Source organism: Macrotis lagotis, chromosome 4 (genome assembly GCF_037893015.1).
Source record: "Macrotis lagotis isolate mMagLag1 chromosome 4, bilby.v1.9.chrom.fasta, whole genome shotgun sequence".
Classification (NCBI taxonomy): domain Eukaryota; kingdom Metazoa; phylum Chordata; class Mammalia; order Peramelemorphia; family Peramelidae; genus Macrotis; species Macrotis lagotis.
The window spans coordinates 83,435,038-83,568,435 of NC_133661.1; the positions used below are offsets into that span (position 1 = coordinate 83,435,038).

Sequence of the window (133,398 nt, forward strand, 5' to 3'; positions counted from 1 at the left end):
TCCTTAACACTTCATTGATGTATGTGACCAAAGAATGCAAGTTCATTTGTATTTTCAAATGGTGGAGTTGTATGTGATGGGTGCAATTTGTAGAGAAGGTTTTAGGCTTCATGTAAGGGGGAAAAAGCCCCCCACAATAGTTACAGCTATCCATAAGATGCTCAGGTCATGTCAAGAAATTCCCCCCCCCCCCCACTAGGTGACTCAGGAAAATGGGCTGCGAGTCATTGAGGGTCTTTAAGGCAAAGGCTGAAGACAAAGCTTTTCAGATATGGATTTGATCATGTGACACTTCTGTTGCAAATTGTGATTCTTTAGCATTCTATTATTACAGTATCATTCTGGGCCTAAGGATAGAGATCAAAACATTCATTAAGTATGTATTTAATGAGTGCTGGGGATAGAAATAAAAGATGAAACATCAGTTCCTTTGTACTCAGACTAAAATGAATCACCATATTGGGGTCCAGGGACCGGGTGTCTGTGACTGATCAGATCAATATGGGCTTGAAGGTTCTACCACTGGGCACAATTAGTCCACATGGAACATTTGGAGTGCAGATGGTTCTAAATCTGTTCATCTCACCTTTGTCTTGAGCCTCGTATGAATTCTCTGTAAAATTTTTAGGCAAACATAATTTTGGCATTCAAATGGGGTCAATTTCTGCAGTAAGAGTTTGAATGCTTGGCTGTTCATGACCTAGTGAAGAGGATGACTAGGTGGATGAAGCTCCTGGAGGCCAGGGCAAATAAGGGTCTGACTGAAAGAATTGGGTGGGTACTTAGAACTATATAGGTTTGACCCTAAACAATCTCCCTTGCAACTCTGAGATCCTGGAATTGAACTTCTATCTTCTCAGGAATCTCCTCTATAATTTGATAGCTTCTGTTTGAAGATGTCCAGTAGTCAGTGGCTTGCTACACCTCAGGGCAGTCCATTCCACTTTGAAAACCCTTGGTAATGAAATTTGTTTCTATTTAGTTCTATTAATTTTGCCTCTAGAATTCTCTAATTACGCCCTGGAGTGAAGGTTAAAGCAGTACAAACTTCTCCACAAATACTCTTTCCTTGAAGATTGCTCTTAAGTTCTATCTTTCAATGGATTCCTCTCACTGTTGGTCTCCAATAGTCTGACTCCCTTGTATGCCCTCCCTTGGACAGCAGTACAAAAATGTGGCACCCAACTTCACATCTATGCAGTATTTTAAGCAAATATTTTTCTTCATACCAACTTGTGAAGTAGATGGTTGAACATTTTTTGCTGATGGGAAGGAACTGAGACTCAGAAAGGTTAAATAATTTAAGACAAACAGCTAGTACACAGAAGGATTTGAGTCCAGGCCTCCTGATCCATGACATTGATTTTCTGAGAGTGAGTTGATATGATAAAATGTTCAGTATTCCATCATTTTAGCTTAGAAGAAAGAACCCTGGATTTATAGTGGTAGGAAATAGGTTCAAATCCTGGCCCTGCCAATGGCTTTATGTCTCAGCCAAATTACTGAACCTCTCTCACCTCTCTTGGGTACAATTTTATCTTCTATAAAATGAGATTAGGCTAGGTGGTCTCTAAAGTCCTTTCCAATTCTAAGTTTTACAGGCCATCCATAAGTTTTGGGATGTACCACTCCCATATCTGGTAGATTTAGGACTCTATTACATTACTCTCAAAGAGTGGGTTACCATCCCATTTCCTAAAAGACGATTTGATAAGTATTCCAATAATAACTCAAACAGCCAGTGAACAAAATTGTTTATTTCATGTTAAATGGGGTACGGAATGTGAGACAGTACATGTAAAAACACTTTAGGATGAGTTAGGTAGCACTAACTGCACAAGAGGTTCAAATTCACCTCAAAAAGTCACCAAACAATGATAAAGTTCCACCTTCAGAACATAAGGCATGTCATGCATAAACCTAAAACAAAAACTATCTGAAAAAATGTTCATGCTAAAATACTGAATAAGATACAATAATTCATGGGAAATGACATCAGAATTAAGCAATAGAATATTACTGTAAACCTGGCATGACAATCAATTCCAGAATCACTCAGGGTGAGTAACGTGGGACAAGTGTTGGCAGAAAAAGTACCTAAATATATAAAGCCTCTTTTTAACTCATCTCAATAAACCTAATCAGAAAAGTGGAAGGGACTGATAGGCAGAAGATCTCTGATCCTGAAAGACTATACAAAATTGGCACACTTATTTGTATTCAAATCAATTTTAGGGTTAAATCTGCAATTATTAGAGTGCCATCTAAAAATACTTTAAAATCACAACTTGCCTTCTTAAATAAAGCCAGCAATACCAAGCAATTAAAAAAGACTCCAGATATATCTGGATTCCATTTTTCTCAAGACAGTATCCATGATTTTCTATAGCTATTTACAATAATTCACTGCAAACAATGAATTCAGAAATTATTAGAGAACTAAGATAAATTGGTACAGAGGGTAAAAAAAAAAATCAGAAATGCCCTCAAGTAACAAACACCTTGATATCTGAGGGACTGAAAGATTTTACTCAATGATTGAAGACAGCAGACAATGTGATACAGCCCTTCTGGATCCAGATTCTCAAGCACATTTCCATGGATGGACAGGAAGCCTGGCCCATCATTTCTTGTGGGTGCTACCAACGTGGAGGAGACTATATTAACTTCTGGTGCTCTACCAGGGCTCTACCTGCTAAGTTTGGGTCCAAGCTGGCAGATGCTCTCACTGGTGGATCAGTATAGCAATCTGAAGGACCAGTTTCACTGCATTTATGCTGGAAATAATAGCAGAGAACTGGGACTCGTATAGGACCTGGAAAGAACTGACTTGTGCATGTTAGACTGCCATGATGATAATGGAGAGGCAAAAAAAAGGATAATTAAAAAACACAGAACAAACAAAACATCAAAACTAAAAATCTAATGGCCCACCTAGGATAGATTTCATGGTCATTTGCTATGCTACCACACTATGTGTTTATTGAACCCTGCTAAGACTGTTAAGGTCTGTGCATGCAGAGACAATGTTTTACTTAGCTTTATATCTCTCCTGGTGCCTAATAAAAATTATTTTGCACAAAGTAGGCACTTAATAGACAGTTGCTAAATGAATAAGAGGTTTCCAATGGACTCAAGGTATACAGAAAAATTTGGGATTCACCCAGGGGAAAAATCCTCCAGAAACTCACTATTTACAATCAAAGAAGAAATCTGTAACCATATAGACAGATTTTAGTCATTAAAGATTATGAGCAAGCTGCTCTAGAATTCCACATAACGATGTAAAAAAAAAAATTTCTACTATGAAACCAAGGTAAAAGGCCCATTAGCGAATGGTACCTATCATGGCCAAGGCTCTTTGGAATATGTTTTTGATATATACAAAGTAGCCATTAAACAAAATCCTTTCTAAGAAATTTATTAGTAATTCCTTTAATTGGAAGGATTTTCAAAATGTGCTGGATACTTCTATAATTAAAAAACTGAATCCGGCAAATAAATCATCCCCAACTAACTGAAATTACTTGCCAACAAAGCCTCTGGAATTGGGAGAAAACTCTTTCTATTGTACAAGATCAAATACAGATGAGCAATACATTTGAAAAACACTTTGTACAAGGTTGCAAATTCTGAAACAGTAGATTTATATTACAAAGCAATGTAAATAAATACAAGGCTAGTACAAAAGCTCTTATTTACAGTTTTACAAATGACATTGTATTCAGTGTAAATGTGTTTGAAAGAACACAGTATTAGTAAGACAAGTTCCTGTTGAGGACATTACAGTTTCTGCTAAATTCAATGCATAATGTAAAAAGGTTCAAGTTACCTGTTTATAATTTAGTACAGACAAACCCAGTTTTACCTGGAATGGTATCTGTTAAAGTGCTGAAAAACAGGAAGTATTTAGAAAATACTGTACATTATTAAAGCTTTATCAAGTCAGAATGTTAAACTTCATTCACATTTTTTTTTTAACACCACATCTGTGGTCGACAGAATTTTTCAGCAAAGAGTAAAACTGAGAGGTCATCAGCTGCTTAGATATGTTCATGCTCGGCATATGTCTTCATAAAAACCAAACCAAACCAACCCTTCACTTGTCTATCCCTCAGCTATGGCTTCAGGTTTCACAATCTGGTAAGTAATCAAATACTCTGGATAAGCCTGAAAAAAAGAGAAGAAATATTTAGCAATAAGACAATTTTTTTCTCTATACAGCCAAATCATATTTATAAAGACTTCTGATCTTTCTGCAGAGAGAAACAGTGAATTTTATTAAAGTATGGAAAATATCACATTTGTTAAAAAATATGGTTTGTCAATAAGACTTAACATAGTAGACTTTAAAGCTATGAAAACAAATCGGTTTTTGAAGGTATGTTAAAGAACTATTACCTGTTCTCCTCTATAAATGACATATTCTGCTAATGCCAGGCCATTAACACTAGGCCGACCTGTGACTGAATGATGTCCGGGAGGAGAATGAGCCATTTTCATTGCACTGAACTGCAGGAAAGACTTCCCCAATGTTACCCGGCAAAATAGCAGTTGCCTATGTTAGAAAGGAAAAAAGAAAATATTCAAAAGGAGTTTTTTAGTACCTTCTCTTTTTATAACATCATGTGCTCGTCAAAGAACATCTCTGCCCATCACTTCATCTCAATCTCAAGACAATTCTCATAAGGTAGATAGGGCATTAATGACAATTTTTCAAGCACAAAGAAAAAATAGAATTTCTCCTTCCAAAATAATGTGTCACTTTTCCTAGCTATAGATGCAGCAATGAAAACAATTTAATATAAATTTTCAGATGACACATGACACTCTTGTCATCTCCTTTGCATCTCTGCAAAAGCCTAAATTATAGAACAGGGACAACCAGAGAACTGCTTTCCTTTTGCTCAGGGGGTCTTGACAATGAACCCATCTCCTCCTACACTAGTATATATTGCAGACCCTCTGGTCTCATCTTTAAAGAGTTCCCTGCTTAGGCTTTCCACCTGGAGTCCCACTATCTATAAACCAACCTTTTAAGAATGTTACTGCTTAAAAAATCATACCTACTCTGTTGAATTCTTTACCAAGTTCTGAATGCACATGTTAATGACTCAAGTCACACAAAACAGAATGGATGGAGTTAGATAGTAGAAAGACAGTGAGTTTGGAGTTAGAGGTCCTGGACATGACATGTGTATATTTTTGGGTGAACTGCTTATTCTAAAGCTTTCAGTTTCTTCATTTGTAAAATTACAAATTTAAAAATAAATGATCTCTAAGGTCTTTTTTCTAGCTTTAAAGTTTATGATGACTCTTTCTCCCTTCTAGGACTTTTCTGTCTTTATTTTGTTAAGTAAAAATTCATAGTTATATTTTATAACCTATTAGCTTGCTAGAAGTTTTTCTTATAGCAAGGGGAACCTAATGTGTGGTTCTATTTTTTTTAAAGGGGGGGGATAGCTTCTAACCAATCTAAGTCAGTGGGGGGGGTGTCTTTCTTATGGTTCTCTGATGCTACTCTTCTTACCCTCCTCCCCCATTTTTATAACCTGAAAATGTTATTCAAGACACTCCTAATCTGGAAAACCCTCTCTAAGTTAGAAGCTATGGTTATCTTTTTCTTCAGATTACACAGATGGGTGTAAACAAATTACTCACCTGTGGCATATATAACAAGATCTATCTTTGTGAACTGGGCACCCAGTACCACCTCCGATTCCATATACATACTGATTGCTTTTGGAGGAGTTCTCAGCGAAGTAAATGCCAGCTCCAAACATTCCACCTATATAGGCATGTCTTTCATCAAAACCTTTATGAATAATTGCATTCACAAATGGAGAACCTAAAATAAATTTGATATGGAGAAGGTACAGTCACAAATCTAATTCACCTCTCCTATATTACTGAATTCATCATTCTTTTCTGTGACTCAATGGACTCACTGGCAAAACAGGCAACAATACATAGTCATTTTTCTTATGACCTGATTTTTTTTTTAAGGTTTTTGCAAGGTAAATGGGGTTAAGTGGCTTGCCCAAGGCCATACAGCTAGGTAATTATTAAGTGTCTGAGACCAGATTTGAACCCAGGTACTCCTGACTCCAGGGCCGGTGCTTTATCCACTGCGCCACCTAGCCGTCCCTACCTGATTTTTTATTAAAACTTCCCTCCCAGCCTACCATTCCAGATCCAAAGTCCAACTATAATGTGGTACATTTTCTTTAAATCCTGAATGCCACCTTCTTCCTCCTGCATCTCTCTTGTGCTTTGCTGGGTCAATCAGTATAGGCCCTAAGCCAAAGGGGAAGTAGATAGTAAATAAGCCCTGGATCAGGGCCAAGGTGGTGGTTGACAGAGTGGGCTGAAGGACTACTGCAGCTGCACAGCTAATTGATTCATCAACAAACTGTGTCTTATGTTCATATGGGAGAAGCAAAGAGAATGCTGTGGATTTCACTTTACAGCATTGGTGATGAACAGAATCAGTTATTTATTTGAATTAATAATGGAAAACTAAAACCAGCTGTGCATTTTTACATGTAAATATCACTCATTATAGTCAGTAAATCAAATCAACAAATATTTATTCTGCTTGAGTTCTGTGTTAGGTACTGTGCCTAGTGGTAATATAATCAGGATTCTGGGGTTTGGTAAACAAATGCCATTTAGATTTCAGTTTCTTTGCTCATTTATAGAACTCTGCAATATTTTGAGCCCCAGATCCATGTTCCTTCTCTGTTTAAGGCAGAAATGTATTTGAAAAGCTGTGTTTTGTATAGATATTGAAAAATCTCCTAACTTCCTGAAATTATTCCTAGCCAAATTAAGGAAATCGGCAGTTATCTCCTTCCTCTTTTATCTACCCAAGATCTGGCCCCAAGGCAGAACTCTAAGGTTCCATACTATATTTACAAAATACTATATCTATGTGTACTATTTAACATCTTTGATTTAAAATTGTATTCCTCAAAAGAGGATAACTATAGAAAGCCTCCACACACAAAACTTTCTCTTCAGTTAAACCCTTACACTTTACATTTGAACTTTTGAATTTGAACTTGAAGACAGTGGAGGTATTTTCCAATTTCTTTTTTTAACCTAGTCTGTGAATAGAATTATATAGTCATTTCCCAAGATTCTAATAAACAAAACATGCTGTCCTAGAAAAATAAAAGAAATAGCCTAGGCTGTTATCAATTCCATTTAGGGATTCGATAAGTTACTTATTAATTTATAGATCAGAATGAAATTTATTTAAAGCTAATATTAGAAATCACCTGCATCCTTGAAAAAATATTCTATAATCAAAGAGAATAAAAATGAATGCAATTTTTACATTAATGTTAATTTATATCAAGAATAGAAGGAAATAAACGATCTTTTAAAACAAATGGCCTATCAAGCTAAGTAATTTTCTCAGAATGAACAGTAGGGAATAAAGCTATTCAAATTGCTTGGGGGTCTTACCATGAAACAGCATTCTTTCATTAGCATGGTTATGATTTTCTTCAGAAACCTCTTTCCTTCGGTGAGTGTATCTTTCCCAGAGTTTTTTATTACAAACTTTCTGAATCTGAAAAAAATTAAACTAGATTCAAGCCTCTAGTTTGGTATTATAGCTATTATGTTGCCTATTTTAGGAGAACATTTCCACATTTTTAATTATAAGGGAGGCAAAAGTGATCTCCAAACAAAATATTTCATTTAAATCAAGTTGTAAATACTTTAAGTCACATGTATGCAGTAAAACTTTGAATCTAAATCTTGAAAAGGAAAATAAGGAATTTAAAAGCCAAAGCCCAAACTTTAGTAAAGAAATAAAAATTAAATAAGTTAATATTTATGGATTACTTTTGGTTTGCAAAATAATTTAAATACATTTTTGTTTAATTCTCCCAAGGACAATGTACAATGCTCCATTATATGTGAGGAGAATGACTCAGAGGTTGTAAGCTGCCAATGACCACCAAGTAATTAAGTAGAAGTGGAATATGACTCTCGATCTTTTAAATTCAAAGTTCAACTTTCATCATTCTAAATTCAGATTTTTGAGTCATCTGACTTACTAGACTAAAAAGATAAACTAAATCTAATTAAGTTTTTTTCCATACTGAGTTAGAAACATAACCAAAGTACTTTTAAAGTCTAACATGTATAGATATAATAAATGATACTTATTATTTTATCTTTATGAAGCTGAAAGCATCAGTGAAACTTTTATCAAATATTTTTAAGTCTCATTTTAAAGAATTATTTAAAAGCATCACTCAAAAAAGATCACCCCTCTCCCACCAAGACACTTAAACATTCTTCTGGCTAAGTAGTTAAAGGAATCAATGTGAATGTCACTAGCCATGCAGTCAAGATTTAGCTGTCCTAGAGCAAGATGTTTTCCCTGCTGCTTTTTCTGAGTCTGCTATAGCCCCCTGCTGGTCTTCAGGTGCTGGGTGAAATACAGAAGACAAGGGGGGTGATGAATATGGTATTGTTAGTTAATGTAAATTAGGTTGCTTTAAATTGCACCTTAGACCTCAAACAACACTAATCATGGGCATGAAGACAAATATGATTTAAAAATGATTTTTTGAAGGAGCACAAACGATTGAAAACATTAATTCAAATAAAAAATACTTTTATTATTTGTAGTATACCATGCTACTCACAAAACTTATAACCACTTTGCGAAGTATTGCAAATTTTATTATGTCCAATTTGTCTTGTTCGACTGCTTTCTGTTTCCTATTTTCTTGTACATAGCCTGCCTGAACATATTTACTTGCTGTCCTCTCCATTAGAGTGTGAGATCCTTAAGGACAGGTCTGTATTTTTATTTTTCTTGTTATCATCAAAGCTTTACACAATGCTTGGTACATATTAGGGAGTTAATAAATGTTAACTGAGATCCAGAGAAGTTAAGCCTTATATAGATTACAAGGCTGTGATTTAGTCAATTTGGCCACTTGAAGCCCTAACCTATGCCTTTCATCCAGTTATCTTTACACACACACACACACACTTTTCAAGGCAATGGGGTTAAGTGGCTTGCCTAAGGCCACATGGCTAGGTAATTATTTAAGTGTCTGAGGTCAGATTTGAACCCAGGTACTCCTGACTCCAAGGCCGGTGCTCTATCCACTGTGCCACCTAGCCACCCCTCATCCAGATATCTTACTTGCCTAGAATGAACACACTCCTAACCTCTCTCTACCTTAGAGATCTGGCCCACCAGCTCCCCAGATGCAGCTCAAACACTGTTTTTCTGCACAATTCCCTTCTTGACTTCCTCAACTGCCAGGGTTCTCTTCCCCAAACTATTGTGAGTGTAAATACTCTGTTAATGTTGGTAATTATTCATTTTATATTTTGTGACATATTTATATGTGTATTTCTTTCCTTCATTAGATGCAAACTTCTTTCCAATAGAAGCTGTTTCTTCTAGAAGTCTATATCTCCAACTCCTCTTATAGTAGCTGGAACATACTGACCTGAGATACAGTCCAATTCAGTCCAGTTCTTAAGTCCAAGTCCACTGTTCTTGACCTTATATCATCTTGTTTCTCTTAGTTTCAAAGAAGGGTAGTATGATTCTCTTGTTTATTTTTGGATAATCTACAGTCTCTTGCCCCTCCCATCCAGTAAAGAGAGTCCTATATTAGGACATTTGTAATAAAGTATTGATTGGTAATAATGATTAATTTGTACAAGTGATAATGTTTAATAAATTATAGACCATCTGAACTGGAAGGCATCTTAGAGCTTTACTTCTTTATAGCATATGATACTTCAAATAGTAAGTATTAAACAAACTGACTCATTACTTCAAGGGAAAATATAGGTAAAAAAAGTTCAAGACATTTGACCATAAACTTCAAGATAAATGAGTTAAGGAAAAGTGGGAATGCTTTTAGTGCATTCCTAAGCTTATGAGGTGATATCCCTGTATAAAAATATTGACTGGATGGGCCATTATACAATCTGTATTTTTTTTTTTAGGTTTTTGCAAGGCAAACGGGGTTAAAGTGGCTTGCCCAAGGCCACACAGCTAGGTAATTATTAAGTGTCTGAGACCGGATTACAATCTGTATTCTTGAGGAAAGCTAATTATAACCAAGGGGGTATAAGAATAACAATTTTAACTAACACTTCTATATTGCTTTGAAATTTACAAAGCTCTTCATATTTATTTCACAACTCTGTGAAGTAGGTTCTATAGGTATTAATAAGTATTAATAATATGATTTAAAGAAGAATAAACAACCACAGAGATGTTATGTACCTTATCTAGTCAACACAGCTTTACAGTAAGCATCAGATGAACGCAGGGTCTGGTAAGCACTCATCTACTTGACTCATGCCAATGATCTCCCCATTTTTTATTAGTTTTTTCCTTGCAAGGCAGTGGGGATAAGTGACTTGCCCAAGGTCACACAGATAGGTAATTATTATGTGTCTGAGATAAAATTTGAACTCAGGTCCTCCTGACTCCATGGCTGGTGCTCTATCCACTGCACCCACCTAGCTGCCCCCCAATTTTTTTTGATATTGTATTCCACTGTAAATTTTTATGATCACCCCTCCCAATATATACTTATTTAAATTTCATAATATTAACATGCTAATAATTTGTATCTTTTAGAACTTAAATATATTAAAGATTTTAAAAGGATGAGGACTGATTTAAGAAAGATGTGATTGATAAACCCAGAGTCTGGCCATTGGGATAAAAACTCCCTCTTTGATAAAAATTGCTGGGATAATTGGAAGTTAGTATGGAAGAAACTTAGACCAACACCTCACACCCTTTTACCAAGATAAGATCCAAATGGTTACAGGACATAGACATAAAAAAACAATACTATAAGCAAATTAGAAGATCAAGGACTAGTCTACCTGTCAGATCTATGGGAAGGGGAGAAGTTTATGACTAAGGAAGAGTTGGAGAACATCACCAAAAACCAATTAGATGATTTCGATTACATTAAATTAAAAAGCTTTTGCACAGATAAAACTAATGTAACCAAGATCAAAAGAAATGTAGTAAATTGGGAAACAATCTTTACAACTAATGATTCTGACAAAGGACTCATTTCTAAAATATACAGAAAACTGAGTATATGTTTAAAACAAAAAGCCATTCCCCAATTGACAAATGGTCAAAGGATATGCAAAGGCAATTTATAGATGAGGAGATCAAAGCAATCCATAGGCATATGAAAAAATGCTCTAAATCATTAATTATTAGAGAAATGCAAATTAAAGCTTCTCTGAGGTACCACCTCACACCTCTCAGATTGGCCAATATGACCAGGAAGGATAATGATCATTGCTGGAAGGGTTGTAGGAAATCTAGGACACTATTACACTGTTGGTGGAGCTGTGAACTCATCCAACCCTTCTGGAAAGCTATTTGGAACTGGTCCCAAAGGGCAAAAAAAAATGTGCATACCCTTTGACCCAGCAATACCACTACTGGGTCTATACCCTTAAGAGATGATGAAAAAGGGTAAAAACATTACTTGTACAAAAGTATTTATAGCAGCCCTGTTTGTGGTGGCAAAGAATTGGAAATCCAGTAAATGTCCTTCAATTGGGGAATGGCTTAGCAAACTGTGGTATATGTATGTCATGGAGCACTATTATTCTATTAGAAACCAGGAGGGATGGGATTTCAGGGAAGCCTGGAGGGATTTGCATGAACTGATGCTGAGTGAGATGAGCAGAACCAGAAAAACACTGTACACCCTAACAGCAACATGGGAGTGATGTTCAACCTTGAAGACTCGCTAATTCCATCAGTGCAACAATCGGGAACAATATTGGGCTGTCTGCAAAGGAGAGTGCCATCTGTATCCAGATAAGGAGCTGTGGAGTTTGAACAAAGTGCAAGGACTATTCCCTTTAATTTAGAAAAAAAAAAGATATCTTATTGTCTGATCTTGTTACCTCTTAGACTTCTCTTCTTTAAGGATATGATTTCTCTCTCATCACACCCAATTTGGATCAAGGTACAACATGAAAACAAAGTAAAGACTGACAGAGTGCTGTCTGTGGGGGGGCGGGAAGCAAGACTGGGGGAAAATTGTAAAACTCAAATAATAACTTTAATAAAAATAAAAGAAAATAATCCAGAAAACTTGAAACGTAAAAAAAAAAAATGATGTGATTTAATAAAATCACTGATAGCTGTGTGGAGAATTGGATTGGAGAGGAGAGAGACTTAAAGCATGGAGACTTGGGACTATAACAGTCCAAGCAAGGTATGAAGGTAAAGCCCCGAACTGGGCTGGAGAATGTTTAAGGGCATGAAAAGGACAGATATGAGTGATGTCATGAAAGCTGAAAAGATCAGTTCCAACAAATGACTAGATAAGCAAGGCTAGGAAAAATGAGCAAGTCAGAATTTCATATAACTGGAAAAATGCAGTTGTTACTTTGGGGAAAGATAATGTAATGAGATCTGTAATGCAGATCACTATCTCCTCACTAAAAACAACATGTGGGTTGTTGTGGTGAAGTGGGACTCTCATTGGTCACTACCGGGGAGTATAGGGCTGACCACAGACATGGGTTGATCTGGGGGGAATGGGGTAAGATTTTGGTGTGTGAAAGGAGAGGGCTGGAATTTTACCAGCACAACTGCTTGCAGGTACCTTAGTTCCTTTAGCCTCAGGGTTTATTTTTAGGCATGACTGGAGATAAGGGGGAGAACAGGGACTGATGAGGGATAATGAGCAAAGGGGGTGGTAGAGTTGTGTTGGGAGTCAAGTTTGTGATTAACTTTTGTGGAGGGGTTGGAGTGTGACTCACCCTCCCACCCTATGAACTGATATGATAACACAAGCTGGAATTCTACCAAAATGCTCATTTAGGAGACCACTGAAACTATTAACCCACATAGTTAACTTTAAAAAAAATACCTTTAGAATATTATATCTGTTAAAGATTCCACCAGCATGACCTCCATCTCTGTGTTCTCGGACTGTACTCTGCATCTGAAGAAACCACAACTTCAAGATTAATGTAAATTAGTAAAAATTATTCATCTAGTGCTTTACAATTATAAAATGCTTTTCTCAGAATCCTCCTGTGAAGTAGATAGGACAGGTATTATTACTCCTGCTTTACAAATCAGGGAAAAAACCACAGATTAACTGACTTCTTCATAGTTAAATCATGCAGCAAAATTAAAAAAAAATCTCCCTTCTGATTCTACAAATACAATGAGCGAATCATTTTTATCTGTCTTCAAAATATAAAACTTCATGAGGAGAACTTTTAGAAATCTTTCCCAAGTCAGAGCTTTAAAGGGAGAATTAAGGATGTAAAGATGGATTGAATTTAATAATAACATCATTTGGGACATAAACCGAAGAAGCAGCAAATCACTTCTTTGCTCCAATTTCTTCTACCTTAACAAGAAAATTAATCTAGTTAGTTAAGATCTAGAAAGATATTTCAAGGGCCACCATTTAGTCACAGCTACTGGAAGGCAGTGCCATGAAACTTTTCTAGGGATTGTAGGCTCTGCTATTATGGAGCTCTAGCATTAATCCCTGTTAATAAAATGAAAATATGAACTGAGAGTATATCTAAATGTTGATTTTTAAACCTATCTAATAAGCAAGGTGCTGAGAAATGTAACTTTTACCTTTACTGCAAGTTATATCTAATAATAGAGAATTCTTCAGAAAGTTAACAGAATGTTAAATTCTGTAGTGGTTGTGAATTATAATTGGAAAATTTTTACTAAGTCAACCTTGAATATTGCTTATTCATTCTTTTCAAACACCTAAGGTATGTGAAATCATACCTCTTCTTCCACAGACTGAAATTCTTTGTCTTCAGGAGATAGATCTATGAGAATTGTTCCACTACCAGAAGTATTCAGAGTCAAGTATGGGTTGAGACCTACAAAACACATTTCAAAATTATTATAAAATACTTTACAAAATACAATTTCAAGGGGTAGCTAGGTGGCACAGTGGATAGAGCACTGGCCTTGGAGTCAAGAGTACCTGAGTTCAAATCCGGCCTCAGACACTTAATAATTATCTAGGCTGTGTGGCCTTGGGCAAGCCACTTAACACCATTTGCCTTACAAAAAAAAAAAACCAACCTAAAAAAATTTAAAATACAATTTCATCAACTATAAAAATATTTACTGGCTTTCAGGTATAACAAGTGTAAAACAAATTTAACCGATCTTTTCTGGCAGAATGCATTGGTTTTGAAGATAGATAATAGCTCAATAGGAATATTCACAGAAGAAACCTAACCCAAACATCGTAAAATTTAATGATATGATTCATGGTATGAATTATGATGAGTATTGGACAAAGAATTGAACGATTTCGGTTTTAACCTAATTTTTGCCACCAACTGTCTTATGTGACCTTGGTTAAAGGCTGTTAAGTATCCTGGGCCTCTGGAATTGTTAGCTAGATTATCTTAAAGTTTCCATTTGGCTCTAAATGTCTGTGACTTTAGATAGCTACAAATTGAATATCAATCACTTGAGAGTCACTGCTTTGGTTTTTTAAAAAATCCCCAGAAGTAACATGGGGATATAGTACAAGTGAGCACATGAGGCTAAGTAAAAAAAATGACTACCTTTTCTATTCTGCTTCAATTTGTACGTTTACATTATGTCTGATTTTGTTTCCCATAGTTTAAAAAAAAATAGAGAGAAACTAAGGAGATAAATATGAAAGGAATACAAAAGTACCTCCCTTCAGGAAAGACAGATTACATTGCCCAAAAGTGATTGATGAATGACTTAATATTTATTTTGAAAGTCTTAACTATTCTTTCATGTCCACTGAATATAGCACAACCAGAAATCTGCTTATAACAGGAGATATTTTGATTGAGCACAGGAGCTTTTCACTGTTGGGATAATAAATTAATAAATCTTAATTCCTAGAATGGGCCTTTGGTCATAATAACATACCACCTTTCCAGAAAACAAACTTTTGAGTTATTTTGGGCAAGGCAATGGAGTTAAGTGACTTGCCCAAGGTCACACAGCTAGGCAATTATTATTAAATGTCTGAGGCTGACTCTAGGGTTGGTACTCTATCCACTGTGCCATCTAGCTGCCCCTAGAAAACAAACTTTTGGAACACAAATAATTTTACTGCTAAGAAATATCACTAATCAGGTAACAATGATGAAAACAATTACTTTAAAATAAATGGTACCTTGTTGTCCGGAGATAAGTCTTTCAACGCCTTTAATGATTTTATGCCTATGCCCATAAGCATTGATCCCAATCTCCTTTAATTCCTTATGTCCCATTTCAACTAAAATATCCAATGTGATCTTGTTTTAAAAAAAAATTAAAGCATAACATATAGTTAAGAATGGAAATATATTTGATGCAATACTAACACTATAAAGATTATTAGACAGCTATACACTCAATCTGAAATATTTTCAATACCCCAGAAATAGAAATGAACTTACATCAGAATCAAAAAGCAAAACAAAAATGTTTCAGCTCGTGTGAGAAGTTAGCATTATGCATGCTATTTTATCAAAAGGGTAAAAATGATCAGTTCTCCTGTTTATATTTGATTTCTTTGTGATTTATGATTTCCCCTACACTTTGCTCATTTGTTGAATGCAACTTAGACCTTAGTTCAGACTTTAAATCCAATCCCCACTTGATCTTTTTTATGCTGGTCTTTTCAGTTTGATGGTGAGAGTAATTTTCAAAAAGGACAGAAATTATGGGACCAGAGTTTTAGAGCTGAAAGAGACCTTATGGAAACCATTTAATCCAACTCTCTCAATTTTTAAGATAATGAAACAGAAACTTTGAGAAATGACACGATGTGGTTGAGATCAGATAGACAAGAAATGAAAGAGCTGAGATTTGAACTAAGATTGTCTGAATTCAAATTCGCTTCAGAAGAACACTCTTCTGACCAAAAAGACTATTTATCTCACCTAGTCATTATGGTCAGAAACTTTTTTAAGGCAGTAAGGATCTGGGGGGGAAGGGATACAGAGTTGAGCAGAAGAACGAATAATGCCATAGAGGGAGAAAAGGAATCAGAGAGAGGAGGCTAGAGACATTACAGTTCTACTTTGGGTCTTAGTTTCTATTCTAGATTTGTTCCTGACGATATCTGTGAAGTACTTCACTTAGTGGTTGTAAGGACCTGAGTTCTTTTAGGAGAACTACAGGTAGGATCATCGCCAGTTCACTTCCTTCATTAATGGCAACATCACTAAATTTAAATATTAACATGATTCTAAAAAATTCTGTATCACATCACTTCACCACTAAAGAAACCATTTCTTTATCTAGTCCTAATACAAGTAATCAACCCAAATATAAATTATGACCATTCCTTTAACAAAGTCTAAATCCCTCAGCTTTGCTATTAAGATCCTTATTAATCTAGTACTATAATCTGGATTTGAGTTGCTAGGTTTGAATTCCAGCTCTGCTGCTTACTCTATTGGACAGGTAAAGATCATCTCTCTGGATTTCATCATAAAAAAATAGGAGGGTTTGGATAAGAGCAGATAATCTGAGATTCCTTCTAACTCCAAATTCACTAAGGAAATAATGTTCCTCTAACCTACTCCAGCTGTAAACTAATTCCTACCTCTTTGCTTCTGAGGATCCTTTGATCAGAAATGCCTTTTCTTACTTCAACAAATCCCCATTCTGTTAAGTTCAGTTCAAAGCTTTTCTCTTAGAAGGAGCTTTCCCTGGGCACTACCTTCTCTGAATTTCTGTACTATAGCTTCACATTTATAAACAGTCTTGTATTCTTTTCTAATTATTAATGTGTTAGTCCTATCTCCCTAAGGCAGAGACTTTTACTTCACATCCCTCAGAGAACCTAAGCAGAGAGTTAAGCATGCAGTAGATACTCAACATATTTGCTAGTAGTTGGTTACAACAGAAAAGAACAAATGGTAAATCAAAGAATATCTTTAAAAACTAAATTAAAGTTCCATAAAAGATGACTCATTCAATTATAAGACAAGTAAAACAGTATTAAGGAAATAATCCATACTCTAAAAAAATGAATGCAAATCCTAAAATCAGAGAAAGTAGAAAATGAAAACTGTCTGAAATTAAGAAACAAAAAAATCTTTACCTCAAAATAGATTTAATACTTTCCCAGAATGGTTTAAGTGACAAAATCATTTAGGAAGAAAAAAAACTAGAAACAAAAATGCAACACTACACCAAACCTAGCTAAAATACAGCTGCTTACCTGTTCTCTCTCAAATACATCGATTAAATGTTCAAGTCCAAGATTTCTTACAAACTGATTTATACTAAAATCTACTCCTGGAACTGGAAAAGAGAAAAATATTCACTAAATCTCATGTAAAGCAGCACTTCGCAAACTACATTTTTTAAAATTTCATTGCATTTAATTAATTCCACAAGATAAATATAGATATTAGAAAGAACACTAACATTATGAAAAATATTTAATAGCAACTGAGGTATACAACATTGATTTGCATTGCTTTTTAATGGCATAAAAAGGAAAAAATGGTAAGATTTCAAGACCCTTAAAAAATAATCTGTAATCAAAGATTTGACAGGGGAAAAAAAGAGACATCTTTTATATACACACTAAAAAAGAATAGTTTTGCCTAATGACATCAATTTTTATATTTTCTGCACTAAGTTCTAAATATATTCTTAAGTTTTATTTAGCCAAATAATGCTGTATAAACTATGCTTTTGAATATTGTTAGGTATTTTTGAAATTAAAAATATCACATCATAAGGGTCAGTACTGGCTATAAATGACATGCTCTGACCAGTTAACAATTTCCAAAGGACTTAAAGAAGATCACAATTGTACTAAATCCTTAACTGCCCCCACACTCCTCCACTTTTACACCTAGGATTGGAGTGAGCTAGTCTTGGTAACTGTCCTGGCTCATCTAGAAAGTGCTAGACTTGGTGTCAGGAAGACTAAATGCAATTCTATTTCAGACAATTAACAGATATGTGATCTTGGATAAGCTAATCTCTCTTGGCCCTCAGTTTCTTCACCTGTAAAGTAGGATAATAACAGTTCTTATTATTTTATAAGATCATCATGAGGATCTTTTCAATTCTATGTAAAGTGCTCTATAATTGCCTGCTATTATCAGGATTAGTCATAGCTGCTCCAAAAACAATGGGAGTAGGGAATGAATGGAAGAAGAGTGCTCTTTTTTATCAGTTGGGGAGGGGAGGAGTCCAGACATTTTTTCTTCACAAGTTTAGCTTTTTTAGTCAAAATGACCTTGGGGGGTGGGGGTGGGAGGTTTCAAGAGATTGTGCTATCAATATCTTTTATACTAACCTCTAAACTATGCTATTTTAAGTAGCTCATATAGTTTCAAAATGTCTATTCAAAGGAAAGTTAAATAAAACTTAAGAATATATTTAGAACTTGGAGCTGAAAGTATAAAAATTAGTGCCCTTTTTCTAAATAGAATGAATGCAAAACTTTTATGCTTCTGTAATAGGGCAGGGAAGATGACTATTAAATGGCAAACCTATTTGCCTAACAAACATTGCTAACCTTCAGGAAAAAAAAATTGTACTCAGAAAACATTACTGGAATGGTATTGTCTAGCTCATCAGTTCTTACTTGGAAGGAGGGTATGTAATAAAATGCTCACCATTAATTCTATTCATCATAAGTAAAACAAAAGCAAGAGAGATCAGTGTTCTGACAGTTGAATTAGGTACTAATTTCTGCACTTATAGTTTTACATGTTTTTTTCAGCACTCATGTAATCCTGATGTGAGACAATAATCTTCATTTAAAAATTTTCACTGAAAAATTGCCTCACCTTCCTTTTTTTCCAGACCTGAAGCCCCCTCTGTTCCACTTGAATTAACAACTGAAGAGAGTTCAGGGAAACTACCAGATAAATTGTCAAGACTACTAGCTGCAGAGAGGGTGGATGGACTGGAGGGAACTGATGACAGAACATCTGATGTAGCTCCTGTACTTCTCAGACCATTGATGACTTGTGGTTTATAACAACATGGCAAGGCAGAAGGTGGCATGGCTGCTGTCAAAAGAGCACTAACATCATCTGCCTAGAGGTAACAGAAAAATTACAGATGCAATGAATAGTCAATCTCTTAATCTCTTACTTTTAAAATAAGAAGTCACTAAAATACACTAGAAATAGACATTTAAAAAGTTAATCCACAGAAAATTAAAAAAATAAGGATGAACAAGTCAATATTCAGGGAAACAAATATGCTCTGGAAATATCAAGATGAATTTGTCAAACGTAGCTTATCCTGAATAAAATCTTCACCTTCACTATTCCTGAAGAGTATGGAGATTGGCACAAAAAAAATTTGAGGGATTTAATTGTATTGTATCACATCCATGCAAGTTCTTCAATCTATGCTTAGTTTTACCAAACTGAATGACAATGTAACATTTTCAGGAAAATGTTCAATGCAATGTTTCACAGATGTCTCCAGAAGCAATGCAAAGTTTTAGTTAAAATCTGGGAGCACAATAATTTCAATTTAAAAAAAAATCAATATTTTCTTTTCAAAATTCAATTAAAGCATTAGTTGCTGAACATTATCTTTTATCAGCTAAAGAGACCATAGAATCTACTTGTTACTGATTATGTTACAATGACTTCCCATCTTTCTCCTCCGAGATCCTATGGCTGGAGTAGTCTATACCACACAATTCATCTTTCAGTCAATATAGAAAGCAATTTTTGATTTACATAGTCTATTTTTCTAAATACTGCTTTTAAGGAGACTGATTAGATTTTTTTAAAACCAATTTCCCCATAGAAACATTCAGTTGCCTATACCCAAGAAAATCTATTTATTCCCTAAGTTTACTATAAATAGAATTAAAACTGCTATAGTTATCATTACTTCAAGAGGAAAATGAGCACAAATCAAGTACCACCTAGGTTTTCTAATCCTTACCCTAAATAGGGAAGGGATTTTATCAGAATAGTTGGGAGGTGGAAAAGGCAAAGAACATGAGCTCTTGTGGCTGTTCTTTTTGGTGTAGGTGATAGCTCTGTTACTAGGAAAAGGAACCTCTTGACAACTATGGTGGTAGGGATAGGAAAAGAAAGGAAAAGTAGAAGGGAAATTGGGGGCAGCTGGTACAGTGAATAGAGCACTGACCCTGGAATCAGGAGGACTTGTATTCAAATCCAACTTCAGACACTTAATACTCACTTAGCTATGTGACCTTGGGCAAATCACTTTAACCCCATTGCCTTGACAAAAAAAAAAAAAGAAAAAAAGAAAAAAAGAAAAGGAAATTCACTTGGAGAAATAACCAAGAAGAGAAAGGAGTGGGGTTTATTTTATATGTGTTTTGTTTATCTTCACAAACACACACAAATTCTGAGCTCCTTTAGAGCAGGGACTATGCTTTCTATTTTAAAAAATAATTTAGCAAGTGCCAGGTACAGAGTAGCTATTTAGCAAAAATTTATGTGATTTAATAGACCTACTAATTTTTAAAAGCATTTTAAAAATGTTTTATATCTCTCCCCAATTATGTATAAAAATAGTTTTTAACACTTGCTAGTCTTTTCAGTTTTGAGTTCCAAATTTTATCATTCCCCCACCTCCCTGAGCCAGCAGGCAATCTGATATAGTTTATACATCTGAAATCATGAAAGACACATCTGTGTTTGTCATTTTGTGCTAGAAGACACAGAAAAAGTGAAAAATAGTATGTATTAGTCACTAGTTTTTTATTTTTAATATTTGAAAAATAAAAACACTGAACTGAATCTCAAATTTCACCCTTGTCATGTTAAGATTGAATCCTAGGTGGCACAATGGATAGGGTACCTGCCCTGGAGTCAGGAGTACCTGAGTTCAAAGAAAAAAGAAATTCAATTGAAGTCAGGAATAAAAGAATCCACTACTTACAGTAACTAAGTCCAGTGGGGTTTGTCCTTCTTGGTTTTTCAGTGTAGGGTCAGCTCCATGCGCCAACAATAAGGCACAGAGTTGGGTTCTTCCCTTCTGGGCTGCTTCATGCAGAGGGGTGAAAGCCCATTTATCCGTGGCATTTACACAAGCATTATACTTGATAAGTAATGCTGCCACATCTACATGCTGTGAATGAAAAAGGATGTGGCATTTAAGCTATCATTTTCTCTTATCAGTTAAGTTTCTTAAGGAAGAAACTATAGTTGAATGCCATTTTTATTTCATAAATGTACTCAAATTTTTAAAAAGGGATGCACTTTTTTAACACTAAAATTAGTCAGTTAACATTATTATAAATCTTGGTAACCTGAGGAAACCAGTGAAAAGAATTATGTTATTTTAATCATTTTCTAATTTTGCACAAAGACAGCTGTTGAATGAGAAATATCAGTTGTAATTAATAATTCACCCTTTTCTACTGAAGGAAGTCTATCAAATTTGAATTTCACAACTCAAGTGTTGTAGAACATCATATTCTATTTCAGTCAGGTCTCCATGATCTCTAGATTCTCTGGGCTATTGCAGCAAGGTTTTCTTTGGGGCGGGGGTTGTTGTTTTTTTAGAAAGGAAGAGTATGATGCCAAGACAGACTTGGGGAAAAATTCACCAGCAGAATACTATACTACCAGCTACTTTAAAGTTTCCATACTTTAAAAGTCCCACAGATATTTTTTAAGTGTCAAAGGAAAGCCTACCCCATATGATGCTGCATTATGTAATGGAATTAGACCACCTTTGTCCTGGGCATTCACATCAGCTCCATGTTGCAACAGATATTCTGCAACTTCTAAATTGTTGTAACCAGCTAATAAAGAAAAAGAGAAAAAAATTACATTAAAAAAGTCAAAAGTAGTTATACTTCAATTTACAAAACATGAAAAATTATGTGTAAAGAGATTTAATGCTGAAAATACCTTTCTATATAGAAATTGCTGACAGTCAAAAATATTTGAGAAGAGAGGAAAACATATTTCACTGGTGCTCCACAAGCTGAATCTAACAGACAACATTCAAGACTTCTTTCAACAGTTTAAAAATCACATATTTTATAGATAGAAAGGATCTCAGAATTCACCAACTCCAACAGTCTCATTTTTAAGAGATCAGAACACAGATCTAGAAATATTAAGTGATTAGGTTCATGGACATACAGATCCTGTGAACCCAAATCTACTCTACTTACTCTTCAGGCAAACCTAAAGTGAAAATACAATACTGTATATACGCACTAGTAAAGATATGTGGTTAAAAAAACTAGAAACCTGAAATATAAAAACTTTAAATGGATTAATGTATCTTCTAGGAGATTTAGATTTTTCCTCCCCCATTCTTGATTGAATCAGAAGGAAGAAAACATGAATTATCTACTTTCATGAACAACTGATAGCTTTTACTTCTACTTCCTGGGAGACCTATTCAAATAGGAATATATTTTCTTCTCTTTTTTTATTCCCCATGATGAAAACCTATCCATTTTCTACAGGAAACCTTATATGTTATTGCCCATTTCCAAGTACCCGTCCTTCCCAAATTTGTGTTCTGAATGTATTTTAAAAATATATACCCAGAGTCTCCCTGAACAGAATGTCAACTCCATGAAGATAGGAACTATTTCATGTATATCTTGGTAATTCAGTGTCTAAACATAGTAATTATTTAATGAATATTTCAGTGATTAACTTAGAAACAAAGATAGGTGACTCAGATTTAGAAGACAAACACCACAGCATATGGAAAGGACTATTTTAGGGTGAAAACAACCTCATCCATTAACATCAGATTAATTTATCAAATGCCCCTCTATATCCTTATACTAGTGGAATACATCTCTAGCAGATTCTATCAAACTAGAAGTTTTTTAGTTTAGGCTCAGTGATGAATTGACTTCTATTCATGTCTCACACTTGGCAAGTCAACAGTTGACAGTGGAGTGACACATTTTTCAGCTACAGCAAGTGCTCAAACTAGTTTTCTTGATATTATTCATGCATAATATTTCATATCTCACATATGTTGTCTCCGTATTTGAAATGGAATATCTCCTCACCTTTGATTCTCAGAATCTCTGATTTTCTTCAAAACTCATTTTAAGGGTCACCTACACGAAAACTTTTCCCAATTCCCTCAGGACTCATACCTCTTCCTACAAAATCACCTCATTTTTGTTGGTATATGTTTGTGTATTATTGTTTTCTTTGATACAATGAAAGCTCCCTGAAGGAAGGGATTAATTTTTGTCTCTATAACCTCAACAGGTACTTAATAAATTCTTGCTGAATTTTGAAGATCATTTAGTAGGTACAGACTTAAGAAGTTATTACATACACAAATATGTTAATAGTACACCTACACAACTCCAAGGTTAAAAACCTTAGAAAATTTTTTTGAATATTTCAAGCTCACAAAGAGGCAATCATTTATCCCAAATGATTCTTACCTGTCACCATAATGAATCTAGGAAATCTCATTCACTTACCTGCTAAATGTAATGGGGTTGAATGTCGGCCCTGAGTATCTCGGCAATTTACATTATCAGGTGAGGATAACTTTTTTACTCTGGCTAAGCAGCCCTTTTTGGCAGCATCTAGCAAAGCTGCATCACCTCTAAGCAGATCCTGGATATCTGTGTCTCCATCTTTAACAAGGTCCAAGGGAGTATTTCCATCTCGGTTTTTCTTTGTAGGGTCTGCGCCATGCTAAGCATATAAAAACAGATATGAAAGCTATGATTGTCAGTAGAAAAACCAATATAATTAGGCCAAAGTATCTTGCTTGTCCTCTGAATGTTTACTTTTATTTTATTTTTAAGAATAAGAAACCAAATCAAACCTACAGATTACTTTTAAGGACAATGATTAATATTTATAAACAGATAGCAAGCTACCATTCATTGCTCATTAGGAATTTCATATATGAACTTTATGCTATATTTTGGAGGCAAAAGTTTAATGCCTGTCATAGACTGGTTAAGACCCAGATCAGGAAAAGGACTACTCTAAACTAAGAAAATTGCAGACCTATAATGTAACTGAATATATAAATGTTTTTAGTCCTTCTAGACAATTCTATGGCTAAATGTCATAAGGAAAAAATAAGGCTAAATCATAAAACTCACTCTATAACTATTCTGAGATTGAATGGGAAATGTGGATAGGCTGATTTAGGATGTCAAATTGTATTAACTTCTTAAAAATAATAACGAGTTGAGAGCAGCTAGGTGGTGCAGTAAATAAGAGCACTGGTCCTAGACTCAGGAGGATCTGAGTTCAAATGCAGTCTCAGACATTTCATACTTACTTAGCTATGTGACCTTGGGCAAGTCACTTAACCTCATTGCCTTGAAACACCCCACCCCTGACCCCCAATGATAACCAGAAAGAATTTACCCCAGAAGGCACAGTAGGAAAAAAAAAAAAACCCAATGGATTTGGAGTCAAAATACCTGAGCTGCAGATTCTAGTTGTTCTCCTTACTACCACAGTGACCTCAGGAAAGTGCACTAAATTCTGGTCTTCAGTTTTTTCATTTATAAAATGAGAAGCTTGGAGAAAAGGAGCTTTAATGTTCCATTCTGACTCTGAATCCTATGACTACTTCAAAGGATGAATCTGTACTGTGTGATTCCACAATTAATGATTCAAAGGAAATAAAAATTCCTTATAGATTTATAGGATTTAGAAGATGGAATGGGCATTAGAGATCAGTTAATCCAACAATTCTCAACATTTTTGACTATGAACATCATTTGATTAAAAAAAATGTGACTTCACTAAAGTATTAGTATCTGTTCATTATTCAAGAATTTCCTTTTAAAAGATAAGGAAACTGGTGTCAGTGATGGGAGAAAGAAGAAACTTATAATTCTACATCATTTCAAGATTTGCAAAGCTTTTCTCCTGTAAGAACTCTGTGAGAAAGTTAAAATAACAGTTTATAAAAAAGAAACTGAGTCTGAGAGGCTAAATTGTCCACCATCACTTAGTTAACAAGGAATAGTACATGGATTTGAAATTCAGTATGGGAAATTTGAAATAGTGTGCCTTTCTGGACAGAATTGGAGATTGAAATTGTTTCTTTTCCTTAGGCAGTTTTAAGTTGTTTACTGCTACTGGAAATATTATAGGATTATTGGATAATGAAAAGGAAGAGAAAGGGAAGGGAAAAAGAATTTATATAATGCTTACTAATATGGCAGACACTATGCTAAACACTTGTAAATATTATCTCATTTAATCTTCATGACAGCTCTGTGTCCTGATGCTATTTTACATTGAGGAAATTACACAATCATTGGTTAAGTGACTTAAGCGACTGCTAAGTTTATGAGGTCAAATTTAAACTCAGGTCTCCCTGACTAGGCTCAGTTCTCTATCTACTCTGCTACATGAACTCTGGGATTATTTAGTCTTATTTCCTTATTTCAAAGATGAGGGGAAAAATGAGCCCAGAGTAGAAGTGCCTTGTCCAAAGTCATAGAATATTAATAAACATGGCTCATAAATTACATGCATTATGGACAATTTAAATACTTGACTATACCTGTAGAAGAAGTTTACAAATCTCGTATTTTCCTTTTGCTGCAGCTTCATGTAAAGGTGTGAATTTCCACAAATCAGCTACATTAACCACTGCTCCATGTTTAACAAGCAGTTCTGCAACTTCGTAATGTCCATAAGAACATGCATTGTGCAAAGGCACAAGGCCACTGGGGAAAAAAAAATTAAACAGGGTAACAGATGAATGGTTTTTGAGGTTTTAGTTCAGGGAATTTATTTAAAAGGTTACTGACATAAAGTATATATATATAAATTTCACAGCAACTTTAATTCTATTAGTATTAAAATTGAGTATCAGATGTCTATCCTTATGAAGAAAATACTATTTAACATAAAACTTAAATAAAGCAGAATTATCTATCTTGCTTTCTTTTACGATTCCAAAAAACTATAAACACCCTGTGTAAATAAGCCTTTATAAATGCTAGAAAGCAGTTGAACTGAAATGTAAACTTCATATCAATATCAAGAGACAAACTTCTTAGAAATGGAAAGAACCAGATAATTCTCATGAAACAATTTCTACTAAGTTGAGGGAAAACTCAGGGCATGATAAATGCTCTTTACCCTTTATCTTTAGCATGCACATCAGCTCCATGCTGCAGCAGATATTCAACCACAGACACTCTGTTGTATCCTGCTGCAAAATGAAGTGGTGTAGATTGGCGCCCTTCGATGTCTCGGCAATTGACGCTCTGAGCAGTGCACAATTTCTGTAAGATTAAGAATGTCAGTATATTTTCTGAGGAAAATAAACAGTGATTTTCCTTATTGCTATACCAGTCTGCTAAATATTTTGATGAGATTTCTGATGACTCTGCTTTGTTCTTATTTTTAATCATTATTTCCCCTTTAGAAACAAAAAAAGATTTATGAAAACCTCTATCTTCAAATATTAAGATTCATTAAAGCTGATAATTTACATATTCTTAATTTAAATAATTTAATGAAGACATATGAAATTTCCTTGACCTAAAAAATTATTTATATTTTATTTTTTAAAAAAGATGTTATACAGCAACATGTGGGGCAATGATCAACCTTGAGGGACTTGCTCATTCCATCAGTGCAACAATCAGGGACAATTTTGGGCTATATGAGATGTAGAATACCATCTGTATCCAAAGAAAGAACTGTGGAGTTTGAACAAAGACCAAGGACTATTACCTTAAATTTAGGAAAAAAACTGCTATCTTATTGTCTGATCTTGCTATCTCTTATACTTTATGTTTCTTCCTTAAGGATATGATTTCTCTCTCATCACACTCAATTTGGATCAATGTATACATGGAAACAATGTAAAGACTGACATACTGCCTTCTGTGTGCGGGCGGGGGGAGTAAAAAAAATTGTAGAATTCAAAATAAATAAAATTTTTAATTAAAAAAAAAGATGAGAGGAAGTTTGTTTTTCTTCACTTGGGAGTTTCCTGTACCAATTCAATCATAGGTTCAGTCTCTTAATTTCTTATCCCTGTACATACCTATAAATATATTTATTACTGTTACTCCTATTTTAAAGTATATTCTTTATGAAAAGGGATTATTTGTAGTTATATTCCATGTCTAGCATAGAGATGACACTTAATAAATGTTTACTGCTTGATTGCTGCTTATGGACAACAAAATGGGCCCAAAGAAATAATAAAAAAAACCCAGGAAAAGGTTCATATGTTTTCAACAATATTCATGGTAGCACTTTCTGTAGAGGCAAAGAAGGGAAATTGAAGGAATGCCCATCAATTGGGGAATGGCTGAACAAGTTTGGTATATGGATGTTATGGAGTACCCATTGTTCTATAAGAAATCAGGAGCAGTCAGACTTTAGAGAAGCATGGAAAGACTTGCAGAACCAAGAGAACATTGTACACATAAACAACAACATTGTGAGTTGATAAACTATGATGGCTACAGCTCCTCTCAGCAGTTCAGAGATGAAGGACAATCCCTGGCTATGGACAATGCCATTCATATCCAGAGGGGGAAAAAAAACTATGAAGTTTGAAAACAGAGCAGAGCATACTATGCTCATTAAAAAAACAAAAACCACTTCTTTTATGATTTTTCTTTCCCCTTAGTTCTAATTCCTCTTTCACAACATGGTTAATATGTAAATATGCTATTCATAATGTACATGTACAATCTTTACCAGTCTGTTTGCTGTGAAGAGAAGGGGGAGGGAAAGGAGGGTAGTAGAAAAATGTGGAATTCATAAAATTTGCAAATGAATTTTGAAAAACTACCATTGCATGTCATTGGAAAAATAAAATAAAATTTCAAATAAAAAATCCAAAGAAAAGAAAGGAAAAAGTTTATATCTTACTTTTACAGTGTCCACATCTCCAGCCTTTGCAGCTTCTAGCAACTGTCTATCTGCATCTGAATTACTCAAAGGGAGACCCTCTAAAAAAGAAGAAAAAATACTTAATTCCTATTTGGAACATAAGTATTGCTCAGTCTCTCTCTGCTTGGATCCCTTTTTCCACTATGTAAGATTAGAGGGAACTATGAAAATGAAAACTACATTTTAAATTTCTCACAAGCCTAGATACAACATGATTATTTTTGTGAGAATAAGTGATCATATGTAATTCAAACACCAAGTAACCACAGATAATATGGTAAATGGAGGCTTGTATATCTTGGCAAAGTTAATATAAATTATCATTACAAATAATTTAAAATCTCATTGAAATGTGAAACTAACATTCTCAAGTACAACTTCTTTCCTTCCTTCCCTATGAATAATACTACATACAGCAAACTGGTTATTTGAGGAAGCTTCGTTTATGATAAATGGTTAGGTTAAAGAGGTCATTCTAAACAATTTAAAAATATCAGTCAGTTCACAATTATATATCATACAACCTTTCCACATAATAGCTATGCAAGGGGAATTAGGTAAAGAACAGACTACTGATTCTTTTTGTCCTGATGATGAAAGGATCCGATATCCAGGTAGCTGCATCATAGAGTCCATGATATATCAAAAGCAAAGGGTGACTAAGAAGAACCTGTTCACCATCTTTTAACAAGTTGTTCAAATGAACAATGGAAGTGCAACTAAAATCCTGGCAGGGCTCCCTTGCAGTAACAAGAGAGCCAGGAATACGTGGTTCTAAAAGGATAAGAAACTCTCTCTGTAAACTGCATCCCATGTGAACTAAACCAAGGCCACTACATTTATTTCTTGTAATCAGATCCTAAAAATGTGGAGGATGTTTTTCTGCTTCTTATCTCAAATTCCCTTAGGAAACCTTTTTGAAATTCATAGTAGTGGGAAGTAATTTTGCTATTGACTACTTTTCTGTAAGATACTCTACTAGGTGAATTACTTATTTTTATTATTTTTTATTATTTACTAATCACTTAAATGACAGTTAATATAAGTCCATTAGGTAGTCATATATTTACTAAATATCAAGGAATTGTGCTAGTTGCTATACCTCTTATATACAAGTATATACAATAGATATAAAATAGATAGTAAAGAAAACACTGCCATTGTTTACTTAGGATATTTATCAAAACTGCTGTTCCTCTCAGAGATCCTAAGTTTATGATATGAATTAAAAGCTGGTTATTCACCTAATACAACAACTTTCAGAAGACAGAAAATAACAATCCAAATTAAAATTGATACCTAAAAAGTTTTGGTCACTAAATATACTGATCTGGTTTGAGAAGAAATGGGAAAGTAAATTCAGGAATTGTCTGTTTTGTCTACTTCTACATTTAAGAGATAAAGGACACATGGACTGAATAAACTTGCCTTTTAAATGTCATATATATGATTGAAGTATTTTATACCTTGAAGAAGTTGCTGTACATTTTCATTTCCCATTTGTAAAGCTGTGAAGCCTTGAAGAGATACAATTGAAGGGTCACACCCATAGCTCAAGAGAAGTCGGCATGTCTGCAAATGACCACAGTGTGCAGCTCTATGAAGAGAAGTCTGACCGAGATTATCTAAAGCATTAACCTTAAAAAAAAAAGCAGAAAAGATTCCACTGAAATTGCAGAGACACATTAAAAGCCAAAAAAGAAGCTAATTTATTTATTCATAATTCCAAGCTGCTCTGAGTTTTACAGCAAATTAAAAAAAAAAATCAATCTACAGCAAGATTTCACCAATATACACATGTTAACTATAAATAGAAAGAATTCTTTATTTAGCATTGAGATTTTTAATTTAAGATCTGACCGTATTTTTCCTTTAAATTGTGTATTGGTTTATTCTAAGAGAATGATTTAATTATGTAAAGTAACATTACTAACTATATGACTTGTATTTTGGGGGGGATGGAGAGATGATGATATAAAACAAATGATTAAAACTGAGGTCATTTAGGATATTTTTCAAAGTCAGTTAACTATTTTATGCTGGACACAGTTTAAATGTCTCAGTGATCTTCAAATGAGAGTACAAACATAGGTTGCCTTTTATTTTCACTGGAAACTGAAGTGGAAATAGAAAAACTAAGTTTCTATGCCTAATTGAGGGCAATTATTACAACTCTTTAAATAATATTCAATACAAAATTTCTACTAAATCGTTCTCAAATGAAAGTCTGAATTGGTTATCCTTTCATTTTGTGTCTTCCACTAATTTTTCAGCATCAAATAGTTTGATGTGAGGTAATTATCTAAAAACAGTACTGTAATTTATATTTTACTCATTATTATTTTACTGGGTTTTTTTTAGATTTTTCAAGGCAATGGGGTTAAGTGGCTTGCCCAAGGCCACGCAGCTAGGTACTCATTATTATTTTAAAAGGTTATTGAGGGGCAATTAGGAGGCATCATAGATAGTGCACTGGCCCTGAAGTCAGGAGGAATGATTTCAAATCTAGTTTTAGACACTTGACACTTAGTAGTTGTATGACCCTGGGAAAGTCCCTTAACCTGAAATGCCTTGCCAAAAAACCAACAAAAAACATAAAAGGTTATCGAGACATAAATGATTATTTTAGCTTTTAAAAGGACAAGAATGTAGTTATTTGTATATTACATGTCTACCAAAACAAAGTCTTCCTCAAATGTATAACTAATTTGAAGTTACTGATAATAAAACTCCTACTGCAACCACCTTCATTATGTTCTCATACAATTTTAGGCCTCCAAATCTTTCTTCTTAGGCTACTGTAATAGCCTTTTTGCCTCTGCCTTCCTCTAGGACTTATCTTAGGTAATATTGCCTGAACAATATTCTTAAGAAGCAGCGAACCAGTGGGGGAAAAAAACACTGGGATGAGAACCAGGAGAAGCTACATTAAAATCTCACTTCTGGCCTTTAATGGCTTCTTTCAAAATTCAGCTCAGTCACACCCTTCTCAAGGAGGCCTTGTTTCATCCTTCTCTTGCTGTCTGAATTCTCCTTCCACCCCTGAAATGACTTCGTACTAATATATCTGGGTATATAATATATCCCTTCAGTGTAAATGTGAGCTCCTTGGAGACAGGGACTACAGTTTCCCTGTCATTTCACTCTTGAGCACAGTGCCTACTATTTAAAAGGTCTCTTAATAAAAGCTTTCTGAAATCAATTTAATTTAAAGAGATACCTTTGCTTCATGCTTCACCACTACTTCAACAACATCATTATGAGCTTTTTCAGATGCCACATGCAGAGGAGTCAAGAATCTTTAGAGAAAAAACAAAAGGTCAGTGAATGCACTCACCAGAAAACTACATTTGATTTATTTTTGAAAATACACTTACTCTTTTGTTTTCTCATTGATGTTTGCTCCTTTTCTTAGTAACAGTTCACAGACTTGTTTTCTCTTGGGATATGGAGATGCAGCAGCACAGTGCTAAGTAATTTAAATTGCAACATAAGCAAGGATCATAATTAACTATATTATTACTTAAAAGTATATTTTAATCAATTGATTTGCTGTGCTCAGTATTTGATTTAACATTTCACTCTCTGTACTCTATTTAGTAGAAATTAATAAGGGAAAATATTAGGCTGACTTTAGCTATTTGATATTCTGGATGGCTTTACCAATTTTTTACACATCTGGGGAGAATTCTTATGACAAAGATTACTAACACATGAGTATAGCTAAAATGACCAATAATTCTTTTCAGATTATTATATTATATTGGATATATATATATAAATTTTGTCCCAAGTTTGGAATGACCTATATGATGGTATCCTAACTACTTTTAAAGGAGCTAAGTTTTACAAAACTTATATTCCTGGCTCTAATGGTGGCTGAAGACTGGGAATCTCAGAACAGTTACCTGGCTGAAAGTCACATCCTAGATGGCACTAGAAATAGACTGTTCTTTGGGATTTGAAGCCAGAAAGAAAGCAGTTAAGAGATTATATGTTTTTGGGCAGTTAAAAGGTTTTTGCAGCCATAAAGCCCTAAGTTTTTATAAAGGGAAATTTACATACTGGGTATCATAACCTGTACTCTGAAATAGATGGTATCTGATCACATTGGTCTAAAATCTTAGAAACAAATGATTTCATGGAATTTTCATGTAAATTAATAGCTAACTCCAATTAATAACAAAAAGTTATCAAAAAGAACTTTAAAAATGATTTAGGGTACACTTAAAAACATGCTTAAGAGATAATTTCTAACAAAATGACAATACATTGAACAGAAATGAAAAAACAACAAAAGTTAGTTCTGGAGCCAATGGAAGCTATATTGCATTTTGCTTAGTTTAGTATTTTAAATCACTGTTCTAAAAAAACAAATATAATATCTAAAATATTACCAATGCCGTTTCATGTGTTTGGGGATGTTTGAAATTCACTATCTCCAGAGAAAGATGTTTTTTGATTCGAGCAACATCAGCTTCTCTTGCAGCCTGTAGCAATGAATGGCCTTTGAATTCATCTAGAATGTGGATTTGAAAGAAAACTATGAAACATTGTTTTTTTTTTAGTAGAAAATTACTTCCTATATCATAACAAACACCTGGAATATCCCAAATCCAAGAAAACAGAATACTAATAATTGTCTCTCTCATGAATACCTTTTTCAGGGGTTAGTTTTATTCCAACCCAGCTCCATTAGAAGCTGTTTTCAGCAATTTTGGATAACTTCAAAGTATACTCAGTCCAGAAAATTCTGATGAAATTCTCTAAAACATTCTGATTAAAGCAAGAGAATATATCAATGTTTGATCTTTTCACCAGTAGATGTGGAAAAAAAACCCAAAACCTTTTGTACTTTTGTGATAATCAGTCAACTTGTCCAGACCCTTGATCTGTGCTACCACAGGAATAACAGTGAGTAAGTAGGTCTCAACTTCTTTGCAAATTGAAGTGTTCAGGTTTTAGTATTCAACTAAAGGTGAAAAGAGAGCAAGGTCTACTAGTAGCTATCAGTTTTTGTTAAATGCTATGAGAGTTAAAAAACAAGGACTTTGATAAGTTGAGCTTCCTCCAGTAGCAACTGGCTGATTAAAAAGTAGCATTTTTCTCAAGGTTCACCACAATTCTACTTATTATAAAATTTCAGCTTGGTAAATTTTAATTTGTGAAACCACTATGCTGTTTTCCCCAGAGCCTTAGTGGATATAGGATAAATCTATCTGACTTATCACCTATACTGTATTTAAAGATGAATACACATTTCAGTGATTAAGCAATGGAAAATGAGACTTCAGAACCATTTTTACTACCACAGAAATAGTTAAGAATTTTAAAAATGTAGTTCACAGAATGATCAAGATTTAGAGTTGGAAGAGACTTTAGAGATCTAGTCCAGTTCTCTCATTTTACAGGGTGAGGAAACTGAGGCCCAGAAAATTCAAATGATTATCATTTAAGTATTATAAAGATATTAAGAGGCAGAGTCAGGATTAAACCTAAGTCCTCTCAATTTTATATTCAGAATAAAATATCTCAGATGTCTTATTTAAAACAAACTGAGGAAACTTTTAATCATAAAAATCTCATCTTCTTCAAAACAAATTCATGATTCATAAAGCTCATTTGAAAAGTGAATATATTTAAATATTTTCATAAACTGAATATGAGAAACATCCTTCTAATATTTTAGTTTTGAGTTTAAAGGATATGCTCTCAAAGTTTTAATAGACATTATTCTGAGAGGGAAAAACCCTAGATGCCTATGGTGAAAGAAAATGTTCTACATATTAAAAAATATTTTGGAAGTGAACAATTTTAGCAAAATCATAAGCATACTGCTTTAACATTCACTAATATATACTCACAAGCTAATCTTTCTTTTAGCTGAGGGGTAGGAGCCAAATCGATGGCACTTTTATTGTGACAATTTAGCAGTGTTGGATCTGCACCATAACTTAACAGGAGAGAACACACTTCAACTCTATTCTTAGATGCCGCTTCATGTAAAGGTGTGAACTGCCACAAATCCATAGCATTCACACAAGCACCATGCTAGAAATAAAGCACATATTTAACATTTAGTTTTAAAGAGAAGTTGTTATTAGAACTGTAAAATATTTTTATGATAGGTAGTTAATTTAAATAGGGTATTTCAAAGAACTTTTAAGTTGATTATTTGAACTGGAAACACCGTTTCTATAAAAATCACTTTATATAGGCTCCCATTAATCCATAAATGCTTACACAGCTCAGAAAATGGGTTACATATGTGTGTGATATTTTAAATCAGCCAATCTCAGAAGTTGGAGGAGAGGTCACAAGAGATCATTCAATCCACCTTTCACCCAGTACTCTCATCCACAGCATTCCTACATAAAACAATTCTAACAGACAGACCTGATAGTCTGTTTACATAGCTCCACAAAGTTATTCTGTTTTGGATAACTGTAGTCATAAAAAAATTGCTCATACTAAATGAAATCTGCTTTCTTTTAAATATCCACTCATTGATTCTTTTGCTCTCAGAAGCAAAGGGCTATACTAAGAAAGCCCTTGAAAATATTTTGAAGTTGAATAAAATGTCTCCCCTAAGTCTTCTCTCCAGGTTATAACATCAGTACCTTCAATCATTTTTCATGACATCATCTGTATGCCCTTTTTCGATTGGTGTCAATACATCATATAAATAAATGTGGCATCTTAAAATCTTGCTGAGGCAGCCAGGTGGCACAGCAATAGAGTACTAGCCTTAGAGTCAGAAGAACCTGAATTCAAATCCAGTCTCAGACACTTAATAGTTACTTAGCTGTGTAACCTTAGACAAATCACCTAACCCCACTGCCTTGCAAAAAATCAAAACAAACAAAAAAATTATAGCTGTGGTGAGGGAAGGGACTGGGTGTGTGTGTGTGTGTGTGTGTGTGTGTGTGTGTGTGTGTGTGTGTACCTGGTCTAGCGTTGCCAAGGCAACTGCAGGTGGGCAATATATTCAGGTGCTTTTTAGGAGTGAATTAAATACGTATGTGTGTATGTACACACACATATACACACACATGCATATACACATGCGAACACACACAAACATATATACACATACACACATATAATTATAAACACATATAGCCTGCGAATGATGTAATAAATATCCAAATGGTCCTTCGTAGGAAAAAAAAAAAGATTTCCCACCCCTGAACTTAAAGTATTTAATTAAGTGGAAGGAAGGGATATAAGAATCAGGAAAGGGAAGAGATAAGTACTTAAACCTTCAGAATATGGGAACAGTTTACTCAGATACCCACTACAGATGCTACATCCCCTGGCAAATACAAGTATTTAGAACTGGAAAAATTCTTGTGATCACCTAATTCAACTCTGTGATTTTAAAGATGAAACTGATGGCCAGAGAAGTTATGTAACTGGCCCAAGGCCATAAGGCAGGCAGTAGCAAACCCTAGGTTTTAATTTAGATCTTGACTCTTGTCCCATGCTCTAGTCATGTTTCCACAATTGCTCTCTATATAGGTAGTTGTAAATCATGGACTACTTTTAGTTCTTAATAGTCTGAATAATTAAGGCAATAAAAACAAATGTGTCCCTTTGAAAATATCAGACAAAAGTTGTCAATGAGTGTTAAAATCATAGTCACTGATTTTCTTAATGGTTATGAACTTCAGTAAGGATTGCCTTTTAAATATTTTGCTTTAAGAGTTCTGAAACTAGAACTGCTGTCACAAATTATATAACATTTAATTTGCTGATCAGATGTTGGCAATTTTGACTTCATGTTAAATCATTATATTTATATAATATGTATATATGCATGTGTGTACATTTGTACACATATATCAATTATAAACCTGAAAACTCACAATTTGGTCAGACATGTATATATGTATTGCAAATATCTATTAGGAAAGAAATTAGGTAGTTCTTCTCATATCAAGTTATCACCTTAACTGTAATTATAAAAGAGTCTTACAAATTGTGACTGTAGGACAAGCAGTGGATAGCCTCAGAGATAGGAAGACCTGGGTTTTACTTTTGTCTCTGACATAGGGTCACTTAACCTCTCAGTGACACAGGTAACTTTTTGTAAGACACAGGCCTGAACACACAAAATACAGGAACGAGTTTTAGAGAGAGATACACAAAAGAACTAACCTTCACCAGAAGCTCGGTTACTTCATAATGACCATAGGAGCAGGCATTGTGTAGTGGCACTAGATCTCTAAGATTTGAAAAGAAATATTTGTTACATATGCCTTGTTTCACACATTATATTAACCTCATAAATGTTTACATTATAATTTATCCTATGTACCATTCTTGGAATATTGCAGAAGCAAGACTATTTTTGAATGACTAGAAATGTTCAAAACCAACTCATTTTGGAAGAAGGTTTAGATAAAATAAATGTCAAAAATTTACTTTAACTTAAAGCTAAACTGCATAATTAAAAGAATAAACTTATAAAAAGATATTCAGAAGTTGTTCAGGCTTTTCGTTGATGACTTGAATAAAATATTAAAACATTTTTCTCTCTTGATATGAGTCTCCTTATTCTGATTGGCTTAACCCAAGCAAATTAATGATCTTAATGATTTTAAATGGCTCCAATTGGTCTTCTCAGCTTGAGCAGGGTCTATTTGGTCATACTGGTAGGCTCCCACCTACTGCTTCCTGACCTGAATTAATACAATTTCATACTTGTTGTTAAAGAGGAACCTTTCAAACTTTGGACCCATCAAACTTAGGTCAAATAATGTTAGGTGAAAAGAGACCTAAGTGCTACAAGACAGGAAAGGGTAGGGTTGCTTTCATCTTTTATCAACAATAGAAATACATATGAAGACTTAGAAAATATACAAAAAGCAGCAAGAAGAGCCTAGAAAAACTAGATTACAAAATTCTAGCCCTTTTGTACCAAAATAAGTTAACATATATAAAAGCAATTGATAAACCTTAAAGCATTATATAAATGCCAATAATTATTGCTAGTATTCCTTCTCCCATTGTCATGAACTCTTTGGCTAAGGAAAAAGAAGCATACTAAGCTTCGATGGAATGTATAAGAAAGATATCTAGAAGTCAAGCATAAAAAGTTAACACTTAATATTCCAAAGTATCTTCTTATCCATGACTCCTTGATTCTATTTCCTCTTCCATTATCTAATATGGACACAAAAAAGATTTGTTCTTTAGCACTGACACTCAAAGCTTCATATAACCTGGTTTCAACAGTTTTATGTTGCACCATTTCTATGCTAATTCTGTTCCAACCAAGATATGAAACTTACAATTCTATAAACATTTTTTTCTCTGAACCTTTGTTTATGCTATTTTTCTCTTAAGAAACACTGTCACCCTCCCTTGTTGCTGTTCTTGGACTTACCATTCCCCCATGGCTAAATTCGAAATTTAACTATATTAGTTTTTAGGGACTACTGATTGATTTGAACTATAGGACTTCTGCTTATACTATTCACTTAGTACTAAGCATAAGACAACTTAAATTGCTCATATACTTTTTAACTTATTCCTCCTAAGCTCCTGAATTATAAAATCCTTAAGGGGAAAACACTTTATTTTATCTCACTGCATATCTATCACAACCAGCATAATCATTGGTATATAGTAGACAACCTTAATAACTATGTTATATACACTAAAAAAATAAATTTGTGAAACTTTTCATTCATGGAATAAATAAAATAAATTGCAACTAAATATCATTCATTAATATTGAAATTTATTATTAAAATCACACACGGGAAAAGCTAAAAACTGCTACAATGGATGAATAGCCAGACTTTATGTGATTTATTTAATATGATGGAATAGCACAATGTAACTAAGAATAAAGACACAAAGTGAAAAAAGCTGAATCAGAAGATCAGTAAGTACATCCTTGTTAAAAAATAAAAAAAATAGCATTGCAGTATGGAATACAGGCAATGTAAGGCTCAGGAGGAGGGAATAATTAAAAAAACATTATGGATATAAAGACTGAAGTTCATTTAAAAAGTACATAGTGGCAATTGGTTTTGTTATTTTTAAGAGAATTTAAAAACTATTCTCTAAATAAAACATTTAAAAAATATTTTAATTCTTTTAACGTAGCAAATTAAAACAATCTTACCCTTTGTCTTTAGCATGTACATCAGCTCCATGTTGCAATAACAGCTGCACAATCTTAACCCTGTTGTATCCTGCTGCTAAATGTAATGGAGTTGACTGAAATAATAAATTAGATTAATTATTATCAATCTATCAAAATAATAATATTGGATAAACAACTAGGCACATAAGTACGATAGGAAGGAAAAGATTAGGAAAGATAAAATATCAATAAAGACAAAGCAGAAGAGCTTCCACAACTACAGTTAAGTTACATAAGATCTACTAAAACTTCAAGTTAAGATACAGGATTGAAAGGCATTATAATACTTGAAAAGTTCAATTAAGGAAATAGTTGAATCAAATCAGTTTTATAAATTATTTTTTTTAAAAGTTTGTTAGAAATATTATAGGCGGGGCAGCTGGGTGGTGCAGTGGATGGGGCATCGGCCCTGGAGTCAGGAGTGCCTGGGTTCAGGTCTGGTCACAGACACTTGGTGATTGCCTAGCTGTGTGGCCTTGGGCAGGACACTTGGCCCCATTTGCCTTGCAAAAAACAAAAATCAAAACAAAAACAGCAACAACAACAACAAAAAATTATAGGCACTAAGCAAGTCTGCTTTTAACTTGTTTATTAATATGAAGTACACAAGTGAATACAAAATACTGGTAGTATCACCAATTTTGTTAGTATTTTATATTTGGCATGGTTTTTTTATTTAAACAAAAATTTTTGCTCTAGTTGAGGCTGGTTAAAATTTTCAACCATAGAAACAACTCATATATTGCAAATGAATAAATAATTTGCAAAATTTAATACCTTTCTGCCATCACTTGCATGACAGTTGACATTTAATGGTGTAAGCAGGGCCATCATTTTTTCCTCATTGCCACTCCTATAACAGAAAATATTTTAGCAATTCATATAAGGTGTAAAACCTTAACTTCACATATACACAAACATCTATAGGAAAAAAATCCATTTTTTCAAAGCTGTATTTTAAAAAAAATTTTTAAATGCTTTATCACATATTTACTTTATCTTACCTGGCACTTTCCAAGAGTTCATCTTTCTTATATTCACCTGCAAAAAATGAAGAAGGTACTAATTTTCTGGTAGCAATCTTTTATTGAGATAAAGTAACTGAACAGTGAAAAAAGAACTAATTGTAGATTTGTTGGCTACATTAATACCTCATTTATCTGACAGTTCTAGCAATTCAACACTACTCCTAAAAAATAAGCAGTAAGATACTGAATTGTCTAAGGATATATCAAAAAGCAGAAATTTTATTTAAAGAAGATCTCTTAGATTTAGTTAAAAGTCTATTAACTAACTCTTGATTTAAATATAATTTTAAGAAGCTTGAGTATCAGAAAATGATTGGAACAGGACAAAGGGTTACAACTAGAGGATGACACATAACAAGAGGACATAACTGACAGATACCCAAAGTGAAGCAGTTTAGGACTATTTTATAAAAGAATAACCAGTGCTATACATCTCCAAAGTCCCTGAGCACACCACTAAATTATACCAAGTAGAAAAAGTAATTTATATTCACTACAAAGGGTCCATAAATCATGTCTCTGACTATCCCATCACTTCAAACCCACACTATTAAATTTTATTCAACATGTAAATATATTTTAGAAAGAATTTCACTGAAAATTTTCCCCCCCAAAAGGTCCTTAAAAGAATAAAGTTCAGTTTTTGGGAAAAAACTAACTTTACTGAAACAGTTTATTTCCTGACTGTGTTACCAAAAATGAAGTATTTTTTTGTAATTAAAAAAAGTACCCTGAATGAGAGTTATCTTGTAGAATAATATTTTTTTTGGTATGAGGTGTTATCAATATATAATGCAGTTACTAATTTAAAGGAAAAATATATTTTCCCCCCTTTCAGAAAGGATTTACATACTTCAACTGCCAGTATAGTATTATTTAACATAGTAAAGACTGTTATACTATCTTAAAAGTGTAGATAAGCCTATTAACTCTTTTGGGACTATGTGAAGACAGGGGCAATACCTATTGAGCATCATGAAAAACATATGTTTGATCTCTGGTCCCACACTAGCCTGATCATTTTGGACAAGATACTTAGCTTCATTAAACCTAAGTTTCTTTATTTAAACAATGTGGTTAAGGATACTTGTTTTATAGCTCTCCTAAGACTGCTATGAAATGAGATAACATGTAAAGCTTCTTTATAATACATTCATGTACCAGGTATTATTATTAAAGAGAAAAACCCCTATTTCCTGAAGTTTTTTCTGAACTATTAGAATAGATCAATGTCTTACCAGTCAATACTGCTTTTGCAGATGGGTCTGCCAAATCCAATGCTGTCCTTCCATCTGTATTACGGATGGTTGGTTCTGCTCCATGTTGCAAGAGGACTGTAAAACAGCAGATATATTTTTTCTAATGAAAAGACCATGATGATTTTGCATTCAGAAAATATTTTCAAAAGGTCTGGACCAGACAATGCACTGAAGTTGCTCAAAGGTTCTTAATGACATTATTATAAATTCCATACTTGTTTATCATATCTGATATATTAAATATCTATTCACAGACATATAGTTCATTTATCTATTAAATATCCTAATAAACTACATTCATATAAGGATAAGAGCTCTAAAAAATCTGGGGCTCAAATATTCTAACAAGTCAGTGTATCAAGCAAAATCTTGTTTATAAATTAAATTTCTCTAAGTGATCCTAATTCTATAATAAAACTGCAAATGCATTTTACCAGAAAAAATTGTTAAGACTTCTAGATAGATCTTTTGTTTTTTTACATCTGTTTTGTTATGCAGTATTTGTATTTTTCATTAGTTGAAAATCTGTATGGTGTTAAATATTCTTTATTTAAATTTAAATATTCAGGGTAATATAGCTAAAGAAGACAAGGACAGATGAGCCCTGTTAACCAAAGTTAACAGCCCTTATAAACAAAGTAGAAGGGCTTCATGATACTTTCTAAATCATCTTATGTAAACTAGTCTGATGTCCTAAGGATACAATGTTCACAAAAAATGATACTGGATGTTTTTCAATAATTATTTAACTTCAACCTGGGTGCCTGATCCCAACAAACTGATTTTACCTTATAGTTCCAAAGGTCCTAGTAATGTCTATAAATGCCACATTTTCTTCTAGGTTCAAACTCCCTGGTACTTCTCTCTTGTCACCAGAGTCAATTAGTTTAGATAGATTCAGTGAAACAAAAAGCAAACTGAAACTCTCAAGTGAAGAATAACAGCAACAGGGAGATCATTCAAAAAGAAATTCCCATTACTTATCAACAGCTCATATACAATACAGTTTTGTGGATTATTCTTTTAAAATACCTCATCTCATTCACCTTTGGTCTTTGTATGCCCATAGAGTCTGGCACATAGAAGGCATTTAATAAATGCTTGTAGACTGGTGATCCCCCCCCACTTCCAGAACCCTTATACCCTAGGCTCTCAACATTTTATTATGTTTATTAAAATTCAGTCTAGCAAAATTTGAACATAACGAATAAATCCTGAATGAAGATACTTCAAGGAAATAAGGAATTACCTATGCAAACATCAATCTTTCCTTTAATAGCAGCTTCATGCAGAGGAGTATAATTCCAGTTATCCCGAGCATTTGGGTCTGCACCATGTCGCAAGAGGAGATTGACAACTTCAGCGTGACCAAAGGAGCAGGCATTATGGAGAGGAATAAGACCCCCATCATCACGAGCTTGGACATTAGCGCCATTTTGTAACAAATATTCAACTACATCTTTCCGACCAAAACCTAGGAGAAAAGCACATGTTACATGTAAACCTACAGATACTGTATCCAAAAGCAAATTCCCCAAATGCTGACTTATTTGAAAATGTATTTTTAACACTTATGTCAATATACTTTAAAAAATATTCACTTTTGACTTCTTGCCAAGATAGATGCCTGAACTGGGCAGAGTGCCTAGTTCCCACAGACCTCTTTAGTAAAACTCTGAAATTCTACCAAACAGAATAATGATAAAGAAATTCAAAGAGAAAAAACAGTAAGTAACTTCTCCCACCCCTAAAATGCCTGAGAGGTCAACAGGAAAGAAGTAAGTCTTAACCATCTGTCCCTCTTCTCTCTTTCCAAAAGCCAGCACCAGCCCAACCTCAGAGCACATGACCAGAGACAAAAAGGGATACAGAGGTCTATACATGGACATTTGTATATGTATATATGTATGTGAGCCTGTAAGACCCTCCATCTACATGGGCAGAGAGAGCAGAAAGCTGCCCTGAAAAAAAAAACAGAATAAAAAAAGAATTTGCTTAGAGCACAGTACAGGTTCTCAACACTGTCCTATGTTGTCAGAGAAGGCCCTAAAGATATAGCACTATAGCACTTTGGAGTTCAAAGACAAAGGAAGACCTTACTCCAGGAAGTTTCAGTTCAGAAACCCCTGGCTGACCACTCCATCCAAAAACTCTGCAAGGGGTGAATTTGGCCCTTTCACAAAACCTCAAATAAGGAATTGAAGCTGAAGAGATGAATAAATTTTAAAAAAGGCATAAAAAATTGTTACAAATCCAGATATTCCCTAAGGGATAGTAACAACCTCAAGTAGACTGAAAAAAAAATGGAAGGAGTAAGTACATGAGAACAGAAAGTCAATCAATAAATATTTGTTAACTATCTACTGTGTTGGCACTATACTAAGCATGTAAGTTTAAAAAACAAAACTACCCCCCCCTCCCCTCTGAAAACCAGTCTCTGCCCTCAAGGAGCTCAGTCTAATAGGAGGGAGGGAGGGGGGAGGGGGGAGGGGGAGGGGGAGGGAGAGGGAGGGGGAGGGGGAGGGAGGGGGAGAGAATGCAAACAACTATGCACAAACCTGATGCCTGGAGATAAAGTGATAGCCAGAAGGTGCTACCAGGGAGGGATCAGGGGAGGTTTCCTGCAGAAGGGGGGCTTCATGAGGAAGCATGGAGGAGGAAAAAGAGCCCTCCAGAAAAGGGGCCAGGCCGATGGACATCCCTACAGTCAAAAGGTAAACTGTCTTATGACAGGAAAAAAACAGCAGAGACTGTGTCATGATACTGCCAAGTATAATTGACTGGAGAGGTGGAGGTGAGAGGTGGTAAGCTGAGTTGACCAGATCAAGCTTTAAGGAGATCACTGGCAGCTGAGGGAAGGACAGAGTGGAGAGCCTTGCTCTGCTCCTGTACAATTCAGGCCCAAGATGATGAAGGCAACATATGCTGGACATTATGAAGGTAAAGGTGGCAGGTTTTGGCAATAGAGTGACTGTAACATATAAGAGAACAAAGGGAGTCAAGGATGACACCTGGGTTTTGGTTTTGATCTTGAGGGACTGGGAGGAAGGTAGTGTTCTCAATAATATGGAGTTAGGAAGAGGTGAAGGATTTTGGGTAAAGAGAATCAGTTTGAGACATTTAAGATGTTCAAAAGGCAGTTAGAGGCATTAGCCTGGACAGCAATACAGGTTAGGACTTAACAAGCAGATTTAAGGATTCTGAGTCTAGAGATAATGGATTCCACGGGAACTAATGAGATCAACAAGAAATATTGCACAAGGGAGAAGACAGTCCAGGACAGAGCCCAGTAAGAGACCCACAGTTAATGGATTTGACTTGATGAAGATTGTGCAAAGGAGATAGAGAAGGGCCACGTTGGGAAGAAAGAGATCCAGGAGAGAGATGTATTATGAAAATCTAAAGACAAGAAAGTATCAAGGAAGATGTTCAATGACATCAATGGTAAAAGAGGGTCAAGAATGAAGAGGATTGAAAAAAGGCCACTAGATTTGGTGATTAAGAGATTAGCAACTTGGAGAGAGTTTTAGTTGACTGATGAGGTAGAGAGACAAGTCTGGAGAAAGACAGAGTAACAAAAAAAAGAGGAAGCACTTATTGTAGATGGCATTCTCAGGAGTTTAGCCACAAACAAACAAACAAATAAGAATATTAACAGCTAATGGGGAAGTGGATTACTATTTCAAGAAAACAAAATGAAAACTGCTCAGATTTATCAGAAGAAGACAAAAATGAAAATAGAGAGAATTCATTAATCACTTCCTGGGTGAAACAAAACAAAACAAAAAAATCCCGAAATATCAAAATTCAGTCCTCTGGGTAAAAGAAAGAAAAACACAATAAAACAAAACCCAAGTGTCTAGAAAAAAGCAGTTCAAGTACCAAGGGACTAGTTAAAATCACACAAAATCTGAAAGCTATTAAAAATGAGATCTGGGTATACAATATTTGAAAAGGCAAAAGATAAAAAGTTTTAGAAATAAGAGTGATTTAAACAGAAAACTCAGTTTATTCTTACAGGGAGAAAAACTGATTTCTAGTGTAATCTGAGACTTAAGCATTTCTGATTAAAATACCAAAGGAATGTAGGAAGTTTGAAATGCAAACAAGAGTCTGAAGATAAATTTAAGCAACCAGAAGGAATTATATAATGATGCAGTGCTAACATTCTAAAAAGGAGAGAACAAGGGTATTGAAGGAGCTAATGAAAAACTAGTATTCTTGAAGGTGGGATTAGTTCTGTTCTGAGGATTTAAAGAGTGAAAAGAAAAAACAGGGCAAGGCAAAACAAGGAGGAAGGAGATGTGTGTTTGTGTGTGTGTGTGATTTGCTATTTTTCCTTTTGATTAGAGTATAGTGAGAAGTGTATACAAACATGGAGGATGGAGTGGGCATCAGATTAATTTTACTTATTTGAAATAGGAAAGTGAAGGTCGAATAGATATAAAAAAAGTGTTTATAGAAATGCATCAAACTTAACAGGAAAATAAGGGATGAAGGAAGGAAAATTGCTGTTCCCGAATGGACTAAAAGGGGGGGTGAGCAGAACAAACTACAATCTGAATGCCTTAGATTGCCTCTTAGACAACCAGGAAATGGTTTAACAAATTGTGGCATGTGAACACAATAGAATATTATTGCATTGTTAAGAAATTAGACTAAGTGTAAAGACTCTTAGGTAGTATGAACTGAGTGAAGTGAGCAGAATTAGAACAATTTAAATACAGATAGCAACATTGTACAGAGAAACACTAAAAGAACTCTGATCAATATAGAGAATCTATGATGAAGCATATTATCTACTTTCTGAGAGGATATAAGTAATACAGTTTGAATAGGACCACTGTTTTGAATGTTTTACTTTACTATGTTAAATAGCTAGGGGAGTCTCTGTCTCTCCTTTTTCATTGGGAGGAGAGGGGAAGAATGAAGAAAAAGGGAAGAGTTAGAAGTAGTGATTTTAAATGTAAGACCACTTAAAACTTTTAAAAAACAAAAACATGGAAATTCAGTTGGAAACACAGATAAGCAATTCGGAAGTAATATGCAAAACTTTATACACGCATAGTAAATGGTATGAAATGAGAACTTAATGGTTGTATTAAGACCCTACTTTTTTTATTATGAATATAGAAACTTTCTGGTGTTTAAGGTTCAGAATAAAAACATTAAAAATTTACTTTTGCATCTTTCATCATAAATTAGATAATGTCCTTTTAAGTCTCTGTGGTTATCATGCTACCACATCTAGAGTAAACCATCCATAACATTCAGTTTATGTATGGGTGACTAATTTCAACTTTCTCTAGCTCTAAGAACCTTGGGGGGGGGAGGCCCCACACTTGGTTCACTTAGTTAAAAGATCCTTTGTTCAGCTAATCAATATCAGAAGCTTCAACCTTAGGTCAAATTAGGAGGACAACTGTATCTCCAAGTACATCTAGTACAATCCATACCCTGAATACATCTGCTTTATATCTGATAAATGAATTCTCCTTACAGAAACAGTCTATTTCATTTTTGAACTGCTTTAATTCTTTGGGAGTTTTTCCTTATTATCAAATTTAGTTTTGTCTTTTTTTTTTTTTTTTTACAAATTCTATTCAATGCTCCTATTTGTCTTTAGGGATCAAGAGAAACAGTCTACTCTCTCACTTTTAAAATAAATTAATTTCCACTTTTAGAAACAGGATATTATTTTTAACATATCCTCACTAGAAAATAGTTTCTATCACCTGCTATAAGATCCTACAAGTCTTTTAATGTGTGAAGGTTCTATAATGGGTACAATGTATGTTACCAGGGAAAATTGCTTATATTTATTGAAAACTGCTTATATTTATTTAAAATTGTCAATATTAGGGGGCAGTTAGGTGACCCAGTGAATGGAGCACCAGCCCTGAAGTCAGGAGAAGCTTAGTTCAAATCCAGCCTCAGACGCTTAATAATAATCTAGATGTGTGACCTTGGGCAAATCATTTAACCTCACTGCCTTACAAAACAAAACAAAAATAAAATTGTCAATATTAATGCTGATTACAGACACTGGAGGAAAATAGATCATAGATCATTTTATATATCTTCTTTTCCCTCTCTTTACATTTTCTCCCTTTAATGAAAAGAATAGATGACAGTTTGTAGTGCTTTACGGTTTGAAAAATATTAAACATAGATTGCCTCTTATTTTCATTTTCGATATGAGGAAAAATGATACTTAAAGAGGTTAAATGATTTGACCATGGCAGAGTTAGAGGTCTTCTCTAGCTAGAGCTAAAATTCAGTTCTTCCAAATCCAAATTCACCACTCTGCATTATACCATGCTGTAACTCTGATATTATCTAATCCAATACCTTAAATTCTCTCCATAAGGAGAAAAAACTACAATGCAATATGAGAATAAGGACTATTTAGTGTTCATCTTTGTCTCCTATCAAAATGCCCAGAACAGAATTGGAATTTAATACCTTTCAGTCAACAAACATTTACTAAGCAGCTAGAGAGCAGTGAATATAGAGTGAAAGACTTGGAGTTAGGCAGACTTGAATTCAAATTTGGCCTTGGTCACTAGTACCTGAGTGACCCTAGGGAAAGTCATTTAACTTCAGTTTGCCTTAGTCTGTAAAATGGAGATAATTACTAGTACCTATCTCCCAGGTTTATTGACAGGATAAAATGTGATAATAATTGTAAAGCACTCTTCCAAACCTTAAAGGACACAAAGAGGAAAAAATAGTTCCTATTCTTAAGGAATTCACATTCTAAGGATGGAGAAAATATATAAATAACTCAATACAATAATAAATAACAAAAATAACAAAATAACTCCATACAAACTCCATACAATCTAACAGTCAGTCAATCAGTCAATAAGCATTTACTTAAGCTCCTACTATGTGCCAGGCACTGGGCCAAGCATTAGGAATATAAGGAAAGGAACAAGACATCCCTTGTTCTCACTGGGAGAGGCCACAGACACACTGCTGTGGATGCACCAGCGTCAGATGAGATCAATGAGATGATCTGCCAGGAAGTCTCCAACTCAAAACCATGTCCAGTTCCCAATTACTTTTGCACATTATGCCTGCATTTCAGAAATGCATAGGAAAACAATTCTGCTGTTGTGGACAAGATGGAAAAATGTGGGCTAAAGAACAGCAGTCTGATGGAACTTGAAAGAGAAGCTGTCAGGCTGGAGGGAGTTCTCAATAGAGGTCCAGGGCTGCCACTTAGTTGATGGCTCTGGTAGAACAGATGTTAGTTACTCTTAAAGAAAAGGACTGTACAAATGCAGCATTTGACCTGAGTCTTGAAAGAGCCAAGAAAACAGAGGTTGAGGTGAGGAAGGACAGTTGGGTAGGAGGGACAGCTAGCCATTGTCAAGACACAGACAGGAATCTCCAATGAAGAACAGGAAGTGGGGCAATGTAGGTCAGAGTATGTGGAGAGGAATAAAATATAAGAATCCTGGAAAAGAAGGGAAAGGTCAGCTGATAAAGATTGAATGGTCAAATAGAGGACTTTAAATTTGATCTTGAAGATGACAGAGGGCCACTAGAATCTACTGGGGTTGCTTCATTTTTTTTTTTTGATACAGACCTGTGCTTTAGAAAAATCACTTTGACAGATAGAGGATGGAATGGGGGGGAAAGGCTTGGTACAGAATGACCAGAAGGCTATTATAACATTCCAGGTATAAGGGACTGTTCTAGGGTGGTGGCTGTACAGAAGGTGGCTGCATAGAAGGGGTCATATAGAGAGATATAAATGTCAAGATCTGATAAAGATAGGGCATAAGGGATCAAGAATGAAAAACCAGGATGACACTAAAACTGTAACCTTAGATAATGGAAGTGTTCTAAATAGTAATAAAGAAAGGTCAAAAGGTTGGGAGGGAGTTAGTAGAAGACGAAGAATTCTCTTTTGGATGTGTATAAAATATACAGAAAGGCAGTTTGACTGTAACTCAGGAGAGACATCTATTTAATCTCCTCCATACTGAACTTCCTTATTCCTGCTGATATTACCTTCCAATCATTCCAGTTGTTAATCTATCATACCTGACATTCTCTCATTTTAATTTTCTTTACGGTTTACCAAATCTTGCTGGGTCACACATTACATCTGGGCCTTCTCATCACTTGCCTAGATTTGACTTAGAATTGTTCAAAAATGAATTGTACATCCTGTAACAGCAACCTGGGGGTGATGATCAACCTTAATGGTCTTGCTCATTCTATCAGTGCAACAATCAGGCACAATTTTGGGGTATCTGAAATGGAGAATACCATCTGTATCCAGAGAAGAACTGTGGAGTTTAAACAAAGCCCAAAATTAAAAAAAACCCCCATTATCTTATTATGTAATTTTGCTATCTCTTATACTTCATTTTTTCCCCCTTAAGGATATGATTTCTCTTTCATCACTATTCAATCCAGATCAATGTATACCATGAAAACAATGTAAAGATTAACAGACTACCTTCTGGGTGAGGTGGGGGGAGGGAAGCAAGATTAGGGGAAAATTATAAAACTCTAAATAAAATCTTTCAAAAGTAAAAGAAAATCACAAGTCTAAAACAAACACCTACAAGAAAAACTGCATCAGTTTTTGTCATCATTAACGAACTTTATTAAAGATGCAAATTTGGAAACATTTAGATTTCACATATAGTATGGGACCCAATAGAGTAGAGTATTTACTATCTAGTTAATAGAAAAACACAATATTAAGTGTTACAATTCAATAAACATTACCTTGGGGCTGAGAGGTAGATCACACATCTTATATATAAATAATTCTAAGTTGATACAAAATAATGCAAAACAATTTTGAGTAGAGAAGAGGATTAACAAGTGGGTCAAGAAAGTATTGGTGGTAGATATGGCATCTGAACTCTGACTTGATGGATTCCAAAAAGTAGAGATGAAGAAAAAATGTAGTGAATAATGGTTAAGTCCTGAACTGCAGAAGGATTAACTGGCATTTTAAGCAATGTTGACTTTGATTGGCTGAATTCTTTATCTGTTGACTGATAGAGTTAAAACAATGAATATATGCTTTTGAAAGCTTATATGGAGGAAAGGATCTGTATGTAGCCTAGGTTTACCATTAGTTCAGAGTTTTTCTTCCCTTTTCATTTGTTTTTTTAAGTTTCCCAGTATGGATATGAAATTAGTTAACTGAGATCAAAGGTCAAAGATCAGTACAGCATGGAAGTAACTATTACTAACTCAAAGGGTAAATAGGAGACATGATGCTACTCTGATAAGAAACATTTATCAAGAGCATACTAAGTGTCTTGTATAGTAGATACACAGACAAAAATTAAACAGTTCCTGTCTTTGAGTATATTATAGTCTAGTTTTGGCAGGGAGTAAATGACTGTTAGACCTGAATCTTGAAGGCAACCAGGGATTCTTTGCCAAGGCAATGAGTGAATTCCAAGAGCAGTTAACAGCCAGTGAAAATGCACAGACAAGAGACAGTGCTGTGTGTGAGGAAGAATAAGGTTGATCTCAAGAGTGTGGGAGAGGGAGTAATGTGTAATAGAACTGGAAATGTGAGCTAGGGTCAAGTTGTGAAGGCCAAAAATAGGAGTTTATATTCGATTCTAGAAATAATGATAAAGTCCTAGAGTTTGTTTAACAAGGATATCAAGATTTGTGCTCTAGTAAAACCATTGTTGAAGTTCTTTGGAGGAATGATAGAAGAGGAGATTTGAAGCTATTGCAGTAGTCCAGGCAAGAGGTATAGAGGGTCTGAACTACCAAGGTGGTCATGTAAGTAGAGAAAAGGAGACAAAAATGAGAAATATTGTGGCAGTAAAAATGATATTATATGGCAAATGAGTAGGTAACAGTGTAGAATGACAGTATGGAGTCAAGGATAACACTGAAGCTGAGAACATGAGTTACTGGAAGGATGGGGGAATCCTCAATAGAAATGTTACCTTGGAAGAGAGGTAGATGTAGGATAAAAGATAACATATTCAGATTTTGGACCCTTCGGACATAAGACCATTATTTAAAAATTCTGCATCTTCAGTACCTTGTATATGATAATGCTAATGTTTGTCCCTCATTTTGAAAGAAGAGCACAACATCAGATTTGAGAGGGATGCTGTGCTAAGTTAACAGCCTCACTTTCTCTTCCAGAGTCATCTGAGTCCAGTGGCCAGATATGAATCAGGATGACTGGAGATGGTCCTGGATGCAAGGCAATCAGGTTAAGTGACTAGCCCAAGGTTACACAGTGCTTAACCACTGTGTCATCTAGCTAACCACCTAGTATATGATAGGTCTTCTGTAAGAGCTTGTTGAGTTCAAGATGACATTCCCAAGAACATCTGAAACACATCTATGGGTAGTCAGAATAATTTCCCCCCCCAAAATGACTGCTGCTTCAAGGCCTTCTCTCTTTATCAAAACTCCAACCTTGGGAGTTATGGAAACCCATATGTTATGGGAGCTAAGGGATTAAAGAAAAACTCACAAGTGACAGAAAACAGGAGCTGAAGTATGTATATATTTGGTAATAGCTAGTTCAAGTCCAAGAAAGAATTCCTATACTACTTAGAAAATGACCTTGACAACTCTGATTTTGAGAATAAGCATGGTGTAGTGAATTCAGATCTTCCTCCAGTTCTAACCTCTCTTTAGCATAGACCCAGACATCCTATTCCTCAAACCAAAGCAGAAAAAACTTCAAGTTTGATCTTTAGACTTGTCTAGCCAGATTATTTTTGTAAACACTGTTATCAATGGCTTATAGTTTCAAATACAGGAGCAGTACTTGAGGCAGAGATTAAATTGGATTCCCTAGACATTGGAAGAAAGGGTCTAGAGTCCTCTATGAGGCTACAGAAACATTAAACTTAGTAAGGACTAGTTTGTACTAATCAGGATGAGTCTATTTCACAAAATTTGGATAAGATATGAGGCAAGACTATGTCAATAATGTTTTAATTAGGATAAACAATAACAGGTGGGACAATCTATCAATGATATTTGAGTAGGAAAAAATGAAAGACTAATAATACCTATGAGTAGACTAGGGAGAGCAAAAGATAGAATATGAAACTATTTCTGAGAAAATTTTAGTTATATTTATACTGTTGGCTGAAGATGTGTGGATTAATAAAGTATTTCAAGAAGTCTAGATTTCTTCTACCTTCCTGAGCATTGAATCATGACAGAGGGAAGCTTTGAGAGCTACAATGGTCAAGGTATAAGTACACATTGACAAAATAATGGCTGAGAATTCACCCAAAAGGTGTATCAGGATAGTATGGGTAAAAATTTAGAAGTAAAAAGCAAAATCAGTGAAGTCAAGTAGTGTAATAGAAAGAGTGCTAGATTTGGGGGTCAGACTGGGGTCCTGTTACTCCCCCTCCCCTTGTGATTTGGGCAAAGCAGAACTTAACTTCCCCCCAAGAAAACAAGGGGGTCTAGCTGGAGGTATTCTGAGGTTCCTCCCACCCCAAATATGATTATAAAAGAAATGACACCATCTAGGCTAGAGTCACAAGGGTGTAACAACTCAGATGTGTGGTTACTACACAAAATAACAGAGAATGCAGAAAAAGCATAATCAATAGACTGATAGAAAATAGAACAGATTTATATAGAGACCATCATACCACATTAGAAATAATTACTACTACTGGGAATATATATTTTTCTGATGGCTTACAAATGTGGGTAAGATTAATTTAGAGATTAGAAATGGAAGAACTGATAGCCCTTTGGGAATCAAGTTAGGAAGGCTATGGCCTTGTGATCTTGAAATACAGAATCTATCCTGAGACTGTAGCTCAAAGTTCTCTAGGGTTCTGATAATCTAGAAATAAAAATCAGTGAGGAGGACCCAGCAGGAAGTCCAAGTCTAGATTTCTAATGTGGCAGTTTTGTGATTTCTTTGTTAATTAGGAAAAATCAAAAAGAATAAGATCCACAGAAATATGAAGTAAAGATAAGGTAGTTTGGTGATTTATTTGATAGCTAGCTTGCTCAGATCCTATCTTTGGAAGAGATTCAGCAGTATTTCATTTTAAGACCATTTATATAGGGACGCTGAGTATTTGCTCACATGGTATCTTTGTTTGCCTTGTGGACTAATAGTGAGTATAAAAGGAAGCCCTAAAAGAGTTTTTGAAGTATCAGTCAACAAGCATTTATTCATAGCCAGACTGGGGGAAATAAAATGACAAGTGAAACAGTTTCTGCCCTCTAGGAGCTTATATTCTATTGAGAGAAATACGTACATGCTTATTTAAGAATAGATAAAAGGTGAAACAAGGGATACTAAGAATTGGAAAGCTCAGGAAAGGCCTCATGTAGAAGCTGACACGAGCTAAGTGTTAAAGGAAACTAGGGATTCTAAGAAATTAAGGTGGGGGGAAGTGCATTCCAGATATGGGAAATAATCAGCGCTAAGAATGAAGATGGTAAATGGAGTGCTTTTTATGCAGAAGGCCATATTGGATCATTCAGTACAAAAAGAGGAATAGTATAAAAAGTGGGAATGTAGATTGGAGATCTCCCCTAAATTTCCTGTCTGTTCTCTGGGCAGAGTAAAAAAGGCACCTGTCCTTAAGTTCAGAAAGTTGATTCAGTGTTTATTTCTTATGGTGTTCTGTCCCTATCACTCATTTCACCTTTCCTTGTCCGTTTCTGTTTGTCATCTTCACAGTTCTACCACTGCTACTTCTCTCTTGAAGGATGAGGTGGCATTTAAACAGGTAGTGAATCATTCAAGTGGAAGATGGCGCTCTGCAGAGCAACTGAGGCATCAAAGTTAAGATAGGTCAGAAAACCCTCCATTTTCTTCTTTTATAAAGAGCAACAAAATCTCTGAGGAATTCCTCATTCCAAGTCAACATCATCCTAAGAGTATTGAGTTGTAGTCCATTATAGTCTGATTTATAGAAAGAACAGCAAAATTTCCTGAGTAATAAATGGGAACATCATATGCCAAATGAATCAAACTACTGCCATCACGTTCCCTGAGATACTGTGGACAAGACCCTAACACCATACCCAAGAGCTAGAAAAATAACCTCACTTCCCCCACAAACTGGCTCACTGCCACTAAGCAAGGCAATCACCGTTGTGGAGATGTGACCTGCAGGTGTCCAAGTACACAAGTTCCACTCTTCACCCCCACCCAGCCACAACTACTGAAGACTCAGAAAGTTCTCACCACCAAAGTCCTTGATGCTTTCAAACTGTTCAACTCAGAAAAAGATACTGTTTTATCAATGAATGTGGCAAAACATGTAGAGATATATCAGATTGCTTTCTCTTGGGTAGTGGGGAGGGAAGAAATGTAACTCAAAACCTTGCAAAAAAAATGATTGGTGAATACTACTGCTGCATGTTAGGAAAATAAATAAAAATATTAATTAAAAAATTAAAATAAAAAAGAATCTTTCCACCTGACCTGATGTGCTGTCTTCCTCTATTAGAATATAGACTGTTTTGCTTTTTTGTCTTATTGGCTCTTTACACACAGTAAGGACATACAAAATGCTCTTTTGTTCAGTTTTCTTTTTCCTCCTGTTCATAATTCTTCTCTCTTCTGTCTCAGTTTACTTTTGGGTTACCTGAAAAGACTGGAACTTGAATTGGGGTCCTTCCCTTTCTTTTTAATCAATCAACCGGTAGTTGTGTCCAATTTGCTAAAGACACAAAAAAGAGTAAAAAAAAAAAAACCAAACCAAACCAAAGTATATCAGTTGTGTGGAGCTTTTTCAGTTCTTTAGAAATTTCCAAAAAGGTTCTCTATTTTTCTTTTCTTTTTAATTTCAGGTTTGGAACTATTCTGAACATTCAAAGATAAGACTAATCCTCCTTATTCTATTTGATAGAGGGAAAAAAAGAATTAAAGAATATAGTATCTAAGAAAAGGATTTTGATTTCTAGACCAAGGTTCAAAATACAGAGATGTCAGACTCCTGACCAAGAACAGAGCACAACTAACAAATGCTGTTAAAATGTACTTTCTGAGGACCTTGCAAATTTAATAGAAATAGTTTAACATTAAAATCTGCCTAATATACTACATATGTCAAGCTACATATACAGGGTAGCTATAATGAATAAAGACTAATAACCGAGACACCCATATATTCCCAGAAAATAAAACACAAGGAAGTTTCTGGTAAAACCCAGGGCCTCAAATGTCTATACATAAATACCCTAACTTTACAAAATAAGTTGAACATAGGAGGCAAATTTGACTATACTGCTATCACTGAGGCTTGGTAGGATAAACTGTCTGCCTGGAATATACACATATGAATGCATATAGCTTACTCAGAAGAAAAAGGTTAAGTAAAAGTAGGGTAGCATAATATGTTAAAAAGGAATACTCAGGGGTAAGACAATTTAGAATAGAACATGGAGGACAGCAACTTGGTTTAAGGTCAATGAAAAGAGTAACATAAGTGTAGACTATATATGTGATCACTGGAACATACTACAGTTGCTCTGGGCAGAAAAGAAGAAACAATTCAGGGAATATCACAAGCCTGATCAAGAGGCATAAAATAATGATGTGGTATTTCAAATATTCAGTCATCTGCTGGAGCAGTATCTCCACACAGAGCAGAGCACTTAATAACTTCTAGACTTGGCCTAAATGACAATTTCAGCTTCCAAAAGGCTCCAACCATCTGCAAGAAATCTTTCCCAATTCCCCCTTAATACCAGGGCCTTTCCTTGGTAGCTTATTTACAATTTGTCTTTTAAATAGCTTCTTTCTACACAGTTGTTTGCATAGTTTCTCCCATTAGACTGTGAATTCCTTGACAGCAAGGATTGTCTTTACCTTTCTTTTAATCCCCAGCACTTAGCACAGTTTCTGGCTTAATAAATGTTTTTATCTGAACCTCAAAGAGAAATGAACACTACCTCCTAGAGTTTGTGATGGAGAAAAAGTGGAATCACTTGGAATGACAGGGTTCAAAGGGCTCGGTGCAAATGCATTCTACAAGGGAAACAATAAGCCCAAGAGTGAGGAAAACCCCTGAAGAATTCAAAGGGAAACAAATTTAGTAATGAATAAAAATGGTAGTTGCCTGAAGATATAAATTGAAAACACAAAATAACTCAACAAACAACTTTAAAACATATATATATATATATATATATATATATATGTATGTTTATATATATATATATGTATGTTTATATAGAAAAATACAGAAATGGAAGGGGGTGGCTAGGTGGTGTAGTGGATAGAGCACCAGCCCTGGAGTCAGGAGTACCTGGGTTCAAATCTGACCTCAGACACTTAATAATTACCTAGCTGTGTGGCCTTGGGCAAGCCACTTAACTAAGAGAGGATTTGTGGCATGCTCCTCCAAGAATACTATTAACTTGGTTTCTCAAACTTGAAATCTGTCCCCCTTATCCTTGTTCTCTCTGTCACCAGGATCACCTTATGACTCTTACTGGGAGTAGTACAATAGACTTCTGATAATTCCTACTTAACCCCCCCCCCCCCCCCCCCCCCCCCCCCATTCCATCCTCCTGGGAACCAAGAGAGAGGAAATGAAATGTCTCAAAGACCCTCTGACCTAAAGATTGTACTGCTAGCCATAATCCCCTAGAAAATCAAGAAAAAAAGAAAGGTCTCATATATACCAATATTTAAAAGTGGAGTTTTTTCAGGGTGAATGGGGTGAATACCAATTACACCAAACTTTTTGGATATACTGGCAAATTTTGCAGAACTCCCCCACTTAAAATAATAATAGTTAGCACTTATTTAATGCTTTTGGGCTTGCAAAATATTTCACAAATATCTCATTTTTATCTCATCTCTCAGGAGATTGTTAGGAAAGATAAAGAGTTCAAATTGAGCTGATCCTTGGCAAGTATTCTAGGGAAAATAATATTTAGGAATAAACAAAGAAAAATAATACATGCACAAAATGAGAACATGACACTTAACTAGAAAATTCAATTCCATTACAGTATTTTTCCTAAGGACTCAACATATGTCCCTGAGAGCATGTGACATAGTTCTATAGTGAAAATTAAGACTTGGAAAAGTTTCCTGTTTATTACCAAAGAGAGAGAGAGAGAGAGAGAGAGAGAGAGAGAGAGAGAGAGAGAGACAGAGAGACAGAGAGACAGAGAGACAGAGGCAGCTAGGTGGTGTAGTGGATAGATCACTGACCCTGGAGTCAGGAGGACCCGAGTTCAAATTTGGCCTCAGACACTTAATAATTACCTAGCTGTGTGGCCTTGGGCAAGTCACTTAACCCCATAGCCTTGCAAAAACTAAAACAAAAAAAAACACAAAAAATAAAAGTGAAAACTTAGACAAAAAGTTAAATTTTGTAAAAAATTAGTTGATATTTCTTCTCAGTTTTTGAAACTAGAATTTTTCTAAACATTTTTCTAGCCTTATATACTACTCATCATGTTTCTTTTTTTTTTTTTTTGCTGTCTGTGGCCCTCTTCTGACCACTACTATTTGGGGAAGGGGGGAAACCCATGACATTTCTTCATGTAATTATTTGGTTAGGAATATAAGGAAAATGAAGTTCTCTCACTCTACATTCTCTCTTTCAGTGATCACATCAGTTTCCTTTGGTTTAATTACCATCTCAATGTGATGAGTCTTCACATCCAGCTATAGCCTCTCTCCTGAATGCCAAACCTATACCACCAACTGGGGTCATAGCTCCAAATGTATAAAACAGAACTTTATCCCCAACTTTCTCTCCTACCTCACCTTTCCTCAGAACTTCCCTATTTCTATTAAGTGGGATTACAATCCCTTCTACACATCCAAATTCACAATTTTGGAGTCCTCAACCCTGAACTCTCTCACTCCACAAACAGAATTTAGAGTACTTCCTTTATCTTTGTTCTCTCAGTCACCACATCATCTTATCACTCTTTTGGGAGTAGTACAATGGACTTCTGATAATTCCTACTGAAATCCCTCTCCCTCTATTCCATTCTCCACAATGATAACAAACAGTATTATTCAAAGGACAAGTGGTTTAGAAGCAGATCCCTCAGGCAAAAAAAAAAAAGTTCCGGTACCTATTACCTTTTCTGTTTAGCATTTAAAGACTCCTCTCCTCCCCTCCCTACCCACATCACAAATACACAACCCTGTCTCTCTCCTCTCCACCTGCCTATCTTTCTAAACTTAATACAGTTTCTTCTTTACACACTCCAAGCTTAGCCAAATTGGCTTATTTGCTGCTTGCCACAGAGGACACAATCAATCAAAAGGTATTTATTAAGTACTTACTGAATACTATGATAAACACTACAGATAAATAGGTCAAAATTAAATCTGTGTGCTCAACTTCCACTGCTTTGGAAGGTCAGTTCAATTTCCTCCTCCTATAAGAAGTATTTCTTGATGCCCCAGATACTATTGCTTCTCCCACAAATTACCTGGTGTTTACTTAGAGTGCATTGATGTCTCCTAAAAAATGTAAGCTACTTGAGGACAAGAATTACTTTGTCTTTCTTAATTTATCCACTGCTAAGGTACAGTGCTAGGCACATGACAGACACTTCATAAATGTTAACTCATAAAGAAAAATGTAGAGTTAGTTTTTCTATGTAAAGCTAATCCCTTCCTTATGGATAAGCAAGTGATTCAAAATCCTTCAATCTTCTTGGTTGGCTGATTCTTGCCCTCCACTAAAGAAGACCAAAACACAACCACTATGTTGGTGACAAGTTACAGTGTGTCCAACTGTGGCTGATCAAGGCAATATCAGCCCCGAATGTTCTGCCATAGAAAGAACAAATAAGTCATGTGTTAGAACTATCTTGTTATCCATCTTAATTGAATACAAGCAAAAACAATATATACATGTATGTTTATAAACATACATGTGTATACATATATATGTATGTTAGTTACAGAGAACTATCTGTGTTAAGATACCAACACAACTATATACAAAATATCACTGTACCAACGTTACATAGTTTATAAAATAGAGGTTACAGACTTACTCTGGAGGCTAAAGGTGAGGCAAGTTTAAGAGAGATTGTTGAGGGTATATGAGGTCTTTGGACAAATGTGGGGGAGGAGAAACCATCCGGAACTACAGACAGCTAGATTATATATTTTCACTCAAAGACTTTCTTTCTACTAAATACTTTCCTTTCTCACAGACTGAGTGGAATTTAAATAAGCTTAATTTAAAATGATTAAATCTAGTAACAGAAAACAGTGGTTTTGCTCTAACCTACAATACCTAAGAGATGGTTCCTACATTCTGGGCATGCCAAATATAGTATCCATTAACAAAATCGTATAAAATAGGGTCAGCAAGTCTACACCTAGATTTTTCTACTGCCTCTCCCTATCATTCCCATAGCACCCTTTCTCCCCCATGTTTTACTGGAAGGACTTTTTAAAAAGGTGCGGATGAGAGTAATCTTGGTTTTGTTTATTTACATTGTTGCTTTTTCCTTAACTAATATAAACTTTTAATTAAACAACGTACGTGAACTCTGCAAATTGCAAAGTTGTACACAAATGTCAGGTTTCCTTATTTCTTAGCAGAGAGGGGACCCCCATCCTAGCGGGAAGTTTAGGTAGGGCTGGTTCCAAACAAAACCCTCGAGTAGATGCATCAGGGCCTCTGGTCCCGTCCAGTGATCACGCTAGGCCCTGGGCTGCCTCTCCGCCGGACAGAGACAAGGCCGGGGCTGCTGCGCTCGCCCCTCGCCCCTCGGAGTCTCGTCACCCTGCTTTCTCCCGGCTCTATAAGTGGGTGATTGATAGGTGATTGGGGAGCTTCCACGGCGACTTCCTTCCTCTCGCTTACATCAACACTCGCCCGGACCCCAAGGCCTTCGGGGCCTTAACCCAGATTTAAGGGCTGAAGTTTCGGGGAGGGCGTGGGGGGAGGGGAGGGGGAGCGGGCGCCTCTCTGCCCTGCCCCCAGGTGAGAGTCCCGCATCCGGGCAGGAAATCCAGGTGCCGAGCCCGGGGGGGGGGGCACAAGCCAACCAGCCGCCCCTCCCCCGCCCCTCCCCGGGGAGCCCGGCCCGGCCGGGGGGAGGGGGCGCGCGTTACCTGCGGCGAAGTGGAGGGGGGTGGACTTCCGGCCGGCCGTGTCGCGGCTGTTCACCTTCTCGGGGGTCACCAGCTTCTTGACGCGCTCCACGTCCCCGTTCCGACACGCCTCGAACAGCTCCCGGGCCGCGGGCTCCACGGCCTCCCCCGCCGAGGCCGCGCCCGCGCCGGGGCCACCCCCGCCGGCGCAGCGGCGGCCGGACATGATCGCGGCGGCAGGAGGAGGGCGAGGCCCAGAGGCCCGGGCTGCTCCGCTCCGCTCCGCCCCGCCGTCACCGGCCCTGGCGCAGGGCCATGCCCCCCTCCCCCACGGCGGTGCCCGGCTCGGCCTCGCGCCCGACGCCTCCCCTCGGCGGCGCCGCGACGGTGGCTGCGAAGGCCCCTCGGGCCGGCTCAGGCAGGCCGGGAGGCTCACGGGACGGGGTCCGGCGCGCCTGCGCAGAAGGCGCCGGCGCGTGGGGCGGGGCCTGGGAGCCGGACCGGAGCTGCCGTGTTGGCCGCTAACTTCCGCGCATGCTCCCCGAGCCCAGCTTCATTTAGGGCTTCTCCGCCCCCCCCCCCCCCCCCGGCGGTTGTTGGCCCGCTTCCGGCCCCCTCGAGTCCCGTCGGCCTGGCCGGATTCCCGCGCCCCGGGGGCCCCTGGGACCGCGAAAGTCTCCGCGTAAACGTCCGCGTCCGCGGGCGGGGGGCGAGCGCCCGGGCTGCCCCCTCCCGCCGCGGCCCCCAACAGCCGCTGCCGGCCCTGGGTCTGCGCACTGCCGGCTCCCACCCGAAAAGCCCGCAGTCCCGGGGGTTTGCTCACCTTTTCCGGGCGAGCGTCTTTGTCTCCCTCGCTCTACCCAGAGTAAACACGTAACAAATGTTTACTTTTAAAAATCTTTTTCTTTGGAATTTGACACTTTTCCTCCTAATCTCGCTTCCCTCCCCCACCCCCCCCAAAAGGCAGTCTGTTAGTCTTTACTTAACAAATGTTTATTGACTCATTCTAATTTTTTTTTTTTTAGAAAAAATGTGGAGGCTACAGTGAGGGAGGTGTACTTCAGATCTCACTTGAGACAAACCTCGCCGCTATCTCCTTAATCTTTTTTTTTTTTTTATAAAACCGGGATAACAGTGCCCAACTCACTGGGGTTGTGAACGTTTTAAGATATAATCAAGTGGGGGCGGCTAGGTGGCGTAGTGGATAAAGCACCGACCCGGGTTCAAATCCGGCCTCAGACACTAGCTGTGTGGCCTTGGGCAAGCCACTTAACCCCGTTTGCTTTGCAAAAACCTAAAAGCAAAACAAGATATAATAAAGTACTTGGCAAAGTTTAAATCTTGTGTAAATGTGATGTAATAAGAAAAGGAAAAAAACCCCAAAAATGTTTCCCCAGTTTGCTGGGGGGGTGGCTTTTGAGAGTCATTATTATAAGATTTGGAATTGTAAGGGCCCTTGGAAGACATCCAATCTACACTCTCATTTTGGAGATGAGGTAATTCAAGCCTACTGAGGTCTCTAAGTACTCTAGACCACTCAGACACTACAGGAACCCTCTAGCCTATACCCATAATGCAATCTTATTAACTAAGGCCTGCTGCTGGTTGATAAAAGTTCCTTTCCTAAATCACCTTCTCAAACTACTTGCTTTTTTTTGTGACTTTCTTAGTTTTTTCCTTCAAGGCTGAGTTGTTAGCAAATTTCAATTCTAAAAAAGGTTGAGTGGGTGGAGAAGTGCACACAATGTTATTTGTCCTAGGAACTGCCTCCTCCTCCTCCTCCTCCTCCACTCTGATCTTGAGGAGAAAACAGTATAAATTCTGAACTCCAGCTTTTAAATCAAGATGCATTAGCATGTAATACAATATAATTTTTTTTAATAAAGTACATGCTGACTATTGGTATTTTTGTTGTCAAATTCATTTTGGCAGTGGATAAAGAACTGACCTCAAGCCTCTAACTGACTAAATGCTCTAGGCCACTCTGAGGCTACAGGAATCCTACAGCATCCACAAGGAATGTATAAGGTAATGATAGCTATCCCATTCATACTGGGGCTGCTTCATTTTTATTTTTGTATTTCCAGAGCTTGGGACATAAGCACTTAATAAATATGTTTTGATTGATTGTTAACTGATAAAATTAACATATTGCCCTAGACACATTTTTTTTTTCAAAAAATGTTTATATAGAAAGTACAGAAAATTCAAGCTGAGATCTTCAAGCCAAGGCTGAACAAACACCTGTCCAATATATTGTAGAGAGAATTTTTGTTCAGATTTAATTTGGACTAAATGACTTCTAAGTTCTTTGACATTTTTGATACCTGAATATGTGTGGAGCAATGAGAGTAGTATGGGGGGGGCAGTTGACTTAGATATCAGGCATTTTGAGGTTGGTGAAAAAATTTAGTTTGCTAGAACTTTAGAGATTGTTATTTATATGATTTATATGAACTGACAAAAAGAAGTAAACAATTGAAAATACATATTATAAAAATAATATTTTGATGACTTGAAAGAATGAAATGAGCAGAACCAGAATAAATTATATATAATTATCATCACTGTAGAAACAGAATACTTTGAAAACTGAAAGAACTATGATCAAAACAATAATCATGAATCCAAAGACCTGAAAATGAAACATGTTATTCATTACAGTCAACAAACATTTTTAGGAATCTAATATTGTTGCAGGGGGCTCAGTGTTTCCTGTGATGAGTCACAAATTGACCCAGGATTGCAAATGTAAAAAAAAAAATTAAGAAGTAGTTACAACACAGAGTGATAAAGTTAAGAAAAATTAAAGGCCATGTGGATTTTAGTAATAATGCAGATTAACTAGGCAGGCTAGCTGCTAGATTAATTTGCACCAGAACTCTGAAGAGTAGAAGAGAGAGAGCTAGTACTGGCCAGTCTCCTTAAATGCCCCTTCAGGGCCCATGGGAGTGACAAGTCCTGATGAAATCGCCTTTGGGGAGTGGTGGTGGTGGGGAGTCCTACATTGGAAAGTTTGATTCTGGTCAGGATGGTTTTAAGAAGATTTTCATCACGTTTGTGTAATCTGATTTGACTTTACTAATGAGAACATGACCAAGGTCAGACTGAAGTTCAAGGTGAAGTGTTTTAGCAGAAGGTTATAAGGATTAGTAGGATTACAATTTTTTAAGACATTTTATATATTTAAGGCATTGGGGTTAAGTGATTTGTCCAAGGACACTCAACTAGGCAATTATTAAGTGTCTGGGGTCAAATTTGAACTCAAGTCCTCCTGACTCCTGGACCGGTACCCTATCCACTGGGCTACCTAGCTGCCCCTAGGATTACAAAAGTTTAACAATGCAAACATCTTTTGCATCTTTTTTACAAAATTTGTTTCCAATTAAAATGTTCCCTATGCCCATGATTCCTAGTATCCATATGTTCTAAGTGCTAAGGCTACAGTAAGTGGCAAAAGACAATCCCTAACACTCAGATCTTTCTGTTTAATGGAGGAAACAGCAAGGAAAAGTTTGCAAAAAAAAACCCCTTAAGATAAATAGTAAAAAAGAGGGGGCAGTTAGGTGGGAGCTAGGTGGTGCAGTGGATAGATCACAGGTCTTGGAGAAAAGAGAAACTAAATTCAAATAAGGCCTCAGACATTTAATAATTGCCTAGCTGTGTGACCTCAAGTCACTTAACCTCTTTGCCTTTTTTTTAAATATGTTTTTAGGTTTTTTGTGAGGCAATGGGGTTAAGTGGCTTGCCCAAGGCCACATAGCCAAGTAATTATTAAGTGTCTGAGGTCGGATTTGGACTCAAGGACTCCTGACTCCAAGGCTGGTGCTCTTATCCACTGAGCCACCTAGCTGCCCCCCCCCTTTGCCTTAAATAAAAATTAAAAAAATATAGTAAATAAGAGAGGAAAGGAACTAGAATTAAGAGACTGTGGAAGGATGCCTGTGAGAAGATGAGATTTTAGTTGGAAGAGTAGTCCAGGCATGGGGAAAAACTGGAGAAGATGACTGGAGATTAGAGATGTAGTATCTTGCTTAAGGAACAGCCAGGAGACCAGTATCACTGGATCATATGTGTTGGGGAGTAGTTGTAAGAAGACAGAAATAGGTTATAAAGGACTTTGAGTGCCAAACAGAAGATTTTATATTTGATCCTAGAAATGATGAGTACCTGATAGAATTCACTGAGAAGGGAAGTAATTTATATGTGTATATATATATATATATATATATATGTATATACATATATATATATATATATATATATAGGCAGATTTGAACCTTAGAAAAATCACTTTGGTGGCTAAATGAAGGATGTATGAAATTTGAGGCAGGCAAATTCACCAGTACATTATTTCAGAAAGGTGATGGTTTTAGGGTGCAGAATGAGGCATATATATCTTATATAAAGCCATTTAGGGAATTTATTTTGCTTAATTGGGCATTTTTTAATCAAGTAGGAGTGGGAAAGAAAAGATTTATTATATATATGTATGTGGATATATAGATATAGATATATTTATATATGTAGCAATAGAAAGATGGAAAGTCCCACAGATTTTGAAACATTGTATATATACTTTCAGGCAAGTTTACCATGTTATTAATTTTGCTGTTTATTTTGAGACCTCTCATGAAGCGGGAGTGATCTGAAAATGTTTGTAATATAAAAACACAACATCTATAAAAGTTTTTATCTTCTGTAAATTTTTACTTTGTTTTAGTTTTATGAATTATTTTATAGAATGCCAGCTTTTGGGAGAGATCTCAGAGTCCATGTATTTCAGCATGAAGCCACATAGGAAACTCTTCTACAACATAATTGGCAAGTTGCCCCACCTCTAACAGTGGGGAACTTATTGCCTCCTGAGGCAGTCCGTTCCACTCTTAGATAGTTCTGATTGTAAGATTTTCCTTGTATGAAGTCTAAATATACCCCTTTGCAACTTCCACCTGTTGCTCCCAGTTCTTCCCTCTGGGGCCAAACAAAACAAATCTAATCCCTCCTCCATGAGATAATCTCTAAAAATACTTGAAGATGGATATCCTGTCACTTTACTCATTACTGTAATTCAATCACACTCTTGTACTCAACTAGTCATTTTCTTCTACACCAATATGAGATTTCTTATAATACAATATACATTTTTATAAAACAGCAAATATATAAACATATAGCTTTATATGTTTATTTAAATATGCATATGAAAATATATTTGTTGAAGAGGGGAAAGAACCCTTGATATTCAGCAAAAACTCATATTCTTCTTAGTTTCTTTTCCCAACTCTTTGTATTTGAGTAGTAGTAGATAAGAAATTGCTCCCACCTAATGTTTAAAAAACATAAGGACATTTGAGAATTAGTAGAAGAGTAGAAAAGAATATGAAAGACAAAATAATCTACAATTATGTATAATTTAAGAATTTATCTGCTAATATTTTAAAAAATGACTACTGAGAGTAGTGACCTGCTCAGACTCTCAGTCTTCAGTGTTCAGTCCCTCACATTACTTATTGGTCTGCTCCTTGACATACTGATATGCCATCAAGAGTGTGCCCTTTCCCGCCATCTCTCTATTTCTAGGTCTTCCCTCATTAGAATGCAAACTCCTAGGGGTGGCTAGGTGGCGTAGTGGATAAAAGCCTCGGAGTCAGGAGTACTTGGGTTCAAATCTGATCTCAGACACTTGATAATTACCTAGCTGTGTGGCCTTGGGCAAGCCACTTCACTCCATTTGCCTTGCAAAAACATAAAAAAAAAATGCAAGGTCCTTCAGGGCAAGGAATTTTTTTTTTTGTTTTTGCAAAGCAAAAGGAGTGAAGTGGCTTGCCCAAGGCCACACAGCTAGGCAATTATTAAGTGTCAGAGGCCTCTGGTACTCTTTACTCCAGGGCGGGTGCTCTATCCACTGTGCAACCTAGCTGCCCCAGGGAATTTCTTTATTTAAAAATTTTTTTTTTATTTATTTAAGACAATGGGTTTAAGTGACTTGCCCAAGGCCATACAATTAGGTAATTATTAAGTGTCTGATAATGGCTTTTAACTCAGATCATCCTGACTCCAGGGCCTCTGCTTTAATCACTACAGCACCTAACTGGCCCACTAGGGCAAGGAATTCTGTGTTTGGAAATAGCCCCCACTAGGACTATTATTATAAAAGGAACCATTACATGCTCTTAAAAAGAAATTTATAGTATTATTGACTATGTCAGTTGATTAAGGCCTGATTTTGTGTGATTTGTTTTTGAGTGCAATATTCCCAATAAAACCTCCTTAGGGTTAAAATTTCTAGTGAAGTCCTCTCAGGGTTAAGATATATTAAGAAAACCAAATCATTATTCTTAGAAGAAAGACCTTGCATTCCAAATGTGTGGGATAAAAATCCACTTAAAAAAATATAGACTCCTCTGAGCAAAAAAAAAAGAAAGTTTATTTTGACTTTTCTGAAGAAAAGGGCACACTCCAAGTCTCAAAAAGGTAGTGAAGATCAAGGAGCTGTCCAGAGGAGACAGTCAAGCAAGATTATATGGCCTAGTGTGATTACCTGCCTCCCTAGCCCCTTCTCTTCCAACCTGATTGGTTAAAGTTTTCAGAGTTGCAATCTTTACATGAAAAATCTACCCAGTAACAAAGAGAATTATAAAATATTTTCATAGAATATTACCTCATCATCCAGATGGTGAGGATATCAGAAGAAGATTTCTAATGACCTTTTGTGGTCTATCTAAAGGAATTAATGTCTGGGTATGCAAGGGTTTCTTAGTACTTATCATCAAACAAGAGAAGGCAGTCTACTGTTCTCCCAGTCTATCTAGGTGGCTACCTAAGAATGCAGGGTCTTTTCTCTGGAAGTATTCCAATATTTCCCTCCCTATCAGAATCAGGAGGGTGTCTAGCTGGGAATGCAAGGTCTTTCTGGAAATCGTCCACCGTTTCTCTCCCTAACAGAATGAGGAGGATGTCTGACTGAGAATGCAAAGACTACTCTCCCTGTTTCTTCTAAGAATAGCCTAAGAGTAATAGTCTGTCTTTTTTTTTTTAATGATTTTTAATCCTGAGAGGACTTCACTAGGAATATTAACTCTTAAGAGGGAATATTCCACTCACAAATGAGACTTGTAATGTCACCTGCTTTCTTGATAAGGAACTGAGAGGATAGTAATTGTTCCAAGACCTTGTGTTCCAAGACAAGTTACATTATTTCATTAAGATAGTTATAATCCTGAAGGTTATTCTCACCATCTGTATGGTGAAGTAATATTTTATGAAAGCCTTTTATTCTTTTTTGTTGCTGGGGTACATTTTTGCAAGTAGAATGTAGCTCTGAAGACTAACCAATGAGTTGGCAGAGAGAGAGGATAGAGAGGAGAAGGGGATTGCATTAGGCCATATAATCTTGTAAGACTGTGTCAATTCAGGGCAGCTCTAAATGTGAATGTGTGGGATAAAAACCCACTTAAAAATATAGAGACTCCTCTGATCAGAAAAAGAAAGTTTATTTTGACTTTTCTCAATAAAACAGCACAATCCAAGTCTCACAAAGGTAGTGAAGATCAAGCAACTGCCCCAAGGTGACACTCAAGCAAGATTATGGTAATGCAATCTTGTATGAATGTATCAATTCAGGGCAGCTCCTTGATCTTCACTACCTTTGTGATACTGGGAGTGTGTCCTTCTCTGGAGAAAAGCAAATAAAAAATTTCTTTTGCTCAGACCAGTCTGGGAAGATTTTGTTTAGTGTATTTTTATCACACATAGTTTGGTACATTGGCCAGGAATTAACCTTCCTCCTTAAGACTCTCTCAGACACAGATACAAGCAGGTGCCATGCTGGATATTGTCAGCAGCTTGTGATTTAGTGCCCAGGTAGATCCATTGAGGATCAAAGGAAGAATCCTGAAGAGAGACTTAGTCTGAGCAAAATTGAAAGCCAGAAGACCTCTGGAGGCAGCACCACAAGGGAGACAGGCCACCACAGGAGAAGACCCAGGGATGGCACCACGGGTCAGTAAGTTTATGTACACAAGTGTAAGTGTAGCCCTGGGTGATCCCACCCTTGCTGCACCCAAGCAGCTCAAACCTGCAGACTGAGTTTGGTGCAGAAAAAAGGGCAGGAGTGGAAATACTCCCAAGCAATTAATACAATTCACAGGGAGAGATTCCAAAGAAGTCCAAGTGCTTAGAGGCTGTAGGACAAGACAGGAAGAAGGATCCAGAAGTGCTGGCTGAGAGCTCTAGGGTCTAGACTTAACAATGGGGAGGAAATCCAAAGTAAAAAGAAAAAAGTACAGAAAATGATAACATGCTGTTGACTTTTTTCTTCCACTCTTCACTGTGATTCTGTGTTGCCAGAATGCTTTCTCCCCCTCCTCCCCTCCTCCCCTCCTCCCCCCTCCCTGCTTCTTTCCTTCCTTCCTTTTTTTTTTTAAGGTTTTTGCTAGGTAGTGGGGTTAAGTGGCTTGACCAAGGTCACAGCTAGGAAATTATTAAGTGTCTGAGGCTAGATTTGGACTCAGGTACTCCTGACTCCAGGGCCGGTGCTCTATCCACTGTGCAACCTAGCCGCCCCCTCTGCTTCTTTTCTCTGAGGTGCTTGCCTGTTTTTTCTTTCTTTCTTTCTTTTTTTTTTTTTGGTTTGTTATCTCTTGACCTTGGGAGGGAGATAGGAGCAAGAAGGAAAATTATTAAGAAAAAGGACTAATTAATAATAGAGAATTACTTCATGAAGTCTTAGTAAAATGTGTTTAAAGGGACCTTATCTGAAGTTAAAGAAATAGGAAAGAGACAGTAAATAGTACCAAATATATTAAATAAAGAAATCATAGAAAGAAATGCTATTTTAATTTGAGAAAATTTTGGGGAAGTAAATTCCAGAAAGACAATAGAATCAGGTCAGTTCTAAAGTATATAATTTGGTTACAAAGAAATGCCAGAAAAAGGGAAACTAAATAGTTTTAATATTTTACCAGACTGATATGGTAACATTATAGCTTCAGAAGTTTATTAGTATAGATTCTGGTAATGTTATTGCAGAGCTAATTAGAACAAGTGGGGACCTAAGAATAGAAGAGTCCCTAGGAAAGATTTTAAATTTATTTATTTATTTATTTTGAATTTTACAATTTTTCCCCCCTAATCTTGCTTCCCTCCCCCCCCAAGGTAATATGTTAGTCTTTATATTGTTTCCACGATGCCAGGAAAGATTTTGGACCTGCCTCCTTATGAGAGAAGTTATGTGGTTTATTCCACCTGAAGAGGGGAACAGGGGATATTTCAATTAGGCTTCAAGATTTTTTAAGTAGCTGTTTGCCTTTTTAAAAGTTATACCAGTTAAAATCAAGAAGTGTTAAATATTAAAACCTTTGAATGGAAAATATATTGTGAAAAATGGAATCATTTATGTGGTTTTTATAGTTGTAAAATAAAGTTTTAAATAAGTATGGGGATCTAGTTCAGAACAGTATGAACTAAAGTCAAAAAGAATTAAAAAAAGAACTGGGAAGAGAATTAAGGCACAGAGACAGTTTTTAAACCATTTGTTAAGTATGGAAGTTGGTTAAAGCTTATAGACAGAAGGTTTGAGCAGATTTGATGTTGTATAAGTAAAAGGATTAATTTTGGGATTTTGGGAACTTTGAAAGGTGACATAAATTAATGTAAGAAAAAAGGTATAGAAAGCTATGTGTTAAGGCAATTGCTAGGTAAATGTTTATTGTTTCTTCAAATTGGGTAATTCTATAATGTGCTAATCTTTTGTACTAATCTGAAGATACATGGAAATTGAATTAAGGGTTTTATTAATGTTGTATGGCTCCTCCAGAGTCATAGGAAGAAAAAGAATTAATGGACATGCCATAAGAGATAGGGACAGAATGGTGGAGGTTAGAAGTCTGCCAAAACTACTGTCAGTATAGATTTGTGAGTTGTGTACTCTTAATCAAACTTTAAAATTACTAAACGGGGGAAGGTAATATTTACACAGATTCAAAATATACTTGGAGTGTAGTTTGTGTAGCTGGAAAAATCTGAGATGAGTGAAGAATGATAAACAGTAAAGGTAAAGAATTAGTATATACTACCTTGATATCTCAAAGTTGGGGTAATCTCCAATTCTCAGAACATAAAATGTTCTAATATTAAGAAATGTTGGTCAGTGAGGTAAAGCTCTTATCAATTAGAGCACTCAGAAATTAGAATTGCTCTGATAAAGATAAGAATGTGCAAACCTTTTTTAGACTTTGAAAAAATAATTTAAGGTTATTTTGAAAATGACTTGGAATTTTAGAGAAGTATAAAGAAAATCTTGTAATTATAAAAAAAGGATTTTTAGCAACATCTGGTCTTAAGAATTTTTCTATGTTGCAAAATTCTAGGGAGTAAAGGGAATATACATGAAGTTGAAATATGTACTGAATAATTAGTAAACTTTGTATAAGAACAAATTCAAACTACTTTTTTTTTAGAATTTAAAATTCTGCTACAATAACAAACAATGAATGAATTTGTAAAGATTTGTTATGAGAAAACTAGAAAATACCTTACCAATAGGTTATATCTCTCAAGGTCTTTTTGGTCCAGAGATTTTGTGAAAGGTTTTTTTTAACTTCGTGTTTATGAAAGGGAATATTTATATGTAAGATCAGTATAGCTTATTTAATATCTGTTATTTATGAAGATGAAATTATATATGTATCTTGTAACACTGGTGTGGGTAAAAAGTGTACATTGGGTTTTTAGAATTATTATATGTATAAAACTAATGAGAATAGAAGTGTATTTTGGAATAAGAAGTAAATAAGCTTATGAAACAGATTTGTTTGTAACAGCTATTCAGTTATAAGGTTAATTTTAAGAGAACCTGTTGTTTTGTTTTCCTTATTTAAGAGAATGAAATGTCAGTATGGAAACTTTACATTTCATGTAGATTGAGAATTTAATGTTTAAATTGTAAAGAAGTAAAATTACAGATTTCTTCCTCCATGTTAAATGCAAATTCAGAAGGATAGTGTATAAGAGATTGGGAGGTATATCTTAACTGCAAGATACCCTTCCAAATAATGTTGAATAAATGTGAGGGGGTTTGGAAAATGATTAGGAAATTAAAACTTATGTAACCCTAATTAGATGACTTATCAATGAGTAAGATGTTGAAGAGTGTTATCAAACATATGATCTATTTTTGGAAATATATACTATTTTACTGTAATAATGTCAAAACCTAAAATTAATGATTAATTGTTTTGTAGGGATAATGTGGGAAATTATCAAAGGTGGCATAGTGGATAAAGCACCGGCCTTGGAGTCAGGAGTACCTGGGTTCAAATCCGGTCTCAGACATTTAATATTTACCTAGCTGTGTGGCCTTGGGCAAGCCACTTAACCTCATTTGCCTTGCAAAAACCTAAAAAAAAAAAAAGCTAGTACTTAATGTGTTACATTTATTACTGTTTTGTTACATTTGTAATTAATAACACATGTTGAAAAATTTAGAGTCCCTTAAGATGTTCTAATGGATTGAAAAAATCCTGAAACTAATGATATGTATTTCAAACATGGCTGATAATTAAACAAGTTTATTATAGAGAATTGTTTGTATAAGAACTTGCCAATTATATATATATTGGAATTTTGTGGTTTTATATATATATATATATATATATATATATATATATATGTGTGTGTGTGTGTGTGTGTGTATATGTATATTTCTCAAAGTTGTAGTTGAGTTTGAGGTAAAAGCACTTGAGCATCATGGGAAAGACAATAATGTTATTAATTTGTAATTTTTTTCTTTGACAATCCCTAATTGTTATGTGAGAATTCTGAGAATATTCTCCTAGCCCAAAGAGGTATTATTTATTGTGTAATACAGCCAGCTAGCCAAGAGGTCTATAACATCTTTATCCAGAAATAAAACAGATATGATTTCAGACAAAGGGATGTGGTCCAGAGATCAGAAGTTAGTGCCACAAGAAGGACAGCCCAACCAGTTAAATTATGGAACACAATTGTGAAGTGAATTTTTTGTATGTCAGGGAATATTCCAGATGTTGGGGGTACCTGACCACTTTTTGAATAAGTTTAAAAAGTAACCCTATTTAATGGATTCTGATAACAGGGACACTCAGAGAAAATATATGTGATATATGTGTTAGGGGAAAGGGGCTGATTGATTGTGACCCCCCCAATTCAGATTATAATTTACATTTAATCCTTGAGAAGTGAATTCACTTGGAGATCTAATAAGGTGGACTTACTATTTTAGATCATAGGACTTTTCATTGGCTTTTGTTTTGTGTCTGATATCAGGTATGATCAGCAAAGAAAGTGCTGTTGAGTCAGTGCTCTCTTGAAGTCTGGAAGCTCAAAGGAGGTTTGGGGACTACACAAGTGACAGGTGTATTGGGATAAAAAGCTCAAGGGGAAGCTTTTTAGGTTTTGGATAGGTTGGACCCTTTTGACTTAACTTCCCCAAATGTGATATGTGAATAATGTCTGACTGGCTAAGTTTAAAATCTGACAAGGCATTTGACTATCCATATGGCCTCTGCTTGGAAACTGACACTCAAAATTATATCTATAGAGAAATTTTCCTTTCATATCCTGGATCTTTATAGTAAATCACTAAAAGTCAATCTGATATAGAAATTTTAGGTCAATTGGAGTTTAATAATTAGATAGGCCAGTATGTAGTTTTAACCTCTGCCATTATCTATATGTTTTGTGAACAATTAAGATCCCTTTATTTTATTTGATCTTTATGCTAGGAAAAAGGATATTTAGATTAGAAGAATAAAAAGGTTTATGGAACCTCAAGATACACTTCAGTGCAGTATCAATTTCAAGTTCTACTATAGGAAGGGAATGTAAATCTCCTGTAGTTTAGTTAGAAACATTTTGGGGAGGAAGGAAGTTTATTTTAGTTAAGGATGTTTGAGTTACTATTTTAATAAAGCGCAAGAGATTAAGGCTGTTTTTATGTCACTTGCTGGATACTCTGTATGAATGTAAATGTTATAAGCTCTAGTTAACTTGATAATTTTTAACACATTCACTTGTGAAGTGAATAATTATGGAAGTTGTATTTTTGTTAAAATGAAGTATGTATATCAATATGACAATGAGTAAGTCAAAATGTGAATTGTAATAATAGTTCTAGAATTTTATGGTCTAAGGATGAAAACATGAGTCTGTCTGATAAGATGTTTTGTTAAGAAGTTCCTTTACCAGAAGAGAAGGTCTCAACAAGTCATCTGAAATGGATATTGGAATGGACTCTGCAGATACAGAAAAATATTGAATGTCTCCTGGGGAAAAGAGAAAGACCAACCAAGTTCATCTTGCTTCATTGTGTCTATGTATGTGTATGGGGTGTTTATTCTATTAAAACCAAACCATTATTCTTAAAAGAAAGGCCTTGCCTTCCAAATGAGTCTTGTAATACCACCTGTTTTTTTGATAAGGAACTGGGAGGATAGTAGATTATTCATAGACCTTGTGTTCCAAGACAAGTTACATTACTTCAATAAGATAGTTATAATCTTGAAGATTATTCTCGCCATCTGGATGAAAACCTTTCTTTTCTTTGCTGCTGGGGCAGATTTTCACAAGCAGAATGTATCTCTGAAGACTACCTAATGAGTCAACAGAGAGACAGAGAGGATAGGGAGGCAAAGGGATCACATTAGGCTTGCTTAACTGTCAATTTGGGGCAGCTCCTTGATCTTCACTACCTTTGTGAGACTTGGAGTGTGCCCTTCTCTAGAGAAAAGCATATAAAAACTTTCTTTTGCTTAGACCAGTCCCTGAAGATTTTTAGTGTATTTTTATCACACACATTTTGAATTTGACTCTTTGTGACTCCATTTTGGGGTTTTCTTGACAAAGATACCAGAGTAGTTTGCCATTTCATTTTTCAGATGACAAACTGAGGCAAACAGGATTAAATAATTTGCCCATGGTCATAGAACTAGTAAGTCTCTGAGGCCACATTTGAACTCATGAAGCATCAAGTTCTACCTACCATATCTCTTAGTTGCCTAATTATGTATCTCAAGAAAAGTCAAATGACTTTGCTCTTTTATGGGTACAAAATCGCCTAATCTTGGATCATTCATTCTAAAAATAAATGTTATTGGTTACCAGGAGTCTGGAGGGGACACTAGAAATAGAGACATATCTCATATCCATTGTGCCTAGTGGACAAAGTTTAGCTCATTTTTCCTCAGTTTTCTTATTTATAAAATAAATGGTTAAAACTATATGATGTTGGGGCAGCTAGGTGGTGCAGTATATAAAGCACTGGCCCTGGAGTCAGGAGTACCTGAGTTCAAATCTGGCCTCAGATACTTAATAATTACCTGGCTGTGTGGCCTTGGGCAAGCCACTTGACCCTATTGCCTTGCAAAAACCTAAAAAAAAGACTATATGATGTTTAAGGTCTTTTCCAGCTCTAAACATATGTAAAGAAGGGGTGAGGAACCCCACAAGTAGAGAGTGTTGAAGAGGAAATATTGAGGAAAAAATATGCAGCTCACCTGGCACATCCTGTAGACATCTGACTTACATCCCATTGTTATCTAAATAAATTGCCTCACAGTGAACCACAAAGATCCTAGTAAAATGTAAAAGCCTTAGCTTCTTTCCCAAATTCACCCACACAAAGATCCTAGTAAATATCAAATCCTTAGCTTCTTTCCCAAATTCACCTATCCAAAGACTGAAATGTAAAAGCCCTAGTTTGTTTCCCAAACCCACCCAAGAACTTTCTCCCCCAAAAGAGATAGATGATGGAAATCACCTCAGTCTCTTCTGAGATGTAAATCCACAAAGATTATGGGAATTGCCTCAAAAACTTTCCCCTAATTCTCCTCTATCCTTTTCCTTTTTCCAATACATTCATCATGTACTGCTCCCCTATATAAACCCTGCCTGTCCTGATGGGTGCTGCTATTTTCAACCCAGTTGTACTTGCAACTGTCCCTAATCTCTCTCCCTTATACTCCTCCTCCACTATATGCTACTTCTGGTGGCTGCTGCTACTGCTCCTTCTATGATGATGTTTATCCTTCATTCCTAAAGAAGACCATGACATCAGGGAGATGATGCCATGACAAGCACATGGATTGGATCTGAGTGAGGGGATACTGTGCTAAATAACCAGACTCACTTTCTCCTCCAGATCCATCTGGAACCAATATATCTGGATAAGAATCAGGACAACTGGAGATGGTCCTGGATATGAAGCAATCAAGGTTGAGTGATTTGCCCAAGGTCACATAGCTACTGAGCATCAAGTGCCTGAGACTGGATTTGAACTTCCATCCACCTGACTCCAATGCCAGTCACTGCACCATCTAGCTGCTCCTTCTAACTGTCTAACTATCCTGGTTGCTCATCCCCTCAGGGTATCAGCTTTTTCCCAACTGTCTCTACCTCTATCTCCTCTCCTTTAGCTTCTGCTAACCACAGTAATTCTTGAACAAACCTTTTGTCCCTAAATACTTCTGGGACAGAGCGAATGCTTTTGTGAATTTGTCAAACATTCAAACCTGAAAATTAGAGCACCCAAAACATTTTTCAACAGCATTTATTTATTTATTTTTTTAGGTTTTTGCAAGGCAATAGGGTTAAGTGGCTTGCCCAAGGCCACACAGCTAGGTAATTATTAAGTGTCTGAGGTTGGATTTGAACTCAGGTACTCCTGATTCCAGGGCTGGTGCTCTATCTACTGCGTCACCTAGCTGCCCCCCCCCCCCAACAGCATTTTAAAACTACATTTTTTAACCTCATTTTATTTTTTCTGTTTTTAAAAAAAATTTTAAAGATTTTATTTGAGTTTTGAGTTTTACAATTTTTCTCCCAATCTTACTTCCCTCCACACGCCCCCCACCACGGAAAGCAATTTGTCAGTCTTTATTTTGTTTCCATGTTGTACATTGATACAAATTGAGTGGGTTGAGAGAGAAATCACATCCTTAAGGAAGAAACATAAAGTATAAGAGATAACAAGATCAGACAATAAGATATCTGTTTTTTTCCTAAACTAAAGGGAATAGTCCTTGAACTTGGTTCAAACTCCATGGTTCTTTATCTGGATACAGATGGTATTCTCTATTGCAGACAGTCCAAAATTGTCCTTGGTTGTTGAACTGATGGAATGAACAAGTCCATCAAGGTTGAATATCACCCCCATGTTGCTTATAGAGTGTTAGTGTTTTAGGTTTTTGTTTTTTTTTTTTTTTGGTTCTGTTCATCTCACTCAGCATCAGTTCATGCAAATCTCTCCAGGCTTCCCTGAATTCCCATCCTTCTTGTTTCTAATAGAACAATAGTGTTCCATGACATTACATATATATATATATATATATATATATGTATATATATATATACACCACAGTTTGCTAAACCATTCCCCAATTGAAGGATATTTACCTGATTTCCAATTCTTTGCCACCACAAATAGGGCTGCTGTGAATATTTTTGTACAAGTGATGTTTTTACCCTTTTTCATCATCTCTTCAGGGTATAGCCCCAGTAGTTGTATTGCTAGATCAAAGGGTATGCTCATTTTTGTTGTCCTTTGGGTGTAGCTCCAAATTTCTCTCCAGAAAGGTTGGATGAGTTCACAGCTCCACCAACAGTGTAATAGTGTCCCAGATTTCCCACAACCCTTCCAACAATGATCATTATCCTTTCTGGTCATATTGGCTAATCTGAGAGGTGTGAGGTGGTACCTCAGAAAAACTTTAATTTGCATTTCTCTACTAAGTAATGATTTAGAGCAATTTTTCATATGACTATGGATTACTTTGATTTCCTCATCTATAAATTGCCTTTGCATATCCTTTGACCATTTGCCAGTTGGGGAATGACTTTTTTTTAAATGACTCAGTTCTCTGTATATTTTAGAAATGAGTCCTTTGTCAGAATCATTAGTTGTAAAGATTGTTTCCCAATTTACTACATTTCTTTTGATCTTGGTTACAGTGGTTTTATCTGTGCAAAAGCTTTTCAATTTAATGTAATCGAAATGATCTAATTTGTTTTTAGTGATGTTCTCCATCTCTTCCTTAGTCATAAACTTCTCCCCTTTCCATAGATCTGACAGGTAAACTAGTCCTTGATCTTCTAATTTGCTTATAGTATTATTTTTTATGTCTAAATCCCGTAAACATTTGGATCTTGTCTTGATAAAGGGTTTTAGGTGTTGGTCTAATCTAATTTTCTTCCACACTAACTTCCAGTTTTCCCAGCAGCTTTTATCAAAGAGAGGGTTTTTATCCCAATAGCTGGACTCTTTGGGTTTATCAAACAGCAGACCACTATAATCTTCTCCTGCTTTTGCACCTAGATTCCACTGGTCCACCACTCTATTTCTTAGCCAATACCAATCAATTTTGATGACTGATGTTTTATAATATAATTTTAGATCAGGTAGGGCTAAGCCCTCTTCTTTTGCACTTTTTTTCATTAAATTCCGGGAAATTCTTGACTTTTTATTTCTCCATATGAATTTACTTAAAATTTTTTCTAACTCATTAAAGTAATTTTTTGGAATTTTGATTGGTAGGGCACTAAACAGATAGTTTAGTTTTGGTAGAATTGTCATTTTTATCATATTAACTCTACCTATTCATGAGCAGCTGATATTTGCCCAGTTATTTAAATCTGATTTAATTTGTGTGAGAAGTGTTTTATAATTGTTTTCAGAAAGTTTCTGAGTCTGCCTTGGCAAATAAATTCCCAGGTATTTTATATTGTCTGAGATTACTTTGAATGGGATTTCTCTTTCTAGATCTTCCTGCTGTATCTTGCTAGACATATATAGAAAAGTTGAGGATTTATGAGGGTTTATTTTATAACCTGCAACTTTGCTAAAATTGCTAATTGTTTCCAGTAGTTTTTTGGATGATTTCTTGGGATTCTCTAGGTATACTATCATGTCACCTGCAAAGAGTGAGAGTTTTGTCTCTTCCTTCCCAATTCTAATTCTTTCAGTTTCTTTTTCTTCTCTAATTGCTGAAGCTAACATTTCTAATATGATATTGAATAGTAGTGGTGACAATGGGCACCCTTGTTTCACCTCTGATCTTATTGGAAATGCCTCTAGCCTGTCTTCATTGAATATAATGCTTGTTGATGGTTTCAGATAGATACTGCTAATTATTCTAAGGAACATTCCATTTATTCCTACATTCTCCAGTGTATTTAGCAAGAATGGATGTTGTATTTTGTCAAAAGCTTTTTCAGCATCTATTGATGTGATCATATAATTTCTGATAGGTTTGTTGTTGATATCATTGAGTATACTAACAGTTTTCCTAATATTGAACCAACCCTGCATTCCTGGGATAAATCCTACTTGATCATAATGTATTATCCTAGTGATGACTTGTAATTGTTTTGCTAAGATTTTATTTAAGATTTTTGCATCTATATTCATTAGGGAGATAGGTCTGTAATTTTCTTTTTCTGTTTTAACTCTTCCTGGTTTAGATATCAGCACCATATTGGTTTTATAGAAAGAGTTAGGCAGAGTTCCATCTTTCCCTATTTTGCCAAAGAGTTTATATAGAATTGGAACCAATTGTTCCTTGAATGTTTGGTAGAATTCACTTGTGAATCCATCAGGCCCTGGAGATTTTTTCTTAGGGAGTTCAATGATAGCTTGTTGAATTTCTTTTTCTGAGATAGGGTTGTTAAACCTCATTTTGAAACTTCATCATGAAGAGCCATAAACAGTGAAGGTTTGTTTGTGAGGCTTGAAAAGAAGCAGAATAGACATCTCTAACCTCTTTTCTCCTACCCTTTTCCAAGGGAGACTTTAATTCTTGCCAAATGAGTAAAGAAGAAATTGGGGCCATGACCATTCTAGTCTCCTCAGATGGGGATATGATCAGGTTTCAACTAACTTTTGATTGCTTTGTCCTTTTGGGAATGAGGATCCCAAGCTCTATAAACAAGGCTTGATCCCTTCCCCACCTGATATCAGTTCTACAATGAACACACATAGAGAATAGCTTAGAAACCCATTTATGCAAATTGGGAATGAAGCAGAAATAAATGAAAGCATATGTAGGAAAATATATACTGGCAGTAGGAAAGTGAAGGAGCCCACTGGGAGAGAGATAACTCAGCTCAGTCAAAATAGAGTGTCCTTATTTCATCCATGGGAAAATTATCTGAAGTTTCTAACAAGCTGAGAATAGGGACATGATAGAGACTGCTGACTCTTGCCATGTTTTCTAAAAGACTTTCCTTCAATAACTTGAAGTGAGGTTTATTTTATTTTCCCTCTCAAAGTAGTAAGTCTGAAGCACCCAAAGCAACTTGCAGCTTGAAGAGTCCTCAAGAAGACTACTGCTCCTAGTCTCAAAAGGGACTGGCCTAGAAGAATTCTGAAAGGGAAACTGGCTGAGAACTGAAGTTATTTCTTATTGTCAACTCCATCTTTCTTCTCATGCAGGACAGAGTATTCAACTAAGAAGAGAGAGTCCTATAACAATGGGTCTTGGCATAGGAGTTACATGATTCTATGGTCCTTCATGCATGACTTCCATTGCCTTTATAAGTTAAGTACTACACACTTGCAGGCACATATAATTTGTGTTTTATGATTTGCATATTGAGTGAATCTAGGACTTTGAAATGATTCAACATTTCTATAGCACTTAAAGATTTTCAAAGTACTTTCCTCACAACAAGTCTCTGTGTAGACAGTACAAGTGCTATTATCCCCATTTTATGAAAAAGAAGACTGAAGCTTAGACAAATTAAGGGATTATTATGGTCATAAACCATTTAAATATCAGCCAGGCCTCAAAATCAAGTTTCCTGACTAAACCCAGGACATTTTGCATCAATGGATATTATGGGTACTTAAGTGTTTATAGTATCTTGTTTGTTTTTTTTTTTTTACTTTTTTATTCTCATTTTGTACAATTTTTTTACATTAATAAAATATTCTTGTTTAAGAGTAAACAAAGTACCCCTCCCTCCCTAAATATAGACTTCTTGGGCCATAAAGTAAAGGGGAGAGAAAAAAATTAAAATTAAAAAAAATTTCTTTAAATAATAGTAATAATTATAGGTATGGCCAGGTGGTGCAATGGATGAAGCACCAGCCCGAGCTCACATCAAGCACCATGGACCGAACAATCACCCAGCTGTGTGACGTGCAAGCCACCCGATCCCCACAGCCCTGCAAAAACCAAAAAGGAGGGAAAAAAAAGACCCAAAATAAAATAAAATAAAATAGTAATAATAGTAGGGGTGGCTGGGTGGCAGACAGAGCATTGGCCCTTGAGCCAGGAGCACCCGGGTCCAAATCTGGCCTCAGACACCCAAAGATCACCCTGTTATGTGGCCCCAGGCAGGCCACCCAGCCAGATTTGCCCTGCACCCTCCCCCAAATAATAATAATAAGAAATGTGCTTCAGTCTTTGTTCCAACACCAACAACTCTTCATGGGTGGATCACATTCTTTATGGTAAATCCATCGCAAAAGTTGCTTCCATATTTTTCCAACATTGCCATTGCTGATTGCAACTCCCTCCTTTCTTATTTCTCCACCACCATGTACTATATTTTCTCTCTCCTTTCACTCTGACTCTGCTGTAGGGTCGCTGAGTGGTGCAGCAGACTGATCACTGGTCCTGGGGCCAAGAGGCCCCGAGCCCCCATACCATCCCTAAGGCCCAACAACCACTGGGCCCTGTGGTCCCAGATAGGCCATGCAATCCCAGCCCCTTGCAAGAAGTAAAAAATAAAATGTATTATATCTGACCACTCTCCCCCCATGGTCCATCCTCTCCTCCTTTATTCATATCCCCACCCCTTCCCCCTGCTCCCCCCTCCTTCTTACTCCAGATGTCTATACCCCATTGAGTATATTTGCTGTTTCCTCTCCTAGCCATCTCTGATGAGAGCAAAGCCCTCATTCCCCTTTGCCTCCCCCTTCCATATCATTGCAATAGCTCATTGTAATAAAAAAATCTTATATGAAATATCTTGGCCTATTCCCCCTCTCCTTTTTCTTTCTCCCATTACATTTCCCTTTTTTTCTATTGACTCCAATTTTACACTATATTTTATCTTCAAATTCAGCTTCAACTATAAAAGCTCCCTCTACCTGCTCTATTGACTGAGAAGGTTCATATGAGTATTATCCGTGTCATTTTTCTATGCAAGAATACATGCAGTTCATCATCAAGTCCCTCATATTATCCCCCTCTCCTCCAATCTCTATGCTTCACCTGAGTCCTGTAGCTGAAGATCAAACCTTCTGTTCAGCTCTGGCCATTCCAAAAGGAACATTTGAAATTCCCCTAGTTCATTGAAAGTCCATCTTTTTCCCTGGAAGAGGACATTCAACCTTGCTGGGTAGTTCATTCTTGGCTGCATTCTAAGCTCTTTTGCCTTCCAGTATATTATATTCCAAGCCCTACAAGCTTCCAATGTAGTTGCTGCTAAGTCCTGTGTGATCCTGACTGCAGCTCCACGATATTTGAACTGTGTCCTTCTGGCTGCTTGTAACATTTTCTCTTTGACTTGGGAGTTCTGGAACTTGGCTATAATATTCCTAGGGGTTGGTTTTTTGGGATCTCTTTCTCAGGGGGATCGGTGGATTCTCTCCATTTCTGTTTTGCCCTCTGCTTCTAGAATATCAGGGCAATTTTCCTGTAGTAATTCTTTGAAAATGATGTCAAGGCTCTTTTCCTGATCATGACTTTCAGGTATTCCAATAATTTTTAAATTATCTTTTCTAAGTCTGTTTTCCATATCAGTTGTTTTTTCAATGAGATATTTCACATTTTCTTCTAATTTTTCATTTTTTGGTTTTGAAGTATTGATTCCTGATTTCTGGTAAATTCATCAATCTCCCTGAATTCTATTCTTTGTCTGAAGGATTTGTTTTCCTCAGAGAGTTTTCTTATCTCTTTTTCCATCTGGCCAATTTTGCTTTTTAAGGCATTCTTCTCCTCAATAGCTTTTTTGAACTGTTCTATCCATTTGACCTAAGCTGATTTTTAGCATGCTATTTTCTTCAGCATTTTTTTGGATTTCCTTGACTAAGCTGCTGACTTCATTTTCATGTTTTTCCTGCATCTCTCTCCTTTCTTTCCCAGTTTTTCTTCCAACTCCCTCATTTGATTTTCAAAGTCTTTTTTGAGCTCTGTCATAGCCTGAACCCAATTTCTGTTTTTCTTGGAGTCTTTAGATGCAGGAGCTTGTGCTTCCTCATCTTCAGACTGAGTGTTTTGATCCTTCTTGGGCTCATATGCAAAATATTTCTCAATGGTCTTCCTCTTGTTTCTCTGCTTGCTCATTTTCCCAGCCTGGGCCTGGTTTTGGGGTGCTTCCTGAGCTTTTGGGACACTCCCACAAGGGTCTCAGTGTGTGAGGCTCTGTCCTCCCTCCTGGTCTGTGAATGACCATAAGCGCCCCCCTCTGCCACAGGGCTGAGGTGGAGGGGGGCTGCTGTTCTATTGGGGGGGGGCTAGACTGCTACCAGGATCTGAATGTGGTCAGAATCCCAGAGTCCTGTTCCAGGGGCAGAGGACAGAGCTCTGCAGTCTCTCTTCACTCCCCTCCCTCAGCTCAATGGGCTCATGCCCTGGGTTCTCCTGCTTACCAGCTCCGCCTGCTTCTGTTCCTACATCTGGGCTGCCAAAAGACCAAATTGCTTGCTGTGTGCCCTGAGGGCTGGGCTCCACTTGCTCGCTCTGGCAGAGGTCCCCCCACTTTGTGCCCGGTGCTCCCTGGGTTGCAGCTCAGAAGACTCCCCAGCTGCTGTGAGCTGCAGCTCCCAGTGCCCTGGGGCTGCCTCCGGGAGGCTGAAGTTCTTTTGCTCTGGTGGGCCACCCCTCCGGCAGGCCTCTCTGACCCTGGGGAGCCCAGTATTTTGTTTTTAAATTTTAAAAAATGATCATTCAAGTTCTCTTCCTCTTCCCAGCTCCTTACTTTAAGAAAGTAAGTAGTATGATATCCATTATACATATGAAACCATTCAAACTATATTTCCACATTAACCAGGTTACAAAAAAGCAAGAAAAAAAGTGAAAAAATATTTTAATTTGCACTCAGAGTTAATCCATCCTCTCTCTGGAGGTGGATAACATTCTTCATTTTGAGGACTTTGAAATTGTTGTGGATCATTATATTGATTAGAGTGGCTAAATCTTTTAAAGTTGATCATCATTATAATATTATTATAACAATGCTGTGCAATATTCTCCTGGTTTTGCTCATTTCACTTTGCATTAGTTCATAGAAATCTTCACTGGTTTTCCTCAACCTATTTTCCTCATTATTTCTTACAGCACAATAATATTCCATCAAAATAATTTACTGCAACTTGTTCAGCCATTCTTCAAGTGATGGGCATCCCCTCAATTTCCAATTATTTTGCCACTACAAAAAAGTTTCTATAAAAAATTTTGTACGTATAGATTTGTTTCTTTTTCTTTGATCTCTTTGGAATACAGACCTAGTAGTAGCATTACATATTCCAAATTGTTCTCCAGAATATTGGACCAGTTCACAACTCCATATATATATTCTTATTTTTATTATAGTTAGTATTATATTATCCATATTAGTTAGTATATTTATTTTTCCTACATCCTTCCAATATTTGTCACTATCCTTTTCTTTCATGTTAGCCAATCTGATGAGTGTGAGGTGGTAACAGAGTTGTTTTAATGTGTATTTCTTTAATTATTATATTAATTTACATATTTCTAATTATTAGTGCTTTTATTAGAACTTTTTCTTTCATATGACTTGGTACTTTGATTTCTGAAAACTTCCCATTTTATCCTTTGATCATTTATCAATTAAGGAATAGCACTTACATTTATATATTTGACTCAGTTTTATATAATTGGAAACATTTATCAGAGAAACTTGCTGTAAAATTTCCTCCCAACACTGTTTCCTAATTTACTTCTGCTTGACAGCATTGATTTTGTTTGTACAAACCTTTAAAATTCATGTAATCAGAATTATTCATTTTATCTTTCACAATCTTCTCTATATCTAGTTTGATCAAAAAATTTCCTCTTATCCATAGATATAATTGTTTTTCCATTATTTATATATGCTATTACCCCTTATTTCTAAATCATATACCCTTTTTGATCTTATGTTGGTATATGTGAAGTAGGGGAACTCTGGGCAGAAAGAAGATTGTTGTAATTTTTTCCCCTATATTAGAGACAAATACTGTAAAGCAGACAAGTATTATAATTCTTTTCTTTTCTATGTAGTTAGAATCCTTTTCTGTATTGACAAATACAGACAAACCCCCTAATAGCTAGGCATGTCCTTAATAAGACCTTCCTACACCAAATAGGTACTCTATTAAAATAGTTAATCTTTAAAACTGTTAATCATTCTCCATTCTAACTTGTACTGCGAACAGAGACTGATTCCCCGCTAAACTGGCACCTCTAATTTAGGGTAAAATACCTTGTCCTAGCAAAGACTCAGAAACTGGTGCCTCCAAGTAAAGGTACTATAAATTCCTTAAATTCTCTAGAAAGGTAACCTCTCCAGATGTGCTCAGGGACACTGCACTGCCTTATGATACACATTAAGCCACTCCTTAGTCTCTCCCTGGTATTGCCTTGAACTCCTCCCTTATCCTTCTTGCACGTACTACATGCCTTGCCAAGGTGTATACCTGACCTCAGGCATGTTCAGGTGTTGGCTACTCCTTGACCCCTCCCATTCCCTGCAAATAGGCTAGACTCCCTTTATTTTTTTTTTTATTTTTTTCCTCTAGGTTTTTGCAAGGCAAACAGGGTTAAGTGGCTTGCCCAAGGCCACACAGCTAGGTAATTATTAAGTGTGAGACCTGATTTGAACCCAGGTACTCCTGACTCCAAGGCCGGTGCTCTATCCACTGTGCCACCTAGCCACCCCTAGACTCCCTTTATAAAGATCTGCCCCTTCTCTGCCATGCTACAATCCTAGCCTGATTGTAGTCTCTGGTCATTGTTCCTTCTTTTTCTTCTTTCCCTCTTTCTTGACTTTACTATCTCTATTAAAGATTTACTTTCTCTACTTTGCTGCCTTCTTTAAAAAACTCTGTGAATAGGGGTGGCTAGGTGGCGCAGTGGATAGAGCACTGGCCCTGGAGTCAGGAGTACCTGGGTTCAAATTTGACCTCAGACACTTAAAAATTACCTAGCTGTGTGGCCTTGGGTAAGCCACTTGACCCCATTGCCTTGCAAAAAAAAAAACCAAAAAAACCCCCAAAACTCCATGAATTAACTTGTAACTCTTTGTAACTATAACCTGTGAATTAAAATTCATGGCTTTTCTTACCCTCCTGGGTCATAGAGCCTTATGATTTCTTGACTTATCAATGAACTCCCTCCCCTGGGATGCCATGTCTGTCTCCTTGGCACCCTTCTTCATAGAGACATAGAGACAGTTCTTATTTTGTATAAGTAGACTGCTCCACAGATCTCTACTTAAAAGCAATTTTTTACATTATATGAATTTGCTCTACCCACCCACCTATTTCACTTAGTCTATATATCAAAAGCATACACAAAATAATACCTTTACACAAGTCATAAAATGTACTAAAATACTGATATATTTTAATAAATAGAATTGTGAAGTAACAAAGTATGCATAGTCCTGTAAGTAAAATGAACAGATTTGCAATATGCTTCCCCTTCTGCACCCATTGCACCAACCTGATTGAGCAACATTTTTTTTATGAGGCTCTCCACACACATTTGGGCAATATTATCTTCAACTGGCCTTTGAACTTTTAGAAATCTTGATGTATTTGGATAATCTTTTCAACAAGGAGAAAAGTCATTCAAATGATGAAATGCTTCAGCCAACTGTTTTGTTTGTTTTATGGTTCAGCCTTGGTGAAACTTTCCTTTCTTCTACAATCTTTGCATCTAGCAGTTCAATTGGTCCTCATTCAACATATCTTCTGAATGGTAATCAGTGGGTTTCACAGAATTCCCTTCCACTTCTAGCTCCATTTCTTGTGCTAATTTTACAATCTTCTTTAAAAGATTCATCTTTGTTAAATCCACAAAAATAAGGATCAAACTGTGGGTACATGCTCTTCCAAATTTCCTTCATGCCTGATTCTATTACACTTTCCCATGCCTTAGCAAAATCTCAGATTGCATGATAAATATTATATGACTTCCAGAAATCTCTAAATGTCAAGTCATTGTCTCATCCAAAGCTGCAATTGCCTGGGAAAATATGCTTTGAAATCACTTCTGATCCATCAGTTGTAAAAATGAAGCAGTTTTAGTGAAAAGATAGATCACTTTTACATTTTCATTAAAATCATCCAGTTAGGGAGGGTCATCTGAGACATTATCCAAAATCAGTAGGATCTTGAAAGGAATTTATTATCATTGCAAAACTTCACAACTTCCTGAAAGAAGCAGTGCACAAACCCTAAGGTTCTTCATGCCTTAGGGTTAGTAATAAAATGCTCGGGTAATACTGCCTTTTTGATTCCTTCCTATGCTTTAGGATTTTCAAAGTGGTTTACTAGAACAAGTTTTAATTTGCAAGATCTTTGATACATCCCCTACAAGTAGAAGAATAATTCTATTTTTCAAGGCTTTATGCCTCAGCAGAGTTTTTCCCTTCCACTGAAAGGTGGTTTAGAAAAGGCCTTCTTTGAAATAGCACAGTTTCTTCTATATTAAAGATTTGCTTCTGTGAATAGGGACCTACATTTATGATTTTTTACAAACTTCTGGAAACTTCTTTGCTGCTTCAATATCTGCAGGAGCAGCAACTTCTCCTGACACTTGTGCCTAATGGAATCTTCCATGGATTTTAAAATTCAAACTACCTCTGCTTACTATGAATAAAAGCTCCAAGGTAATTTACCTTTAAATCTACAATGAAGTTTTGTGCCTTTACTTGAATTATTATAAAGTTATAAAATATAATTATGTGATCTATCCACACAGTTAAAAGTTTCCTTATATCTAGAATAGCATTTTCTCTTTGTTTCAATAGATAAGTTAACTTCATAAAAGCACCACCTGTTGCATGTTCCTTTAGCTACTCAGCATTCTTCACAGTTGACAATGCAAGACTTTAAGTAACTTTTTAAAGTAATTTTTGATCTCCTTCATATTTTCTAATTATTTTCATCTCCACATTTTTTGACTTTTCCTTATGAGATGATTCACTTTTCCCCTCAAGGGCACATTTGTATCTGCCAGGGTAAAAATATAAGGATCACTATTGAGCACTGGTATAGGCAGGTATTTTTTTCAAGTGAGAAATGACTTAGAGATGCTTCTCAGTTTCTCAACAGTTTATGCTGCCTGAATGGTATAGCTTTTTATTATACAATGTCTACTTTGTGTAAGGAATTTTTGTAATATTTTTTGTAATGCAAATTTCTTTCAGAATTCTTTACATAAAGTTGAATTTATGTAAAGCAAATTTATATAAATTGAGAATTATCTGTATGGTGTGAGATATTGGTTTATGCCTAGTTTTGACCAGATTGCTTTCTAGTTTTCCCAGTAGTTTTTGTTGAATAGACTATTGTTGTTCCAAAATCTTGGATCTTAGGTTTTATCAAATACTATATTACTGATCACATATTGTGTAACCTAACCATTCCTCTGATCTACCACTTTATTTTGTAGCCAGTACCAGAATGTTTGATAGATTTTGAATTTTTGGCCAAAGAAATATTTATCAAACTACTTTGAAATCTGATTCTACCAGATCACTTCCTTCATATTTTTATTGATTCCTTTGATAGTGTTAATCCACCAGATGAATTTTATTATTTTTTCTAGTTTGATAAAATAATTCTTTGTGTAGTTAATATTTTCCCAATTGTTTAGTTCTATCTTTGTGTGAAGTATTTTGTAATATAATTTCTGGGTGTGTCTTGGCAGGTAGACCTCCCCCCCATGTAATTTATATTGTTTAGAATTATTTTAAATGCAATTTTTCTTGATGATGGTTTTTATTGGCAATATGCAGTTAACTTCATAGGTTTATTTTATATCCTTTAATTTTGCTGAAGTTGTTAATTGTTTCACCTAATTTTTAAGTTGATTCTTGAAGTATACCATCATATCACCTGTAAAGAGCAACATTTCTGTTTCCTTGTTGCTTATTCTTATTCCTTTAGTTTCTTTGTCTTGTTTAATTGTCCTAACTAGCATTTCTAGTACAATATTGAATAATGATGTGATAATAGTTATCCTTACTTCAGTCCTTATCTTATTGGGAAGATTTCTAGTTTATCCCTATTTTATACATAATGCTTGCTCTTGGTTTTAGATAGATATTACTTATCATATTTAAGAAAAGCTTCATTGCTAATTTTTCTAGTGCTTTTAATAGGAATGGATATTATATTATGTCAAAAGCTTTTTTTGCATCTAGTGAAATAATCATTTGATTTGGTTATTTTTGCTATTGATATAACCAATTTTGTTTATAGTTTTCTTAGAAAACTTAGAACCAGGTCTACATTCCTGGTACAAATCCCACCTGCATCTCTGTGATATAGGGCTGTGGTCTTGCTAGTTTTTATTCAATATTTTTGCACTGATATTCATTAGGGAAATTGGTGCACAGTTTTTTTTCTGTTTTTGCTCTCCCTGCCTCAAGTATCAAAACCATATTTATATCATAGAAGGAATATAATTGGACTCTTTTATCTATTTTGTCAAATAGTTATATAGTATTGTAACTGATCTATAAATGTTTGATAGAAGTCACTTGTAAATTTATCTGGTTCTGAGAGTATTTTATCAATAGCTCATTTCTAACTGGTTCAAAATTCCCCTCCCCTCTAAGATTGGGTTATTAAGTATTCTACTTATTCTTCTGTTAATTTGAGCAATTTATAGTTATCTATTTTATGCAAAATGTCAACTTTGTTGATATATAATTGGGCAAAATAGTTTCTAATGCCTTAGTCTCATCTTTCACTAGTGATCCATTCACCTCTTTCATTCTTAATAATTTGATTTTCTTATCTTTTTTGCAAAAATCAAAGTAACTAATGGCTTATCTATTTTAAAAAATAAAACTAGCTTTTAAATTTTGCATTTTTTATCTTCAGTATTGTTGATTTCTCTTTTGATTTTCAGGATTTCTATATTTCTATTTAATTGGAGTTTTTAATTTGTTCTTTTTCTAAGTTTTTTTATTGGATGCTCAGTTCATTGATAAGTGTCCTCTCCCTTCTCTATTTAAATGATATAAACATTTAGAAATATACATTTTCTCCATACTGCTTTGTCTACATTCCACAAATTTTGTTATATTTTTTTATTGTTATCATTTTCTTTATTTAAATAATTAAGAACTTCTGTGATTTGTTATTTGATATATTTATTCTTTAGGATTAGATTATTTATTTTTCAATTAATTTTTAAAATCATGCTTCCAAGGCCCTTTATTGAATGCATTTAGAGTGTTTAAAATTTAATTTTAAAATGTAAAAGGACCATATTACTATTTACCTGATAGTGATTGTCTTTAACTTGCTAGTATCCTGATTCCAAGAAAAGGGATATAAAGTGATATTGTGAATCATGCTGCAAGGAGTGTGGGAGAGAACAAAATTATCCCTGATAGGCTAATGTGGAATAATAAAAGAGTGGGTATATTTTATATGTGCATATAAATACATATATATATATATATGTTTCTATACATATCTATGTATGTAAGAAAATTGCTTACTTGGTGAGGTAAATCTAGAATGACAGTTGTCATCAGAAGCCACAGTTTAGATCTAGGACTTAATCTGGAAAGAGCTTTACTCCTTCAGAGGTCAAAAGGGGCTTATGAGGTTCATTTCAGTGCAGGGTTGACATTTTAAGGCATGCTCCTTGACTTTTTCCTCTAAAGATTCCATATATTCAATTTCTTTCTTTCTTTTCTTTCTTTTTTCTTTTTTTTTTGCAAGGCAATGGGGTTAAGTGGCTTGCCCAAGGCCACACGGCTAGGTAATTATTAAGTGTCTGAGACCGGATTTGAACCCAGGTAGTCCTGACTCCAGGGCCAGTGCTTTATCCGCCCCCCCATATATTCAATTTCAATAGTTGTTATCAATTGGATGTATGTGGTCACTAGGATCCTTTGCTCAGATGTTGACAATTGTGATACTAAGTATTTATTACATACCTCCACAGTTGAAAAGATATTTTTTCCCCTCTTACAGAAATATAACTCTACTAAATTAATATGTATTAGTTAACTTTGATTACTCCATATCTAAAGCCAGTGCCACTTTCTTAGCAAGGTCACTTCTTTAATCCTTACAAGATGCTTAGTCAACTATATTTGATAAAAGATGAATATAGAAATAGGAAAATAAAGGATTCAGTGATTTAAATTTGCCCAAGTAGAATGTGTTTCGCCTTTGGTTTAGTACTTTATTTCTTTTTGTTGATCCTGACTTTCTATTATTGCCAAGGTTGAGAATAATGTAGAAAAAATTTTGTATTTATTTTAGTAGCATTTTGACCCAAACAGTTCTAACAAAATGTATGGGAAACAGACTTCTATTTCCAAATACAGGATTAAATTAAATTAAATTAAAAGACATATTGCTCACTTTTCCCAATCCTATCGTGCAATTTTTACTCTTTTCTCACCCTTCTCCAAATTTCAACAAATGGTCCAAGATGCATTAACTCTACTCTATGTCATAATAACATTGACATAGTCCTACAGATATCTTGTTCAAAATTTTGGGAGCAGACCCACTTTTCATCCTGATGATTCCCTTATTAGACTTGGATATCAAATATATCAATTCACTTTAAGATTTTGCTGACCAAACTTCCTTTGTTTTCAAATTCTTTTGGCCTCCAGGGGAGCAGTCTATTTCCTGTCAGGGGATCTGGTTTGTATCTTAGTTCTAAGAATTATGTCTTACCAGCACCTCCATGTCTAGAAATGATTTCTTGAATAAAATAAGACTAGATAATCAAAAGATAGTCCACAGCTATCACATTTATTTTAAAACCAGAGTGGACTATCCTTGAACTGGCACCATTTGTTGTTGAACCTTTCTCCTCCCTTTTCCCACTTTTGGATTTTACTGCTTTACCTTTTGGAGCATAACATTCTCTCACTTTTTATTGATTACAAGTAAGAAACTAAACTTGCAAACAAATGAGAAACATTTTATGAGGTCCGGAAGCTCTCGTGTGGTTCTTAACCATTATGCTCATGCCATTCTCTCCCTGTGTGGTATTTTATCTTTTATCTTCTCTCACAGTGATGTCTTATGTTGACCATCCTGTATAACCTTCAGAAGAGTCATAAAAATATAATCAAGTTCATTCCTCAGAACAGCCCTCTGAGCCACACATTAGTGGAATATCAATCCATGGTGAAATGATATCCCAGCAACCAGGCTCAACTTGAACATGATCTTATATGGGACCAACAAGGAATCTTCTCCCCTGTATCCTTATCAATAACCTCTAGATGGTGCCAGAGGCCTCTAGTTTAGTCTCATGGGGACCTGATAGTTCAGCCTTTCCCTATAAGTTGAAGAAATTATCCAGAGATTTAAGGAAAGACTGTCCAAAAGTTTTCTTGTCACATAAGTCAGGTGATTAATGATTTTACACCATTCAGGAGGAAACCACTGAGCTCCCTCTGCTGGGGGTAGAAAATCTGCATCCTGCCTATAGTCATAGACTAATGGTTGGTGGTTCTCATATACCTTAAAAGTCATTCTGAGGGGGCGGCTAGGTGGTGCAGTGGATAGAGCACTGGCCTTAGAGTCAGGAGTACCTGGGTTCAAATCCGACCTCAGACACTTAATAATTACCTAGCCGTGTGGCCTTGGGCAAGCCACTTAACCCCATTGCCTTGAAAAATCTAAAAAAAAAAAAAGTCATTCGGAGAGAATTCAGACTCTCAAAGGGATATTGAAAGCTTCTGGAATTCCTTTTGTGCAATATGTTGATGCCAATCTTACCTGGGAAGTTATGGGTGAGAGATAGGAAGAAATAGCACTTGGACTTGAATGTCTAAACTCATTTATCTGATAATAGAAGCAAATAAAAAATAGATTTCTCCTGAATGACAGTCACAATCATTGCTTTCATTCCCATCATTAAAGAACTATGACTGTAGGGATTTGTCGGTTTTATTTGATCGTGCCAGTAAATTTGAATGATCTACCAACCAGGCATGCCTAAAAGAAAGCCAACCACGAGGAGATTCAAGTTTCTTGGAAGGCATTTTAAAAAATGGTTCTTTATAAGAAAATGGAACTACCTTTAGATAAGGAGAGATGTGGTTATCATTTAAACTATCTGTCAGAGACATACTATGTCTATAATAGCATCCCAGAAATCAAAGCTTCAACTCATATCTTTGGCTTATGCTTCATAAACCCTAACAATTCTGGAAATGAGATCAGGTAATTGAATTGAGGCTTTAGACTTAGAAAAACATAAATTCCTTTTTGTCAAATGGTTTATCATTGTGCATACTCATCCCAACCTACTCTCCATGATCTGGAGTAGAGCCTTACAGGCATTAGAAGTTATTATTATTAAGTTACCATCTCACTTCTCAACTCATGGTCAGTAAATTATATGCCCTGCAAAAAAATATTCTGAGTGATTTCAGATAGCTGAATGTCAAATGATAGGACTAGTAATAGGAAAAACATATTCACTCAGACCAGTGAACAAATGGCATTGACCCAAATTCATTGAAGCTATATTTTCAGGGGACTTAACCCAGAATATCCCCTAATATTTCTGTGTTGATTTCAGCAAATCAAGCCAAAGAAAACCAATCCAATCCAAACCAAACCAAAAACACACCCACCCACACAGGGTAGGGGTTAGGGCTGTGGGGGCCCAGGATACAAGCCAATTACTAGGGTCCCTGGAAATTTACACAGGAGGCTGACATAGTTGCCTTATTTTAGAGCATTCTAATCCTTCAAATTACCAATCTACAACAGTTGTCACTGGCTAGGAGCATGTATGTCAAGTAGCCAACACATTATCCAGGCTGGTGGGACATCCGTGGTGGGATAGTAGCCAAGAAATGGCTGCTAGTTCTCTCTGGATGTAAGATGATCAGGGTAAAAGAGAACCATGTCATGGGGGTGGGGAGGCAGGGATTCAAACCTTCAAAGACTCCTTCACCAAAGAAAAGAAGGACATTTCATTCCTAGGTCTTCTGGTGAAAATTTAAGATGTTATTGTGATAATTTAGGAAGAGTAGATAAAGAAATATGTTTCTGGCTTTAGGGGGAAAATGAAGAATGAGATATGTGTATACCTTAGTGAATAAAATTTCCTGTATATGAGGGAGAAGCTAAAATTTTTATATATGTTAGGCACAATGAGCTTATTCTTCCCTATTTCTCCACACTCCTTCCCTCCCCCAATAGCTGATAACTGGAACCATGTAGAGCAATTAAAAGCATTTAGGTAAACTTATGTTTCTGCTAAATTTTAACTCACCCCAGCTATGATAGAAGAAAGTATGCAAAGTAATACTTTTCTCTAAGGGATCCAAAGAGATGTTTGCTTTTTGTTTTTTTTTTGTTTGTTTGTTTTTTCTTTCTGTTTAGGAAAAAACCCTTCAATAATGTGAAGCCCATGGAAGATAATTTTCTATCTATAACATTTTAGTTTTATACCATTACCATATACTGACTAATCCTACTTTGTTTTTTTTTTTTTGGATAGGACCACTCCATCAATGAATGTAGTAGAAAATTTATTTGTTGTTGTTAATTTCAGTTATGTTTGACTATGACCTGCTTTGGTGGGTTTTTTTTTTTTTTGGTAGTAGTTGCCATTTCCTTCTCCAGCTCATTTTAAAATTAAGGAAACTGAAGAAAACAGGGTCAAGTGACTTGCTGGAGGTCACATTGCTATTAAGGTCATATTCGGACTCAGGAAGATAAGTCTTCTTGACTCCAGACCTGTCACTCTATTGTGCCCCTCCCTTTTGGGGGGTGGGGGTGGGCAGAAAAGTAAAACTCAATTTGAAAATATTTTTTAACAAAATTTCTCGGGGTTGCTAGGTGGTGCAGTGAATAGGGCACTGGCCCTGGAGTCAGGAGTAGCTGAGTTCAAATCCAACCTTGGGCAAACCACTTAACCCCATTTGTTATTCAGTATTACATTCAGAGATGGGGCAGTGGATTTAGAACTAGTTGAATGACCAGATAGATAGAGTGATGATTAAAAGTTGTTATTAACTTGGAGGGATATTACTGGTGGGAGGTCATAGGACTCTTGGTCCTTGGCTTTTAGGAAAGATCTCCTAAAAACCTTCAATATTTTTCATTGACTTGGATATATATATATATATATATATATATATATATATATATATATATATATGAAGATTGACAAAATTTGAGGATGACACATAACTGAGAGATTTTGGAAATCATAGTCACAATTCACACATGATATTCACACTCTTGTCATGGGTGTAAATGTTAAATAATGAATTCTCCAAAAAAAGTATGAAGATGACACAGTTTTAAGCTTGTCTGCATTAACATTTTCTCCAGTTTTCTTGTCTATACAATTAACAAAGCACAAACTCAGTGGTTTCTAATGTTTACTAATATTTGAGGCTCAAAATGAAAACTAAAATAAATTTTCTCCAAAAGTTTCCAACACATTCATTTTTATCTTTATGTAGAGCTTACCACACATTAACATGTATCATGTGTTGACTTACCATCTAGTTCTCACAACAGTCCTATGATATAGAAAATTCAAGTATATTTATTGTCATGTTGCAGATGGAGAAAATGAAACCTAGGGACTGTAGTGCTGTAGAATTAGATTACTTTGATTAGACCAAGGACTAATGGATTGATTTTTTTCTTAATGTAAAAACAAATTTCTAATAATTTGGGCTGTCTAAAAGTTAGTTAATAAACATTAATTAAGCCTTTACTATAGGTTAGGTACTAGGCTAAGTCCTAGGAATATAAAGAAAAGCAAAAACACTCTTGTGTCAAGGAGTTCACATCCTAATGGAGGAGACAATATGGATATAATTAGGTATGTTCTACTTACCCACCTACCCACCTACCCACCTACCCACCTACCCACCTAGCTACTTAATCATTTCTACCCTCCTCTTTCCCTTCTCCCTCTCCCTCCTTTTCCCCTCTTTCCTCTTTCTTCCCATTCTCCCTCCCTACCCCTTTCTCTTTCCCCTCCCTCTTTCCTCTTCCCCTTCCCCTTCCCTTTTCTCCCTCTTCCTCTCCCTCTCCCTTTCCCTTTCCCTACCTATTAGATGGGAGGTAGTCTAGAGGAGAAAGTGTAGTACTCATAAAGTGGGTGATCAAGAAAGCTCTCTAAAAGGTAGGATTTAAATTGAATCTTGACAAAATCTAGAGAAACTAAGCAGTAGAAGTGAGGAGGGATACCATATCAGGCATAGAATAGTCAGTGAAAAGGTACATACAGGGGCGGCTAGGTGGTACAGTGGATAGAGTGCCAGCCCTGGAGTCCGGAGTACCTGAGTTCAAATCCGACCTCAAGCACTTAATAATCACCTAGCTGTGTGGCCTTGGGCAAGCCACTTAACCCCATTTGACTTGCAAAAACCTAAAAAAATAAATTAAAAAAAAAGAAAAGGTGCATACAGGAGACAGAGTGTATTGTGGGAGAAAAGACAAGTAGGCCAGTATCTTTGAATTATAGAGTTCGCAGGTATAAAATGTAAGAAAACTGGAAAGGTAGGAAGGAGCCTGGGTTGTGCAGGACTTTAAATGTCAAATTCATGAGACCTTTATATTTAATGCTGGAAGTAACAGGAAGTGGTTGAATTTTATTGTGTAGGAGGGTGACCTGGGCTTAAGGTGGCTAGATAGATGATGGATTGGAATAGGGAGAAGCTTGAATCAGAGTTAGACCAATTAAAAGCTATTGTAATAGTCTGAGAAGTGACTGTGTGAATGGAAAAAAGGAGGAAATGATAGATGTAGTGAAGATTTAAAAAAAAGCCACAAACCAAGGTTTATATCTCCCTTGGGAAATAATAGTTCTCTGGATCTAGAAATCTTTGAGAGTATTCTGGTTTATCACTCTTCAGGGTTATTATAATAGGGGACACCTATTTAATAGTTCATAGTTCAAATAACCTCTGAAGTTCTTTCCAGTTCTGAAATTCTATGACATTTACTCAGACCAAATATAATGTTGGTATATTGAGAATGAGGCAACCACTGCCAAAATATTTGGGATAAATTTAAACTTATAATTACATTCAATTTGCCACTTACTTGGAATTGGCTGAATTGCTTCAGATTGTTTAACTTTTAGTCAATCAATCATCTAGCATTTATTAAATGCTTAATAAGTACCAGACATGAAGGATGTAAATGCAAAGTGAGACATAAGCTTACATTGTATTTTTTGGACTCCTTAAAGAATAAAAGCTGTTGTTGTTCAATTGTTCAGCTGTGTCTGACTCTTCTTGACCCCTTGGACCATAGCACACCATTTCAATATCATATCTTTTAATACATCCATGGGGTTTTCTTGGCAAAGATACTGGAGTGATTTTCCATTTCCTTCTCCATTGGAGAAGGCATAACTCATAGTTCTATTAAACGACACAAGCCCTACTCCTCTTTCTCCCCTCTCTCTTTCCCCTCCTCTCTACCATCTCCCTATGTCAAAGCAGGGACTAGGAGGGGAGAAGCTAACAGGGTTGATTTCTTTTCTTACCACTTTTAAGGGTTTTTTTTGCAAGGAAAATGGGGTTAAGCGGCTTGCCCAAGGCCATAAAACTAGGTAATTATTAAGTGTCTGAGGCTGGATTTGAACCCAGGTGCTCCTCACTCCAGGGTAAGTGCTCTATCCTCTGTGCCACCTAGCCACCCCCTCTTAGCACTTTAAAATTTCCATGTTAGCTTTAACTATTTCACTTTCACATTAGGGAAAACTTAATATAATATAATTTTTTTATTAGTATAAATAGGGTCAAGTCTACTCCTGTGGTTCAGATATTATCTTCTTTTTCTTTTTTAATTTCATTTTAAGGTAATGGGGTTAAGTGACTTGCCCAAAGTCACACAGCCAGGAAATTATTAGGTGTTGGAGGCGGATTTGAACTCAGTTCCTTCCAGGGCCAGTGCTCTATTCACTGTGCCACCTAGCTGCCCCCCCCATCTTCTTAAAGGAAGACAGCTTTGAGTTTTACTATTTAAGCAAAGAGTGCAATATCTCAGCTGCCCACCAGGTGGAGATATACTTGCATTACCCGCTCAATGTATTGTCATAGCCTTCCTCAAAGACTGTAGCTGCTTAATTGTCTATCAGAGAAGGATGTTCATTCAGTCTGTAGATAACTAGTTATGTGACCTTGAGCAAGTCACTTAACCCTGACTGCCTCACATCCAGGGCCATCTCTAGTCATCCTGATTCATATCTGGCCTCTGGACCCAGATGGTTCAGGAGGAAGAAGTGAGATTGGTGACTTAGCATAGCACTCCTTCACTCAAATCCAATTCATGTGCTTTTCATGACATTACCTCCCTGATGAATTGGTCTTCTTTGAAAATGAAGGATAAATATCATCACTATCATGTAAAGTGTATCATTGACACAAATTAGGTTAGGTTCAGCTAACATTTGCCAGCTCTACAATCAATCTAGGGGATGAAATGGAATATTACTCAAAATATTCAAAACAACAGACCCTTAGTTCAGGAGCATTCACATTTGTGGATTCAAGGATTTGGTACAATATGATCACATAGGTCATTATATATACAAAAAGTAAAAGGAAATAGATCAAGTTCTCCAATATAGAGTTGTATGCCTCTCCGATATAGAGTTATATGCCTGTAGTCATCTGCTAAAATTTCTTCTACTTACCCTTCCAGGTCTTCAGATATTTGTGTTTTGTGTCTGTCTATCTGCCTGCCTGCCTCTCTCTCTCTCCCTCTCTCTCTCTCTGTATGTTTGGCATTTTAGTATCATCTCTTCTTGTAACTTTTTCCCATCTGTTCCAGAGTGTGGAATGTCTCCACTAGATACTTAGATACTTATTTCTTTGGCTGCAACAGCATCAGCATCAATAGAAGCAATGACAATGATTGTTCCCAATCTCTTCAGAGAAGGCTGTAAAAAATCCGAGTCCAAGATCAGTGAGAGAGAAAGCCAATCTTGGATGGTGAAGCTATATCCCTTTCCTTTTATTCTGTCCTGGAGTGTTTGTTGGGTGAGGTGTTTAGGGTTCTGCCTCAGGCTAATCTTATGGTTCAGCCTTTAGATGGGAATGAGATGATTCTTTCATTTCCATGCAACATTTAACAAAAGAAATTTACTCATTAATAGCACAGTAAGCAAAGAGACAGTATTAGTTTAGTTGGATGTAGCTCCCTTTCTCCTAATCTCAGTTCCTCATGTAAACATGCCTGGTCAGAAAGGCCTGTCAACTTGCATAGAAAGTTCACCAGTCTTCAGGGTTCCAGATTACATTCATTAGGATTTTATACTATAGATGACCAGAAAGTTTTCCGAATGTGTCTAAGCCTTAATCCTCTGGGACAATCAAAATTTGGGAATAGTTTTATTACCTTTTTATGGAAGTTTGGGGGATACATGATGAATTTTCAGTTGCACAGTAGGGCTTATAGTCATGTTTTCTGACTATATTAATAATAGAGTTTGCTCCTCTCACAGTAACAAAGTTTCTGTTGTTTTGTCACTGTCCCAGAAAGAATTTGAACATGATTCTCACTTTTGATGAAATACTTTTGCCTGCCTTCTTTGAAAACTTTCTGAGTCTTTGGGTTCCAATAGATATGAAAAAAGCAATACAGAAGCACTGACTACACTTATAATATTTCTGTGGAATCTGATGAAGAAAAATGTGTTCTTATTTAATCTTGCTTGATTCTGGTTTTTGGGGTTTCTCTCTTGATGGTAGGTTTAGTGATTTGGAAGAATAATTCAAATTTTAAAAAATCAGACCAATTATGAACTCTACTAGACAAACTTTATGGTAAGTGTGTTACTTGCTTGCTTAATTTCTTACAAAGGAAGTAAAATTTCTGCCTTTGAGAAGTTTATCTAGGGATATAGTATTTACTATACTAAATTGCAGAATACTGCAGATTCAGAGTCAGTTATAAATGCTCTTGTAATTCAGGAAAAAAGAGAAAGTGATTTGGAATGGTTTCATGGATAATGAGTATAAATTAAATTAGACTTGAGGTAAGTACAGCATTTGAATTTTTGTAGAAGAAAGAAGAATGCATTAAAAACTATGGAACAACATGAGAAAATATATAGGGAATGAATTATTGCTTTGATGGAGTATAGAAAAGGCTGATTAGATTATAATTAAATTTTAAGGAGTTCTTATTGAGAGATAGAAGATAAAGTTAGGGAGGTCTCTCCCTATCTCTAGGAGGTAGATGGCAACAAGTCAGGTTGAATAGAATTGACCAGGATTGGGAGTATTTCAAGACAGGAGAGATCTTATATGTACTGTAAATGTGACAGGACAGAGTCTATATTCGGAAAAGTCAGCAAAGACACTCGATTAGACATTTATCTTGGGTCTAGAAAAGTAAAGGTTAAGAGTTCAGAGACCAGGAATTCAGATCAGGGAACTAGAGGACAAAAGGTTAGAGTTTCTGGCAAATGATCTGGGTAACAAGAGGTCAGAGTCTAGGAAGGGAATATGAATGTTCTAGCCTAGCCAGGTAGCATAATGGTATTTCAGGGAAATGACAATATCAAGCCAGATATTGTGCTAGTCTTTCCTCATTTACTGCCCAGATACCTAGTGCCTCTGGGTTACAGAGAAATGCATGATGACAAGGAAATTCTATGCATCATAACAAAACCTCTTGGGTTTTGCTGATCAGAATGGGCTCTGACTCTTAAGATTTGGAGTAGGCAGAACAAACACTTATAATCAGGGGATGAAAGGAGGAAGTGGAGCCAGTGAAGGAAACAGAGCAACTAGAGAGGTAGGAGGAGAAGTAACAGTACAATGTCAAAGAAGCCAAAGGAACAAGGGAAATGAGGGAGGAGAGAAACAGTGTTCAAATAGAACAGCTTGAGGAGAATAAATTTGACTAAAAAGATATAATTGGTAACCTTAGAGAAGGCTGTTTCAGTGGAGTCATGGGGATTAGAAGTGAGATTGGTTTAGGGAAAAGTGGGTGGTAAAGAAATTGAAGCAACGGGTATGGTATGGACCATTTATTCTGACAATGTGTCTATAGAGGGATAAGAATAGGAAAATAGTTAAAAGGAATTGCACATGGAAAGGATAGAAGATTATTATTAATATTATCATTGTTATTTATTTTTTAAAGCTAGAGGGACATTGTGTAGAAGGGCAGAAGGACCAAAAAGTATTAGATATTGGGAACAGGCTTTACTTCACCTCCCACTTAAACATTGTCTGTTCTAGTCCACTATATTTTCTTGGCTGTTATCTCTGGGCTCAGTCCCCATTCCATGGCCCTACTTCTAGCTTAGTCAGGAAGTATAATGTGAACTACTGTCTCAAGAAACTTGTCTTTCCCCATTAACTATCCAGCTATTTTGTGCCTCAGGCTTGGTTCCTATCAATCAGTCATTCTGTTCTAGGTTTTATGAGCATGTGCCCATCACTTAGCATCTGGGTTTCTCATATTGCAGCATGATCCTTTTTATGTGTGGACCCTTTTATATAAGGGGTTGATGTACAGGGTAGTTTTTCTAAAATGGAAAGTAGGACTAAAGGACCATAGGAGATAGAAACTGGGAAAACCCTGGATCTTTTGAACCCTATGGGGAGCCAACAGGGGCCCTAGATGTGGACTTCAGCTCATGCCAGCAGCGATCAATTGAAAGAAAAGGACACTGTGACCCTGAACTAAATATAGTCATGAGTTTCATCACTATTGGAGTTTCATCAGGTTCCCTGATGTGTTTATGAAATGTCTTGCCTGGACAGGATTTGCTGCTCTTCTGGGAGGTGTAAATTCATCCATTTTCTACCTACTCCAGTCTTGTATCTCATCACTGCCCATTGAATTGTTATTGCTTACCCTTAAATCTTCTTTTTTTTGCTGCTTGTACTTATACAATGTTTTTGGTCTCCAGAAAAAGAAGTTGATTTTTATTTCATTTTGAATTAGTGTTTCTGTAAATAAATGGACCAGAACTGCTAAAGGAATCATTCTAGACTTAACCATGAACCTATAATGAAGTTTTCTCTCTCTGGAGGCACAAGTACAAAATGGTATAAGAAAAAGAAACTTTTGACCTTTGTCTGTTTGGGAGAATAGAAATTTTTTTCTATTATTGCTAATGTTAATTTGGCAGTTGAGTTTCAAAATTCTATCTTTCTGATAACTTACACATTTGTTGATCCACCTTACTTGCTCATTACTTCTAGTAATACTTACATATTGTGACTGAACTGACCAAATTATTTTGTCATTTTGAATTGATTTTTGGTCAGTGGTTAGATATTGGCATAATGAATCCTTGAGAGTGATGCTTAGAATTTACTATCTCCTTACTATGATTTAATTACATAAGGAAATACTGAGATAGAGAATAGACCTTGAGTGTGAGAATGATGATGTTATAAGCATGTTAAACAATTCAGAGATCTCAGGAGAGCCAGTGTAAGGATATTCACAGCATTGCATGCTTAGAAAAAGGAAATGGCAAATCTCTTCAGTATCTTTGCCAAGAAAACCTCAAATGGGGTCATGACTGAAATAACAGAACAATAAAAATGTGAAGGATATATTGGATATACTACTGGATCCAACTAAAGGTTATAATATTCTAACCAAGATACAGATAGGGGACAGGACCCAGATATTGGTCTATGATCCTCATCAGAAGTAGAGGAATTATGGGACATTATTAAATGAATATGATGACATAGCAGAGAATGTGAGGTACAGATTTCAAACTATATCTGGATTGTTACCTATATGGAAAACTCAGCTGATATCCTTATCATCAGAACCAGACTGCTCCTTTGCAAGTGCTATGATGTTTTTGTACTTGGTGTCTTCTGTGAAAGCAGTACCCATACATTCATATATATGACTAAATAGTTTCCCTAGGTCATATGACAGAGTAGCAGTGGGGAAACTATTCAAGCCTAGGACTATTAGATTAGTGGGAGGCAGATTATCAGCATCTTAGAGAGATATGAAGAGAGTAGGACCACTCTCCCTGATTTCTATGTAGAAATTTTTTCTGAACATAAGAAAGGGAAGAAGTCCATTGGACTGGGCATAGATGCCTTTACTGAGGCAGGCATAAGATTGGTATGCCATGGCCAAAATTAGGAACTTTCTCAGGAGCTATGAACTACTGAATAATGAATATGAGATCTACACAGCCATCAGTTGCATTACAGAATTGTAGTTTTTGACACAGAAAAGAGGGACAGACTAATAGAGATCATCGGTAGAAAAACTATTTAATAATGCAGACATGACAAACTTGAATAAAAAAACTTGAATAATATTTTTAGGGTAGCAAAACTCAAAGCAAAGTCCCTCAAAATGTCACATTCGTGGCTTCTACATTTCAGCCCAGAGGTCACTCTGTTGTGCTCTGTGGTTGTCAAATTATAGAAGATAGTAAAAATGGGACAGTGAAGCACCAAAATAAATATGATAGCATGTTGGAATAGTCTTCAAGAGTTTGAAATCCAGTGAATTAGCTGAGACTTTAATTGGAACCCACCAAATTTTTAGAGCTGTTAGGACACAAAAGTAACATGGGGGATAGTCTCTGCCTCTCCTGAACAAAGTTTATTTGTGAATGGTGACTTTAGAAGACATCTCAAGAACCTATTGGTGAATGAAATCATCAGAGTCCAACAGTCTACATTCATTGCCCATAGTGTTGGTAGAAGAATTAAAAGATACATGTCTATGTAGATGATTAGATCTTAAACAAAAGACCAAAGTGAACTAATGTACCAAGTCAAAAATCCAAGATGCTCTGGATTATGTATTAGGCAGCCAATGGCTAGATACCCATTGCAGAGTAAAATGATAAAAATGCCTAAATAACACATTATGGGAGGTCTTTGACCCCTCCAAAAATTGATGGAAAAATAAGTCAGACAAATGGTATACCTTAATGATTTGATTGTCTTTGGGAAGACTCTGAAAGAGCATAAGGAAAATTGTTCATTCTAAATAAATATTTGTTGGATTTACTTGAATTATATTTAATTGTCTCCTTTCTCTAATGGTACTAACCTGATATCTTCCTTCCTTCCTTTCTTCCCATGGTAGAACAGGATCTCCACTTTCTCACACTCTTTCAATTGGCAGGGAGTCACTTATTGCAATCCTTTTGGTAAGATGAAGGATCACTAGATTTTTTTTAAATGTTTATTTTTTTAGGTTTTTTTTGTAAGGCAAACGGGGTTAAGTGGCTTGCCTAAGGCCACACAGCTAGGTAATTATTAAGTGTCTGAGACCAGATTTGAACCCAGGTACTCCTGACTCCAGGGCCGGTGCTTTATCTACTATGCCACCCAGCTGCCCCTAAATGTTTTTTTTTTAATTAGGATATCTTAACAAAATGGCACACCTCTCAAGATGGGAGAGAGGGGCCGATCACTAGCTTTTTACTGTCTTCTCTGAACCAGGACTCAAGACTCTCAAGCTTTGCCATAAGCCTGACTGTTGCACCCAAGGACTCACTGGTCTTTGTATTCTCTTTTCATCTGAACTTTCCCATGCATTTTTTTCTCTCACTTAGAATCTGAACCCTTTGAGAGCAGAGACTATCATTATTTTTGTAATTTGTGTTCCAAGTGCTTAACACTGTTCTTGGCACAAAAAAAATACTTACAAAGGCTTTTCTATTTAATTTCATTTAAATTTAACTGGAAGTTCAGTGGGCATAATCTCCTTTGGCAAATAAAACTATGAGGAAAGAACAATTCTTTAGTTTTTTGGCAGCAATACCAGATTTTCTCAGTGTCCCTTTTTTGTAACAAAGTGAATTTTTAAAAAAACAATGATGAGTCATATTATACATGAAGAGAAGGCAAAAGGAGCTTGTAACCTGTTGTTACTCCACCAAATATGATTGAAGGGCTCCCTCTTGAGGAAAGTGAGGAAATTGTGCCTGTCATTACTGCAGCAGCTGGACATAGGTATAAAGCTGCCTGTCCCAAGGGAAGACATTCTGTCATAATGATCTTCTCTTATGTCTTATAATCAATTATAATAATATTTGTTAAATTCATAAAAGCAAGTCAAGCTACTGTGATGTATTGTTGTTTTCTGCCAGTAGGATGTAAGGTCCTTAAAGACAAGGGCTTTTTTTTTGTTCCCTATCACCTGGTATGATGCCTGACAAATAGAATATATTAAAAAAAATTTGTTAATTGGAAAAATATTGAATACATATTTATAAATATAAATAAAACATGGTTCCTTGCCCTTATGAGGTTAAAAGGAGTTCATAAGAGGAATGACCATACAAGTATTGATAATGTTCTAAATGTTATAAGAATGATGTAAATAAACTTTTGAGACTATTTAGAGGGAATGATTTCTTCTAACCACAAAGGTTTCATGGAGAAGGTCATATTCTGTGCCTTGCAGGATGGATAGGATTTAAAAATTAGAGGGACAGCTTTTTGAACATTAGAAATAGAATGAACAAAGGTTTGGAGTCAGAAAAATTATGACCTATGTTAAGTAAATAGTGAGTTGTCGATGTTGAAGAGAGTTTAAGAAATATGATGGGGGAACTGCCAGAAATAAGACTAGAAAGACATAAGGAGTTCATATTTCTTTTTTTTTTTAAGTTTTTTTTGCAAGGCAATGGGGTTAATGATTGCCCAAAGCCACACAGCTAGGTAGTTATTAAGTGTCTGAGGTCAGATTTGAACTCGAGTACTCCTGACTCCAGGGCCAGTACACTATCCACTGCACCACCTAGCTGCCCCATGAGTTCACATTTTAAAGGGCATTTAGTATTAACATATTTTATATAGTAGATAGAGAGGAATCATTGATAGTTTTGAGTAGCAGAGTGATATGATGAAAGCTGTGCATGAGAAAAATTAAACTGGAGCAGCAGAAATAGTGTTCAATGTAGTCTAAGGACCAATATTTGAATCCTGACCCTGTCAATAAATTAAGAAAATTCACTTCATTTCACTACATCTCAGTTTCTTCATCTGTAAAATGGGATGGTTGGATTGGATGACGTATAAGGAAGGGCTCTTTCAGTTCTGTACCATGAACTTATTTGGAAATGGTTTGTGGTCTCTTTGTAGAAAAGACTGAAGAGGGAAGAAAATAGGCATAGAGAATACAGTTAGGAGGCTATTACAAATTTAGATAAAAAGTAATGAGTAAATTGGGCAGCTAGGTGGCTCAGGGGATAGAGTGCTGGGCCTGGAGTCAAGAAGATGCATCTCCTGAGTTTAAATCTGACCTCAGACACTTATTAACTGTGTGATCCTGGGCAAGTCACTTAACCTTGTTTGCTTCAGTTTCCTCATCTGTAAAATGAATTGTAGAAGGAGATGGTAAACCACTTCAGTATTTTTGGAAAGAAAATGCCAAATGGGGTCATGAAAAATTGTACACAACTGAAAACAACTGAAAAATGACAACAAATGAGAGAATGAATTAACATTGTGGAAGTGGGAATGGAAAAAAGGGAATAAATTTGAGAAAAATAGCTGAAGCAAATTTAGTATTTGAATGAATATGAGGGGAAAAAAGGAGTCCAGATGTCTATTTCATGCCCTAATGAGTAAGAGAATGATAATGTGATTAATTGAAACAGGAAATTTAATGAGGAGGAACAAACACTGTTTTGGAGGTAGATGAGTTTATGTTGGACATCTTGAATTTGTGTTGATGGCAGAACTCACAATTAGAGATTCTAGCAGGTTTAGAAATGAAGATGTGGATTTGGTAGGGATTTTGGGCCAATAAAAATTTTGCATTAAGGTGATAGATGAAGCCATGAGAATGCATGAATTTATAAAGGGAGGAAATATATAGAAAGAAGACAAGCAAATAGCCATATGGGATGACTACATTGCAGGAATGGAAACAAGAGGAGCTAGTGGAGGACAAAGAAGAGGAAGATTCAGAAAGATAAAACCACAGATGTATAGTAACAGATACATTAAAGGACTATAGAATATGGGAAAGGACAGTTTTATCAGTTATATAAAATTGTGATAAGAGAGAAAGGAAAATGAACACTAAGAAGACATCAATAAATTTAATGAATATGAAATTACTAGCAATCTTCAAAAAAAGGGTTTTAGAAGAGGGAATGGAATATAGAGTGAAAGTGGTTAAGGAGTGAATGGTGAAGAAATGGAGCAACAGTGTGGACTAATCTTTTCATCAAGTTTGATGGTGAAGGGAAGAGAAGAATGTGAGAGGAAACAGAATTGAAATGCTTTTTTAAAAGAATAAGAAATAAATCTTTCTTATCTTAAATGTTTATAAGTAAAGAAGGAGTTAGTGAAGGAGAGACTGATAATGCAAGAGAGATATTTGATGGTGTACAGTTTTGGGGGAGGGGAGAGGTAATAGGATCATTCAAGAGAATTTGTCTTATATCTGATGGAAATTTTATGAACGATTATCAACAGTGGATAAAGATGAGCAAACTCTAAGGATTATGCCACCAATTTTATTGCTGCAGTCCTTGTTCTTGAAATGAGACCTGTCTTCATTATTCCTTATAGCCAAAGAGTTGCTTGTGATATTGGACTACTTTAGAGAAGCATGGTTTCCAGGAAGAGGGAGTTGGAAGGCTTTATTGTATTCTGCCTTTGTCAGAGTTCATCTGAAATATTATGTCTAATCTGGACTTCATGATTTTAAAAGGATATTCAAAATTAGTTATAATTTTTTCCTTTGGATGATACAGTATAAATGCATAGTAACAATGATATATAATTGTCTTCCTCAAATGCTGAGGGATACTTCATTTTGAGTATCAATATATATTTTCTTCCTGGCACATTACTCATAGAGATACACACACAGACAGATGACTATGAAAAATATAGAAACACTTTGCTCTGTCTGTCAGAAGGGTTACAATGTGCTTTCTAGATCCCTGTAAAAGAAAGTCTTATTTTCTTCCTTCCTTTCAGGAACTTGGGTTTCTGAAGAAATGTTCATTTTTTGAATAAAGAACATATCTTTTTTCTTCTTATTTTCAACAGGGTAACAGAAAACACAAAGACTAAAATTGTAGCATCTTTTCTGGGGCCATGCCTTAACTAGACAACAGTAACAGGTTGGATCCCTAGAGGGTGGCTATTCCCTCTTAGGGTGGAATTAACCCTAAGGGACTGAATTTTAGTACTGTCTTTCAAAAGCTTCCCATTAATAAATCACAGAAATTATTTTTTTAAGCAAAGGGCATTTATTAAGGTGGAACACTAAGAACTGTTGATATAAAAACATTCCCCCAAATCAGAGAGTACATACTCCCTCTTAAATACATACAGTCTAGAAGGATAGATTTAAATGTTACATACAAAAGTGGCAAAGCACATGTATAGGGAACATAATGTATTTGCAAAGGGGACCGAACACTAGGAATCCTTTTCTTCTTATGTAGATACATAAAGTACTCATTAGATGAGGTACTTCACCAACTACCAACAATCAATTTCTTTCTAGTGTCCATAATCATTATTCTCTTTGTCATGAGGGATAGTACCTGAAACAACTTCCTTCCTCAGGTCTTTCTATTTACCTATTTTTCTTTGTGTCATCCTGAAGTCTCTATGTTCTCCATTAGATTTGCTGTCTCCACATGCTCCAGTCTCTCTAACAATGTCATCATTACTTCCTCTGGGCTCTCTCCTCTCTGCTATAGGTGTGAGGGTCTGCTTGCTCAAGACACTCCTGAGCCTTGAGTCTTTTACTTCTTGACTAGCTGAAAAGATAATATCACTGGACTAATTGTCCTATGTATCTCAAATAGTAGGACTTTGTCAATTAACCATATGCTACTTCTTCCCAAGTCTCACTTATGACTTTCATCTAATAGCCAAAAGACTTATGACTCTTTCAAATTAATACCTTTTCCACACATTGTATTAAGGCTATAGGAAAATTCCTTAATGCCTTAATGCCAGTTTATTCTGCTGATTGATTCACCAGAAGAGGGAATGCAACCCCACTCTTCTGCCTGCAAAATCTCTCTACTTCTACATACCTCGATCACTAGCTATTTGAGACTAGCTGCCTAGAGTCATCCAGTGGAAACAGATATGCTGCTATTTAGAATGAAAAAAATATATGAATTTGGGCTTTTGGTTCAACTATAAATCAGAAACTATATTAGGATTTTTAAATTATCTATTTCATTTTATTTATCCAACCATTTCTTATTGTGGTTAAGCTAATAAGTGGGAAGTATATTGAAATATCTCGAAGGAAGTTATGCCATCCAATTACTAGAAATACTCTTGATCTTTTTGGATTGCCTCTGTAGTGATTCCAGAAAATGAACAAAAAGTCTCCCAAAATTAGTTATTAAATAACTCAAAGATTTGGACTTATAAATTTAGTCCTATATAAGCATACTTAATAAATTATGTGTTTTATTTGAAAATCTTTAAAAGCATTGGTATACACAAACATGCTAATCTATACCTTTTAACTCTAGCCATTGCTCATTAACATGCTTCACAATAAGAAAACTTTTTTTTCCACAAAAGGTAGTAAAATAAACTTTATTCCTTAAGAACTATAAAAATGTCTCCTTTTCTTTTCTTTTCTTTTCTTTTCTTTTCTTTTCTTTTCTTTTCTTTTCTTTTCTTTTCTTTTCTTTTCTTTTCTTTTCTTTTCCTTTCCTTTCCTTTCTTCTTCTTTGCAAGGCAATGGGGTTAAGTGATTTGGCTAAGGTCACACAGGTAATTATTAAGTGTCTGAGGCTGGATTTAAATTCAGGTTCTCCTGACTCCAGAGCTGGTACTCTATCCACTGCACCACCTGGCTGCCCCCATTACTCCTTTTCTTAAGTAAAGATCAAATGTGGCTACCAGCAAACTGTTTCTTCTCTGCCAATATCATCCTTACTCCAAGCACAACTTATTTCTTACATCCATCTTACCACCACCTACCATCACCACTGCCTAGATATACTTGAACATGTCATATTGGCAAAATATCAGAGAAATAGTAAGTTATTGCAGGGCAAGGAAAGATAGACAATTATCCAAGATGTTTGGGATTTCAGTGAAATAAAGGATTTCTAAATTGGTTAAATGGCACAGTTGCTGAGTACCTATGCTAACAAATTCTCTTTGCTTTCCTTAGGCAGATTCTTCCCTAATGAGGAACAAAATGACAAATGAATTGTTGAAAATAATTATAGTTCAAAAATTGAAGTAATTACTTCCTGTATTCATCGAATTTACAAACATATTGTTGTTGTTGTGTTTTATATAAACTGTGTATGAAGACCTGACAATTTGTTTAGAAATTATCTAAGTTAAAAATAACCACCTGGTGGTGCTAATGTCACTAGCCTATTTCTATTAACAATTCTAACTAGAAACTGAAGAATCATATATTTAGAAATATATTGGAGTCAGCTTAAACAGACATGAAAAATTTGATTATCAATCAGTATCAGCACTTACACCACCTAAATGAGTAGATGCTATAAATCAACCTTTGATTTATTGTTTTTTTTAATTGTCTAGACTTAAGAAAGTGGTAGAGAAAATGTTAATAATGCAGATCAAACTTAAGATTGTGTTGTGTATTTTTTTTCTCCTGGATACCTGATTGTTAAGGATTTACTAACATACCACCACCTATATTCATGTTGGAAGTTATGCATTCCACTCAATACCTGTGGGAGTGTCAGGGAAGTGCAAATCTCTATGATTTCTGATTGATTCTCTTCTCTTCTGAACTCTTTCACATAGCAGTGTTTATGTTGTTGTTCTAAAGAGTGTGTTCCAGTGTGGCTTTTTTTTCATTTTAAAGATTTTATTTATTTTAAGTTTTACAATTTTTCCCCAATCTTGCTTCCCTCCCCCACCCCCCACAGAAGGCAATTTGCCAGTCTTTACATTGTTTCCATGGTATATATTAAATGTGATGAGAGAGAAATTATATCTTTAAGGAAGAAAAATAAAGTATAAGAGATAGCAAGATTACATAATAAGATATCAGTTTTTTTCCTAAATTAAAGGTAATAGTCCTTGATCTTTGTTCAAACTCCACAATTCTTTCTCTGGATGCAGATGGTATTCTCCATCACAGATAGACCCAAATTGTCCCTGATTGTTGCACTGATGGAATGAGCAAGTTCATCAAGGTTGATCATCACCTCCAGTGTGACTTTTGAGGATCTTCATAAATTACAGTATTGAGCTACGTGTATTGAGATAGCATTCTAGAGTGATCCATGTAAATCTTTTTTTTTTTTTTTTTTTTTTTTTTTTAGGTTTTTTGCTAGGCATTGGGGTTAAGTGGCTTGCCCAAGGCCACACAGCTAGGTAATTATTAAGTGTCTGAGACCAGATTTGAACCCAGGTACTCCTGACTCCAGGGCCAGTGCTTTATCCACTGTGCCACCTAGCTGCCCCATCCATGTAAATCTAATACTTAGACACAAGGAGATTAGTTGGGAGAGACATGGTTAGAGATGTTCTTAAAAAAGCTTTGGGGGGCAGCTATGTGGCACAGTGCATAGAGCACTGGCCTTGGAGTCAGGAGTACCTGGGTTCAAATCTGGTCTCAGACACTTAATAATTACCTAGCTGTGTGGCCTTGGGCAAGCCACTTAACCCCAATGCCTAGCAAAAACCTAAAAAAAAAAGCTTTGGGGGTTTTAGTAGATTCAAAAGTTCAACAAAATGCATTGATACGCTGTTGCAACCAAAAAAGCTAATTCATTTAATTTGGGGCTGTTTTAAGAAAACAAAGTTCCAAAAAATAGAAAAATAAAAGTCCCTTTGTATTCTGCTCTCATCAGAGCTCATCTGAAATATTGTATTCCATTCTGGTTGTTATGGTTTAGGAATACTGATAAACTAGGGAGTGCAAAGAGGAATATGCAAAGGGAGCTCTTGAAGTCATATCATATGAGGTTTGGTTGAAAGAACTAAGGATGTTTAACCTGGAGAGGAGAATACTCAGGGTGATTCAAATGACTATTTTCAAGTCAAATTGAGTCAAATTAAAGCCAAGCCAGGTCAAGCCAAGTTAAACTAAGAACATTTATATAATATGTACCAGACACTGTACTAAGAGCCGAAGATACAAGTTTAAACAAAAAGATAGTTCTTGCCCTCAAGGTGTATATCCTTTAATGAGGGAAGAGAACACAAACTGAACCTGAAAAGGGGGGGCAGTCAAGAAGATACCTGCATAGTGGAGAAAGATGTCTGGAGAGGCAGGATCTGAGCAGAGAGAGGAATGAAGGAGTGAATATAATTGGTTTGGATATTTTCCTTAAAATGGAGGTACTGGGAGGAATTGACAATCCAAAGAAGGGGCACAGGATGATGTGTACTAAGGTGAAAAGGTTGCTAGGTTATGAAGAAGAAAGAAGTCTGGAGATTCAGGAGAAGATCTCAATGAAGGCATGAACTAATTATTTTTAAGTATTTGGAGGACTGTCAGGTGGAAGATGAATTAAAACTTTTTTTTGACTCCAAGGTCAGGATTAGGAGCAATGAGTTGAAATTGTGAAGGACTAAGCTTAGGTTTGATGTCAAGAAAACATTTCTAAGGATTAGAATTGTTCAGAAATGAATTGTATACCCTAACAGCAACATGGAGGTGATGATCAACCTTAATGGACTTGCTCATTTCATCAGTGCAACAATCAGGCACAATTTTGGTGTATCTGCATTGGAGAATACCATTTGTATCCAGAGAAAGAATTGTAGAGTTTGAACAAAGACCAAAGACTATTTCCCTTTAATTAAAAAAACACAAGTTATCTTATTATGCAATTTTGCTATCTTTTTTACTTTATTTTTCTTCCTTGAGGATATGAATATCCTATGAGGATAGTCATTCTCTTTTCTCTCTGTCATCACATTCAACTTAGATCAATGTATACCATGGAAGCAATGTAAAGACTCTCAGATTGCCTTTGGGGGGGGGAAGGAGGGAAGCCAGATTAGAGGAAAAACTGTAAAATTGAAAATAAATAAAATCGTTCTTTTATAAAAAAATGAAATGGGCTCTCTTGAGAGTTGATCAATTCCCCTTCTTTGTGTTGCTGGGTCCCTAGGTGAAGCTCATGAAGCTAGACCCTTTGTAGTTTCCATTATGAAGCTGGGAATATGCCTTAGGGAAAGGGGGCCTTAAGGATTGATGTGGTTTCATTTTGGGTGAAGAAATCACCAGAGTTTCTGACTCAGAAGATTAAGAAAAGGCTTAAATTTTAATTCATAGTTTGCTGCCAAAGTTCATAAGTTACTTCAAAAAGGTCACAAGTTACTACAAAAAGTTCATAGTTTGGGTTCTTTGGAGAAACACCAAGATAGTGAATTTCAGTACAAGTACTGGAGTTTAGAAAAGAAGAAATAGCTACAAACATCAAGGATAGCTAAGAAGGAGGAAAAAGAAAAAAGTCACAAACCAGTGACTGGGCTTAGGTCAACATAGATCTAGCTGCATGGAAAAGAGGGAGGGAAAGTTTAGGGGAATCACACTACCCCAGAGAGGACTGCCTTCCAAAGAAAGGTGAACCAGCAGGGTACATAAATATAATATAAAAAATAAAGAAGGGTGTAGGGAAGTGAGAGGTTATTTAGGGGAATAATACTCCCCCAGAGCAGGTTGTCCTCCATTGGAAGGAAGTAACTCAATGTAAGAGTAAGGGAACTTTTAAGAAGGAGGTAGGGAAATGTAGGTGGGGTCAGGTAGCTCAGAGAGCAGATATAAGGTAATGAAAGATATTTTGATGAGGGGCAGTAGCTCAAAGAGAAAGATGAGGTAATTAAGGATATGTAGTTGAGGGATGGTAGGTCAAAGACTTAATCCTTTCAGACTAAGGTAGGGATCCTTTGTTTTGGGTTTAGGGGCAGAGATTTACAGTCCTTGCCAGGGACCTGCAAGGTGCTTTACTAAAAGTTCATTGACCTCATCTCATAGCTTAGTCAATAGATTAATGGGGTTGTTTTTTATGGTTTTTTTTTTTTTTTTGGCAAGGTCACACAGCTAGGAAATTAAGTGTCTGAGGCCAAATTTGACCTCAAGTCCTCCTGACTCGAGGGTCTGTGATCAATCTACTGTGTCACCTAGCTGCCTTGGAGTCATTGTTAATGTAATATACTTGGTCAGTGCAGAGGGACCAGATCTCTTATAAGACATAATTTTTTGTCTAGTATTCCTCCTACTTCACTTGTCAGCATTCCAATACTGGACAACTTCTTCTTAGGTATGCTAAATGGGGATTCCTTTGGTGTATGGGTTGAACTGGATAACTGATGGTGTCTTTTCCAACATGTACATTTCATGATTTTGTGATTTAGATAATCAGAATAACTCTCAAATCCCATCCATTCTCTTTTCTCACTGTCTGCTATATTTAAGTTATAGTAATATAAGAAATTCTAAGATCTCAATGTGTTTATTATTTAATGCCTTCTTTTTATGTGAGGCATAGGTTAGGTGACTTGCCCAGGGTCACAGAGTAAATTCTGAAGTTGGATTTGAACTCAGATCCTTCTGACTCCAAAGCTGCTAGTCTATCCACTGCATCACTTAGCTGCCTCTTGTTTTTTGGCTAATGCTACCTTAACTCTTCTCTAACAATGGGTCTCCCATGCATATACCAAAATTACCCAAAATTTCTTGATTGATGTAGCAAAAGAGATTGTTTTTACAACACTCTGAATAGTGATATAAAATAATTCACAAAATGGGAATAAATGTGCTCCTTAAAGGCATTTGTCATTGTCATGAAGAATGTATACTGTAGAATTCCAATGGAAGAGGGATTCTTCTTAAAATTTATTTTATTTTATTTTTATTTTTTTTGAATTTTATAATTTATCCCCAATCTTGCTTCCCTCCCCCACCCCCCACAGAAGGCAGTCTGATAGTTTTTAAATTGCTTCCGTGCTACACATTGATCAAAATTGAATGTGTTGAGAGAGAAATCATATCCTTGAGGAAAAAATAAAATATAAGAGACAGCAAAATTACATAATAAGATACCTTTTAAAAAATTAAAGGTAATAGTCTTTGGTCTTTGTTTAAACTCCACAATTCAGGGGGTGGCTAGGTGGCTTAGTGGATAAAGAACCGGCCTTGGAGTCAGGAGTACCTGGGTTCAAATCCTAGCTGTGTGGCCTTGGGCAAGCCACTTAACCCTGTTTGCCTTGCAAAAACCTAAAAAAAAATAAACTCCACAATTCTCTTTTTTTTGGATACAGATGGTATTTTCTGTTGGGGATACCCTAAAATTGTCCCTGATTATTGCACTGATGAAATGAGCAAGTCCATTAAGGTTGATCTTCAGCCCCATGTTGCTGTTAAGGTGTACAATATTCTTCTTGTTCTGTTCATCTTGCTTAGCATCAGTTCGTGCAAATCCTTACAGGCTTCCCTGAATTCCCATCCCCCCGGTTTCTAATAGAACAATATTGTTCCATAATATACATATACCACAATTTATTCAGCCATTCCCCAATTGATGGACATTCACTTAATTTCCAATTCTTTGCCACCACAAACCAGGCTGCTATGAATATTTTTGTACAAGTGATGTTTTTACCCTTTTTCATGATCTCTTTTTAAATTAAATTAAATTAAAATTTTTTATTTTTTTCCATGATCTCTTTAGGGTATAGACCCAGTAGTAGTATAGCTGGATTAAAGTATATACACTTTTTTTATTGGGCATAATTCCAGATTGCTCTCCAGAATGATTGAATGAGTTCACAGCTCCCCACATCCCTTCCAGCACTGATCATTGTCCTTTCTGGTCATATCAGCCATTCTGAGAGGTGTGAGGTGGTATCTCAGAGATGCTGTAATTTGCATTACTCTAATTAGTAATAATTTAGAGCAATTTTTTCATATGACTATGGATAGCTTTGATTTCCTCATCTGTAAGTTGCTTCTGCTTATCATTTGACCATTTGTCAATTGGGGAATGGTTTTTTAAAAAAATAAATTTCACTTAGTTCTCTATATGTTTAGAAATGAGTCCTTTGTCAGAAATACTAGTTGTAAAAATTGTTTCCCAATTTACTACATTTCTTTTGATCTTGGCTACAGTGATTTTGCTTGTGCAAATGCTTTTTAATTTAATGTAATTGAAATTATCTAGTTTGTTTTTAAGGATATTCTCCATCTCTTCCTTGGTCATAAACTGCTTCCATTTCTGTAGATCTGACAGGCAAACTATTCCTTGATCTCTCAATTTGCTTGTAATATTGTCTTTTATGTCTAAATCCTTACCCATTTTGTGATCTTATCTTGGTATGGGGGGGGAAATTATTTTTCTTTTTCTTTTTTTCATTTGGATCAAAGAGGAAAACACTGGGTCATTTATTGTCACAATACTATCAGAAGATTTTGTGATTTTAAAAAGATTTTAAAAATCTGTTTATTTATTTATTTATTTAGAATTTTATAATTTTCCCCCAATTTTGCTTCCCCCCTACCCCCATAGAAGGCAGTCTGTTAGTCTTTACATTGTTTCCATGGTATACATTGATCTAAGTTGAATGTGATGAGAGAGAAATCATATCATTAAGGAAGAAAAAAGTATAAGAGATAGCAAAATTACATAATAAGATAACTTTTTTTTTTTTAGTTTTTGCAAGGCAAATGGGGTTAAGCGGCTTGCCCAAGGCCACACAACTAGGTAATTATTAAATGTCTGAGACTGGATTTGAACCCAGGTACTCCTGACTCCAAGGCCGGTGCTTTATCCACTGTGCCACCTAGCCGTCCCTAAGATAACTCTTTTTCAAAATTAAAGGTAATAGTCTTTGGTCTTTGTTCAAACTCCACAATTCTTTCTCTGGGCATAAATGGTATTCTCCATTGCAGATACCCCCAAATTCTGCCTGATTGTTACACTAATGCATTTTTTTTTTTTTAGTTTTTGCAAGGCAAGGGGGTTAAGTGGCTTGCCCAAGGCCACATAGCTAGGTAATTATTAAGTGTCTGAGGCCGGATTTGAACCTAGCCACCCCACACTAATGCATTGTTGATGGAGCTGTGAACTCATTCAACCTTTCTGAAGAGCAATCTGGAATTTTGCCCAAAGGGCAATAAAAATGTGTGCATACCCTTTAAGTTGATCATCACCCCCATTTTGCTGTTAGAGTGTACAGTGTTCTTCTGGTTCTGCTCATCTTGCTTAGCATCAGTTCATGAAAATCCTTTCAGGCTTCCCTGAATTCCCATCCCTCCTGGTTTCTAATAGAACTATAGTGTTCCATCACATACATATATCACAGTTTATTAAGCCATTCCCCAATTGATGGATATTCACTCAATTTCCAATTCTTTGCCACCACAAACAGGGTTGCTATGAATATTTTTGTACAAGTGATGTTTTTACCATCTTTCGTGATCTTTTCAGGGTATAGACCCAGTAATGGTATTGCTGGATCAAAGGGTATGCACATTTTTTGTTGCTCTTTGGGCATAATTCCAGATTGCTCTCCAGAAAGGCTGGATGAGTTCACAGCTCCACTAATAATGTATCAGTGTCCAAGATTTCCCATATCCCTTCCAACATTGTTCATTGTCCTTTCTGGTCTTAGTGGTCATTCTGAGAATTGTGAGGTGGAACCTCAGAGATACTTTAATTTGCATTTCTCTAATAATTAGTGACTTAAATCAATTTTCATATGACTGTGGATTGCTTTGATTTCCTCATCTGTAAATTGCCTTTGCATATCTTTTGACCATTTGTCAATTGGGGAATGGCTTTTTTCTTTAAATTTGACTCAGTTCTCTGTATATTTTAGAAATGAGTCCTTTGTCAGAAATACTAGTTGTAAAAATTATTTCCCATTTTGCTACATTTCTTTTGATCTTGGTTATAGTGATTTTATCTGTGCAAAAGTTTTTTAATTTAATGTAATTGAAATTATCTAGTTTATTTTTATTGGTATTCTCCATATTTTCCTTGGTTATAAACTGCTTCCCTTTCCATAGATCTGACAGGTAAACTATTCCTTGATTTCCTAGTTTGCTTATAATATTGTCTTTTATGTCTAAATCCTTACCCATTTTAATCTTATTTTGGTATGGGAGGAATTCTTCTTTTAAAAAAGATTTTGTAAGGCAATGGGGTTAAGTGACTTGCCCAAGATCACACAACTAAGTAAGAATTATGTGTCTGAGATAGGATTTGAATTCAGGTCCTCCTGACTCCAGGGCTGGTTCTCTATATACTGCACCACCTAGCTGCCCCTAAGGATTCTTTTGAGCTAGGGAGGAAGTCCACCAGATATTTTTGTTTTGTGATGATATTGAACTGATTGCATTATGGAATCAGAATTCTAGGGTTTCATATTTGTTGTGAAGTAAACTAGCTGCTAAGTGAGTAGAGAGAAAGGAATGAAAAAGAAAGATATTGTAGAGATATAAATGACAAACTTTGGCAACTGTTGGAGGTATAAGAGGAGTTGGTTTTAGGGAAAGACAATGAGTTCTGTTTTGTACATGTTGAGTTTGAGATGTCTGTGGGACATATAATTTGAAATGTTGAATAGGCTATTGGTGATATGCAACTAGACTCAGGAGACTAAGATTCTATATACACATCTCAATTGACATTAAAAATTGATACAATGGAAACTGTTCATAAAGCTAGAGAGTATAGAGAAAAGATAAGAGGGTCCCAGACAAGACATTGGAGTATAACCCAAGTTAGGACAGCCTACATCTTCTTCTTCTTTTTCTTCTTCGTTTTGGTTTTTGCAAGGCAAATGGGGTTAAGTGGCTTGCCCAAGGCCACACAGCTAGGTAATTATTAAGTGTCTGAGACCAGATTTGAACCCAGGTACTCCTGACTCCAAGGCCGGTGCTTTATCCACTATGCTACCTAGCCACCCCCAGCCTACATCTTCTGCTAGAATCTATGTAAAGTGAAGAGATCTAGAGGAAGACTTATAGCATATTGAGTGGATCCCCTTTGGAGGACTTGTGGATGAATGTTGAGGAGAATGGCACGAGAATGGAAGTTGTGGATGATTGTTGATCTGCTCCTTTGGAAGCAACACACTTACTGATGGAATTATAGTTTTGTGGGAGGAAAGGGCTTAGCTTGTTCATTTTTAGATCTTTGAGTGTAACTTTTACATTGTAGGAAGTCAATATCCATTGAACCAGTGAGGGTAGAATTACTATAAAAAAATTTCCAAGTTGTGTTTCAAGTAATCTCTCTGTAAATATTTGATGCAATATGGGTGATTCTTGTTCCAATATGGGTAAGCTAGCAGATTCTAGGATTCTTTCTTTCCATGGTCTCTACTCTACATAAAGAGAACCCTATATATTCCAGAGTCCAGTCAGGATAGAAATGGCTCTGACTTTTACCTTTCTTGGGCTCACAAGACTCTGATGGAAATTTAGGTTTCTTACATGAAAAATCTTTTGCAACTCCCACCACTCCAGTGTGTTTCTAGGCACAGAGAAGATATTTAAAAAGTATTTGTTGACTGATGTGCCTAACATTGTGACCAAGGTCAAATGTTTTCACCTCTCTGCCTATATATAAAGTCCCTTTCAGTTCTAACATTTTATGATTCTGTAATCTAGAGATGGAAAGAGGAGTAATTAAATGAAAATTAAAATTAGCTGGAAGGTATTTACTCTGTATCAGGGTTATAAACTGATATTTTATGGATGAAGTAGGTTTTTTTCTCAATTCATATACATCTACTTCTCTAGTTACTGGTATGAATACCCTCTTTTCAGAGGCATAACTTGAATTTTCTCCACTCTTTCCCCTGTATCTTATCTCTGTTTTCCCTTCCTCTACCCTGCATGATACCTCTTCATAATGATGTATAATAGACTCCAGCAATGTTTACACATTGGAAGCAGAAAGACCAAATATGATGAAGATTAATTGAAGCATTATGAAAAAGATGTGTGGAATATAATACTATTGCATTCATAACTTTCTGAGATAGAGGAGACCAATCAGGTAAGTAGCATAATTGAGTATCCAGATGACTTTCTGAAGTTAACCTTGCTTTTGTTTTTCCTCTAGAAATTAAAAACATTAAAATAATCAAACATATTTCAATAAAGGTGCTTCAAGCTATGCAAGAGCTTTCTGCAACCTTTTAAATTCTTGCAAAATTCTCTATAGATTACTGAAAATAGCTATAGTACTTTAGCACTCCTCAATTGACTCATTGATAATGCCTTTTACTTTTAATATTTTTGAAATAATTTATTTTCTTATGTAATTTTGAAGAATTTACACTATAAGTATGTTGCCTCACACTATTTATTCAACTTTATTTCCTACTGTTTCCCAATGCAAATCCTTCAACCTATTTGGACCAATCTCTTTATGGTTTTCATCCTCTTTCCCCAAAATCACATTTCTTTGCTCAGGCTGGTCTTCTATCTGGACTGCTCCTCACCTTCCCTTTCAAATATTCATAACACTTTCAGGCTTCAATTCCATCTCCTCTGTAAAATCTTCTGGGAATAACTCTAACCTATAATGATGCCTTCCATTTTTAGTTCTGTTTACATTTTGTATAAAATAAACCTCTTTATATTGTCATTCTCCAACTCTGAACATATAATTTAATACTTTATTATACACTATAATATTCTCTGTGGCACTTAGATCTAGATTTATTTGAATTACTGGGTTTAATATGGTGAACACTGGATGATACATGTAATCTATTTGGTTTGAACCCTCATCCTGATTAACTGGGAATATCTATCTATGTCCATCTAAATTTGGTTTATACAAGGCTAGCACACTGGACAAGGAATACATATTGTAATACTAACACTTCTAAATGGAACTAAAACAGAAAAAGAAATAGGGCAGGAATAATGATGATGGCATTTATAGAACATATTAGAGTGAGTAAAATGCTTTGCATATATTATCTTTGATCCTCCCAACAGTCCAGGTGCTATTTTAAAGATAAAGAAAGTGAGACTGAAAGAGGTTAAGCAATGTGCCAGAAGTCAGACAGATAATAAGACTCAGAGCAGGATTATAATTCAAGTCTTTCATCCTGTTTCTGAGAATAGCATGCTATCCACTATATCTTTTTAGCTGCTTCATTTTCAGAAATTAGAAGCTTTTCCCTTGAACTAACAGGAGACCTGCTAAGAAGTTAGAAATTATCAGGAATTAGAGCCTTTCCCCTAAGTGAATAGTATACATTTCAAGACTCACTTTCTAATGCGGAGAGGGTATATCTCTCACGTGGCTGAAGTAAAGATTGAGGAAACTATACTCATGCAGCAACTGAATCTCAGCTCAGATGATTTAATGCTCTTTACTGTGTCTGTAGCTTCAAGAGCCCTTCCCCACTTTTTGACTCTTTCACCTTGTTCTTGACAACTGGCAAGCAGAATGAGCTGCTGTTGTTCCCTTTTTGAATTAGATATGTCTAAAACTAACTTTGTCAAAAGACTCTTCTTTCCTTTCTAAGGTCCTTATTACTCTCTTGATTCAATTATTTTTCCATGCACATAAGGACTGAACCTCCTGTTCTTAAGGTCCAGAGCCTCCTGGGAAAGGTAGTTTTTCCCCATTGTATGTACTCTTATTTCATTCCTATGGTCACTAATCATTTCATGTATTTATGTTTTATCTTCTCAACTAGATGAAAAAACTATCATTCAAGGATTACACATGAAGCTATTTTTTGCCAGGTAAAATCTGATATTATGTTAATTCAGAAAATGCTTGTTGATTGAATAGATATGTAGCAACTTCTACTAAACACTGTGGACCAGGTCCCCAGAAGGTAGATGATTACTCTCTTTCCTTAAGATTTTAGGAGTAACTCTGGTTTCTACTAGTCACTCATGAGTCCTCACTGGCTTGTTTCCCCCTGATTATCAGCAAGAACTCTCAATTGTTTTTTAGTAAAGGTTACTAAGGGAGAGTGTATTCAAACTTAAAGTAAAAGGTAGTGAGATACATGTGTAGAGAGCATATGTGGCAAAGGGATATGTCATAGATCCTGTTTGTTTGAAGTCCTTTGCTTGAAGTTTATCTCCTTTATAGAGTACTCATGAGGTTTCCATTAGGTCTGTCTCTCTCCTGTGTACTGAGATTTAGTAGCTCTTTTAGAGAGTTCATAGTTAGCCCTTTTCTCTACCACATGATATCTCACTCCCCGAAGCTGTTGCTTTTCTAGATGTTTGGTTTCTAACATCACTCTGTAAATGTTTCATCTTTTGTCTGCTGCTTCTTCTCTGACAGCCACTGTTATTGTCCTATTAGGATTTTTTTTTTTAGAATTTTGCAAGGCAAATGGGATTAAGGTTAATCCTATTAGGATTTTTATGTCACTCTTGTAATTTTTTTTAGGTTGTTTTTGCAAGGCAAATGGAGTTAAGTGGTTTGCCCAAGGCCACACAGCTAGGTAAGTATTAAGTGCCTGAGGCTGGTTTTGAACTGAGGTACTCCTGACTCCAGGGCCAGTGCTCTATCCACTGTGCCACCTAGCCACCCTGACTCTTGTAATTTTTAAACTTAGATTTTCAGTTTCGGTAGGTTGTTCATTTACCCTTGAATACATTTTCCTGAAATTAAGATTCTCTACCCTAAGGAGAGTGATAGTATGGTCTTGGATATGTCTTCATGGTCTGAATAGCAAGGATCAGATGTAAAAATGATTAAGAGGGTGATTAGTATGTTCTACTTGATATTTATTTTTTTAAATTAAAACAGAATAAGTCACATTTCTAAATAACACATATATGTTATTTATATGATTATAGGAATTTAGTTAGAGAGTTAGAGAGCACAATTGCCCAGTGGAAAGTGTGCTGGCTTTTGAATCAGTGAACCTGGGTTAAATCCTTGCTTACTATCTATGTGACATTACAGAAATCTAGACATCAGCTGTAAAAGAGGAAGTTAGCTTAGATGGCTTCTAAAGGCAGTTTCCATCTCTATTTATGATCCTATGAAATAAACATTTTAGGAATAATTTAGTGTTTTTCTCACTAATTCTTAACTTTTATGATTGTTAATGCTTTCATTTTCCTTTATGACTTCAAAGAGAAAAAGCATTAGCCCCTTTCTCTTATGTCTTTGGTTAATTGTAATCCCCCCCCCCCCCCCCCACCTCAGGAGACCTTTTTATGGCTTAGTTGCATGGTTTCTTTTAGTGTTACAAGTCTTCATTTTTGTAGTTTCTTTTTTTAAACAAGAAGTTTTATTGTTTCTTTTTCTTTTTATGCTACAATCACTGTCTAATAATCTCCATTTCCACTTTCCATAGAATCCTCCATTATGAACAAAGAATAGCAGATTTGAACTTTCTTTCACAGTTTGTAGCAATGCCTTCTATCTCAACATCTCTAGTGATCTTTGGAGTGGTGTCTTCTTTCTGGCACCAGCAGCTCCTAGCTTTTCTCTCCGCTGCAAAAAGTGAAAAAGAGGGATTATTGTCACAATGTGATTCTCTATTAAGCCCTGTGACTATCTCTTTTTTTCTAATCAGAAAAAAGTTTTTTAAGTTTTTTCTTTCAAAGAAACTGTCCCTTCTGTTCCTTTTCTCTATTTATTCATTTTATATCTGTTGGTTAAAGCTTTGCAATATATTCTGTCTTTAGAGAATGAGCCTCAGAGCTTATTCTATAAAAGCACATAGCCCTACAAGATTGTTGCATATTAAAAAACATCTATACAGACAACTTTTATTTTTTTTTTTTTTTTTAGGTTTTTGCAAGGAAAATGGGGTTAAGTGGCTTGCCCAAGGCCACATAGTCAGGTAATTATTAAATGTGTGAGGTCAGATTTGAACTCAGGACTCCTGACTCCAGGGCTGGTGTTCTATCCAATGTGCCACCTAGCCGCCCCTATACAGATAACCTAACAAATTATAAACATAAAATTATCTTAGTTTCATGACAGGGAATTTACAGAATAATATTGAAAATTCCTTGGATCCTGGATCCAGAGTTTTGGTTGAGAGGTTGGAGGAAAGTTACAACTCCTCCCTTCAACCCCTCAATAACTCAGTAGAGTTTTAGGGAGCACTAGATACCTAGATCTAACTGCATGGCTTTCCCCTTCCCTTCTCTTCTCTATCACTTTCTCTTTCCTTTATTATCTCTGTTCTTCTCACTTTTTCTTTTTCTTTAAATCTCCTTTATAAAAGAATTTTACTTAAGCCCTTTGTTTTTTATTCCAAGTTCATTAAAAATATAGTCTCCCATTCCCTTCCCTAGAGTCTTTTCTTTTTTTTAGATTTTTCAAGGCAATGGGGTTAAGTGGCTTGCCCAAGGCCACACAGCTAGGTAATTATTAAGTGTCTGAGGTCAGATTTGAACCCAGGTACTCCTGACTCCAAGGCCGGTGCTCTATTCACTGTGCCACCTAGCCTCCCCCCCCCCCAGAGCCTTTAAAAATGATTAGTACCCCTAACAGTTTAGGAAAATGACCCCCACATCTAATGCTATCTGATACTGTATACAGCATTCCACACCCATAGTCCCTCACCTCTCCATTGAAAAATGGAACATGTATTTGCTTATTTTTTTCCTCTTGAGTCAAGTTTTAACCCATCTCTTTACTAATAACAACCCTCTCCCCTTGCCTTTCTTTCAACAGGTCTTAGAACATCTCATTTATTTATTTATTTATCTATTCATTTATTCATTTATTCATTTATTTATTTATTTGCTTATTTATTTATTTATTTATTTATTTATTTATTCGTTTATTTGTCTGTTTTTTTTTGCTTAAAGATTTTATTTATTTTGAGTTTTATAATTTTCCCCCTAATCTTACTCCCCCCCCCCAGAAGGCAATTTGCCAGTGTTTACATTGTTTCCATGGTAAATATTGGTCCAATTGAATGCGATAGAAAGAAATCATATCCTTATGGAAGAAACATAAAATATAAGAGATAGCAAGATCAGACAATAAGATATCAGTTTTTTTTCTAAATTTAAAGTAATAGTCCTTGGTCTTTGTTCAAACTCCACAGTTCTTTCTCTGGATACAGATGGTATTCTCCATTGCAGACAGCCCCAAATTGTCCCTGATTGTTGCACTGTTGGAATGAGCAGGTCCATCAAGGTTGATCATTGCCTCCATTTTGCTGTTAGGGTGTACAGTGTTTTTCTGATTCTGCTTATCTCACTCAACATCAGTTCATGTAAATCCCTCCAGGCTTCCCTGAATTCCCATCCCTCCTGGTTTCTAATAGAACAATGGTGTTCCATGACATACATATACCACAGTTTGCTAAGTCATTCCCCAATTGAAGGACATTTAATTGATTTCCAATTCTTTGCCCCCCACAAACAGGGTTGCTATGAATATTTTTGTATAAGTGATGTTTTTACCATTTTTCATGATCTCTTCAGGGTATAGCCCCAGTCGTGGTATTGCTGGATCAAAGGGTATGCATGTTTTTGTTGCCCTTTGGGAGCAGTTCCAAATTTCTCTCCAGAAAGGTTGGATGAGTTCACAGCTCCACCAATAATGTAATAGTGTCCCAGATTTCCCACAACCCTTCCAACAATGATCATTATCCTTTCTGCTGACATTGGCCAGTCGGAGAGGTGTGAGGTTGCCTCAGAAAAACTTTAATTTGCATTCCTCTGCTAAGTAATGATTTAGAGCAATTTTTCATATGACTATGGATTGCTTTGATCTCCTCATCTGTAAATTGCCTTTGCATATCCTTTGACCATTTGTCAACTGAGGAATGGCTTTTTTTTAAAAATTTGACTCAGTTCACTGTATATTTTAGAAATGAGTCCTTTGTCAGAAACATTAGTTGTAAAAATTGTTTCCCAGTATACTACATTTCTTTTCATCTTGGTTACAGTGATTTTGTCTATGCAAAAGCTTTTTAATTTAATGTAATCAAAATTATCTAGTTTGTTTTAGTTATGTTCTCTCTATCTCTTCCTTAGTCATAAATGACTTCCCTTTCCATAGATCTGACAGGTAAACTAGTCCTTGAACCTCTGGTTTGCTTATAATATTGTTTTTTTATGTCTAAATCCTGTATCCATTTGGATCTTATGTTGGTATAGGGTGTGAGGTGTTGGTCTAATCTAAGTTTCTTCCATACTAACTTCCATTTTTCCCAACAATTTTTGTGGAAGAGAGAGTTTTTATTCCAATAGCTGGACTCTTTGAGTTTATCAAGCAGCAGATTAGTATAATCATTTCCTGCTATTGCACCTAGTCTATTCCACTGATCCACCACTCTATTTCTTAGCCAATACCAGGCAGTTTTGATGCCTGATGCTTTATAATATAATTCTAGATCAGATAGGCTAAGTCACCTTCTTTTGGACTTTTTTTCATTGAAGCCCTGGAAATTCTTGACTTTTTATTTCTCCATATGAATTTACTTACAACTTTTTCTAACTCATTAAAGTAATTTTTTGGAATTTTGATTGGTAGGGCACTAAACAGGTAGTTTAATTTTGGCAGAATTGTCATTTTTATTATATTAGTCGACCTATCCATGAGCAGTTGATGCTTGTCCAGTTATTTAAATCTGATTTAATTTGTGTGAAAAGTGTTTTGTAATTGTTTTCAAAAAGTTTCTGAGTCTGCCTTGGCAAATAGACTCCCAGGTACTTTATATTGTCTGAGAATACTTCGAATGGGATTTCTCTTTCTAGCTCTTCCTGCTGTATTTTGCTAGTCATATATAGAAAAGTTGAGGATTTATGAGCGTTTATTTTATAACCTGCAACTTTGCTAAAATTGCTAATTGTTTCCAGTAGTTTTTTGGATGATTTCTTGGGATTCTCTAGGTAGACCATCATGTCATCTGCAAAGAGTGAGAGTTTTGTCTCTTCCTTCCCAATTCTAATTGCTTCAATTTCCTTTTCTTCTCTAATTGCTGAAGCTAAAGTTTCTAATATGATATTCAATAGTCATAGTAATAATGGGCATCCTTGTTTCACCCCTGATCTTATTGGGAATGCCTCTAGCCTCTCCCCATTGATTATAATGCTTGTTGATGGTTTCAGATAGATACTGCTTATTATTCTAAGGAACAGTCAATTTATTCCTATACTCTCTAGTGTTTTTAGTAGGAATGGATGCTGTATTTTGTCAAAAGCTTTTTCAGCATCTATTGATATAATCATATAATTTCTGATACATTTATTGTTGATATAATTGAGTATACTAACAGTTTTCCTAATATTGAACCAACCCTGCATTCCTGGGATAAATCCTACTTGATCATAGTGTATTATCCTAGTGATAACTTGTTGTAATCATTTTGCTAAGATTTTATTTAAGATTTTTGCCTCTATATTCATCAAGTCTATAATTTTTGTTCTCTGTTTTAACTTTTCTTGCTTTAGGTATCAGCACCATATTGGTGTCATAGAAAGAATTAGGCATAGTTCTATCTTCACCTATTTTTTCAAAGAGTTTATATAGAATTGGAACCAATTTTTCCTTAAATGTTTGGTAGAATTCACATGTGAATCCATCAGACCCTGGAGATTTTTTCTTAGATAGTTCAATGATGGCTTGTTGAATTCCTTTTTCTGAGATAGGGTTGTTTAGGTATTCAATATCCTCTTCATTTTACCTGGGCAACTTATATTTTTGTAAATATTCATCCATTTCATTAAGATTATCAGATTTATTGGTATAGAACTTTATTATTTTACTTTAATTTATTACTTTAATTATTACTTTAATTTCCTCCTCATTGGTAGTGAGTTCACCTTTTTCATTTATGATACTAGCTATTTGGTTTTCTTCTTTCTTTTTTTTAATCAAATTGACCAGAGGTTTATCAATTTTACTGCTTTTTTTTAGTTTTTTTGCTAGGCAATGGGGTTAAGTGGCTTGCCCAAGGCCACACAGCTAGGTAATTATTAAGTGTCTGAGGCTGGATTTGAACTCAGGTACTCCTGACTTCAGGGCCGGTGCTCTATCCACTGCACCACCTAGCTGCCCCTGTTTTTTTTCATGAAACCAAATCTTGGTTTTATTGATTAATTCAATAGTTTTTTTTTTGCTTTCAATTTTATTAATTTCTCCTTTAATTTTTGGAATTTTTAATTTTTTATTTAATTGGGGATTTTTAATTTGTTCTTTCTCTAATTTTTTAGTTGCATATTTAGTTCATTGATTTCCTCTTTCTCTAATTTATTCATGTAAGCATTTAAAGATATACTATATCCCCTGACAGCCACTTTGAGGGAATCTCATAAGTTTTGATATGTTGCTTCATTATTGTCATTATCTAGGATAAAATAATTAATTCTTTCTATCATTTGTTGTTTGATCCACTCATTCTTTAAAATGAGGTTGTTCAGTTTCCAATTAGTTCTGGGTCTATATCTCCCTGGTCTATTATTGCATATGATTTTTATACCATTATGATCTGAGAAAAGATGTATTCACTATTTCTGCCTTTTGCAATTTATTATTAGGTTTTTATGTTCTAGTACATGGTCAGTTTTTGTTTAAGTGACATGTACTGCAGAGAAAAAGGTGTATTCTTTTCTATCCCCATTCAATTTCCTCCATAAGTCTATCATATCTAGGTTTTCTAACAATCTATTTTCCTCCTCAACTTCTTTCTTGTTTATTTTATGATTTGATTTATCTAAATCTGATAGTGGGAGGTTGAGGTCTCCCACTAGTAGAATTTTGCTGTCTATGTCTTCCTCTAGTTCTTTCATCTTCTCCTCTAAGAATTTGGATGCTATCACATTGGGTGCATGCATATTCTGTATTAAAATCACTTTATTATCTATGGTACCTTTTAGGAAGGTATAGTTTCCTTCTTTATCTCTCTTTCTCTCTTTCTCTCTCTCTCTTTTTTAAGTTTTTTGCAAGGCAAAAGGGGTTAAGTGGCTTGCCCAAGGCCACACAGCTAGGTAATTATTAAGTGTCTGAGACTGGATTTGAACCCAGGTACTCCTGACTCCAGGGCCGGTGCTTTATCCACTATGCCATCTAGCTGCCCCTCTTTATCTCTTTTAATGAGATCTATTTTTGCAGCTGCTTTGTCTGAGATAAGGATTGCTACTCCTGCTTTTTTTCACTTCAGCTGAAGCAAAATATATTTTTCTCCAACCTTTTACCTTTACTTTGTAATGCATCTCTCTGCTTCAAATGAGTTTCTTGTAAGCAGCATATTGTAGGATTCTGGTTTTTAATCCACTCTGTTATTTGCTTACATTTTAAGGGAGAGTTCATCCCATTCATATTCAAAGTTATAATTTCTAACTCTTTTTTGCCCTCCCTGCTGTCTTCCTTGTTTGTATTTTCCCCCTTTATCCGTATTCTCCAGTATTTTGTTTCTGAATACCACCTCCTTCAGTGTGTTTGCCTTCCTATATCCACCCCTCCCCTTTCTTTCCCCTTTCCATTTTCCCCTTTTCCCTTCTTTTCCTTCTGTTAGTTTCTCCTCTTCTCCACCTCACTGTCTCTCTCTCCCCTCCCCTTTCCCCTTTTGATATTGGAAAGGTAAGATTTTTTTAAGTTAACTGAGTGTGTGTGTAAATTAACTTTAAGCCAAGTCTGATGAGAGGAAGATTCAGGTGTTTCTCATCTCCTCCCTTTCCCCCCCCTCTATAGTAGTAAAGACTCTAGGATTCCCAACACCAAACCTCTGTGATCAGCCCCTCCCCAACTCAAGGTTTTAGCAAAATGAAGAATGACCAGTAGAAAGGAGGGTCCAAAGAAAAATTCTTGGAAGGAAAAGACCCTAACTCAGAGAGACCTAGAATGTCTTTTGTACCTCTTAATGTAATGAGATTTACCCCATTCAATCCCCTCCCTCTTCCTTTCTCATTCCTGTCCCCTTTTTAAAGGAGGAAGTATTTTTAAATCATTCTATCTGAGTCACAGAAAAGTCATGAGTGTCCATCACTTCTGGCTAAGTATATTCTCTCTAATAGAGTTACAATTCTTTTTTTTTTTTGTAAGGCAAATGGGGTTAAGTGGCTTGCCCAAGGCCACACAGCTAGGTAATTATTAAGTGTCTGAGACCGGATTTGAACCCAGGTACTCCTGACTCCAGGGCTGGTGCTTTATCCACTGTGCCACCTAGCCACTCCTTAAGAGTTACAATTCTTGAGAGTTATTAGTCTTTCTCTCAAGTAGGACTATAGCCAGTTTCATCCCATTGGATTGCAGTCTCATGGATAAGTCATGAGTGTCCATCACTTCTGGCTAGGTATATTGTCTCTGTTAGAGTTACAATTCTCAAGAGTTTTGAGAATCTTTTCCCCGTGCTGGGATATAGCTAGTTTCATCTTATTGGATAGCAGTTTTTTTTATTTACCCCCCCCCCCCTTTTTAACCTTTTCATGTGTCTCTTGAACCTCCTGTTTGATGTCCAGATTTTCTATTTAGCTCTGTTCTTATCATCAGGAATTTTTAGAATTCTTCCATTTCATTAAATGTCCATCTTTTCCCCTGAAAAAGAAGGTTCAGCTTTGCAGGATAGTGGATTCTTGGCTGCATTCCAAGCTCCCTTGCTCTTTGGAATATCTCATTCCAGGCCTTTCAATCCCTTAATGTTGCTGCAGCCAGGTCCTGAGTAATCCTTACTGTTGCTCCTTGGTTTTTGAATTGTTTCTTTCTGGCTGCTAGCAGGATTTTCTCTTTTATCCAATAGTTCTGGAATTTGGCCACAACATTTTAGGATCTCTTTCTGGAGGGGATCGATGTATTCTTTCAGTAAGTACTTTGTCCTCTGGTTCCATGATATCAGGGCAATATTCCATCACTAGATCCCGTAATATTAAGTTCAGGCTTCTTTTCTCTTCAATGTTTTCAGGAAGTCCAATAATTCTCAGGTTGTCCCTCCTCGATCTATTCTTGAAGTCAGTGGTTTTGCTGATGAGGTATTTTACATTTTCTTCTATTTTTTTCTATTTTTTGGTTTTGTTTAATAGGCTTTTGCTGTCTCATGAAGTCTTAATTTCCGCAGACTCGATTCTTGTTTTTTTTTTGTAGAGTTTTCTTCATTTACCTTTTGCAACTCCTTTTCCAATTGATCAGTTCTATTTTTGAAAGAGCTTTCCATTTGTCCATTTGAGGTTTTGAAAGAATTATTTTATTTTTGCATTTGTCCAATTGAGGATCTGAGAGAATTATTCTCATTTTGTATTTGTCCAATTGTATTTTCCAATGATTTGTTTTTTAATTGCAAGGTGTTAATCTTCTTTTGGGTTTCTTTTCCCAAATTTTCAATTGATTTTTAAACTCTTTCCTTATTTCTTCAAGGAAGTCTTCCTGTGCTGGAGACCAGATCATATTCTCCTCAGACGTTTTAGGTCTCTCTGAGTTAGGGTCTTTACCTTCCAAGAATTATTCTTTGGACCCTCTTTTCCCCTGGCCTTTCTTCATTTTGCTAAAACCTTGAGTTGGGGAGGGGCTGGTTCCCAGAGGTTTGGTGTTTGGATCCCTAGAGTCTTTACTCACTGAGTGTAATACCTCCAGCTGGCCAGTAGGGGGATGCTAGAGGTTTTGGTCACTGAGTTTAATTTCTCTGCCTGGCCAGTAGGGGTGCTGGTTGCTTTCTCTAGAGTGTCTGTGTCCTTGATTGAGGTGCTCTCCCTTGGCCTGGAGGGAATGGTTGAAGGTTAAATACTTTTGTCTTCAAACATTGGTGGGCTCTACCCTGGGGTGAGGTCATCACTCTCCCTATTGTCAGCTGAGCTGGTTCTGGTCCACTGCCTTAGCCTGGGGCAGAAGGTCTGTAATTGTGTTTGTTCTGGGAAGAGGCTTCAGCTGCAAGGGAGACATGGACTCGGAGTACCTCAGGACTAGAGGAGCCCAGGGATGATATCTACAGTTCTCCTTCACCAGAACTCTCCCCCCAGCCCTGTCAGCAAGCTGCTGAGGGTCAGCATCAACACCAATGTCTCTGCTCCCTTGTTGACCCAAGCCCCCGCAGGTGACCAGGCTCTAGTCCCACCACTGATCAAGTAGGTCAGGTTCTCTGGCCCTCAGGCTCCCAGGCTCCAGCCTCACTGCTAATCAGGCTGATTTGCAGCTGACCTGGGCTCCCAGGCTCTCCCTGGTCCAGTGCTCCCAGCAGAATCCACCTCTGCACCTGGACTCACCCACCAAAGTGGAAGATAAATCCTGAGGTAGATGTTCTTTCTCCTGGCTTTTCTTCCTGGGTTTTGTTGATTGGATTTCTGTTAAGAGGTTTGTTTCATATCATATATGGGGAAAGATCAGGAGATTTTAGAACTGTACCTGTCTTCTCTCTGCCATCTTGACCAGAAGTCAGAACATTCATGAAATTTTTAATTTTTGGAATTTTTCTTAGTTTCTGTTAGAATCCTGAGAGTAAACTCTTTGTTTTATAGTGATTGCAGTCCATTGGGATGTTTATGGCATTGGTGCTGATTTTCATCGTGTCTCATGTCCCTCCCAATTCCCCTGTTCTTTCATCCAACATACACATAACACACACACACTCACACATACACACACACACACACACACACACACACACACAGCAAGCTGATGCAGAGTATAATGATGAAGTGTCAAATTTAATGTAGTACTAATAATCTGCTTTCCTTTTGCATAAGCAAATTATGATTCATTTACATAAGAAGCAGAGGTTGGCCCTTTGATATTATTGACATAGGGAACCCTAGGTGAGAAAGCTTTCTTTAACAATGTAAGTTGCCATCTTCTCTGCCATAGATTTAGAGAACAAGCTAGAGGTTAGATTTGAACAGAGGTTTCTCTGGTTCTGAGGCCACTTATTGTCCCTCCTTTGCCACATTGCTTCTTCACTGGAAATAGAGATAGCTATGGGATCTGTGATTTCATTGATATTTCTTACCTCCCAGCTTAGGAAACTCCCCTTACTAATATAAGTTGTCTCCTCAGCAATTTATAGTATTAGGGAGTTGCTTAGAACACTGAGGCAGCACTTGAACTTCCTGGACAGAAGCACTATACCACTGTGCTTCTCATGTTCTAGAAATACGAAAAATACTGTGTGTCAATCTGATTGTTGAGTAATGAAAAGAAATGTCTAAAGAAAGGCAATTCATGATAGAATGGACATGCTAGCTTCCATAAGAAGAAAGCCTAAAAGAACTGGGACCTTTAATTATAAAATGTATAAGTTGAAAGGGGATGATTGGTGTTAATGAACACTTGCTGAATTAAAATTCTTTTTTTAAAAAAATTGAACAGAATTCTCTAAAGTCATGGAGGCTATAATTAGAGTGACCTTGAATTTATTAAGTAAGTACTTGTTTAGAATTAGGAGAACTTTGTAAATCATGACCTTCTTTAAGTGTGTAGAACTTTAGAGACCATTTAGTTCAGCTTTCCTTTGACAGTATTTCAGATATAGTCATCTATTCAAGCTTTTCTATTTATAGAAATGGCATTCCATTATTGAGCAAATCTCAGTGTCAGAAATCTTTTCTTTAGTTTTGTTAACAGAACTTTACTGAGAATCTCTAACCTGAAAATGGAAAAAGAGCAGTTAAATTAATTAATTTCAAAGTGAACACTGGAATTTTCCTGAGAAGTCTTGAGAATGTCCTATTGCAGTGAACATAGAGATTATATACCCAGTTCATGAGTGCAGAACAGTATAGGAGTCCTCCAGTCTCATGGAAGAGCAAATCACAACACAGTCATTTCTAAAATGTGAGCAGTTTTTCAAATGAGCCTAGAAGGCAAAACAGTTCTTAGGAAACAATTTTTCTTCAGTCTTAGGGATTATAATTACTTTGTTATTACTTTTCTGGAGTACAGAACTGAACTTCTGTGATGGGTACAGGTTCTACAGTTTTCCATTCACTTCATTTAACACACAAACAGGAATGTAATGATTATGAGAATATCAACAAGATTGATAAATTGCTTCAGGTTGCATTGTAAATCTCTGACTTCTAAGCCAGGGTTTGCTTATGAAAATGATCTCTAAAACTAAACTATTAGTAAATTAATTATACATATCATATTCATCAATATGAAGATCATAAATTTCCTTTCATCTTCTCTCCTTTTGATCAAAAGGTCAAAACAAAACAAGGTCAAAAAGGGACATTCATCTGAAACATGCTCTTGAGTGTTGTATTTACAAAACTTCTTGATTACAGATATTTGCTATAAAAGGAAAAAGAGGGACATAGTTATCATATAACATAGTTAACATATATCAGGATTTACCAGGAGAATTTTACCTTCAGAAAGGAAATAGAGTCAGGAGGGTCCTACTTAGGCTAATTCCTAAATCATCCCCACACTCTTTCCCAGGCAGAGACATTCACTTTAGCAGTCCTCAGATTGCTTCATATACATACCATTGGCTTTATATATTGGCTTTATGTCAATTTCCAGTAATCAAAACTTAAACTAAATTTACAGTCTTAAAAAGCAATATTTACCTTAAATAGCAAAATTTCACTAAGAACAACTTAAAGCTTGAATATCTTTAGGCATTTAGGGAAGGAAAAAAAACTACTACTTTTAAGAACATTTTAATTGAGAGGACAGTAGCAAGGAGAAAGAAAAGGCATAGTTTATAGAGGGAGTAACTGCAAACCTCAGTCCAAATGGATGGTACTGCCCTTTTGAGGTATGACAGGTGGATTCAGGACTCAACTCCTCGAGTTTGGCAGCAGTAGGAATGATGAGCAGGACTTCAAAGGGCTCTAAGGAATGTTTTTGGGGATGGTGTTTCCAGTAGACCCAGTCACAGAGTTGGATCAAGATCTAAGTCTCAATTGGGATTTCTAAATAATGGGACTGTGAGACAGGTTAGTAAATTTCTGATATTTTCTGATTCAACCTAATGCAG

General features: G+C 35.9%; 1 protein-coding gene across 1 annotated transcript; it reads right to left on the minus strand.

Annotated features, from left to right (window-relative positions):
- Positions 1-1,527: 1,527 nt before the first annotated feature.
- On the minus strand, positions 1,528-59,643 carry TNKS2 (tankyrase 2). The gene is made up of 27 exons (XM_074233387.1): positions 59,410-59,643; positions 41,587-41,811; positions 40,317-40,412; positions 39,055-39,091; positions 38,828-38,903; positions 38,030-38,124; positions 36,052-36,118; positions 33,756-33,942; positions 32,289-32,410; positions 31,269-31,360; positions 31,112-31,190; positions 29,358-29,529; positions 27,871-27,950; positions 26,116-26,261; positions 25,532-25,697; positions 23,469-23,688; positions 21,688-21,797; positions 20,930-21,118; positions 18,838-19,090; positions 17,247-17,329; positions 15,207-15,327; positions 13,817-13,914; positions 12,924-12,998; positions 7,474-7,579; positions 5,662-5,848; positions 4,402-4,558; positions 1,528-4,170 (listed from the first exon to the last, which is right to left on the minus strand). Exons 1-27 carry the CDS (start codon positions 59,612-59,614, stop codon positions 4,108-4,110), a joined length of 3,507 nt encoding a protein of 1,168 aa, XP_074089488.1. The 5' UTR covers positions 59,615-59,643; the 3' UTR covers positions 1,528-4,107.
- Positions 59,644-133,398: the final 73,755 nt, after the last annotated feature.

Bases quoted from the DNA above. Each gene is read 5' to 3' on its own strand.
- TNKS2 (XM_074233387.1), bottom strand. From the start codon at position 59,614: ATGTCCGGCCGCCGCTGCGCCGGCGGGGGTGGCCCCGGCGCGGGCGCG. The intron at 26,262-27,870 runs GTAAGATATAAA...TTAATCTTACAG, and splicing joins GAGATGTGGACACTGTAAAA to AAATTGTGCACTGCTCAGAG. The intron at 21,119-21,687 runs GTAGGCTTTCCT...TTTCATTCACAG, and splicing joins ATAATGCAGCATCATATGGG to CATGTAGATGTGGCAGCATT.